General features: G+C 51.1%; 7 protein-coding genes, 3 long non-coding RNA genes and 2 pseudogenes across 26 annotated transcripts; 7 read left to right on the plus strand and 5 right to left on the minus strand.

The window, feature by feature from the left end:
* Positions 1 to 2466: 2466 nt before the first annotated feature.
* On the plus strand, positions 2467 to 8525 carry Ttc24 (tetratricopeptide repeat domain 24). Its single transcript, XM_021233012.2, is given in 9 exon segments — positions 2467 to 3217; positions 3371 to 3574; positions 5018 to 5146; positions 5257 to 5369; positions 5675 to 5773; positions 7377 to 7464; positions 7526 to 7594; positions 8107 to 8197; positions 8453 to 8525. Coding segments are annotated over 9 exon segments (1617 nt in total).
* Positions 8526 to 15758: 7233 nt separating this feature from the next.
* On the plus strand, positions 15759 to 17732 carry Naxe (NAD(P)HX epimerase). The gene is made up of 6 exons (XM_040752509.1): positions 15759 to 15962; positions 16051 to 16159; positions 16251 to 16361; positions 16446 to 16559; positions 17121 to 17268; positions 17477 to 17732. The coding sequence occupies exons 1-6, from the start codon at positions 15799 to 15801 to the stop codon at positions 17677 to 17679; spliced, it is 849 nt and encodes a 282-aa protein (XP_040608443.1). The 5' UTR covers positions 15759 to 15798; the 3' UTR covers positions 17680 to 17732.
* A 106-nt stretch (positions 17733 to 17838) lies between these two features.
* Gpatch4 (G-patch domain containing 4) lies at positions 17839 to 26749 on the minus strand. 3 transcript variants are annotated; one of them, XM_005080286.4, is made up of 8 exons: positions 26625 to 26749; positions 22484 to 22615; positions 21998 to 22071; positions 21811 to 21903; positions 21647 to 21733; positions 19765 to 19850; positions 19483 to 19533; positions 17839 to 19291 (listed from the first exon to the last, which is right to left on the minus strand). In XM_005080286.4, exons 2-8 carry the CDS (start codon positions 22560 to 22562, stop codon positions 18529 to 18531), a joined length of 1233 nt encoding a protein of 410 aa, XP_005080343.1. In that variant the 5' UTR covers positions 22563 to 22615; positions 26625 to 26749; the 3' UTR covers positions 17839 to 18528. The 3 variants fall into 3 exon arrangements, with proteins under 3 accessions (XP_005080343.1, XP_040608441.1, XP_040608442.1); XM_040752507.1 differs by lacking the exon at positions 26625 to 26749 and adding an exon at positions 26151 to 26579; XM_040752508.1 differs by lacking the exon at positions 21647 to 21733.
* Positions 26750 to 32450: 5701 nt separating this feature from the next.
* LOC121142445 lies at positions 32451 to 35114 on the minus strand. Its single transcript, XR_005879480.1, has 2 exons — positions 34863 to 35114; positions 32451 to 32622 (listed from the first exon to the last, which is right to left on the minus strand). It is a non-coding gene; the product is annotated as an uncharacterized LOC121142445 (long non-coding RNA).
* LOC110342783 lies at positions 33681 to 34118 on the plus strand (annotated as a pseudogene).
* A 3762-nt stretch (positions 35115 to 38876) lies between the features above and the next one.
* Positions 38877 to 44457, plus strand: Hapln2 (hyaluronan and proteoglycan link protein 2). Of its 7 annotated transcripts, none has more exons than XM_040752514.1 (8): positions 38877 to 39027; positions 39489 to 39540; positions 41772 to 41860; positions 42347 to 42488; positions 42708 to 43061; positions 43191 to 43307; positions 43410 to 43592; positions 44014 to 44457. In XM_040752514.1, the coding sequence occupies exons 4-8, from the start codon at positions 42401 to 42403 to the stop codon at positions 44295 to 44297; spliced, it is 1026 nt and encodes a 341-aa protein (XP_040608448.1). In that variant the 5' UTR covers positions 38877 to 39027; positions 39489 to 39540; positions 41772 to 41860; positions 42347 to 42400; the 3' UTR covers positions 44298 to 44457. The 7 variants fall into 7 exon arrangements, with proteins under 7 accessions (XP_040608448.1, XP_040608445.1, XP_040608450.1 ...); XM_040752516.1 differs by having other exon boundaries at positions 38890 to 39027; positions 39486 to 39540; XM_040752511.1 differs by lacking the exon at positions 41772 to 41860.
* A 1468-nt stretch (positions 44458 to 45925) lies between these two features.
* Positions 45926 to 49804, plus strand: LOC121142154 (annotated as a pseudogene).
* A 29455-nt stretch (positions 49805 to 79259) lies between these two features.
* Positions 79260 to 92658, plus strand: Bcan (brevican). 5 transcript variants are annotated; one of them, XM_013120650.3, is made up of 15 exons: positions 79262 to 79537; positions 81466 to 81485; positions 81666 to 81776; positions 82141 to 82512; positions 82766 to 82940; positions 83188 to 83315; positions 83691 to 83984; positions 85090 to 85311; positions 85806 to 86387; positions 88487 to 88594; positions 88975 to 89133; positions 89959 to 90041; positions 91374 to 91518; positions 91755 to 91945; positions 92220 to 92658. In XM_013120650.3, exons 3-15 carry the CDS (start codon positions 81686 to 81688, stop codon positions 92313 to 92315), a joined length of 2646 nt encoding a protein of 881 aa, XP_012976104.1. In that variant the 5' UTR covers positions 79262 to 79537; positions 81466 to 81485; positions 81666 to 81685; the 3' UTR covers positions 92316 to 92658. The 5 variants fall into 5 exon arrangements, with proteins under 5 accessions (XP_040608453.1, XP_012976104.1, XP_005080165.1 ...); XM_013120648.3 differs by lacking the exon at positions 79262 to 79537 and adding an exon at positions 80586 to 81319; XM_005080108.4 differs by lacking the exon at positions 81466 to 81485 and having other exon boundaries at positions 79263 to 79537.
* Positions 92659 to 99545: 6887 nt separating this feature from the next.
* Nes (nestin) lies at positions 99546 to 109047 on the minus strand. Its single transcript, XM_013120680.3, has 4 exons — positions 108137 to 109047; positions 107050 to 107174; positions 105244 to 105317; positions 99546 to 105013 (listed from the first exon to the last, which is right to left on the minus strand). The coding sequence occupies exons 1-4, from the start codon at positions 108920 to 108922 to the stop codon at positions 99987 to 99989; spliced, it is 6012 nt and encodes a 2003-aa protein (XP_012976134.1). The 5' UTR covers positions 108923 to 109047; the 3' UTR covers positions 99546 to 99986.
* A 9363-nt stretch (positions 109048 to 118410) lies between these two features.
* LOC121142224 lies at positions 118411 to 119717 on the plus strand. Of its 2 annotated transcripts, none has more exons than XR_005879203.1 (2): positions 118411 to 118722; positions 119102 to 119717. It is a non-coding gene; the product is annotated as an uncharacterized LOC121142224 (long non-coding RNA). The 2 variants fall into 2 exon arrangements; XR_005879202.1 differs by having other exon boundaries at positions 118411 to 118692.
* Positions 119718 to 124875: 5158 nt separating this feature from the next.
* Crabp2 (cellular retinoic acid binding protein 2) lies at positions 124876 to 129269 on the minus strand. 3 transcript variants are annotated; one of them, XM_005080107.4, is made up of 4 exons: positions 129048 to 129269; positions 126056 to 126234; positions 125771 to 125887; positions 124876 to 125255 (listed from the first exon to the last, which is right to left on the minus strand). In XM_005080107.4, the coding sequence occupies exons 1-4, from the start codon at positions 129115 to 129117 to the stop codon at positions 125205 to 125207; spliced, it is 417 nt and encodes a 138-aa protein (XP_005080164.1). In that variant the 5' UTR covers positions 129118 to 129269; the 3' UTR covers positions 124876 to 125204. The 3 variants fall into 3 exon arrangements, with proteins under 3 accessions (XP_005080164.1, XP_040608454.1, XP_040608455.1); XM_040752520.1 differs by lacking the exon at positions 129048 to 129269 and adding an exon at positions 128233 to 128412; XM_040752521.1 differs by lacking the exon at positions 129048 to 129269 and adding an exon at positions 127552 to 127689.
* Positions 129270 to 129784: 515 nt separating this feature from the next.
* LOC121142446 lies at positions 129785 to 131090 on the minus strand. Of its 2 annotated transcripts, none has more exons than XR_005879482.1 (3): positions 130779 to 130860; positions 130312 to 130405; positions 129785 to 130139 (listed from the first exon to the last, which is right to left on the minus strand). It is a non-coding gene; the product is annotated as an uncharacterized LOC121142446 (long non-coding RNA). The 2 variants fall into 2 exon arrangements; XR_005879481.1 differs by having other exon boundaries at positions 129787 to 130139; positions 130854 to 131090.
* Positions 131091 to 134605: the final 3515 nt, after the last annotated feature.

Genomic DNA, 134605 nt, shown 5'->3' on the forward strand with positions numbered 1-134605 from the left:
CATAGCTTCTGGCACACAGTGGGGGGCTAGCACAGCTTCTGGCACACAGTGGGGAGCTAACACAGCTACTAGCACACAGTGGGGGGCTAGCATAGCTTCTGGCACACAGTGGGGGCTAGCATAGCTTCTGGCACACAGTGGGGGGCTAGCATAGCTTCTGACACACAGTGGGGGGCTAGCACAGCTACTAGCACACAGTGGGGGGCTAGCATAGCTTCTGACACACAGTGGGGGCTAGCATAGCTTCTGACACACAGTGGGGGCTAGCACAGCTTCTGACACACAGTGGGGGGAGCTAACACAGCTACTAGCACACAGTGGGGGGCTAGCACAGCTGCTAGCACACAGTGGGGGGCTAGCGTAGCTTCTGGCACACAGTGGGGGCTAGCACAGCTTCTGACACACAGTGGGGAGCTAACACAGCTACTAGCACACAGTGGGGGGCTAGCATAGCTTCTGACACACAGTGGGGGCTAGCACAGCTTCTGACACACAGTGGGGGCTAGCGTAGCTTCTGACACACAGTGGGGGCTAGCGTAGCTTCTGACACACAGTGGGGGCTAGCGTAGCTTCTGACACACAGTGGGGGCTAGCATAGCTTCTGGCACACAGTGGGGGCTAGCATAGCTTCTGACACACAGTGGGGGCTAGCACAGCTGCTAGCACACAGTGGGGGCTAGCGTAGCTTCTGGCACACAGTGGGGCTGCTTGTGCTGCGTTCCATTGGTTTGTGATGCAGCAGCACACCCGAGAGAGCAGTTGTATGCACAAGTGCAGGGTGAAAGAGGCAGGAGGGAGCCCTGTGTGTGCTGTGGGTTTTGGTTGGTTGGGTTTTGTCTTTTGAAAGTGTCTTTATTTTTTTTTTATTTTTATTTTTTGGTTTTTGGTTTTTCGAGACAGGGTTTCTCTGTGGCTTTTGGAGGCTGTCCTGGAACTCGCTTGGTAGTCCAGGCTGGTCTCGAACTCACAGAGATCCGCCTGCCTCTGCCTCCGGAGTGCTGGGATTAAAGGCGTGTGCCACCAACGCCCGGCGAAAGTGTCTTTATATGTAGATATGTAGCCCTGGCTGTCCTGGAACACTATGCAAACCAGACTGGCCTCAAACTCACACAGATCTGCCTGTCTTTATCTCCTGAGTGCTGGGATTAAAGATGTGCACTGCCATGACAGCAATTAGTTTGTTTGTTTTGCTTTAATGGAATACAGGGCATCAAACCCTGAGCCTCAATACTACTAGACAAGGAGGCTGAAAAGACCTGAGTTCAGTTCCCAGCACCCACATCAGTTCCCACACCAGCACCCACATCAGGCAGCTCATAACCACCTGAAACTTTAGCTCCGAGGCAACCAAAGCCTCTGGTGTACCTACTCACATGCACACACACACATATTCAAAGTGACAAACATAATTCTCTAGACATTGACCAAAGCAGAGGAAAATCCCCTAGGAATGTTGGATGATGACTGCACAGCTGAATTCATGTGATGTCATTGAATTGACCCCTTGAAGATGCTTTTAAATTATATATGTATGTATATATTTTGAGATAGGGTTTTTCTGTGTAGCCCTGGCTATTCTGGAAGACCAGGCTGGCCTCAATCTCAAGAGATCTGCCTGCCTCTGCCTCCTGAGTGCTAGGATTAAAGGTGTGCGTCACAATACCCGGCTTAAGATGCTTGTTTGTGTGTGTGTGTGTGTGTGTGTGAGAGAGAGAGAGAGAGAGAGAGAGAGAGAGAGAGAGAGAGAGAGAGAGAGAGAGAGAGAGAGGAGGGAGAGGGAGAGGGAGAGGAAGAGAGAGAGAAAGAGAGAGGGAGAGCCTGTAGAAGGGGGAGTCACTTTAAAAGTTCAGTAAGCTCTTAAAGACAGGTGTGTGTGTGTGTGTGTGTGTGTGTATGTGTGTGTGTGTGAAGCTTTGCATTCCCTGGAGCTGGAGTTACAATGGAGTTACAAGCAGTTGTTAGTCACCATGCGGGTGCTGAGAACCAAATCTGAGCCCTACAAGAGCAGCCAGTGCTCTTCACTGCTGGGCCATTTCTCCAGCCCCAATCCTTTAGTAAGCATCCACTGAAATCTAATTGCCTTCCCTAGTTCCCAAGAAGTCAGCCTTGCTAACTGTGTGATGAATGAGGCCAGTGGTGCAGCTCGGTGGAGAGTGTATATTTTCAATGCCGGGTTCAATCATAATCCTGGGGGTAGGGGAAGACTTCGGGAGAAAAATCCTAGGAAATTACAGAGGTTTGCAGGGACTTTTGTTTGCTGTTTGGTTTTTGTAGCATGGGGGACTGATTCATGGAAGGGGGCTTTCAGGAAGCAGCCATTACTTGATCTGAGTGCTGACAAGAACCCTGGAAGAGTTCTTAAAAAGTGGGAATCAAAATGCTGCCCAGTGGAACACAGGAAGCAAGGTAATCCTCGGTCCCCTGAGGCCAGCAGGATCCCACTGGAGGGGCAGAGCAAAGGCTGACATGCTGACCCCTCTCTTGCCTGGTATCATCACTAGGTCTTCCCCTGTCCCCAGGGATAGCCACCGGAAGCTTGAGCTGGTACCCAGACCTTCAAGCTACAAGAAGAAAAAGAAGACAAGGAAACAGCTTCAGCAAGAAGCCAGCATCCAGACCTTCACCAGGGCTGGCCTCAGGGCCCTGCGGGCTGGTCAGGCTCAGGAGGCCTTGGGCAGCTTCCAGAAGGCCTTTCTGCTGGCCTCCAAGGTCCCATCCACCAGAAGTAGCCCTGTTCTTCGAGCCTGTGCCTTCAACCTGGGGACTGCCTATGTGGAGATCGGGAACGCAGCCAAAGGACTGGAGCTACTTCTGGGAGCCCATCCTGAAGAGAAGTGCGAAGGCTGGTGTCATGGTGACCAGTGTTTCAATGTGGCTTTGGCCTATCATGCCCTTGGTGAACTGACCCAAGCTTTGGACTGGTACCACAGGGCTCTGGGCCACTACCAGTCACAGGGGGACCATGGGGAAGCACAGGCAAAAATGGGAGCCTGCTACCAGACCCTGGGGCGCCCTAAGCATGCAGCCTGCAGTTTACAGAAAACAAGCTGGGCCTATGCTCATGCAGGCCAACTCTGGGATGCAGCCCTGGCTCAGGCGGCTGCAGAGAGATGTATGCTGAGCACTGGGCAGCATGGACTGGGTGGGGTCCTGAATGCTCTGGGGGAGAGCCGTGAACTTGCTGATGCTGACCAGAGCGCTGACCGGGGACTGCTGGGTGAGCCTTGGAAAAGAGGTATGGGGTCTGAGGAGGGGCTGAGCCCCAGCCTGGTGGTGTCCTGGGAGGGAACTGGGAGTGGGAGGGGCCGGTGAGGCACTGCACAGCCTTCGTTATACTCATTTGACCACCAGCGACTGTCTTACTCTCCAGGGCCACTCTACAATGATCTAGGCATGGGTTTCTTCCAGCTCCAGCTCTTCCCTCTGGCAGCAGAGACCTTCCTGCAGGCCCTACCCCTGTGTCGACAGCCAGCCGAGCAGGCGACGGTGCTTCAAAACCTTGGGATGACCTACAATGTCCTTGGCAGCTATCAAGAAGCCCAAGAGTTTCACCAGAAGGCTGCCGATCTACATGGTGGGTGCCTGGGGCTGGGGAAGGGGGCCAAGACTGAAGGATTAAGAAGTTTCAGTACTGGGGAGATAGATAGATAGATAGATAGATAGATAGATAGATAGATAGATTGATTGATAGATTGATTGATAGATTGATTGATTGATTCTTGCCAGAGTTTGATTCCCAGACAAGGAAAACCAAATGTGGTGTGCATCTGTAATCTCACTACTCAGTAGGTAGAGGCAAGGAGATCAGAAGCTTGAAGTCATCCTTGGCTACATACCAAACTCAAGGCCAACTTGGGTTACATGGTATCCAGTCAAAAAAGAAAAAGAATAAAAAGTTTCCAATGGGCCTGGTGGTTCCCTGAGGGCTGGGAGGGGTTTGGGGACCCGGAGGAGTATGGTCGGAGCTGTCCTTGTACAGGTGTACACCCAGTAGCCTTGGGTGGATGGATCTTTGGGACATCTGGGACTGCCTGAAATGGGGCGGAGAAAGCTGTGGACTCAGCGGCCTGGGCCTGGGGGTTAAGAGACCAGAAGTGAGCTGGGCGGTGGTGGCGCACGCCTTTAATCCCAGCACTTGGGAGGCAGAGGCAGGCGGATCTCTGTGAGTTCGAGGCCAGGCTGGACCGACAGCCTCCGAAACAATACAGAGAAACCCTGTCTCGTAAAAACAACAAAAAAAAAAAAAAAAAAAAAAGAGACCAGAAGTGCTGCCCGGGATCTCCTCCACTGAGTGTGACCTCCACTGAGTGTGACCTCCAGCAGCAAGCCACTTCCTTCTCTAAGCTTCAGGTTCCACACAGAAAAACGTACTATGAGGGGCAGGCGAGGGCACTTGCTGCCAAGCATGCCGGCCTGAGTTCCATCCCCAGAACCCATGTGAATGAAGGAGCACCTGTTCCCGGAGGCTGTCCTCAGACATTCCCCTGTGGACATGCATATTCCTACAAAAGGAAATGTGGAAAAGCTAAAGCAGTGTGGCTCAGTGGTAAAGCGCTTGCCTGGAGTATACAGGACCCTGGATTCCACTCCTAGCACTACAAAAGCAAACAAATGAAAAAGTAAACACAGTGTCCTCATCACATAAATGGCACTGTAACTATGACCTGGGTTCTTAGCCCTAACTAGTTTCTTTCCTGCTGGGTATGGCGGAAAACCCCTGCTTTAATCGTAACACTGTAGAGAGGTACAGACAGATCTCTGAATTCCACCAGCCAGGCCCTACACAGTAAAAATTTTGCTTTTTGTCTCAAACTATGAGTGACTCACTGGCTCCAACTGGTCAGGAAGGCATTTGGGGGTAAAACTTGAGGTTAGAGAGGCTAAGCCTGGACATTTTAGGCCTTTGTGGGTCACCCAGAGACAGAAGCTGGGCTCTGGAACCCTCCCTTGTTTGGGGAAGGGTCTTGATGCAATCAGCTACCAAGTCCCTATACAAATGGACACGTTCTGGTTCCAGGCTCTGTGGGCCAGCGTTTGGAGCAAGGTCGGAGCTTTGGCGGGCTGGCATTTTCACTGAGCCAGATGGGGGACCACAGGGCTGCTCGGGACAGCTATTTTCATGCCCTGCAGGCTGCCCAAGACACTAGTAAGAATGAGGGGGTTAGCTTGGAACTTGGGAGGGCAAAGACTCAGGGTGCGCATTGCTGGGAGGGTCTGTTGAACAGGGAACGGGATCTTTCAAGCTCTCTTCCTTAGGGGACGTGAAGGGACAGTGGCAGGCCTGTGAGGGCCTTGGGGCAGCTGCAGCCAGACTGGGGCAACATGATAAGGCCTTGAAATACTATAAGGAAGCCCTGGCCCGGTGTCAGGTGAGACCCGCCATGATGGCCCTGACTCCGCCTGCCCTCCCTCCCCTCCTCTGGCTGACACTGCTGCCCTTGCCCCCACCTCATAGTTATGACTGGAAAGAAACCCCATCCATCCCAGGTCCCGGGCTGTTACCTGGAGGCAGAGGCAGTCTGACCACAGCTCTGGCTCGGCGGCATGGGGGCATGTGGGCAGGGCACACAAGGAGGCAAGCGGAGTTCCTGCCCTTTCTTTCAGTCGCTTCCCCTTTTCTGCAGCCTGGATAGTCCAGCCCATTCTCCCTAACTCACTGTCCCCCTCTCCCCAGCACGAACCGGGTTCTGTGCGAGAGCGACTTGTGGCCAAGCTGGCGGATGCCATGCGGACCTTCTTGACTCAGGAGAGACTATCCCGGGCTCCTATCCTGGTAACATGACACCTGAGGCCAGGAGGTGGGGGTGGGAGCAAGTTGCCCAGAAAGGAAGTCCTCAGGGTGCCACACTTAACTGTTCCTGTGTTCATTTGCCCCTGAGTTTGCACGAGGGATGTATATCAGGTTTTGGGGGGTGGGACAGGGGGTGAGCGGAGATTGTGTATGCACAAGGGCTGTCCCGCGACTTTGGCTGAGTGGTAAACCCATCGGGTTAAGGCCATGGCCTTTAGCCATTTGTGTGGAGAATTGAGTGCAGTTCCCTAAATGGCCACAGGAGGGGGGTGGTGCTCCAAGAAGGCTCCAGGAGCTGTGTCGTTGATAGGGATGCCCCAGGTCCAGCTTGTTTTGCTTCCCAGCCTCTCGGTCATGGCCCCTCCGAATGCTTTCCTCCGTAGGAAACTTCCTCTCGCCGCAAGAACTGAAGTGTATGCTTTATTATAGAGATTGAATGAGTTGAATGACCTCTTGTTTTGTTTTTTCGAGACAAGATTTCTCTGTGTATCTTTGGCTGTCTTGGAACTCACTCTTGTAGACCTGGAACCCACAGATATCCACCTGCCTCTGCCTCCCAAGTGTTCGAATTAAAAATGTGCACCACCACCTCCAGGCGTCCTCTTGTTTTAAAGACCAGGACACCGTATAATCTTTGAGCACAATTAAATTCAACTGAAGCAGGAGGTGTAGTTCAGTGGTAGAACCCTTGCTCAGCAAATGTGAGGCTGTCAGCACAAAGGCTGCACTTTAATCTGCTGCTGTGCTGTGTTAGCCAGCAAACGCGGCTCCACAGTTACTGGCCTGCTTCTCTGGCAGTGACCTGGCTGCTCAGGCTGTGGCCTGGTGGGAATTCTGTTCTGCTGCCAAATATAACTTTTCATTAAATCTCTATTGTTCTTCTTATCAATAAGACTCCGGAATCAAAGGCTGGGGTGAAAACATGATAGCTCAGAGAGGTTCAGTAGCAACCAGCTGACCTTCTCTCTTTGCTTGTATGGGCATCTCCAAAAGAAGGTGTACTTATGCTCCACCAAAACAAATGAACCCATGCTACACTAAGTCCCTCCCTACTACTTCCTGGGCATGTCTCTATTGTCTTACACACTCTATGGCTCTATGATTACTTCCTGTCAACCAGACCTTAACTCAGCCTCCTGACCCAAGGTTGATTTTATTTAATTAACACAAACTCAGGGTTCACAGTGCAATTGAATATTCTACAAGAGAGGCCATAAGTTCAGTTACCACACTGGGGGGTAGGGGTAGTTATCCTGGGACAGACAGAGGCTTGGATTAAAAGTCAAAGGACTTGGGCTCCAGCCAAGGTCACTCACCAACTGTGACAGTCAGTACCAGAGAGGCTCCAGGCGTGACAGGGGAGAGGTCAGGTTAGGGTTCAGTCAGCAAGCCCGGTGTGTAACCTAAGATTTAGCAGGTGGACATCTATAGAGCAAAGGACCTCACTTAAGAATTTGATTCTCAGAACCCCACGGGCTGTAAGTCTGTAGGGGGTACTGTGGCAGCTGAAGGCAGCTGGAAGGACAGTGTGACAGCCAGGTGGTCATTTTTTTCCATGCCACACTCTGTACTTCCCCCATCCCAGCCCTCTGCTCCTGGAAGGCTCCAGGCCAAGGGGAAGGCCTCCCCGGCAGCAAGGACCTCCGCCAGGTGAGCTGGGTAGGTGGGGGAGGGTGCACTGTCCAGGGATGGGGAGCTGGCCCCCGGGGTGTCCCACAGCCCAGCCACATTCAGTGCCCCGTGAGGAGAAAGAGACAGAGGGAGTGGCGAACATGACCCCGTCAGGACCTCAGCGACAGGACGGTGAGTGGAGGGAGTAGGAGGAACAGGCCCACTCCTGCACTCGCTCTCATGGCTCTCTCCTGGTCCCCCAACCCAGGCCCGCCACCCACCCACCGCTCCCCTGCAGTAGCCTCCCCACATTTCTTTCTGCTTGTCTTTGGAGGGCCTGGTTCATCTCCTCCAAGCCCTTCCCAGGTGTGTGTGTCCCCTCCTGTCTGGTGGCTTCATCTCCCAACACCTTAAACTTCGAGCACAGGGCTGTGGAGAGCCCGCTCCATGTCAAGCTCTGTCCCTCAAAGCTTCCAAGCTTGGGGAGACAAAGGCATGGCTACTTGGTGAGCTGGCTTGAATTACTGTTCTTTTCAGTCTGTTCCCTTCTGGCACAGGGGCTCGCACCGCTGTCACTAGGTTAGCAAGCATCCTTCATGAAGTGACCGATCCATGCCTGGAATCCACCCCTGCTCCCTCTGTCCCACTGTGATGCCCTGGTTAGAAGCGGCCTGTGACAGGTGCATCCGACCCTCTCCATCCAGGCTTGGGAGCCGCAGTTCATCTTCCGTCTGGAGGCCTGAGTCCCAATCATCACCCCGCCATCACAGCACCCAACCCGCTCCAAGTCCATAGGTAAGGGGGGGGGGTGCTGGAGCCCGGACAGCACAAGTAAAAGAAGTAGCTTGTGGTGGTTTTAAGTGAGCATCACCGCCATTAGGTTGAGGGAAGAAAGGTTCTCGTCTCTGGCTCCTGCGCGACCTGCCTGCAGGCTTGAAAAAAGCCGAGTCCTAAAGAAACTAGGGATGAGATGCTGGGAACAGCGAAGCCGTCCCCCTGGCTCCCCAGTTGCCCCACGGCAGGCCCTTCTGCCTCTTTTAGACCATCCAGGTGGACCAAGCAAGCCCTCAGCAGGAAGCCCCAGAAGACATGTGCCCACTCTGGCTTCTGCACCATCATGTGACCTGTACCTGCCGGCCACAGCCCTTACCTCTGCAGAAACTCCCCAACATGTATGCATGTGGGGGCTCTTGGGGGAGGAGCCTCTTCAGCAGGAATGGACACAGGCAGGCTAAGGGCTGTGCTGCCTCAACATTGGAGATTCTCTTTGCTCTTGGTGAGTCTAACTCGGTAGACTAAAGCAAACTGGAAAATGGATGGTGAGCACTGACCCTTGCTTTTCTGGGTCAGGAGGTCATAGCTGCTAAGGCCTTTGTCAGCTCTAAAAATGACTCCCTAGCTCAGGTGACTTTGGGACCACTGACCTTCTCCATGCCCCCTTTTCCATGTGGGAGACAGGAATGCTATACAACAGAAGATATGAAAGAACAGACGCTCCACTACCACCCCCTGCAGGACACCCCGGGTCACAGCAGCAATAATGATGTGACATTTATTAAGCCTACTGCACACCCTAAGCACTTACAGATATTTCTTCACAGGACCATGTGAGGAAAAGAGAGAGCTCAGTGTGTTGGCACAAGCCTGTGGTCCTAGCACTCAGGAGGCAGGAAGAGCTCCACTTTAAGGCCATCCTGGGCTACATAGTGAGACTTATCTTTTTTTTTTTTTTTTTTTTTTTTTTTGGTTTTTCGAGACAGGGTTTCTCTGTGGCTTTGGAGGCTGTCCTGGAACTCGCTCTGTAGACCAGGCTGGTCTCGAACTCACAGAGATCCGCCTGCCTCTGCCTCCCGAGTGCTGGGATTAAAGGCGTGCGCCACCACCGCCCGGCGAGACTTATTATTAATTATGATGCTCAGCCTTAGCCTAGCGACTTTTTCAAACTTAATTAAGCCATTTCTATTAATTTATGCGCTGCCCTAAGGCTCGTTTACCTCATCCACTGTGCTGCCCATCCCCCTTTGCTACTTCTTCTGTGTCTGTCTGTCTGCCTCCTCCTCCCAGCCGCTGACTCCCCTTCTCTCCCACCAGCCCTGCCTATCCTTCCTCTGTCTAGCTATTGGCTATTCAGCTTTCTATTAGACCAATCAGGTGCCTTAGGCAGGCAAGGTAAAACAGCAACACATCTTTACATAGTTAAACAAATGCAGCATAAACAAATATAATACACCTTTACATAGTTAAACAAATATTCTGTTCCACAACACTAGAAAGGTGCAGGCCAGCAGATCCCTGCAAGTTTGAGGCTAACCTGGTCTACATAGCAAGTACCAGGCCAGCCAGGGCTGTATAGTGTGGTCTTGTCTCAAAAAACAAACAAACAAACAAACAAAAAAACAAAAACAAAAATTGAAACAAAACAAAAATCCAACACAAAGATGAGGAAAAGGAGGCTCAAAGGCTAAGGGCTTAAACTTCCAGACACACAGAAAGTCCCTGAGGTGTTACTCAGTGATGCAGGCAGCTGTGTAGCCTCATCCCCTCCTTAGCCGGCCCGCAGTCCGCTACGATTTAGTACAAAGCATGGATCCAGGACCTAAGTGTGAAAAGAAGATTGGTTCTACAAAGCCAAGTTGGATCCTTAAAAGACTCATTCAAACTAAGTCATTTTTCTGATTGTTTGTTTCACAGAGTTAGGGACTGAGGGTCTAACGGGGCGTATGCTAAGTAAGCACTCCAGCACTGGCTGGAGGCCAAGGCTCGTCATTTTAAAAAGCTGCAGTTGAATTGGAGACAAGCAAGGGGGTTTTACAAAGTGGCCCAAATCCTAAGAGTCTAGAGTAATCTAGCTCCAATTGCTTTAGACATTCATGAGCTGATTCCCTTTATGGATGCAAACTATGGGTGGGGAGGGGTTTAGAGAGAAGGTTAAAAGCATTTATTGTTCTAGAAGACCAGGGTTCAGTTCCCAGAACCCTCATGGTGAATCACAACCATCCATGACTGTAGCTCCAGGGACCTGAGGGCACCAGGCACGCATGTGATTCACACACATACATGTAGGCAAAATCTTCATACACATAAAACAAAATAAAAAATCTAAAAACTACTTTTAAAAGAAACAAACTGGAAATTGTTGGTAACAGGTTAAAGTTTGTATAAAAACATGAAAAATAAGACTGGAAGGAGCCGGGCGTTGGTGGCGCACGCCTTTAATCCCAGCACTCGGGAGGCAGAGGCAGGCGGATCTCTGTGAGTTCGAGGCCAGCCTGGTCTACAAAGTGAGTTCCAGGACAGCCTCCAAAGCTAGAGAGAAACCCTGTCTCAAAAAAAAAAAAAAAAAAAAAAAAAAAGACTGGACGGAGGTGGCGCATGTCTTTAATTCCAGCAGAGGGAGGCAGAGGCAGGCGGATTTCTGAGTTTGAGGCCAGCCTGGTCTACAGAGCAAGTTCCAGGGCAGCCAGGGCTACACATCTAGTTCAGCTTCTCTGTTTTCAAAGAGGTGTGTAAACGTTGTGTTCAGCAATAGGTCCTTACCATCAGTTGTGGAGAGCAACTAATAGCTTTGGCAATAACCCACGTTGTTTGGGGGTTCCCATGGGGCCCCTTTGGCCATCAAGTCAGTTAGATGTAGCCCACTCCTGGTGCTGAAGGCTTCATTTGGTGGTAAAAGCTGTCTGGTTGGGGCTTTGTCTTCCCTGCCGTTTGGTGATTCCATTTAGGCTTCTTTTATATATGTATATGTTTAAGAAGCTTCTGCTGTGGTTGGGTTTCTTATGACCAGTCAAGTGACCCCTAGTGTTAGTTGTCCCTCTCTATAGTCTCTCCCTTCCTCTCCCCTATTCTGTTTAACCTTCCCGTCCTGCCTCCCCACCCAAGTCTCTCCCTTAATCTGTGTGTATGTATGTATATGTGTATATATATGTGTGTGTGTGTGTGTGTGTATGTGTGTGTGTGTGTGTGTATGTGTGTGTGTGTGTGTATTCTATTTCCCCTTCCTTGGGAAATCCTTCCAGGAAGATCCTCCCCTCCCATCTGGTTCTGTACTCTATGCCTAACCTCTGTGGTTGTACTGATGTACCTACTGAAGGCGTAAAAGCTACCACCCACATACACGAGAGCACAAACCATATTTGTCTTTTCGGGTCTGAGTAACCTCATTCATAATGATTTTTTTCTGGCTCTGACTATTTACCTGCAAATTTCATATTTTTAACAGTTGAATAATATTTCATTTTGTAAATGTACCACATTTTCTTCACCCATTCATCTGTTGGTGGGCATCTAAGCTGTTTCTAAATTTCAGCTACTATGAGTAGAGCAGTATCTATGAACATGGATGAGCATGCGTCTCTGTAGAGGGATGTGGGGTCTTTTGGGTACACACCTGAGAGTGGTATAGCTGATTTCTATATCTATATCAGTGTCACACTAACTTCTATAGCTACAAGTTTGCATTCCCACCAGTGATGATGGGTGAGTGTCAGGATGACTGAGTGAGGCTAGGAGTTGTCGTTCTTTGCTGGATGGGTGTTCATCCTCGGTTTCTTTTTTATGTTTGTTTTCGAGACAGTAGCCCTGGCTGTCCTGGAACTCACTGTGTAGATCAGGCTGGCCTCTAACTCACAGAGATCCACCTGCCTTTGACTCCCAAGTACTGGGGTGCCTCATCCTTTTTTTTTTAAAGATGGGGGTCTTATTATGTAGTTCTAGCTGGTCTGGAACTCACTTTGTAGAGCAGGCTGGCCTTGAATTCAGAGACCTGCTTGCCTATGCCTCCAAGTCCTGAGGTTAATGGCGTGCACTACTGTGCCTGGCTCACTTATTATTATTATTATTAGTTATGTGTGCAAGTGTATCTGTGTGCTGCTCTGTGCATACGAGTGAAGGTGCCCACAGCGGCCAGAGATGTCAGATCCCCTGAGCTGCAAGCAGTTGTGAGCCCCTGACATGAGTGCTGGGGCCTGAGCTTGCCTCTGCAGGAGCAGTTTGTGATCTTAATGCATCCCTCCAGCCCTGACTCTGACATTAGCATGGGATTTACACCTCATACTGCTTCAGGGACTGGGGAAGTAGCTCAGTGGCAAAGCGAATACACAAGGCTATCAGGGAAAGAAGAAAAAAGGTTGCTCCACCAATAGCACTGTGCTAAGTAGTCTTATGTCGACTTGACACAGCTAGAGGTATCTGAAAGGAGGAAACTTCAGCTGAGAAAATGACTCCATAACATTCAGCTGCAGGGGATTTCCTAAATTAGCAATTCATGGGGGGAAGGCCCAGCCATCATGGGTGGTGCCATCCCTAGACTGGTGGTCCTGGGTTCTATAAGAAAGCAGGCTGAACAAGCCATGATGAGCAAGTCAGTAAGCAGCCCCCTCCATGACCTCATCAGCCCCTGTCTCCAGGTTCCTGCCCTGTTTGTGTTCTTGTCCTGACTTTATTTGATGATGTACTGTGATGTGGGAGTGATGGGGTGTCCTTCTGTATATATATTTCTCTCATTTGTTGATTAGTAAAACACTGATTGGCTAGTAGCCAGGCAGGGAGTATAGGCGGGGCTGCCTGATGAGAATGCTGGGGAGAAACTTTGAGAGAAAAGCCCTGTAGCTGCCAAAGGAGTAACATGTTGGATTACAGGTAAGCCACAGCCTCGTGGCAATGCATAGCTTAATAGAAATGGGTTAATAATTAAGAGAGAGCTAGCCAGTAAGGAGCCTGAGCCATCGGCCAAACATTTGTTAATTAATACAAGTCTGTGTTTGTTTGGGGCCAAATGGCTGTGGGACCAGAAACAGTGTCTACTAGCTGCGCGGGATGATAGTGGGAATCAACCCCCATGGGCACCAATTGAAGGCAGGGTTTAAATGAATCCACCAGACTCAATGATAAATAGGTATTTATTAGGGAAGCACTTACACAGATAGAGTAAATAACCATCATGGTCTTCCTGCTCCAGAAGATGCAGTCTCTGCCCTTCTGATGCTCTGTGAGCCAAATAAACCCTTTCCTCCTCAACTCGCTTCTTGATTATGTTTCATCACAGTAGTAGTAACTGACTAAGACAAGCATCATACCTTTATTCCAGCCAGTAATAAGAAATAAGTGGAGGACGCATCCTTTTTAAGAGTACACTATGGGCGGGCTGGAGAGATGGCTCAGAGGTTAAGAGCACTGACCGCTCTTCCAGAGGTCCTGAGTTCAATTCCCAGCAACCACATGGTGGCTCACAACCATCTACAATTCAATCTGGTGCCCTCTTCTGGCAGAACACTGTATGTATAATAAATAAATAAATACATCTTTAAAAAAAAAAAAGAGTACACTATGGGGCTAGAGAGATGGTTAAGAGCACTGGGTGCTCTTCTAGAGGACCAGGGTTCAATTCCCAGCACCCATGTGGCAGCTCATAACTGTCTGTAGCTCCAATTCCGGGGGATCTGGAACACCAATGCACAGAGAATAAAAATTATGAAGTCAGGAATAGTGGTACATATCTTTAACCTCAGCACTTGGGAGACAGAGACAGATGGATCTCTGCAATCTTTTGATTTGAGGTCAGCCTGGTCTATAGAGTGAATTCCAGAACAGCCAGAGCTCATGGTAAGACTCTGTCTCAAAAACAAAATAACAGCTCTCCCCTCTCCCCCCCCCACAAAGAATACTCTGTGGGAATTGGATATACATCATTTCTGTTCAGAAGTGGTGAAGATTTAATTACATGGCCATTCTTGCCAGCTGGAGGCAGAAGAGAATGTAGGGTTTCACTGTACAGTCCTACAAAGAGATGCAAGTCAGAAAATCTGCTAGCAAAAGAGGAGAGGAAAATGGGTGTAAGGGATAAATGACAGTGTCTATCACACAAGAATGTTGCTATTGGGTCAGACCCTGCACCAACCATCATTGTCTTACCCGATTGGCCAAAAATGCATTCTGGGTTTGGCAGGATTGAAATGGAATATAGATGCAAAAGTCTCTGGGACTCAATCCAAGTGACTCAATTTGGATTTGAAACCATTCCCCAAGGAAAACCCAAAAGCTCCATGGCAGGAAAAGGGATTCGCACTCAGAGGCTGCCTTCACGGAAACAGCTCTCATTGGTTCTGTGACTGGGATTCTGTTGTCTCATTCTACAGCTACAGCTCACCAGAATGAGAAGGGTTAAACCCTTATTTACATATTCCTGCCACTGGTGAATGCAGGGTAAGTTCTCCCTGCAGACTGTAGGTCCACCTGCTGAGACCCCAGCTCCAACCGTCACTCACTGGGCAGGTCATGTTTTCTCACCTTTGAAATGGGAATATAGGTTTGCTGTGAAATGAGGTGGCTTATGTTAGCATCTGGCACGTGTGAGTGGTCAACATACATACTATCTATGTCAGATGAACATGTTTTACGTTGCATTTTAGAATCACCAACTTCAAGCCAGCCTTAGTGGCCCAGACCCAGATTCTCAGCACATGGGCAGTGGTCAGGAGATTTGGGAGTTTAAGGCCACTTTTGGCAGCATAAGTTCAAGAACAAACTAGGTCACTTGAGACTACTTATAGCACCAGAGAATCCGGCACCTGACTCCTGTGGGTCCCTGAGCTCATGGGTACATACCCACACGCAGAAACATTAAAAAATAAAACCAGTTGACTAAAAACAAACAAACACCAAATCTATTTTCTCCAGCAATTCTGTAAGGAGTCTTGAGTAACATGTAAAAGTGAAGCCACTCACACACTAGTGAAATCAGAAAATAAAGCTAGTGGGGTGTTGGATAAGACCTCGGAGCCTTGGATTTTAAGCACAACTAGATGAATAATCTAAATCCAGCCACTATCACTGCTTGACAAATTCTATTTCCTACATCAAATAAGTAAAATAGGCGTGGTAGGCGCCCACAAAATGACTCGGAGGGCAAGGCACTGGCTTCCAAGCCTGACAAACCGAGTTTCATCTCTGTGTCCCACATGGAGGGAGGAGAGAATGGACACCCACAAATTATCTTGTGAACTCTACATGTGCACGCCTCCTCACCCCCAACCCCCATATTTTTAAGGGTTTAAAAAATAAAAAAATAGGCATAGCAGAAGGTCCTTAGAAGGGATGATTCTCTTATAATTAAAATCGAGCTGGGCATGATGGTACAAGCGCATAATCCCAGCATCCCACGAAGGAGGCTGACGGGAGAAGAACTGCTTTGAGTTCGAGGCCAGCCTGTGCCACGTAGTGAGCATAGCAAACCGGTACATAGGTACGAACTCTGGGAGAGCGGGCGAAAGGTGAGAATGCAAGGCGGAACCAAAGTGCGCGGTACGCCTGGAACTCGGAACCCACGGCTTGTGGCAAACGGCGCTGGGGGCCGGGCGGGCCCTGCGCATGCGCCGGGCAGGCGGCACTCTGCGTGCCGAATGTCCGGGCTGCGGACGCTGCTGGGTTTCGGGTTGCTGGTTGCGGGCTCGCGCCTGCCCCGGGTCGCAGGCCGGCAGAGTGTGTGCCGTGCAAGGCCTGCCTGGTGGGGAGCGCAGCCCCGGAGCTCGGAGACCATGGCGAGCGCGGCGGTGAAGTACCTGAGGTACGGCCGCGCTCTCCCACGGGGGCGGGGCGGGGCAGGCCGCGCCCCCGGCACCCAGGCGGCCGACTCAGGCCGGCGCTTCCCTCAGTCAGGAGGAGGCGCGGGCCGTGGACGAGGAGCTATTTAACGAATACCAGTTCAGCGTGGACCAACTGATGGAGCTGGCCGGGCTGAGCTGTGCCACCGCCATTGCCAAGGTAGGTGGCGCAGTGCAAAGCCTTTCAAGAACGGGGCGGGAGGTGGAGCAGGGGGCGGTGACTGCCAGGTCGTTTGCGCTTCTGCCTTCAGGCGTATCCTCCCTCGTCCATGACCAAGAGTCCCCCGACAGTCTTAGTCATCTGTGGCCCCGGGAATAACGGAGGGGACGGCCTGGTCTGCGCGCGACACCTCAAACTTTTTGTGAGTATGTGAACCTAGTCTTTGTGGAAAGTTACAAGGAGTTAGGGAGCAGAGATTTGAATGGCTACTTTCCTCTTCATCTAGGGTTACCAGCCAACTGTCTACTACCCCAAAAGACCTAACAAGCCACTCTTCACTGGGCTGGTGACTCAGTGTCAGAAAATGGACATTCCTTTCCTTAGTGAAATGCCCCCAGAGGTAGGTGACTTGGTATATCTCCCCAGTAAGTACTGCTCTGCCCCTCCCTTCTGCTCTCAGACCGAGCCGGCCTGCCCAATGTCTGCCTGCCATACAAGCTGCTCTCTGAACAGCAGTGGTGCGGGAGCCCCTCCATATTGTGTGCTCCAGACTTCCCAACACTAGACGTTCTAGGCAGCCCTACTCTGCAGTCAGCTGTCTCCCCTACCACGCACCCTAAACCTTTTCTGTAAATGCATGGATTTAGGGGTGGGAAATCTGCAATGTAAAGAACTAACTTATTCTGTAGATGAAGATACTGACACGCAGAGAAACGGTTTGCCCAGCATCTCAGAATTGGAGCAAGGCAAAGCTAAGACAGACTCGGTCCCTTCTGGCTTCCAGTCTCAGACTCCCCTACACTGTCAGCCCCTCCCTTCCCACTGGCAGACAGGCAGGCCGCAGGACAGAAAATATGCCTGGATTCAGAGTGGCCTTACTCGCTGCACTTTAGGAAACAATGGTCTGTGGGTGTCCTCCCTATGTGACAACAGCTCTGACATTCTTCCTGCTCCCCCACAGCCCATGATGGTCGACGAGCTGTATGAACTGGTGGTGGATGCCATCTTTGGCTTCAGCTTCAAGGGTGACGTTCGGGAGCCATTCCACAGCATCCTGAGTGTCCTGAGTGGACTTACTGTGCCCATTGCTAGCATCGACATTCCCTCAGGTGCTGGGACCCAGGCGGTTGGAGGACTGGGTTCTTGATCCACACTGTAGATCAGGTCTAAAATAATCTGAATGTACCTTTCCATGCCCCACGTTAGGCTGGGGAGCAAAGTTCATGCTGGCCCTGAGAGCATCTCAAGTGGGGACTGGGAGTTTCCCTCTTTAGGACTAGGCCTTCTGTACTTCCTCATCCTACTTTCTCTCTTCAGGATGGGATGTAGAGAAGGGAAACCCTGGAGGAATCCAACCAGACTTACTCATCTCACTGACGGCACCCAAGAAGTCTGCAGCCCATTTTGCTGGCCGATATCATTACCTGGGGGGCCGTTTTGTACCACCTGCTCTAGAAAAGAAGTACCAGCTGAACCTGCCATCCTACCCTGACACAGAGTGTGTCTACCGTCTACAGTAAGGGAGGTGGGTGGGCAGCTTTCTAATAAAGATTTGGTACCTTCTCTCTTCAAACTGGAGTCTTCTGGCCTTAATAATTGTCAGTAGATTGTACTTTCTTTGGGGAAACAGACCAGGCATTGGCAAGTAATGGAAAATAACTCCATTGCTACACCAGGTGTGATAGCCTTTACCAAGAATGGTTCTTACTTATTTGTGATACACAGGGAGGTAGATGACACCTCTAATCTCAGCTAAGCATTGTAGCAAGACCCCAAAAGGTTAACAGAAACAATTTCTTCAAAGGTCTCCAATGGCCATCTGAGTGTTTTCAGACCTTCTCATGCTGGAGATGATGTTAACTGGGAATGACCTATAGGCTTGGGGCCTTAGCTCTCATTTAAGCATGATTAGGAACAAGCAGTCTGGAAGGCTAACCCAGCCCATACAGCTAAATGTTTGTTTTTCTTAATCTTCACAGTCTGCAGGGTATGATAGTACAGGCCTTTGATCTCCACACTCTTAAGGTAGAGGCACGTAGATCTCTGTGAGTTCTAGGAAAGCAAGAGCTATATTAGAGAACTCCTGTCTCAAAAAAACCAACCAAAAAAAGTCTTTCACATAAGTCTACATTTTCAGACATTTAGCAGAGACTTCTTCAAATATAGAGTCCCTATCCTGATTCCTCTTCCCACCGCCCTTTAGCTGGTGAGCTGCTGGGCACCAGGGTCTGTTCTTTTTGGACAGGAAGTTGTACAGGAGACACCCACCCCTCCACTCGCGGTGAGTGTTGTGGCTGTCCTGAGCTGTCTGCAGAGGGGTGTGAAGAAGGCGGCCCTGACAAGGAGCCAGCAGAGCTGCACTGCAGACTTCAGTCCCTCTTCCGCTTCTTCTGTTTGCCTCTCTGGTGAGCATTGGCGCCTGCTCTGTCCTTTGGATGTGGCTGATCTCTTTCGCCTTCATTCTCTGCTTCCCAAGTCCTGCCGTCATCATCTTTACTGCTCACATCTGAGACCACCTCCTCACGGCACTGCTGTCTTTTCTTCTTGCCTCTTCTGACCCTTGTCTCTCCTTCTGCTAGGCCGTCCTTCCCTTCTTCCTCCCCACACGGCTGAGGCTGCTGGCTGCTTCTCCATGGGTGCGTGTCTGCTCCACCGCCCACTGCCTCTGGCCTGCCCGCCCTGCCTCTGTGTCCTTCATCCCAGGCGTCCATCTTCCCCTCTTCTTCATGGGGCCGCCGCCTCTTTTTCTTCCTTTTCCTAGCAGACTGCTCAGGTGGCTCTGTGCTCAGTTCTCCAGGCCCACTTGCTCCTTCAGCCTCTTCCTCCCCACTTCCTCCCGCCATCCCCTCTCTCTCGTCTTCCCGCCTCTTTTTCTTCTTCTTCCTGCTTTTCCTGAAGCTCCGAGGGTCAGCGTATTCTAGGAGCTCCTCACCTCCACTCTTTTCAGTCGTTGCGGCCTCTTCCTCCTCTTTATGCTTCCTCTTCTTTTTCTTTTTGTGGGAGGACTCCCTGTCGGTCTGTGGTGGAGCGGGGTCCACGTCCTTGGAGCCTTTGAGCCGAGCCAGGAAAGCCTGCTCTTGGGCCTCCAGGCGAGCAAGCTTGGCCTTCATTGTGATTCCAGCCCGGGCAGCCCTAAGAGAGGGGTGCAAGTCAGTAGGGACAGTACATAGAAAGCTGGGGACAGAGGGAGGGCAGCTGCCTGACTTGAAACACAAATTCGACAACAGGAATGATTTGCCTGGAAGAAAAATGTTTGGGAGGTGGCAGGGGCTATTCTAAAGCGTAGGCAGGAGATGGGAGACCCGAAAGGAACCACAACTTACTTGTGTGCTGTTCGCCCCTCGCAAGCTTTGAGTAGCATCTCATCAGTCAGACTGTAAGGGCAGATGACAAGTCAAACAGACGGTCCTAAAACGTACATCTTCACTATTGTTCAAAACCCGGCGCTTTTTGCAGTACTAAGAATACAAAGATTATCACAACCTAATTAATTCTACAACACCCTCCCTCCCTCAAGAGCCCAGTCAAGCATTAGGTTTACTCGTTCATTCTCTTAAGATCCCAAAGCATCTCCCACACGCCCTCAGTACAAAATAAAGTCTCACATCTTTGGAGGCTTGGGCTCATGGTTGTCATCATCACTGCCGCTCTCTCTGTCAGGCTTCTCCTCACCTGAGGTTAGTGTGGCTGTCTGGGGGAAAAGGATCGTGGAGATGGATGAAGCCAGCCCAACACCATTACCAACTTTCCTCCCTTCCAGAAGCCCCTGGGAACTCAGCGCCCAGTGAATCTGACAGCCCTCACCACTGTCCCCTTGCAGAGCCATGCAGCCTGCATGTTTCAATTTGGACAGGAGATGGGCCAGTTACTGGGAGGGGGCAGCCAGGGCCTCTCTGGCTCACAGCAGGCTGACTGAAGAACAATCAGGGAAGTGTTCCAAGGTAAGTTTTCATAGTGGAGTAGGTGCTAGTAACTGACAGTAGAGACAGCACTCCCATTGCCAGGGTTTTTGTTTAGCTAGATTAACAGAACCTATTATGGGCCATGTAGCTCAGGGTAGAGTAGAATGGTAACCAAATGGGTTCAGGGGGGAAACAGTTCATCTGGTAACAACACTTGATGTGCAAGATCTCCAGCACCCACACAAATGTTAGGCAGGCATGGCTACCCACCTGTGATTCCAGCACGCAAGAGGTGAAGATGGGGTGTCTGGAGCAAGCTAGCTAGGCACTAAACTGTACAAATTGGCAAGTGGATTCAACTGAGAGACCCTAGTTCAGTACATAAGATAGAGAAAGGTGCCTAATGTCAACCTCTGGCCTCTAAATGCACACATATGCACGAGTACCTGCACACGTAAGAGCCCATATATATGTGAACACATACACACGCACACAAAGAATGAGCTGGGTCCAGTCCAGATGTAATTATGTGGACAGTTAGATGAATGTTGCCTGTCCCATAGAGAACTCAGGCCAGGGTTTGGGGATGGTTTCTAGAAGGTGCTATGTATTATCTCAATCTGAAAGTCAAGAAACGTTAGCAGGTAAATGGCAAAGGCAGAACAAGTGGCAGAGAAAGGCAGGTGGGAGAACACAGCTTCTAGAAATAGACCTGCTTCTGCCCCGGAGAGAACAGGTGGAGAGAGACAAGAAGCATAACGGGCCATGGAGTCAATCTCATTAAAAAGGGAGGAGCCGGACAGTGGTATTGCGTGCTTTTAAGCCCAGCACTCCAGAGGCAGAGGCAGGCCAATCTCTTGAGTCTGAGGCCAGAGTGAGTTCCAGGACAGCCAGGGCTATACAGAGAATCTGTCTTGAAAAACAACAACAAACAAAAAGGCTCATGATACGATTTGTATTGGAGAGAACCCTATGGATGTTTTGTAGAACAGAGTCAACTGACTGCGGTGCAGAATTGGACCAGAGGCAGAGTATCTTAGAGGCAAGGACTGTCTGAACTAGTAGATGCCAACAGATGCAGAAACTGGGAAGGGTTGTTAGCTAACTTGGGAAGCGCCAAGCACAGAGTCTATGCTCACTAACTGCTGGCTTTCTATAGCTATAGTGAAAGAAGCTGGGGAGCCTGGGTTCTATTCTTTTTGCCTTTACTAGCCAGCTGTAGGTTCATCAGCAACCCACTTTCCAGCCTTTTGGGCACACTTGTAGAATAAAGACGGACTAGGTAACCTTCAGCATTCTTCTGGCTCCTAAATCTTTAGACACCGACACTTCCAAGCCAGCAGCTCCTGACTAAATGATGGCTCTCCCTCTACTGCTCAGTGCTGCCCTCGCAGATGGCAGGGCCCGTGGACCCTTAATATCCCCATTCTGGAGGAGGCATGGGCCTTAGTCTAAGCACAGTGAGGTTGGACACAGGATCTTGGTGGGCTAGGATGTTCTGGGAATTAGTTGGGCACACAAGGCAATTGATCAGGACCCAGGGGAAATAGGGAGCAGTAAAGAGCTGAACCTCTTACTCGGGTACCTTCACAAACTTCTGATACAGCAAATTGGACTTGGGGTGATTGCGCTGGGTGGTCTCCTTGGAAAGGCGCCTTATCTGCACTCCATCCTGTTGGAAGGCATCAGTGAGGAAGTAACATGCTGTACCTCCCTGCCCCATCCCAGATGTACCCGACAGGCTCGTACCTTCCCTGTGTCCACTACCAAGCTGGCTGCAGTCTTGTTGAAGAGATCACTCCACCAGTGGTCTGTAAACTCCTTGGCAGGGTCGTGTCCCACCTCCAGGCGAATAATAAATGAAAGTCAGTCTGAGCACCGCCCACCGGCCCTCATGGGCGTCCCTTCCTACTTATGTGATCACCTCCCAGCTTACCCCATGGGTATCCTGCTTCAGTGTCACCTTGAGGGCCTGGGTGATGCCATTTTCTCTCCGGCCCAGACCCTTGCCTGTAGAGGAAGTGAATGACTTAATTTGTAGCCTGCCCTGAGCCCTCACATGTCTTCCTGGGCCAACTGCTATTCCTTTCACTGATCACTAGGTACACTGTACCCTTCAGAAATCTGTGACACTCCATTATTTCTAATGCTGCTCCACACGGGCCTCTGTCTGGCCCGGGATAATCTTTTTTTTTTTTTGTCATATTTCCTCCTTACTGCCTCCTTCAGTCTGCCAGCTACTTGTCCCTCACTACTCCCATTATCCAAGAATGAGGATCTCATCCATTCTCCCCTTTTCCAGCTAGGCCAGAAAATTTATGCTTCTAAGGTTTTCTCTTTAAACTAGTTTCTCCTCTGGTTGAATTGACACGGGGCAGAGGAAATGAGGGAGCTGGGAGGACAAGGAAGGGCCCTAGAACACCTTGAGTCCATCCATGTTTGAGCAGCTGCTCTTCAGCAAACTTCATCCCACGACTCTTGACCTCTGGGGTGACACTCATGGTGCACAGAGGCTCTGTCCTCAGGCTCTCACTAAGGAAGATGTGGCACCATCCTATGAATAGGAAAAGAAAGGACTGGAGATGCAGCTTAGACAGCAGAGCGCCTGTGTGACATTCCTAAAACCCCAGGTTTCAACCCCCACGTATAATACTAGCACTTGGAATGTGGAGGCGAGAGGATCAGAAGTTCATATCACCCACAACTGAATAGAAAGGCTGAGCAGTAACCTGTGCTATGAGACCCTAAGTGAGTGCAACAGAAAGGGTGTAGTGTGAGCCATGGCTATTTTAGTAGGGAGAATGCTTGCCAAGCCTGCATGAGGCCTGGGTTCAACTCCCAGCACCATTGACTGGCCTTGGCTCCTAAACTACAGGATGATCAGTGGGGAAAGGTGCTTCCTGCCAAGCCCATGACCTGAGTTTGAACCTACAGACCTACTCAGTGGAAGAAGGAAGAGAACTGCCTTCCACAGGCTGTCCACTTCAAAGAGCAGAGTGAGACAGATTTACACAAGAACGCTTCAGCGGGTGCTAAGATCCCAGGCTTTCACCGGCACTGCTAGAACAGCCCTAAACACCATTTCAAAATGGCCCCCTTTTATGGACTGCACTCTTGGGAAACACACAGCAACATAGCAAGTGACACACAGGAGCTTCTAGACTTTGGGGAAAGGTCTTTGGATCATTAGTCACTGGTGTGGAAACTTGGTGGGATCAGAGTCTGCAGGGAGAACTTATACACACACACACACACAAGCAGTGTGCTGACCATGCAGGAACCACACACACACACACACACACACACACACACACACACACACACACACACACACACGTCAAGCAGTGTGCTGACCATGCAGGAACCACACCGGGCAGGCCCAGCACTTGCACTGTGAAACCCTCCAGCTGTGAAACACCGCTCAGACCATGACTGTAACACTAGCTCCCAAAGGCTGACTTCAGAGAGACTCAAACTCAAGACTGAACCAGCAAGCCAACCTAAAGCCAGACTGCTTCCATACTCTCTTTACCACACCCTCCCTCCCCACATTCCTCTCTGATACCCGGTGTTAGTTTAACCAGCTCTGTCCTGTTCCCCTTCTCTCTCACAGAGAACACACACTGGCCAGGTCTACAGGGCCTTCTCCCAGAAGCTGGGATTGTTCTTGGTTATATGACTGTGTTTCTCAACCTTTCTCCTCTCCGTCAGCCTTTAGTCTTTACCCCAATGGGAGGGCCTCACCCCAGCCTACCATCCCTTCTTCGATATATTTCCTCCCTACTCCTCTGCCACCCAAGACTAAATCACGTTTTTACCATGGGTTTTCCCCCTATGCACAATGTTCTGTTACTTCCTAAAATGATTGGTGCTTACCTGGCTATTACTGTACTTCATAGTAGGCTTACTCTTTGTACTGTTTGTACAGACAATATTCTAGTTTCAGGGGAGCAACAGGGATAGAGCTGGATGTCCTGATCTAGCAGAGGAAAGCAACACCTCAACACGACAACAGCCTAGGCCCTCTTGAACACTGGAAACACTTCTGACAGAATAAAGATGTTTTCAGAAACAATTCTTCTTTGCACTTTAGCTTAGTTTAGTTGTATGAGTGTTTTGCCTGCATGTATGTGTACCATGTGCATACAATGCTCTCAGAAACCAGAAGAGGGTGTTAGATGTTCTGGAGCTAGAATTATAAAAGGTTGTGAGCCACCATGTGGGTGCTGGGAGCTAACTCAGGTCCTTTGGAAGAGCAGTCCTGGCCATCTTTCCAGCCCACTGAATAAATTCCACCAATGACTCAATTCCTGAGGCCTAAGTCTCAAGAACACAAGACACCAAGGCAACATAACGCCTCCAAAATGTAAGATGCCAGGAGATAAAAGGTGGCCAGCAGTTTAAGACAGGACTTTAAAATCAACAGTACCACATAAAAAGTCAGGCACAGTGGTGTGCACTTGTAATCCTAGTGCTGGGAGAGGGAGACAGGAAGATCTCCAGGGCTTTGGAGACTTGTCTCAAAAAACAGGTAGCTAATTCCTGAGAAATTAGCCGGGCAGTGGTGGTGCATGCCTTTAATCCCAGCACTCGGGAGGCAGAGGCAGGCGGATCTCTGTGAGTTCCAGGACAGCCTCCAAAGCCACAGAGAAACCCTGTCTTGAAAAACAAAAACAAAAAAACAAAAATTCCTGAGAAATCAGGCCTGATGTTGACCTCTGGCTTCCATATGCACACACACCCATGCCCACACATGCACTCACACACATTTGAATAAAACAAACCAGCAGAAAGCCCCAGAGGCTGGAGAGATGGCTCAGTGGTTAAGAGCACTGACTGCTCTTCCAGAGGACCTGGGTTTGATCCCCAGCGAACACATGGCGGCTCACAGCCTTCAGTTCCAGGGGCTGACACCCTTTTCTGGTCTCCTCAGGGAACCAGGCACACATGTGGCACAGACATACAAGCCCGCAAAACACCCTCACACACAGGTTCTTTTCAGGGTTATTATTTATTAATTGAATGAAGTCACTAAATCTGAGGCAGCTCATGACACAGCAATGAAGCTAGTGCACAGGATGGCTGACTAAAGGCTATTACAGAGGTTACTGAGATGCATACAACGACGGTCTGGGGCCTGGAGAGATGGCTCAATGGTTAAGGCACTCGCTGCTCTTGAAGAGACAGGGTTTTGGTTCCCAGCAAGCACAAGGCAGCTTACAACTCCCCACATCAGACATGTATCAGATGTACGTACACGTAAGCAGGCAAAACACTTGTGCACTTAAAACTTAATAGAGCAGTCCCGGCAGCCCTGCGTGGTGATGCAAAGGACACAGAGACCAGCAGATCTCAGTGAGGGAGGCTAGGTCTACATACTGAGTTCCAGGACAGACAAGGGGCTACATTGAGACCCTATCTCAAACAGATATAAAAGACAGGTAAATTCAGTTCTCAAATCGTGACACAGGCAGGGCCCTTTGGGCTGAGACCTTCCCAGAGGCCCATGAGGTCACACTCTTTACTCAGAAATCCTCCATGTCACCTGTCCTCTCTTTTGATTGCACAGACTAAAGTTTCCCAGGTACCACATGAGTGACAACATTGCTCTGTTGAGAGAATATGCCCCGTGTACTCTAGGGACTGGGAACATTCTCTAACTTCTTCTGCATAGCTAAAAGCCAGCAGAGCTCACAAAGCCTTTTAAGGGGGGTGGGGGTGGCAGGCATGTCAGGTATAAAGAGGAGCAGATTCAGGACAAGTTACATTTCTATCCACCTTTCCACTAGGAAGGATGATTACGCGAAGCCCAAGTGATAGCTGAATCTTGAGCACAGAAACAGAAAAACCCCTTTTGTTTTTGAGACAGGATCTAATTACTGGCTGAACGACCTGACTGTTTCTCTCTTCCGAGTGCTACCTTGCTTCTTGATATGGAAACACAAGTAAAATTTAGACACTGCGGCCACCTTAAAACTGCCATCTCTCAGAAATTCTCTGATTATTTTAACAATAATAACCGTCATACTCCACACTCGTAGCGCATCGACTCAATACCAGCCTGCTATTAACTGCTGTACGCGGGTCACCTCTCTGTGCCTGCCAACGGCACTGAAAACTTCAGTTACTCGCTGAAACCAAACTGGCCAGGACATCCAGGACTGGTGGAGAGGAATTTCAGAAGCTGCTACTCTGGGGCTCTTCCAGCTCGCTGCGCTCTCGCCTGCTCCCACATCCCATTCCTCGACACAGCCATTCGAAGCCACACTCCCCGGAAGTCGGAGACAAGTTTTATTTCCCAGCCCTTGACAATTGCGGCAAGAATGCGTTCAGCGTTTCTGAACCGACTGCCACAAGCCGGAATCGCTTTCACCCCCTTGCAATGGGCAGGCGTAGGCAGACGCTGCAAGCACACGCTGAGGCGCTGTCCCCGCTCAAGAGCCACCCGTTTGCAGCGGCCTAGAGGGCTGGCCGTCGCCTTTCCACAGCCGCAGAGGCAGCAGGTGGAACCACTGGCGGACCCTCGCCTCAGCTCCCGCCCCCGGGGAAAGCAAACCCCTTACCTTCAGTGCGCGTTCCGAGGAAGCACGTGTCACCCCGACTTGGGTGTCGCCATCTTCCCGGAAGTGCTCTTCGGTCCTTCTAGGACACTAAAACCATAGAGGTGCCGGGACAGAGGCCACGCTCCCCCTGGTTGCCACGGAAACTGGGTAGTTTCCCGGCTAAGCGCAAGCTTCCTCCTCTCAGTCGCTGGAAGCACAGGCTCTAACCTCGGTTCCGGGTCTCTCTCGGCGCAAGCTCCCTGGTTAGGTCTCAGGGCTCGGGGAGACCCTCTGTCTCAACGTGAGACTTGTCAGGTCGATGGTTCTGGGAGCTTTCCATGTATTCGCAAACCTCGTTCAATCGAGAGTCCCGAGAACTCTCCCCAGCTCCTGCAAGACTTGCTCAGGAGAAAGAACTTTCCCCAGTCTGGGGACGCACTCCTACTTTCCAGCGCTTTTGGTCTATAGGAAACCCAAGGAATGGCTCCAGATGACTGTTTTTACCTGGTTCTGCACCGACCGTAGGTCCAAATTACACACACTTAATCTCTCTGTGGTCTAACCTAAGGAAACCTCCATTTGTGAGACCTATATCAGCCTTACTTGTTAGATTCGCAGTCCAAATCTGGCCTCAATTGGACAGTAGCCACCACGGGCCCAATTTGAAAATTCTGTTTTAGTATCTACACTGATTTAGATAAATTCACAAGACAGAATGGAGTAGGTCTAAGACCCCTCCCACCACAGAAATCCAAGTTCATCTTAACCTTTCTGATGATCCCTGCTACTCGATTTGCAACCTCTCCCAGAGCACAACTTAATTAACTTCCACCCCCCCCCAAGGCTCCTGGAGTCATTGGGAAATGGGAAATGAGCCATAAAATCAAGATTATGTCCCAACTGGGACAGCTTGTCACAAAGGGCAGACAGTGACTGCGGAAACCATGGACCAGAGCTTCAAAATGGAAACAGGGCAGTCTCCCTCCATTTCTTTGCCCACCCCAACCCCAGAACCCAGGAATTCAGCAGCCTTGACAGCTGAAATTCGCATTCCTTGACTGTTCTGGGCCGCCATGGAATGCAAAGCTAGTATCATTATGCAAGGCAATTTTGTTTCTGTTCAGGAAAAGTCCTTGGACGTGTGGCTTCAAATCGTTCTTGGGACTCCTTTTTGCCTTGTGTTGGTCTGCCTTTGTTTCTGACCACCAAGCCTGGATACTCTTGCTTGTATTTTTATAGCTTTCTGTTTAATGGTCTGTAGGTTATTTTATCGACAACTTGAAGTCCTCCTAAGATAAAAATACTTGTGTCTTTCAGGTTGTCTGCCTCCATCTGCAGACACACACAAACCGGCTAAGGATTAAAAAAGATCAGATGTCTAAAACAAACAAAAAATTCAGTAACTCCAGCTGCGCGATTAAAATAATCACAGCTGGCCTTAAGGCAGACAAGGTCATCAGGCCTTTACCTGAGTGGCTGAGCTCTCCTCCCAGCTGGTTGTATGTGATTAGGGCTTATGAGATCAAAAGGCTCTTTGGGAAAACTTGGGTGTTTCTGCCAAGACTGAGAATGGGGAGAGCCTTCACCTCTGCAGCAATGGTGATGCTGTTATACGTGCTGAATGGAGGCCCCATTAACTAACACTTTCCCTTACAACAAATGGGGGGGAAATCAAGTAAATTTTTTTTTTTTTTTTTTTTTTGGTTTTACGAGACAGGGTTTCTCTGTATTGTTTTGGAGGCTGTCAGTCCAGCCCGGCCTGGAACTCACAGAGATCCGCCTACCTCTGCCTCCCAAGTGCTGGGATTAAAGGCATGCTCCACCACCACCTGGCGAAATCAAGTAAATTTTATATATATAAATTAAAACAACTAAATATAATTACAAATGCCTATCTCTATAATATTTTTCCTTCTTGATTCTTTCTGTGTTTACAAAAATGGTCTCCCATTCAAGCCAGTGGATATCTTTGAAGCTTTTGCTGAAATATAAACTTGCTTCCTCTCAGGACCTGTGCAACCACAGGGTGATACTTTAAAAAACTGGAAAAAAATGGGAGTTGGAGAGATGGCTCAGAGGTTAAGAGCACTCTTCCAGCGATCCTGAGTTCAATTCCCAGCAACCACATGGTGGTTCACAACCATCTGTAACTGAGATCTGGTGTCCTCTTCTGGCCTGCAGCCATATGTGTGGGTAAAACACTGTATACATCATAAATAAATCTTAAAAAAAAACTGAAAAAATTCCAACCAAGGAAAAAGTTAACCTAAAACTCGTAACAACAACAGCAAAAAAAAAAAAAAAAGGTTAATAATTAAAAGTCTATGTACAGGTGATCTTAATTTGCTATAGCATGCCATATTTGTAACTTGGATTCAACTCCTGTTTAAGAAAATAGAAAGAAATAAATATGTTTAAGAAAAATGTAACAAATATAAAATATAAGGTGATGTTTTTTAGAAAAAAGGGTTAAAATCTTTTAAATAAGGATGGATTTTTTTTTATATAATGAGACAAAACTTTGTCCTAAAAATGGAAAAATAACAGATGAAAACAAAGGTAGGAAAGTTAAAACCAAGACTCAGGAGATCTGAGGCAGCTACCTGAGGATGGACCTAAGATGACAGGAGTCTGATGACTGAGCTTTATAACCCTATAAATCCTGAGTTTATATCGGTCTGTTTGTATCAACTGACATAAGATGTATGGGGTTTTTTTTGTTTTTGTTTTTGTTTTTACGAGACAGGGTTTCTCTGTATTGTTTTGGAGGCTGTCAGTCCAGCCCAGCCTGGAACTCACAGAGATCCGCCTGCCTCTGCCTCCCGAGTGCTGGGATGAAAGGCGTGCGCCACCACCGCCCGACTAAGATGTATGTTTTAAAAAGATGTATGTTTAGGCACTCATGCCTTTGCTAACTGTTACACTTTAGCTATTTGAAGAAACTGAGCTATATATATTTTAAAACACTGTAATATTTTATAAGGATATACCATAAGAGGATTAGGAATTGAGGTTCCCAATTCCCCATGGACTATATTTAGTCATGATGGTTGTAATAGAGAAGACCCAATAGATGACTTTGAACTATGCTGGCTAGTGAAAAGTGTCTTGTGCCTTTCCAAAAAACCAGTGGCTTTGTGTCTTGTGAATGACCATGACAAAAATCAGCACTCTTGCTAATGCCTATGGCAAAACCTGCCAAAGATTGCTGGGGTGGTTTTCTTGCCTGTTCTTTCCCCCCACTAAAGACAAAACTGCCCTACTTTCTTAACTATGTGCTCAGTAAAAATTATAATAGTACTAACAGTCTCACTTTTTTTTTTTTTTTTTTTTTTTGGTTTTTCGAGACAGGGTTTCTCTGTGGCTTTTTGGAGGCTGTCCTGGAACTAACTCTTGTAGACCAGGCTGGCCTCGAACTCACAAAGATCCACCTGCCTCTGCCTCCCGAGTGCTGGGATTAAAGGCATGAGCCACCAACGCCCGGCATAAAGGCCTTTTACATGCTGTGGAGAAACTCTGGCTGTGGTGGACCTTCCTCCCTTTCGCCCCAGGCCAGATGCTGTTCCGCACATTAGTCTATTTTCCCCTGTCGCCTTTCTTCGGTGCTCTGTAACCCCCAATACTTCTGCTAGCTCACTTTGGTGTTGCATTCCCAGCAGTGGGACTAGTCACTGTCACTCTGCGTCTTAGTCACTATACTATAGGTCTACATAAAAGTGATCACTAATAATCACGTGTCAGAGCCAATACTAGGCTGTCTGGAAATCTCCTCTGCCAATGCCATTAGTCCAAAACTCTTCACTTTAGCCTTATGTATATTTTTTGGACAAAGACAAACTCAGCCACATTCTTTCCCGGACACAAGAACTGTCTCTAGGCCACTTACTAATATTCTCCTCCTCTGAAACCTCTTGAGCTGAACCTTCATCGTCTACATTGTTTTCAGCACCACTGTCTTCTCTGCTCCTACTAGCATGGCCCATTAACACACACACACACACACACACACACACACACACACACACACACACATACACCGCTTTAAGTGTTCAATTGCTTTCCTAATCCAAACTCTCAAATTCCACAATCTACCAACTAACAGCATGGTCAGACCCGTCACAGCAATACCCCAGTCCCTGCTACCAACTTCTGTCTTAGGGTTTCTATTACTGTGAAGAGACAATGGCAATTCTTATAAAGGAAAGTATTTAATTGGGACCTGCTTACAGTTTCAGAGGGTTAGTCCATTATCACCATGGCAGAGAGCACGGTGGTACACAGGCAGACATGGTACTAGAGAAATAGCTGAGAGTTCTACATCCAGACCTGCAGGAAGAGAGATTCACTGGACCTGTCTTGGGCTTTTGAAACCTCAAAGCCCACCTCCCCCAGTGGCACACCTTGCTAATCCCACCAAATGAGAGCAAAGGCAACTGACCCTAAATTTTGGTTAAGCAAGCTTTATTTTTCTGACCGTCTGTCTCCCTAAAAACAGGGCTTGAGAGAATAGCCCCAAACACAGGAGAAATAGGGTTTTTATAGCCTCAAAACTTCAAGGCTAGGGGGTTTCTAAGAGTTTCTGGTTATGTCAGAAATTTGGCAGAACATCTCAAAATTATTTGGCAGGACATCTAATCTTATCAGGGTAGAAGATGTGAAGTCAAATTCCAGAAAATGGGTCAAGATATGCTCAAATTTAAGTTTTATAGAAAACAGTAATGAACTTCTTTTGACCTTTTAGCAAGATGGTTTCTAATCCTAAAATGAAGTCAGGCTGGTCCATCAACTTCCTTGAACAAGGTCATACCTCTCAATCCTTAGTGATCAGGGAGTAGAGTCACTCTGCTCCTGAGACCCTCAACTAACCCCCCCCAAATCACCCTCCTCACCGTGGAGACTATGCCTATGGGACTCTCCCATCAGCAGAGAGAAGCTTCCCACCCAAAGCTCCAGCCCTATTCCTGGAACCTCTGTCATTCCCTTATTTTTTTTTTTTTTTTGGTTTTTTTTCGAGATAGGGTTTCTCTGTGGTTTTGGAGGCTGTCCTGGAACTCACTTTGTAGACCAGGCTGACCTCGAACTCACAGAGATCCATCCGCCTGCCTCTGCCTCCCGAGTGCTGGGATTAAAGGCGTGCGCCACCAACGCCCGGTTTATTTTGTTTTGTTTTTCAAGACAGGGTTTCAGCTGGGCGTTGGTGGCGCACGCCTTTAATCCCAGCACTCGGGAGGCAGAGGCAGGCGGATCTCTGTGAGTTCGAGACCAGCCTGGTCTACAAAGTGAGTTCCAGGACAGCCTCCAAAGCCACAGAGAAACCCTGTCTCAAAAAAACAAACAAACAAACAAACAAACAAACAAAAGACAGGGTTTCTCTGTGTATAGCATTGGCTGTCCTGTAACTCATTCTGTGACCAGGCTGGCCTTGAACTCACAGCAATCTGCCTACCTCTGCCTCCTGAGTGCTGGAATTAATGGCCTTGCAGCGCCACCACCCAGCTCTCTGACCCATTCTTTATCTTTTAAGAGCTGATGCATGTTATAATAGGCCCTGAACAAGCTGGCAGAGTGACCAGGACCTTATGTTGAAACTCCAGTCCCTCCCCTCCCACTGTCACTGCTTCACTCAGTCACCCACTGTCACCCGCATCCTGGTAGCTGGGGCACGGCAGTTTCTAAAAATAAAATGAGAAAACAACTACAGAACTCCAGGCTTACATCTTCGCCCCAGCAGCTGCTATAACTTCCCATTCACCAGCCCCCCCCAAAAAACTCCGAGTATCTCCTTCCCTCTTCTGCAGGATCCACTAGAGAAACAAAACTGATAGAATAAATTATATAACACATATATACGGTTTATTGTTATAGTATTTATCATGCATATATATGATTTATTAGAGTGGCTTACAGGCTCTGGTCCAGCCAGTCCAACAATGGCTGTCTCTAACATAAAGTCGAGAATCCAATAGTTGTTCAGTCCACGAGGCTGGATGTCTCCGCTGGTCTTCAGTATACATAGGCTCTAAGGAAGCAAACCAATGAGGCAAAATCAGGAACAAGCAGGCAAACAGCAAAAGCTCTCTTCTTCCATGTCCTTTACATAGGCCGCCACCAGAAGGCGTGGCCCAGTTGAAGGTCTCTTCCCACCTCAAAAGATCCAGATTTAGGGTGGGTCTTTGTAGGAGTGCAGGCATGGCCTGGCACAGATGCTCCTGAGTATTCCCAGAAGTCAGAATACAGAATTCTGAAGTAGCTGCTCAGCTGCGCTCTCCACGCCTCCTTTTACGAGCTTGTTCTCCACGGAGACCCTGGTGATCTGAGTGCTCATAGTCCCATGGTGCTCGCCAGTCACGGTGGATAAGCTTCCACTATTACATACAGTGGCTGTCCGTGTGCAATAAAGCAGACACTGTCCCCTGAAACCCTCTCTGGAGGGGTTCATCTCCGTTTGCCAACCCGTGGGCATCGCAGTCTTGTTGGGAGACACCTCAGTAACAACCGCAGGTCTTCCCACTTCAAATGATCCAATCAAGAACAATCTCTCACAGGTGCACTCAGCGGTTTGGGTTTTAGTTAATTCCACAGCTAATCAAGTGACAACCAAGAATAGCCATCATGCCCACTGTGTCTGCCCCTCACAGTTTTGAAATGAACAGCCCCACCCTCGCTGAGGAGAATTCAGCTCTTCAAAAGAATGCAGAGAAAGAAGGAACAAAATGGGCACGTGTGTTTCTTTTGGCCATTCCACCTGGCCTGGGAATGAGGGCATCTCACTTGCAGACCTTACTTCTGGGTTTAAGACTGACCTGTCTGCATCTGGGAGTGTGCACTAACACACAGGGAAAACGGCACAGGCCTGAGGTGGCAAAGCTAGGTGTAGTGTCTCAAGCCTGCACAGGAGCCGCACAGGAGCTGCAGCAGGAGGATTTGGGGGCTACGGCCTGCCTAGCTACAGAAACAGCAAGTTTCGAGGCCCAGGAGAACAAGGTGGCCCAACAGAATGAGAGGTCAAGATCTTAAATTATCTACAGGGGCAGTTGGACAAAAACGTGGTTTAATGACCCACTTAACGGCTTCGTCCAGCCAGAAGCAGCCGCCAGGATGGACGTGTTTCTCATGATCGGGCGCCACAAGACCACCATCTTCACGGACGCCAAGGAGTCGAGTACGATGTTCGAGCTGAAGCGCATGGTCGAGGGCATCCTCAAGCGGCCGCGGGATGAGCAGCGGCTGTACAGCGGCTCCTTGATGATGGAAAAACTCTGGGCGAGTGTGACTTCACTAGCCACACAGCAAGGCGGCACGCCCCAGCCGCAGTGGGCCTGGCCTTCCGAGCAGATGCTGCCTTTGAAGCCCTGCGCATTGAGCCCTTTTCCAGCTCTCCAGAGCTCCCAGATGTGATGAAGCCACAGAATTCTGGAGGCAGTGCCAATGAACAAGCTGTGCAGTGAGGGCCCTGGGCCCACCCCTTTAGATACACACTTCCTCAATAAAAGATTTGGATGCTGAAAAAAAAAATGACCCACTTAACACAGCAGTTGCAAGCAGATGGTGGGTGATGTGGTTGATCATAAACAAAATTGAGTCATTAAATCTTCAACAGCCCTGAGGAGTGTTCCTGGACCTCTTGGGCCTTTGCTAGTTGGGTGAGAACATGATGTCAGGAAGCAGCCCCGTGTCAGGGAGCTCTTTCCTCCCAAAGCCTCCTTCAGGCTCTAGGTTCCGAGCAGGTACTGGAGGGCTCCTGATGGAGAGATCAGCGTGGAGAGCAGGCTGCTGCATCCCAGCCAGGAGGCTGAGGTCTGGCTGCGCCATCTCTTGCCTTCCTCTCTTTTCTTCCCTACTTCCTTCCACCTGAGAAGGTGCACCGTTGTGGACTAGTATCAAATCTCTCCATCGAGGTGCCTGCCCCCCCTTCTCCTTTTCCTATTTGAATCCTCACCCTAACTAATCCTTTAAAGCTCCCTGAGAGGAAGCATGATGTCCTCAGGGCTGATTCTCAGGCTCACCCCTTAGTGTGGCAAGATGCGGCTGTGGGGGTCACTGAAGTGGAGGGAGGCCTGTCAATCACACCCACCCTCTCTCAGCCCCCACCGCGGCATCCTGCCAGCCTTTCCCGCAGTTCATGGTGGCAAGCTGGGACTGCACTTGACTTTACCACCTCCGTCAAGTTGGAAGCTGTGGACAGGGAATGGAGTGCCGAGGCCACGCCTCTCCTGGGAAGACCTGGGGAGAGATGCTAACTCAAACCGGAGCACTCACCTGCTTCCTCTCCACAGGGTCCAGAGAACTAAGCTGACAGTAGACGTGAGCACACACCCCGGCGGTTCATCAGGTGCTCTTTCCTCAGTCTTCCACGGAGGCCTCATTCTGCAGCTACAGTAGTTCTCAGGGGCCAAACCCAACCCTTCTACGCTGGAGAATCTCAGTGCACAGCGAGAGAGGGACCAGCCACTCAGAGGAGGGGTTGCAGCTCGGGGCGGGGCACGCTAGACTTGCTCCTCCTCTCCTGTGTCTGCCTCGGGAGGAAGCCAATCAGATGCAAAGGATCGGGTTGTCCTGAACCACGAGACAGTAGGCTAGTTGTCTCTACACTCGGGAGGGATGGATAGGTCCCAGTAGGAGTGACGCGCTTAGCTGCAGGATTGGGGGTAGGGTGGGGGTGGGCGGCTTATAAGAGAACCGGCAACTTGGCCCTAAGGAGTGTGTGACCCGCTGAGCCTTTTGTCAGGTATTCCCAAATGATATTCTGAGGGCTCATCAAACTTAGGGGACACCAAGAGAGGAGCAGAGGGTTAGCAGAAAAATTGGAGGGCTGGAGAGATGTCTCAGTGGTCCAGAGAGTCTGGCGCCCCCTTCTGACCCGTGCAGGCAGCAGACGTGCATTGCTGCACAGACATTCGTGCAAGTAAACACCCCACACATTTAAGGGGGGAAAAGGCTGGGTGTGGTGTCGAATGCCTTTAATCCCTGTGAAAGGGCTGGCCCTGCCAAAGCAAGCAGGACACACGCAGGAGATCAGTGCAAGAGGGCTACTGGGGAGGGGAGAGCAGAAGAGTGAAGGGCAGTGTTGGAGTGGGGACATGAGAGAGGAAGACGAGACCAAGAGAGAAAAGAGACAAGGAGGAGAGAGAGGCTAGAGAGACGAGAGACACGGGAAGAGGCAAAAAGAGCAAGCTGTACCTGGAGGGCACGTTTAAAGGGTGCGCATGTCACCTGGAGGGCACATTTAAAGGGTGCGCATGTCACCTGGAGGGCACGTTTAAAGGGTGCGCGTGTCACACAGCTGATGGTGATGACAACTGCTTTGGTGGCAGAGGCAGGCTGCTGTTGCTGCAGCATCAGAAACTAACACCCAGCACTCGGGAGGCAGAGGCAGGTGGACCTCTATGAGTTCAAGGCCAGCCTGGTCTACAGAGAGAGTTCCAGGCCAGCCAAGGTTGCATAATGGCACCCTGTCTCAAACAACAAAAAGGTGGAAAGTTTAAGTCATAACTCAGATTTGGTGGGCAGCATTGTCTTTCTCATCTCTTCGATGTCCGGGCCCCTGGTCTAACGGTAGAAAACTCTTAAGATCTTGAAGCTACCAGATGTGGTTGTTCAGCCGAGAAAAAGATGGCTAAGAAGTAATCGGAAAGGACTAGAAAGATTGCTCAGTGGTTGGAGCCTGAACCGCTCCACAGAGGACCTGAGTTCAGTTCCCAGTAGACACATCTGGGAGCTCACAACTGCTTGACAACTCTAGCCCCGAGGGCCGGACACTTATGGCCTCCTCAGTAGCTCACCTGCGCTTTCTTATACACAGACACATGCGTGACTAAATGACAAATGAAAATTTTACTTTTATTCTGAGACAGGCTCTCTCTGTGTTCTGGAACTTGCTATGTAGACCAGATTGACTTCAAACTCCAAGAGAGCTGCCTGCTTCTACCTTGAGTGCTGGGATTAAAGGCATGTGCCATCACTCCTAGCTAAAAATAATAAAGTCTTTGAAAAGAAAGAAGAGGGCTGGCCGGGCGATAGTGGCGCACGCCTTTAATCCCAGCACTCGGGAGGCAGAGGCAGGCGGATCTCTGTGAGTTCGAGGCCAGCTTGGACTACCAAGTGAGTTCCAGGATAGCCTCCAAAGCCACAAAGAAACCCTGTCTCGAAAAACTAAAAAAAAAAAAAAAAAAAGAAAGAAAGAAAGAAAGAAAGAAAGAAAGAAAGAAAGAAGAGGGCTGGGGCTGGAGAGACGGCTCAGGGGTTTAGAACACTGATTGGGCTTCCAGAGGTCCTGAGTTCAATTCCCAGTGAACCACATGGTGGCTCCAAACCATCTGTAATGAGATCTGCTGCCCTCTTCTGGCATGCAGACATATAGGGAGGCAGGATGTTGTATTTATAATAAATAAATCTTTTAAAAAAAGGAGGCGGAGAAGAAGAAGAAGAAGAAGAAGAAGAAGAAGAAGAAGAAGAAGAAGAAGAAGAAGAAGAAGAAGAAGAAGAAGAAGAAGAAGAAGAAGCTTGGAAGGCTGTCATGGGGGCAGGTCCTCCTCACTGATAGAAGCCAAAAGTCTTAGTCTTGCCGGGCGTTGGTGGTGCACGCCTTTAATCCCAGCACTCGGGAGGCAGAGGCAGGCGGATTTCTGTGAGTTCGAGGCCAGGCTGGACCAACAGCCTCCAAAACAATACAGAGAAACCCTGTCTCATAAAAACAACAACAACAAAAAAAGTCTTAGTCTTTTTTTTTTTTTTGGTTTTTTTGAGACAGGGTTTCTCTGTGGCTTTGGAGGCTGTCCTGGAACTCGTTCGGTAGTCCAGGCTGGTCTCGAACTCACAGAGATCCGCCTGCCTCTGCCTCCCGAGTGCTGGGATTAAAGGCGTTCGCCACCAACGCCCGGCAAAAGTCTTAGTCTTAATCTGAGTTGTTGGTGGACGCCTGTTTGTATGGTGTACACAGGTGAAAACAACACCAGGTGAACACCTCAGTTGTGTGCTCTGTATGTGAACTGGAACTCTGTCTGCAGGCATAGGAGGAGGGAGGCTGGGGAGACTGGAGAGGAAGAAGTAAATTTCCGCCCAAGAGATTAAGGATCTTCCTCTTCAGAAATTAATTTTTATAATCTTATTATTTCACATGTGCGGGTGTTTGCCTGCATGTGAGTTGCACATCATATGTGTGCACTGATGCCTACAGCGGCCAGAAGAGGGCATCAGATCCCCTGGGACTGGAGTTACAGCTGTGAGCTGCCATGTGGGTGCTGGGAATAGAACCCAGGTCGTCTGGAGGAACAGCCAGCGCTCTTAATCTCTCCAGCCCTCTCTCTGACCCTGTAGCTCAGGCTGGTCTCAAACTCATGGCAATCCTTCTGCCTCAGCATTTCAAGTGCTGGCATTAGAGATGTGAACCACCACACTTGGCCTCTTCAGAGTTTTAATTTTTTATTGTTGTTATTGTGTGCGAGGAAGTGCAGGTTGAATTTGGGGGTGGAAGTCAGAGGACAGTTTTGGGGGTTGGTTTTTATGTTTCCACTGATTGAATTCAGGTTGTCAGGTTTGTGTGGCAACTGCTTTTACCTTCTGAGCATCTCACCAGTCCTCCTGGAAACGTGAACGAACATTGTCCACCTGTGCTGCGTGACCCGATGACCTCAGCTTTAGAGAGGTTCCCAGGGAGCTCTAGACATGGCTCAGTGGCTAAGAGCACTTGTTGCTCTTGCAAAGGACCCAGGTTCCACTCTCAGCACCCAAGTTACAGCTCACAGCCACCTTTAACTTCCATTCCAGGATATCTGATGCCCTCTTCTGGGCATTTGGGAACTACAGGTGTACAGACATGCACCACCATATATCCCAAAGCAACTCATACATCTAAAATAATAAAATAAGAATACTAGAGAGTTTCTACAGTTCCTCCTTGCTAAGAGTCACATGCCCGTTCCCAGGGACATAAAATTTGCATGAGATGTATACCTCTATAAGAACAACCCTAGCTGCCCTGCCTTTCCTCCAAGGACGAGGTGGTTCCCTAGCCTCACATACACTCTCTTTATAACCCTGGACTTTGAGGTATTGAGGGTGCCCAGCGTCAACCTTACTCTATACTCTTCTCTTTGGGCGTCAGTTTCTGCTCAGAGCCAATCACCTACCCAGGCCTTTTTCCGGTGGTTTGTGCCAGCCTGTCCTGCATCCCACGTCCCCAGCTGTTGACATTTCCATGCCATTACCAAGGGATGAACAAAAGGGCCCTGTTCTCCAACAATAGGGGAAAAGACAGCGACAATGGGAAATTGTGTCTCCAGTGGGGTGGGGACAGAAAAGAAAAGGACAGACAGACAGACAGAAAGGGTCAGGGTCCTGAAGCAGCCGGGTATCCTGAGAGCCTGATTCCCACCTTGACAGCAAATTTCAAAAGGCCACATGTAGCCTGGCACGGAGGGCACAGGTGAGGGCTTTGGGGGAGGGAGGGACGATCTGGTTGTTGGATGAGGTCCATATGGAAATACAGAACTGGATTCACACTTAGGGTTCGACCCCACCCTGCCTGGTCCAACACCCTTGGATTTGCAGTTGGTCTGTCCCACCCCTGCCTGGTCTAAGACCAGGAGAGCAGCAGGGCCTGCTCTCTGCTCTCTTCTAGGTGACCCTCTGGGTAGCTAGCTTTACTCTGTCCTCCTTCATCCCAATCCCGTGTCTTGCCCTGGCCCCAGGACATCAAGTGCCACCGATCCAGTCACCAGTAGCTTAGTGTGGACTGGGAACAGGTCTCAGCACCCTGGCTTCTTTGAGCACAGGCAACAAGCTTTCCTAGGAGAGTGTCCAAGGAGCCAGGGCATAATCAGGGGCCCAAGCCCTGAGGCCCAGGAGCCCTACCAGCACCTTCATTGGAACTTCTTCCTTCAGCAGAACAGGAAGCTGCTGAGCACGGCTCCCTTTGTCTCTGAGGTCATCTTTCCAGGTAGGCAATGGGTTGCTGACCACTGTGTTGGTTTCTTTCTGCAAGGGGTATAGGAGTGGTCTGTGTGTGCTTCTCTTAAATACAGAACTTTGGGTCGGTGGCTAATAGCTCAGTCCAGTCAGGTCTGAAATCAAACCCTGAAAATCCTCCCTCACAGCTCTGTGATGTGCCTGTGGTGTTTATTACTGCCTCCCTGAATCTCCAGAGGGTTAACGCACAGTATACAGTAAAGTGCCCAGGTCAGATTGCACTTTAAATATGCCAATGGTAGCTTATTCTGGATCACTCTTGGTCCATCGTTTTACAACACTTTGTTGTATTTTTATTATTATTTAAAACATTTTATTTATTTATTTATTTATTTATGTATACAATCTTCTACCTTCATGGCAGCAGAGGGCACCAGATGTCATTCAAGGTGGTTGTGAGCCACCATGTGGTTGCTGGGAATTGAACTCAGGACCTCTGGAAGAACAGTCAGTGCTCTTAACCTCTGAGCCATCTCTCCAGCCCGCATTTCTATTATTTTGTGTTCAGGTGCGGTATGTTTGTGCCATGGTGTGCAAACGGAGTCAGAGGACAACTTGTGGGAGCCAGTTCTCTCCTTTAAACATAGGGTTCTTAGGAATTGAACTCAGGTCATCATGCTGGGTGATAGTCATCTTACACACTGAGCCATCTCCCCAAAATAAAGACCCGTCTTTTTTACCAGGTTATCCTTTTTTTTTCCGAGGCAAGGTTTCTCTGTGGCTTTGGAGGCTGTCCTGGAACTCGCTTGGTAGTCCAGGCTGATCTCGAACTCACAGAGATCCGCCTGCCTCTGCCTCCCGAGTGCTGGGATTAAAGGTGTGCGCCACCAACGCCCGGCACTACCAGGTTATCCTTTATGGAATCCTGTCCCACACATTTTTTTTTGAGAAAGGGTCTCTCTAATTAGCCCTGGTTGTTCTAGACCTCTCCATGTAGACCAGGCTGGCCTCAGACTCACAGAGATCCATCTGCCTCTGCCTCCTGAGAGCTGGGATTAAAGGTGTGCAACTATGCACTTCATTTTTATTATTGGAAAGTTTTTTGTCTTTTAATTATTCGTGTGTATGTATGTGGTAGGGTGGGTGTGTACTCATGAAAGTAGGTGCCCTTAGAGTCCAGAAGAGGGCGCCAAATCCCCTGGAACTGGAGTTACAGACAGTTGTCAGCTGCATGGCATCAGTGCTGGGAACCAAACTTAGGCATCTTCAGCCCCTATCGGAAAGTTTGTCTTTGTGTGTGGGGGGGGTCGAAATAAGGTTTCTCTGTGTAGTCCTGGCCATCTTGGATCTCGCTCTGTAGACCAGGTTGGCCTCTGTCTCCCTAGTGCAAGGTGCGCACCGCCACCTGGTGAAAAGATTTTTTGTTTTCTTATTTATTTATTTATTTATTTATTTATTTATTTATTTATTTATTATGTATACAGTGTTCTGCCTGCATGTATGCTTGCACACCAGAAGAGCGTCAGATCTCATTACAGATGGTTGTGAGACACCATGTGGGTGCTGGGAATTGAACTCAGGACCTCTGGAAGGAGCAGCCATCTTAATTTAACTAACCTGTTTCTCCAGCTACAAACTGGCCTTTGGATACTCTTTGAGGACCTCCTTCGCCCTATCTGAGTGCTCCCGTCCCTCCTCCCCTTGAGTGCTGATGCTAGGTCCTAACAATGCACACACAGAGCTTTACAAATCCATGGTTAGTTCACCTAATTCTTGCAACTGACCAAAATATGCAACAGAAAGACTGATTTTGGCTCGCAGTTTTTTCCCTTTAATTCTGTCTGGTGTGTCTGCCCATGAGGTGGTGTTGCCCATGTTCAGGGTGGGCCTGGTCCTCGGTTGATCCTCTCTGGCTATATGTCCTCACAGCCATGCCCAGAGGTTTGCCTCAAAGTCTACTAAGCAATTCTAAGTCCACTCAGGCTGACACTGGGGACCCCCGACCACAGGTAGAATACTACTTAGTGATAATCAAGACACCAAGCCTGAGGTTAAGCTACTTGGGTAAGGTTATGCAGTTTGCATATGGAAGGGTTCAATTTGTGAGATGAATAAAAAGAAGTCAAGGGGTCATCAGTCGGGGGGGAGAGAGAGAGAGAGAGAGAGAGAGAGAGAGAGAGAGAGAGAGAGAGAGAGAGAGAGAGAGAGAGAATCCACAGCTGACAGACAGCTGCACTCGGAACTGTTTTCATAACTTTTCAGAGGTATGCACTGTAACGTCTAGAAAACCCTGGAGACACAGCCTAACCGTGCATGAGCACTGCTTCCCAATGCAGCTGGTTTAGTCGATGGTAAGGGTTAGGGAAGAAGTTTCTTGTCTGGTCCAGTAGACTTCATCCTCCACAGTGAGACAGACTGGAGAATGAGGGGAGATTGTCCAGAGGGAAGGCCCGGTTTTGATGTCTCTTAAGTCCGTTGTGTCTGGACTCCAGTGCAGAGTCAGGCTGGGGGCAGGGGAAACATTGGCAGCACAGGGGAGGCTGGAGCCTTGGAAACTGTGTGAAAAGGGTTCGATTTTTATCAGCAGCATCAGAGACAGCCACTCTTTCAAGCAGGAGAAGTCATATTTACTTTGGCCCTGGGGTAGCAAGTGATGCTGTCAAATGAATACAGAGATCCAAATCCCAATGGCGGGCTTGGGAAGCAGCTGGGATGAGGGACGCCCCCACCCCCGGAGATACTAAGACGGGGCTTGCTGGCTGGGATAAGCTGCTATCAGCCCTTTGGCTCCCAGCTGGACAATCTTCCTCTCTGCCTCCCCCCCATTTTTCCTTCAGTACTAAGGAGTGTCCACCATCTGTGCCCTGCGCACAGCGCTTGCTGACACCATCATGCCAAGTCGGATCCCTCTCCCTGCAGCCTGCTGCTTCCTTCTCCCCTGCGCATTCACCATCTTTCACGAAGCCCTGGGGAACCCGGGTAAGACCCTAGCCCAGCCCCCAACCAGGACGCTGCGGGAGGGGATCACGGGATGGAGGGCTAACAAGAGTAGCTTTGAAAGTACCTAGGGAGTGAGAACCAGAGCGGAGAGGGGAGGGTGGTGCCGGTGAGCCCGAGGAAAGCCTCCGGGGACTAGGTCTGAGTGGGCACTTGGGGCAGGGAGGATAAGAGGCCTGCCACTGTGGCCCCTCTGCTCAGCCCCCCATCCGGGTCCCCACTACCTCCTGCCCCCCATCCACGAGGTCATTCACTCTCATCGTGGGGCCACGGCCACACTGCCATGCGTCCTGGGCACCTCGCCTCCCAGCTACAAGGTACGCTGGAGCAAAGTGGAGCCGGGGGAGCTCCGGGAAACGCCAATCCTCATCACCAATGGACTACACGCCCGGGGCTATGGGCCTCTGGGAGGGCGCGCCAGCATGCGGAAGGGGCATCGACTGGATGCCTCCCTGGTCATCAAGAACGTGCGCCTGGAGGACGAGGGCCGGTACCGCTGCGAGCTCATCAATGGCATCGAGGATGAGAGCGTGGCACTGACCCTGCGCCTGGAGGGTGAGCTATTTTGTTGCAGCACTGCTGTTTCCTAGCTGCGACCGGCCACCTCGCCTCTGCTGGTCTCCCCTGCCGGCGCTCCCCTCCGTACCCAGATGCCCTGCCCTGCCCAAGCTCTCCTGCCCCCAGGTGTGGTGTTTCCGTACCAACCCAGCCGGGGCCGCTACCAGTTCAATTACTTCGAGGCGAAGCAGGCGTGCGAGGAGCAGGACGGACGCCTGGCCACTTATGGCCAACTGTACCAGGGTGAGCGCCAGACCCCGACTGGCGGCCCCGGAGAGCTTGCGGGGAAGCTCGAGTCTGGCTTGCGCCGGTGACTCCCATCCTCCCTGCCCTCTTCTCCGCCAGCGTGGACCGAGGGCCTGGACTGGTGCAACGCTGGGTGGCTGCTCGAGGGCTCGGTGCGCTACCCTGTGCTCAACGCGCGCGCCCCGTGTGGCGGTCACGGGCGGCCAGGCATCCGCAGCTACGGGCCTCGCGACCGCAGCCGGGACCGCTACGACGCCTTCTGCTTCACCTCGGCGCTGGCAGGTGAGCCAGCTACGCGCAGGCGGTGCCTGGCCTGGGGACCCATCCTGGAGGGAAGGGCGGGGACGGGCCTGGGCCCGGAGGAAGGACTTGGCCGGGCCGAATGAAATGATCCCAGAAGTGGTACCACCAGGAACAGGACCTCTAGACCAGGCGGAGGCTGGTCAGCGGCCGGTGTCGTGGGCGGGGACTGGGGGAGGACGGGGGAGGGACTCGGGCGGGCCCAGAGCCACAAGCGCCGCAGGGAGAAAGGATGTGAGCCGGGTCTGATGTCAGGGCGAGCGCAGCCCAGACCACGCTCCTCTGGACTCCGGCAAGCACCGTCCGGCCAGGGTTCTCCCGCTGTCATTTCCGGAGCTTCGCTGTCGCGTCCCGCTCCCAGGCCGGCTGCCTGGGGCTGTCTGTCACCCGCTCACGTTCCCAGGCCAGGTGTTCTTCGTGCCCGGGCGGCTGACGCTGTCTGAAGCTCATGCTGCTTGCCGGAGGCGCGGAGCTGTGGTAGCCAAGGTCGGGCACCTCTACGCCGCCTGGAAGTTCTCGGGGCTGGATCGGTGCGACGGAGGCTGGCTGGCGGACGGCAGCGTTCGCTTCCCCATCACGACACCGCGGCCGCGCTGCGGGGGTCTCCCTGACCCCGGGGTGCGCAGCTTCGGCTTCCCCCGGCCCCAGCGGGCGGCCTACGGGACCTATTGCTACACCGAGAAGTAGCCGCGCACTGCCCTGCCGCGCGCGACAGAGTGGCGGGTCCCCTCTCGACACACAAGGGTCGAGCCCCACACCTGCCTTCCCAGCCCAGCGCGGCGCTCGGGGATCCGGGCAGAGGGGCGTCCCAGGGATTAATTGACCAATAAAACAACATGGCACCTTCTCCGTTCGATAAGCTGCAGGGCTTGGAGGCTTGGAGGGCGTGTGTGAGAGGGTCTGGCCCTGGACCCAAAGTACCTACAGCAAGCCTACAATCTAGAGGAGAGGTTTTATTGCCTCTGTGGCCCAGAAAGATAAAGGGTTTGTGATGAGAGGGCATCGAGAGCTAGGACAGCAGAGAGGGAAGCTCGCAGACCGGGCCATCCTCTCTAAAGAACCCAGTCAGGAAAGCTCGCAGACCGGGCCATCCTCTCTAAAGAACCCAGTCAGGAAAGCTCGCAGACCGGGCCATCCTCTCTAAAGAACCCAGTCACCGAGGGTTTCTCATTCGAATTTGCCAGAAGCACTCCAAACTTCGAGAACTGCTTAGGCCCTTCAGAACAAATATGTAGTGGGTCTAAACACATTTTTAGATGTACTTAGAAGCGTTTCCAAGATCTGCTTTAATTAATTAAGTTTAAAGCAAGGTCTCTCAATTTAGCCCTGACTGCCCAGGCTAGCCTTGAATTCACACAGATCAGTCGACCTCTGCCTCCTGAGTGCTGGAATCACACCCAGCTAAAGTCTACAATTAAAGATAATGGGTTGGTGGGAGGGCACGGGAGGAGGGGAGGGAAGCGGGGAGGGACCTGGAATTGACATGTTAAGCAGCCTTGTTTCTAATTTAAATTTAAAAATAAATATATATGATAGTAAAGTAGTAAAGTCCGGGTCGTTAGCTCAGCAGTTAAGAGAACTTGGTGCTCTCTCAAAGGGCCAGAAGCCACAGCCATCTGTAACCCCAGTTCCAGAAATCCAACACCCTCTTCCGACCTACCTCCTGGGGCGCCAGACAGGCACATGGTGCACAGACATACTATAATAAATCCACTGACAAAGAGACAGTCAACCATGCGGGTTAAGACAATTAAAAGTAAGTGGGTCCTCTATTTCTGGCCTGTGATCAAGAGCCGCATGTGCCTCTACTCATGTCTGTGATCAAGAGCCGCATGTGCCTCTACTCATGTCTGTGATCAAGAGCCGCATGTGCCTCTACTCATGTCTGTTGGTGTGGGAGCTCAGGGTACAACATTTTTAAAGCTACAAACTACATCAATGTGAAGTGAGAGTAAGAGGAACATTTGGTTTGGGCAGAACGTGGTCGTTATTCCATGCTGTTTTACTTACACCCTCTTCACTTATTGTAAGCACTAATTTTGGGGAAAACCTCTGGACCACGGTCAGAGTCACGGAAATCTCCGGTGTGTAGCCAGGAGAGAGGCGATTGCTGGAGGTGGTAGGATGAGGGAGTAAGGGCATTAGAAGACACAAAACGTAGTCAGGACAAGGTGGTCCCACCTTAGTCACTTCATTCATCTACTGAGGTCACCTTCAGATCCTTGGGTTTCATGAAGGAGCAGGTGCTGGGTAACAACCAGGGAGTTAGGCTGGGCCTGATCAGTAGACCTAGGAGGACAAAGACACGCAGACCCATGGGGCCAGTGAGTAAGGTAGTCGGTCATGGTGGTTTCCAACGAAACCAGCTATGGACCCAGGGGGTTATTGGTGCCTTTTATTTATTATTTGTTATGTATAGTTATTTGGATGTATAGTCAGGCATACCTATTATTTTTAGGTACAGCAGAGGTAATAAAATTTTGTCATAGAGTCTGATCCTGGGGAGCTGCCTGGGTTAGCCCTGTAGGAAGCACTATGGAAATGCTGCTGTGGGTTCAGAGGGAGAGGGGGGCATCATAATCCCTGAGGGATAAATCTTGAACAACCTTTGTTGGGTCCTGACCAAGGAACTTTCAGTTGCCCCAAGATTTGTTGAAATTCAGCCCCTTCCCCTTGACTGCCATCACCTAACTCAGTCACCCCTTGTCACAGGCATCCTGACAGCCAGGGCAAAGCAGTTTCTAAAGCTAAGCAGCCTTGTCTGGGCAAACAGTTCCAGGAAATAGAGACTGCAGAATGACAGGTAGCCCCCTGCAGCTGCATTTAACTTCCCCATTTCTCAACCCCCCCACATAAGCTCCAAGTGTTCTCTCCCCTCTTTAAAGGCACCCCTTTCCCTCAAGAGGATGTCTGTCCACTGCTGTTTGAAACAAAGTCTCTTCTACCGATGTCAGCCTGCTCCCTTACTGCCTCTGTCTCTGTCTCTTGTCTCTGTCTAGTTTTTTGAGACAGAATTTCCTTTTGTAATAGTCCTGGCTGCCCTGGAACTCCCTCTGTAGGTCAGGCTGGCCTTGAACTCACAGAGATCTGTCTGCCTCAGAAATGTAACAATACCTGTTCCCAAAAGCCACTATTGAATTGGCTTTACTTGGGAAGGCCCCCTGGCTTCTGGGTTTCTAACAGCAGCAGGCTGGAGAACTAACTGGTCCCTATTGTCGTCTCTGGAAAGTGTTTTCCTCCTCAAGCAGTGTTGTTTTCTTTGCCCAGTTATGATGAGTTCAGATAACACCTATAACTTCATGCTTACATGAGTGTCCACAGTGGCCCCGCTGTGCTGACTGGGCCAGTCTTATGATTGAATCAGTTGAAACGCGCTGGGGACTTCTAACAAAATCAAGTAGCTGTCTGTTAACTGAGATGATAATTGAAAGCCAGGGTAGGAGGCATGGCCAGTCAAACCAGCATGCAAGCCCCATACCAGTCAGGTGGCAAGCTTGGGTACAAACTTCCTCTGTCCACAGTACCTCAGATGTCAGCGTGGGAGACACTGAGAGCAGAGTAGTTGGTTGTCTCTCTGTTGGTGGAGACTTTATAACCATCTGTCCAAGATCATCTGCTGGGTGAGGCATGAAGAGTAATTCATTTCCGCTATAGATAAGGAGGAAGGTTTCCAGGTCTGGGCTATACAGCCAGAGACAAGAACAGCGGACTTCCAAAGAGTATAATTTTCTTGCCGGGCGTTGGTGGCCCACGCCTTTAATCCCAGCACTCGGGAGGCAGAGGCAGGCGGATCTCTGTGAGTTCGAGACCAGCCTGGACTACCAAGCGAGTTCCAGGACAGCCTCCAAAGCCACAGAGAAACCCTGTCTCGAAAAACCAAAAAAAAAAAAAATTCTTATATCCTTCTCCTGTAATGAGGCCAGCATGCAATTTACTCTGATGGGATCTGTGTCCCATCCAAGGAAAAGGGTATTACTTGGGTCTAGGGATGTCCTGCCATGCAAACGTATTGTAATTTAACCCATTTTATTTGAACATTTAATTGTTTTCATAGTCAATTTTTAAAATATACCTGATTTTAAATATTATTTTATATTGAATAAACTTTAAGTTTACTTTAAACTGTTTTAAGTTACATGTTTTAGGTTTAACTGACAACATATACAGAAGACTATATAGTGGGAATGTAAACTGGTCTCTCCCTCCATGCTTCTCTCTGTAAATGAATTACATTTATACTTAGCTGCACTATAAACACAATTTGGGGCACATTAAAAATATGTGTAACCCTGGCTGTCCTGGAATTCGTTCTGCAGACCCGACTGTCCTTGAATTCAGATCCACCTGCTTCTGCCTCCCAAATGCTAGGATTAAAGGCATATGACACCATGCCTGGATTCATTATCTTTTATTTTTTAACTACCTTTAACAGTTTACAATAAGTTAGTTACCTTCATAAGGTTAGAATTTTATAATTTTGTCCCTAAGATTTTTGAGCCTTAAAAACATTCGGGGCTGGAGAGAAGGCTCAGAGGTTAAGAGCACTGGCTGTTGTTCCAGAAGTCCTGAGTTCTGTTCCCAGCAACCACATGGTGGCTCACAACCATCTGTACTGAAATCTGGTGCCCTTTTCTGGGCTGCAGCCATATATGGGCTTAACAAGAAACCTGGCACTAGGGAAATCTCCAGGAATCTACAAGGATGACCACAACTAGAATCTAAGCAAGGGAGCTGGAGAGATGGCTCAGTGGTTAAGAGCACTGACTGCTCTTCCAAAGGTTCTGAGTTCAATTCCCAGCAACCACATGGTGGCTCACAACCACCTAGAACGAGCTCTGATGCCCTCTGCTGGCATACAGGCAGAAGATTGTATACATAATAAATAAATAAAATATTAAAAAAAAGAATCTAAGCAAGGGAGCACACCTTTAGTCCCAGCACTCCAGGAGGCAGAGCGTACCAGTAATGTTCGACCCACATTTTTCAAAGACTGATTATATGAAGTATTTGATGACCTGGAGTCAAAGATGGAAGATTCTGGAAAACAACTTCTTCAGTCTGTTCTCCATCTGATGGAAAATGGAACTCTAGTATTAACTACAAATTCTGATAATCTTCTAAAACTATATGCAGCTGACCAGGGAAAATAGCTTGAATCCCTTGACCTTGCTGATGAGAAAAAGGTGCTCGCCTTGCCATGCTGGTCGAGCTGTGTATGTATTGTGCAGGTCCTGGAGTGGGCTCAGGAGAAGCTGAAGCTACGTGTGTAACACATCAATGGGGTCTATACCAATCCTAGTGGCATTGTCCTCCACCCATCTGGATATCAGAACGTGCTCAGGAACACTGAAGTTATGAGAGAGATTGAGAAACTCTATGAAAACAAGTCTTTCTTTTCTTGGGTTGTGGCTGGATGGTGGACAACACCACTTTCCAGGCCCTGTTCCTAGAGGCTGTCAAGCATAAATCTGACCTAGAACATTTCATGCTGGTTCAGAGAGGAGATGTAGATGAGTTCAAGAAGCTTCGAGAAAACATGCTGGACAAGGGGATCAAGGTCATCTATGGAAATGACTCTGCTGTTCTTCCAGAATATTTCAAGCGGCTAGCATATGAGATATCCACAAGGGGCAGATCAGGAATGGCAAGAGAAGGCCAGCTAAATGGTTCATCTGCAGCGCACGGGGAAATAGGAGGCTGTAGTACATGATCAAGCTGGAGAAATCACCATAGACCACGCTGTGGGGCCTTCCTGTGGATGTGGATGTTTTACAAGAACCCAGCACAGCTCCAGGAAGCACCAGTACCCACAAGTTGAAGCTTGGGGTAGAATAGGGGTGGCAGTGTGGCACCTTCCCTTCATGCTGGCTGTTTCTTGATACTCTGCTGCCTGGTCCAACTCAGTACCTGATGACACCAGGACCCAGTGCAGCCCTTACCTACCCCAAGGCTGGACATGCTTATCCACACAGCAGAGCAATGTGATGGCTCCTGGCTATGGCTGCAGCTCTGCAGGCCTTGGGGAGCGAGAAGTCATGGGTCAGTGTGGGCTCTTGTTGTAGTTTTGTACTCTACTTGGTTTTTTTCAATTGAGCTTATGGCTTTTTTAAAACATGACTTGAAGCTCTAGTTTTCTAGATCATTTACAGTGTACAGTATTTTACATAACTGAGCTGTATTAAAAGCTTGTTCATGGGGCTGGAGAGATGGGTCAGAGGTTAAGAGCACTGGCTGCTGTTCCAGAGGTCCTGAGTTCAGTTCCCAGCAACCAAATGGCGGCTCACAGCCATCTACAATTAAATCTGGTGCCCTCTTCTGGCATATAGGCAGAACACTGTATACACTGCATATGTAATAAATAAATCTTAAAAAAAAAGAATCTAAGCAATACTGGAGAGGCTATCTTAAATGCCTTTCCCCTATAATGAACTTGATGACTACATTAAATGCCATCCTAGAACCTTCATCCAGTAGCTGATAGAAGCAGATGCAGACACCCACAGCTAAACACTGAGCCAAATTCCTGGAATCCAGTTGTAGAGAGGGAGGAGTGATGAGCAAAGGGGTCAAGACCTTCCTGGGGAAACCCACAGAAACAGCTGACCTGAGCCAGTGGGAGCTGGGAAACCTGCATAAGACTGAAGTAGGCCCCCTGGACCTGGGTGTCAGTTGGGGGGCATAGGCAGTCTATGGAGCTGCTGGCCGTGGAACCAGTATTTATCCCTAGTCCACAAATGGGCTTTGGGAGCCCATTCCCTATGGAGGGTTCTCTCTCAGCCTAGATACCCAGGGGAGGGCCTAGGTCCTGCCCCAAACGATGTGACAGACTTTGACGATCCCCCATGGGAGGCCTCACCCTCCCTGAGGAGTGCATGGGGGTGGGATGGAGAGATGGTGGGGGGAACTGGAGGAAGGGAGGATGGGAGGGAGAGGGAACTGGGATTGGTAGGTAAAATAAGATTGTTTTTAATTTAAATAAAAATTAATTTAGAAAATAACCCTAAGGATTTATAAATCTCTTTTTGCTTTGCTGCTGTTGTTGCTGTTGTGTTTTCTGAGACAGAGTGTCTCTATGTCACCGCTGTCCTAGAACTCATTCTGTAGGCCATGCTGGCCTCAAAACTCACAGAGATACGTTGTGGAGTGATCTTTTTGTACACTGTGACAATGTGTTGCTCTCATTGGTTTAATAAAGAGATACATGGCCGGCCGGGCGTTGGTGGCACACGCCTTTAATCCCAGCACTTGGGAGGCAGAGGCAGGCGGATCACTGTGAGTTCGAGGCCAGCCTGGTCTACCGAGCGAGTTCCAGGACAGCCTCCAAAGCCACAGGGAAACCCTGTCTTGAAAAACCAAAAAAAAAAAAAAAAAAAAAAAAAAGAGAGAGAGAGAGAGATACATGGCCGATAGCTAGGCAGGAAGAGGTTGGGCAGGCCTTTCGGACAGGAAGAGAGCACAGGGAGGAGCAGGATGAGCATGTGGTGCTGAGGGAAGGTGCTGAGTCACCTGGTAAACACAGATAAGAAACATGGGTTAATCAAAGCTGTAAGAGCCGGTTAGCAACAAGCCTAAGCTATTGGCTGGGCATCTATAATTAACAATAATTCTCTGCGTGGTTGTTTGGGAACTGACAGGCCGGATAGAAAATTCTACCATAAGAGATCTTCCCAGCTGCTGGGCCTAAAGGCAAGTGCCACCACTGATCAGCTATCCAAAATATTTTTAAACCTTTTTATAAAAAACAAAACTGTCACCAAGCAGTGATGGCACACACCTTAATCCCAGCTCTCAGGAGGCAGAGGTAGGTGGATTTCTGTAAGTTCTAGGCCAGCCTGGTCTACAAAGGGAGTTCCAGGACAGCCAGAGTTACACAGAGAAATCCCGTCTCAACCCACCCCTTTGGGGTGTGGACAGTATTGTGGGCTCACACCTACACACACCCCCAAATAAAAGGAAGAAAAAAAGGTAAACAGAAAAATTGGGCTGGAATGATGACTTAGAAGTTAAGAGCACTGGCTGTTCTTCTAGAGGATCCAGGTTCAATTCCCAGAATCCACATGGCAGCTCACAACTCTGCTTCTACTTCCAGGGAATCAGGTACCTTCATACCAATGCACATAAAATAAAGTTAAATAAATTATTTAAAAACAAAAACAAAACTGCCAAGCCCAGCATGGTAGTACATGCATTTAATCCCAGCACTGGGGAGGCAGAGGCAGGGGGATCTCTGAATTTGGGGCCAGCCTTTGCCCCAAACTGAGGGACATTCAATGTGGGGGCTGGAGGGTACCTAGGAGAAAGATGAGAACAGGAGACACAAAGAATGGACGCCAAGACAGGAGTCTGATCAAGGCGACATCTTCATTCATCACAAAGGGATTTATATAGGAGAAGTGAGGAAGGGAAGGGGGGAGGGTGTACTTGCAGCTGCAGGGGCAAGAGACCAGTGGGAGAGGTGGTCTGCTGTGTTGCCTGGCTACCTAATCTTCAGGGCAAGAGGTCAGGGGTAGGAACTCCTATGTTGCTTGGTAACCTGACAGCAGGGTCCGATCCTATCTATTACAATATACTACTGCTCAGGTCTGTCTTCTGAGGATGTTTAGTTTTCCAATTAAGCTAATCTTTACCTGACAGGTAAACCACAGGCCTATTCTTGGAATTTGCTTTATGTCAGAAGAGGTGGCAGGGTGGTCTTAGTGTCACATCTTCTCTATGAGTACGTGATACAGCCTAGCTGACTGATGGCTGGAGGCCCCTGACAAGCCTTGTCTACAAAGCAAGTTCCAGGATAGCTAGGACTATACAGAAAACCCTGTCTCAAAAAAGAAACACATACATACCATGCCTCATTACTGTTCTATTGCTGTGAAAAGATACAACAATCTGTTGGCTTTACGGACGCTGTAACGATACGCGGCACACAATTACTGAAAATAAGGCTAAGTATTTTATATAGAAAATTACTCACAAGATACCAAACCCCGAGAAGCCCAGCAGATCTCAGCTAGCGACTGGACCGGAAGCCGAACTCCAGGAAAAAAGAGCGAGACTTCCTGTGCGCTGTCTTTTATGCCTTCCCCCGTAACGCCCCTAGCCATGCCCAAAAGTGGGCTTGGCTAGTGACGTAGTTCCGCCTACGTACGTATACGTCTTTACGTCCAGCCGTATACGTCTTTAGTCCTGCCTAAAGTGGGTGTGGTTAGCGGTGTGGTAAACCGCCCTTTTATTACCTCATCTGTATGCGCCTCTAGTAAGTCACATGTTTAATGGCGACATAGACTTCCTCCTACAATTCCCCTTTTAGTCTAAAAAAGGACAACTAACTTGTGTCCATGAACAAAATGTATCAAACATCTATTCTATCTAAACCTAAACTTATCTTAAAGAAACACCCAAATATGAACACCTCCTTCCAATCCCAACTCTAAAATAATTGAAAACTAACACTAACAGGTGTAATCTTATAATATCAATAGTAGGGAGAGGGGCGTGGAATTCTCAAAACTACTTCCTGCTGAGATGGGACGATGATAATCTCATGGGGACCTGTGAAAAGAAAATGTTAGTATAACAAAATCTGAGTAGATCAGACAGTCTCAGTATGGCAGGAGCTGCTTGATTGAAGTTCCTGACTGAGGTTCTAGTGTTGATTGAAGCTCTTATCTTGAAGCTCTGGTCAGATTGTAGAAGATGTGCTATTTCTGTTCCTTGGTCTGGAGTTGTGTCGAGTGATGTAGTTTCAAGCCAGTTTCAGGATAGTGCTTGTCAGGTGGAGTCAATGATGTGGGGCAATTCAGATGCCTCCAGTCGAATCAGGTGAAGTCAAGGAAGTGGATCCTCATTCTCTTTCGGAAGCAGTTGAAGATTGCTGTCAGGAAATCCCTTGTTCTCTGGAAAACTCAAACATTACTGTTAACAAAGAAATATTTTAACTTTCATATGTAAGCATACAGAAGAGGTGACAATAGGGAAGATGGAAAACCTGGAGGAAATTAGACTGTTCAGAAAAAGAAATCCATAGATAACAGTCCCTCATTTTATTTCTTCTGTCTTATATCAATGGCTCTTTGATATAATACAGAAATTCTGAATTGTATTTAAATAATATGCTTGGGTTTAGAGTAGGAGAGCCAATCCAACTCCAAAGCCAGCTTCAGTTAACTGAATGGGAACTGAGGTATGTGAAGAAATAAAGATAAAAGGGTACTATGAAAAACAATATAAAGAGATTTAGACTTTGATACCACACAGTGTGTGTTTGATGGTCCTCAGGGTAGCTATTCCTTCTTCTACAGGAATCCATATGTCCAGTATTCTTTGCTGAGTTTACCTGTGAGGACAAAAACAAAGCACTTCTCTTTCCTTTTAGGAGGTCACTTTACCCATTGTGGACTATGAATTTGTAGATGGGCTGTTATCTTCCTCCTCCTGAGATGTTTTCTGTTCTGATCGAATTTTAATTAATTTTGATGGAACCCAAACCTTTTCTTCTCCTGTGGAAACAAACGCATAACCCCTTCCCCAACGTAACACATATCCTGGTTTCCAGACTGAGGTCATAACATCCTTAAAATACACCGGTTGGTTCAGTTCAGAAGTCTTCTCTGTAGTCCAGTGTCTTTCTGCTGCAGTTTGTCCTTTTTCATCAGCATTAAGAAAATTCAACGTTAGTAAAGCATTGTGTAACCTGTGTCTAGGTGTCTTTGTTTTCCCTGGCTGTTTATGAAGCATCTCCTTTAAGGTTCGGTTAGACCTTTCAATTATTGCTTGTCCTGTGGGATTGTAAGGTATACCAGTTACATGTTTTATATTATAATATTTGAAGAATTGTTCCAATTTACTGGAGACATATGCTGGACCATTGTCAGTTTTTATTGTTTTAGGTATACCCATAACAGCCATTACCTCTAAGAGGTGTGTAATAACAGAGTCAGCTTTTTCAGAGCTGAGGGCAGTAGCCCATTGGAAGCCTGAGTACGTGTCTATAGTATGGTGTACATATTTCAAACTGCCAAATTCTGGGAAGTGAAATACATCCATTTGCAAAAGTTCATTTCTGTGAACACCTTTAGGATTACAACCTGCTGGTAATGGAGTTTGAGTGTACAATGAGCAACTGGGACAATTTCTTACTATTTCTTTGGCTTGTTGCCAGGTGATAGAAAAATCCTTCTTTAAACCTTTGCTGTTAACATGGTGTTTCTTATGAAATTCTGAAGCTTCCAACACATTACCTACTAATAAACGATCAATTTCATCATTGCCTTGTGCCAGAGGACCTGGCAGACCTGTATGGGATCTGATGTGTGTTATATATATAGGATGAGTCCTGTTTCTGATGATTTCCTGCAATTGTAAAAACAATGAGGTTAATTCTGTATTATCAGGAACAAATTCTGCAGTCTCAATGTGCAGGACAACTCTTTCTGCATACTGAGAATCCGTGACTATATTGAGAGGCTCTGTAAAGTCTTTAAGTACCATGAGAATGGCATATAACTCTGCCTTTTGTACGGAGTTGTAAGGGCTTTGAACTACTTTACTTATATTTCCTGATTTATACCCTGCCTTACCTGATTTGTTTGCATCCGTGTAGAAGGTAAGAACTCCAGAAATAGGTGTTTGCCTCACGATACGTGGAAGAATCCAAATTGTTTTCTTTATGAATTTGATTCTCTCTGTTTTGGGATAGTTATTACTAATACTTCCCAAAAAGTCACTGCAAGCTATTTGCCAATACTCATTATCCTTCCATAAGGAGGAAATTTCCTCATTCGTTAATGGTACAATAATTTCAGCTGGGTCTTTCCCAGTCAGTTGACGAAGCCTTAATTTACCTTTTAATATCAAATCAGATATCTTTTCTATATATGTTTTCAATTTTTATTTTGTTTATGTGGCAGAAATACCCATTCTAGAATGATGTCGTCCCTCTGCATTAATATTCCTGAGGGTATTCTCTAGATGGTAAAATAACCAGAATACAGTCCAGATTTGGATCCACACGGTCCACATGTGCTTCTAATATTCTCTTTTCTACCCATTCTAATTCTTTTTCAGCCTCAGCTGATAGTACTCATGGGCTGTTTAGGTCTTTATCTCCTTTTAAAGCCATTTTCAGGTGTTTTAAATCATGCCCTTCTACACCAATAATCGTCTGTAATTGAGAGATTTCTCCTAATAGTTTTTGAAGATCATTAAGAGTCCGATAGCGATCTCTTCTGATCTGTACTTTCTGTGGTCTAATTTTCTGAGCATCTATTTTATAACCTAAATAGTTAATAGAATCTCCTCTTTGTATTTTTTCTGGGGCAATTTGTAATCCCCAGCGAGGCAAAATTTCCTTTACTGCCTCAAACATCTTTTCCAAAGTATCCTTATTTGAATCAGACAATAATATGTCATCCATATAATGATATATTAACGAATGTGGAAATTTTTACGAATTATTTCTAGAGGTTTATTCACAAAATATTGACACAAAGTTGGACTGTTTAACATACCTTGAGGTAGTACCTTCCACTGGAATCTCTGTACCGGACGGGAATTATTATAGGTAGGTACTGTGAAGGCAAACTTTTCTCTGTCGTTTTCTTGTAACGGTATGGTGAAGAAACAATCTTTTAAGTCTATAACTATAATTGGCCAATCCTTAGGAATTAGAGAAGGTAACGGCATCCCAGGTTGTAGAGACCCCATAGGCTGAATTACCTTGTTGATGGCTCTAAGATCAGTAACCATTCTCCACTTACCAGACTTCTTCTTGACAACAAAAACAGGCGAATTCCACGCACTAGTTGATTCCTCAATGTGTCCAGCATCTAGCTGTTCCTGAACTAACTTCTCCAAAGCCTCTAACTTCTCAGATGTCATAGGCCATTGACCCACCCAGACGGGTTCATCTGTCAGCCATTTTAATGGTAGAGCTTTTGGTTGCTCTGTAGGTTTGGCACTAGCATCTTGCTTCTGCACAGCCTGTACGTTTGGCATCTGTTTTCTGTACTGTCTTACTATATTCTTACTACCACTAAGAGCTTGTCTATAATTCCTAGCTGATACAGGAGGAATTTTAATCTGCGTATTCCATTGCTGGAGTAGATCACGACCCCAGAGGTTTATAGCAATATCTGCAACATATGGCTTTAACCTTCCTCTCTGTCCTTCTGGCCCAATAAAGTCAATCCATCTAACGCTCTGTTTAACTTCAGATAGGGTTCCGATCCCTAAGAATTGAACATTAACCTCTTTTAAAGCCCAGTTTTGTGGCCAGGACTGCTGATTAAGGATAGTGACGTCACTTCCGGTGTCCAGTAATCCGTAAATCACCCTATTATTTACCTTAACCGGAAGTTTGGGTCTATGATATTGTATAGAAGTTTGCCAAAATATATGTTTTGTATCTCCTCCTGATGTAATTGATTCATCCTCTGGAGCTAATGTATTATCCAGTGCCGTATTATTTACAATGGGCAGTGGATCTTCTAATTGTCCTGGGAGAGGCTGTCCTCCACTGTCACTGGGAATGACCGGATAATCTTCCTCTTCGGGGCTCCATGGAGCCCCGGAAGCCATTTCCCTGCTGTAAAGATCTACCTTGTCTGTCTATTGTGGAAAAGCATTCATCAGTCCAATGGCGCCCCTTCCCACACCTCCTGCATAGACCAGGAGGCTTAGGCCTTCTGTTTGATACATTCCTGGTAAAAGCATTATTTCTAGGAATGCGTTGTCTACAGTTCCTACTAAGATGTCCTATTCTACCACAGTTAAAGCATTTTGCATCTTTACGCCTATTTAAATTCTTTGAGATTGCCTTCCCTACCCATGCCTCTATATCATCACAGGTAGGGTATTTGGCATCCTGGTGCCTCCTCAAACCTGTAGAAATAGCTTCACCTACCCAAGCTCCTGTATCCTGACTTTTACATTCCAGGTTCGCTGTATGCAGAACCCATTCCTCCAATGGCGCTGATCTTATTTTTAATGGCCAAATTACCTGCCTGCATTGAGGATTCGCGTTCTCATACGCCAAAGATTCTATAAGAAGACGCCTGGATTCTGGGTTCGCTACCTGTACCTCTACTGCTCTGGATAATCTCTCTAAAAATTCAGTGAACCTTTCCCTTGGGCCCTGTAATACCTTGGTGTAGGGTTGCATTATCTCTCCTGTTTCACAAACCTTATCCAAGGCATTTAACGCAGCTGTACGGCACAAAGACAACATGTGCTCATCATATGCAGATTGAACCTGCGTGTCAGCGTAAGGACCCTCCCCAAGAATCTTGTCTTGGGGTACTTCATGACCCTTCTGCAATTCCTGAATCTCAATTGCTTTTGCTTCTTGCCTCCATAAAGCTCTCCATTGAATTTGGCAAGAATTTTCGAGTACTGCAGAGGCTAATTGGGCCCAGTCTTTTGGGGTTACTTTATTTACAGTAGCCCATGAGGTCAGGAGCTCTCTGACAAAGGGAGAATGAAGACCATACATGACAATGGCCTCCTTAATATTTTTTAGATCCTTCATCTGTATAGGCTCCCAGTGATAAGCAATGGGACCATTTGATGGTTTTTTCGTTGCTGGTTTTTCTGATACAGATACTGGAAAAACCATAGGGGAACGCATAGCAACCTTAGGGAAATCATTCCAGCATTTGAGAAGCTTTGGGAAACTCCTGTCCTGACCTGTTGCCTGTATTTCTGATTCTGAAGTATCAGATTGAGCGTCTTCTAAATCCTGCAGTCTATTCATCATTGTTTCTCTGAGCTCTTGAAGTTCTTGGGACAAATGATTTTCTAAGGATGTCATGGAATCTTTCATTTTTTTACATTCATCATTTACATGTGATTCCAAATTTCTAATATTCTCATCCTTAGCAAGTACCTCAATAGCATGTAAACTGCCTTCAACAAATGATATTCTATCAGTTAGTTTACCATTGCTCTCAGACATGGAACAATTCTTTTCTGCTAGCATTTCAATTTTATGTTCCAGTCTTTGTAATTTGCTAGTGAAATCATCAAACATGGAACCGTGTTTGTCGTTAAATGTTTCCACATTATGTTCCAATTTTTCAATTCTATCTATGGAACACATTTTTCCTGAAAATAATTCAATTTTGTGTTCCGTCTCTTTAAACCTGTTCGTCAGACCTACATTATCATTTTTAATATCCTGAATATTTTCTACCAACCCTTTCTTACTCTCCAGCAATGAATTTTGCATTTCCTGAATCCTTTGTATTAAGATTTCAAAACTATCCTGCGATGACTGCATGACCTGTATAAGTTTATTCCTATTTTTGAGCCATTTCATTAACAAAATTATATTGATTATGAAGCTAATAATCACCATCGTGGGTAGGAAGCACCTTTCAGGTAGGTCCTCAACCCTTTCTAAAATCCCATCCATACAAAAAACAAGAAAATTCTTAACATCCTGCATCATAGTGTTAGCTGTTGACATTGTATAAAGCAGTTATGTTTGTTACCAATGGAGTAATTCAGGCCAAAATCAACAGGCTGCCAGCGAAAGAGCACGTGGCCGGAGTCAGCTGGCCGCCAGTAAAACAGCACGTGGCCGCGAGAGAAACCTTGGAATTCCGCCTAACCTTACCGGCAGGTAGAAGGTGCTGGTTCCTGGCGGCAGGAATCGTGCCTTGCCGAGCGAAGTGGTGAGGAACTTAGCGAAAGGAGAGTCCACGTGTGCCTGGTCAGGCCGAGAGAAGCCCTGGGTCCCGATTCCAATCCCGCTCCGACACCAAATTGTTGGCTTTACGGACGCTGTAACGATACGCGGCACACAATTACTGAAAATAAGGCTAAGTATTTTATATAGAAAATTACTCACAAGATACCAAACCCCGAGAAGCCCAGCAGATCTCAGCTAGCGACTGGACCGGAAGCCGAACTCCAGGAAAAAAGAGCGAGACTTCCTGTGCGCTGTCTTTTATGCCTTCCCTCGTAACGCCCTAGCCATGCCCAAAAGTGGGCTTGGCTAGTGACGTAGTTCCGCCTACGTACGTATACGTCTTTACGTCCAGCCGTATACGTCTTTAGTCCTGCCTAAAGTGGGTGTGGTTAGCGGTGTGGTAAACCGCCCTTTTATTACCTCATCTGTATGCGCCTCTAGTAAGTCACATGTTTAATGGCGACATAGACTTCCTCCTACAACAATCAAGACAGCTTAAAAGCTTATAAAAGAAAGCATTTAATTGGGAGCTTGCTTACAGTTTCAGAGGGTAAGTCCATGATCATCATGGCAGGAAGAGTAGCAGCAGGCATGGTTGAGAGCTCACATCCAATCCACAAGTTGCAAGCAGAGAGAGAGAGGGAGGGAGAGAGGGAGAGAGAGAGAGGGAGGGGGAGGGAGGGAGAAGAGGGGAGGGAGGGAGGGAGAGAGGGAGAGAGGGAGAGAGGAGAAGGAGAGGGACAGGGAGAGAGAGAGAGAGAAAGAGGGAGGGAGGGAGGGAGGGAGAGAGGGAGGGAGGGAGGGAGAGAGGGAGAGAGAGGGAGAAGAGGGAAGGGAGGGAGGGAGAGAGAGAGAGGGAGAGAGGGAGAGAGGAGAAGGAGAGGGACAGGGAGAGAGAGAGAGAGAGAGAGAGAGAGAGAGAGAGAGAGAGAGAGAGAGAGAGAGGGCCTGGCATGGGCTTTGGAAACATCAAAGTCCACCCCCAGTGACACACCCTCCTCCAACCAGGCCGCACCTCCTCATCCTTCCTAAATTGTTTAGCAACTAGGAACAGAGCATTCAGACATATGAGTCAACAGGGCCATTCTCATTCAAACCTCCACAGTAACCTATGCTTTACATTCTTTTTGCTTGTTTGTTTGTTTTTGAGACAGGGTTTCTCTGTATTGTTTTGGGGGCTGTCCTGAAACTCACTCTGAGGTCAGGCTCACCTTGAACTCACCGAGATCCACCTGCCTCTGCCTCCCAAGTGCTGGGACCAAAGGTGTGGGCCACCAATGCCTGGCTTGTAAAGGGAAGCCTTTTCCTTGAGAGAAGCCTTCCCGCCAGCCTGGTTCCAGAGCCGCATCAGTCCCAAATAAACACACAGGAGGCTATATTAATTATGAAGCTGTTGGCCTTGCTTGTTTCTTACTGGCTAGCTCTGACTTAAGTAATTACCCCATAATTGTTAATCTAAGTATTTCTCTTACTGGAGAATAGTTCTGGGCTTCCTACCCCATGGCGTTACATCTTGACTCCCCATGTTTCTCCTTCCCAGAGTCCTCCTGGACTCCTAGTCCCACCTATCTTGGTTCCCTATTGGCCAGCAGTGCTTTATTGACAAATGCACAGGACTTCCCCCCCAACACTGGCTTATGCTTTACATTCTTTTTTTGTTTTGTTTTGTTTTGTTTTGCGAGACAGGGTTTCTCTGTATTGTTTTGGAGCCTGTCCTGGAACTCGCTCTGTAGACCAGGCTGGCCTCGAACTCACAGAGATCCTCCTGCCTCTGCCTCCCAAGTGCTGGGATTAAAGGCTTGTGCCACCAATGCCCGGCATGCTTTACATTTTTAAGCATGTTTTTACATTTATCTACTGTTTATTTCTACTTTATTTCCCTAACCAAGAGTTGAATCTAAGTTTTATACATGGTATGCTATAGCAAATTAAAATTACCTGTATACAGACTTTTAATTAACTAATTTAATTTTTGCTACAAGTTTTAAAATGATGTTCTCTCTATTCAGATTTTTTTCAGCTTTTAACCCCTGCTCCCTTGGGATCTTGAGAGGAAGAAAGTTTACATTTCAGCAAAAGCTTCAAAGCTATTGATGACCTTAGATTGGGGGAATGCTGTAAGAATGCTGTGAATATGTTTTAGTCCCATTGGTTAATAAAAATAGCTGATTTTGCCTATGGCAAGGCAGGATAGAGCAGGGCGGGAAATCCAAGCAGAGACACAGGAGCAGAAGGGCGGAGTCTGGACAGATGCCAGCAAGCTGCTGGAGCAACGAGATGTTCTAGAGAACAGGTAACACCACGAAGCCACGTGGCAAAATGTAGATGAATAGAAATGGGTTAATTTAAGTTGTAAGAGCTAGTTAGTAGTAAGCCTGAGCAATAGGCCAAGTGGTTTGTAATTAATACTGAGCCTCTGAGTAATTATTTTAAAAGTGGCTTCAGGACCAGGCAGGAGAGAAAAGCCTCCATTTTCAGGGGGCCATTTCTGTAAATAAGAAGAAGCACTGAGAGATCTATTGTAATTATATTTAGCTATTTCAACCTTGTATAGAAACTTCATTTTTAAAAATATCATGAGATATAACAATAACAAATAAATTCACCATTTGTTGTAAAAAAGTTTTCACTAAGGTGAGTATAAGGTAATGCCTATTTTTATTAGGACCTTTGTCCAGTATATGTAATAGCTTACCCATTGCTGCATAAGCAGACTCTCTGAGACTGTCAGTATAATCCCAGGAAGAGGTCAGCATCGCTCTCGTATAGGCCACGTTGGGCTGCAGATCTCTCCCTGAAACGTGAGGCACCTTCTCCAGTCGGGTTCCGGTTGCCAGTGAAAGTAGGTTTCACTTAGTTCTTCCTCATTGGATCAACAACAGGAAAGAGACAAAGCAGTATAGAGACATCAGTAACAAAATATTCTTCTGGACAGAACTTGCTGCTTGCTTTCAGTCACTCATGCAATTGGCTGGCCATTCATCCCGACTAACCCTGAAAACAGATCTGTCATAAGAGATAGAAGCAGAACGCATTTAATCCCAGCACTCGGGAGACAGAGGCAGGTGAATCTCTGTGAGTTCGAGGCCCGCTTAGTCTACAGAGCTAGTTCTAGGACACCCAGGGCTACACAGAGAAACTCCGGAGAGAGGAGGGACGGAGAAAGAGGAAGAGGGAGGGAAGAGGGGAGGGGTGAGAGGGAGGAAGGGAAGGAGAGGGGGAGAGAGGATATCAGGAAGTCAGGTCCTCTGCTATTGGTGTCCCCACTTGGCATAGGAGGATGAGAAAGCCTCCATGTCAAAGGTTTTCTCCCCAACCCTAAGAATGCTCCTCAGAGGGATCACACTCTCTTGCCAGAGGAGACCCAAGAGGTCTGACCTCTTATGCAAAAGGCTCCTCAAAGGGTTTAGCCTTCTTAATCCTAAGGAGACCCCTGAGAGTCCTGTTCCTCTGGTCCCCAAGAAGGCTCTTCAAGAGTCCTGGCTCTCTGAACCAGAACTGAATTCAGTGTACAGACTTCTAGAAGTGTCAGAAACACTCAGTCCATCATGATGTCTGGGAACTCAGTAGATCATTCCAAACCTCTCCAGGCTCAGGGGGAAGGAGACACAAGGCCCTGGAATGTCTTCAGGGGGCCGTGCCCTCCATCCTCCCCACCAGATGAGGAGGTCCAGAGTGAGGCCATGTCCATGTGGGGCTATTTCGGTGGAGCCTCCCAAAAATGTAATAAATCCTCTGGAGAAAGGTACAGACAACCACGGTGATTAAGACAATTAAAAGTAAAATGAGTCCTTTCTTTCTGGCCTGTGATCAAGAGCAGGTTTGTGCCTCGCTCAGTTGGTGCGGGAGCTCAGGGATCAGCATTTTTAATGATACAAACCACAGTCACATCTGTGTGAAACGGGAGTCAGAGGAACTTGGCAACATTTGGTTTTGGCAGAGCAGGGTAATTATTTCATGTGTAACCTTCTTCGCTTATTGTAAATATTAATTATTTTGGTTAATACAGCTGGACTGGACCATGATCAGAGTCGTGGAAATCTTGAATGTGCAGCCAGGTTAGACATGACTGCTGGAGGTGGTAGGGTCGGAAGTGTCTCTGAAGTGTCTAAGCAGACACAAAACGGAGTCAGGACAAGGAGTCACTGCCTTAGTCACTTCACATACATACATGCAGGCAAAATACTCATTCACATAAATAAAGTAAATGTCCCCCCAAAAGATAGTGAAGTCTGTTCTGTATGGCAGCTCACTGCTGTCTCTGCGATCTCCGCACTTGGGGATAGCCTTCCTAAGGACTACATCATGGTCAGGCTAGCCTGATCTACATTGCAAAGTTCAGGGGCGAGCTCCTTGCAAAAAAACAAAACAAAACAATGCAAAAACCTCAGTTTGACAGGTAATTAATCCTGTGGAAAGAGGAAAACACCACCAAGGAGTGACTGTACCATAACATCCTAAGAGTATGGCTATCCAGACATGATGGTACACACCTTTAATCCCAGCACTCTGGAGGCAGAGGCAGAAAGATCTCGATCAGTTCAAGACCAGCCTGGTCTACAGCCTAGATACATAGAGACCATATCTCAGAATAAAACAAGAGTATAGCTAAAGGAAATGTCCTAGGGACTCAACAGACAGACTCCAGTGGTATTATTAATGTATGCAGATTTTATACACACAGGTAGTTGATGAGCAGGGCCAATATGCTGTGAGAAATGTCTCAGGTGATTTTCTTTTTTCATGAACATGGCAGAGAATATTTCCGCAACCCAGACGATACAGCATCTCACACAGAGCTACCTGGAGCAGCCCGGTGCTCCTAGGCTGCGAGCTGGACTGCGCTGTACTCAGTCCTGCAGGCTCTAGGGACACAGTGACACCGGTCTCTAAACGCTACAGTAAAAGCACGGCACTTCTGTCAGGACTCTCACTGTGAATGACAAGTTCGAGAGTTGCCTTTGGTTAGTCAGCGTAGCAGCAAGGACGAGCTGGGAAGGCCCAGGACACACTCTACGACGCCACCCAGGCTACTCTAAGCTGAGAAGGATGGTTTCCTTTGGCAGTTGACGTGGCTCTTAGGGAAAGGCCCTCGCTGAGGACCTGAGTTTGATCTCTGGCACCTACGTGGAAGCAGAGTGCCTGGTCCCCCGCATTTTCCTCTGACCTCCACACGAGTACCACACTTGGTTCACCAACCCACACATGAATAGATATATATATATTTTTTTTTCGAGACAGGGTTTCTATGTGGCTTTGGAGGCTGTCCTGGAACTCGCTCTGTAGACCAGGCTGGCCTCGAACTCACAAAGATCCGCCTGCCTCTGCCTCCCGAGTGCTGGGATTAAAGGCGTGCGCCACCAACACCCGCATGAATAGATATAGTAAGAAAATTTTATTCTGTTTTTCAAGATAGGGTTTCTCTGTGTAGCTCTGCCTGTCCTGGAACTCACTCTGAAGACCAGGCTGGCCTTGAACTCAGAGGTCCACCTGCCTCTGTCTCTGGAGTGCTGGAATTAAGGTGTGCACCACCACCGCCGCTGCCACCACCACCACCTGGTGAAAGAAAATTTTAAATGTTTCCTTTCAATAATACATTAAACTTAGCTTACTACACCCAATTCCTTTTTTTTGAGGGGTGAGGGCAGGCTCACTGAGTAGCCCTGGCTGGATTGGATTCACTATTGAGACCAGGCTAGCCCAAAGGTGTGCATCAGCATACCCAGTCTCTAGGCTAGCCTTTTTATACCTTCATAACACTTGGGTTACAACACAAATGCATTGTATAGCTATACAAAAATATTTTATATCCTATATTATTTTATTTATTTCCTATAAATATTTATTATATAAATATTTATTTCCTATTCTATGTTTTTAATTCTTTAAACTTTTTGTTTAAACTAAGACATTATTACGCGTTACCCAGGGCCCACCCAAGGTCAAGTTCATCTTTATCCTTGCCTTCCTGGCATGTGTCCTTTGGAAGCTCAGTGTGTGTGTGTGTGTGTGTGTGTGTGTGTGTGTGTGTGTGTGTGTGTGTGGTGTGTATGTGTATGTGTATGTGTGTGCAAAATGGAGCAGCCTGCCTCTCCTGTGGTCATAGCACCCTCTTCTGGAGGCCCTGGGGATTAACTGAGTTTTATTTATTTATTTTAATTAGTTTTTTGCTTTGCTTTGTTTGTTTTGAGACAGAGTCTCACTATGTAGCCTTGGCTGACCTGGAGCTCTCTATGTAGACCAGGTTACCCTCAAACTCACAGAGATTCACCTGCATTTGCCTCCCGAGTGACTGAGGCTCTCCTTAAGGAGAACCGCTGTTTTTAGAAACGCTCTCCCTGTCATTTTTTTTCCCCATTTCTCCTTTTCATCATAAATTTGACTGTGGCCAGGTACAGTGCCCAGGCCTGTAATCCCAGAATTTGGAAGACTGAGGCAGGTGTTGGAGGTTAGCCTATCTAGTGAGACCTTGTTGTGGGATATCCTGGGTAGAATTGGACAAACATTTCTTCAACCCAGACGGGTCACCAAGAGTAGACCAGAACCTAAGTTCCACTAAGGCCATCTCAGAAAATCAACGAACTGATTGCGGTTACTTAAAAGATTATGGGCCAGTCAACAGCAGAGCATCATCGAAAAGCCCATCCCAGGCAGTGTGACAAGCCACCAAGGCTGCATCCCTGGAGCTCTCCGCAGAGCCTGCAGCAGTTCAGCCAGGGAGTCTCTCCTTCCAGCCTTGTTCACTGTTGCTGTAACCTGGGGCGAGGCCTGGGCGGGGCCTGGGCGGGGCCTTGTGCAGGATTTATGAGATGTGCTTACTTCTCTGAAGTCTCCGAATATTCCAATTCAGAGGAAGCTGTCACAACAAACTTCTTCTCAAAACAAAATCAAGCAAATAAAAGCCCTACTTTGCTTATGAACAGACAATGCACCACTAACATTTCTCTCTATCAGGGCCCAGGCATGGTGGTGCATGCCTTTAAGTCAGGGCTACATAGTAAGACCCTGTCTCAAACAAACAAGCAAAAACAAAAACAAAAACCCTTTTCTATTATGGAGACTCATCTGTGTTGGAAAAATAGTTTCAATACTTTTTGGGACAAGTTGTTTGTTTTTGGGTGTTTTGTTTTGTTTTTTGGTATTTTGTTTTGTTGTAGCTAGGCTGTCTTCAAAATGAATATATAGCTGAAACTGGCCTTAGATTCCTGTCCTACCTCCTCAGTGCTGGGTTACAGATGTGTGTCACTGTGCCTGTGCCTAACCAATGTTTTCAACTTTTGTACATTGTTTGCAGAAATGTAGCATGCTGTGATAGCTGTGGAAACAGCAAGACAGCCCCTTTAAAAATGAAAAAGAGAGCCGGGTGTTGGTGGCACATGCCTTTAATCCCAGCACTTGGGAGGCAGAGGCAGGTGGATCTCTGTGAGTTCAAGACCAGCCTGGTCTACAAGAGCTAGTTCCAGGACAGCCTCCAAAACCACAGAGAAACCTGTCTCGAAAAACAAACAAAAAAAAAAGAAAAGAAAAGAAATAGGTCTGGAGGTGTAGCTCAATTGGTAGTGTTTCCCTAGCATGCATGAACCCTGGGTTTGACATCCAGCACCATATAAACCAGGTAGTGTGGTACACAGCTATAATTCCAAATGATGGAGATGCAGGCAGGAGGATCAGAAGCTCAAGCCAGCATGGGTCATACAAGATCCTAATTTCAGTTTGATTGCTGTGTGGGTTTGATATTTGTGCTTGGCAGTTTCTTCTCCACTGTATTCATATTCTACCAAAATGTTTTCTATGCACCAGACCCTGCCATTTCTGAGCTCCAAGAGCCAAGTGAAGGAACTTGCTGAGGTCTGCAGGGTTCTGCTGAGTTCTTTTTGGAGTTTCCTTCCGGAGATTCTGCTTCTCCTCAACTCCAGCAGAATCTTAGGGGACCATTGGATTGACCGTATCCATGGCCTGTCACTGGTAACAATGTTGCCTTGTGGTCCAATGTACCCGCTGTTCAAGCCGTGATGCTACACCACAGGAAGCTGGTGGAGAAGAGCGGGGTAGGGCTAGCCATGAGAGGCCTCCAATGGTGCCCGAGATGTCCTGTAAAATGGCTGCATGGATGGAAAGATGGCTCAGAGCTTAGGAGCACTTGCTGTCTTTGCAGAGGACATGAATTTGGTTCCCAGCACCCATATGGCAGCTTCCAAATGTCCTTGACTTCAGTTCCAGGGTATCCGGTATCCTCTTCTGACCTCTGAGGATACCAGGTACACACAAAGTACACATAGATACATGCAGGCGAAACGTTTGTATGCATAAAATATAAACGATAAATCTTTTAAAATTGCTTTACAAGGTGACAAACTACTAAATCATTTTACTATAACTACTAAAAGGAATTCATCCCACCAAGCAGTGGTGGCGCACGCCTTTAATCGGGAGGTGGAGGTAGGTGGATTTCTGTGAGTTTGAGGTCAGCCTGGTCTACAGAGTGAGTTCCAAGACAGCCAGGGTTACACAGAGAAACTCTGTCTAGAAAAACAAGCCAACAAACAAACAAAAAATCCATCCCATGGGACGTCGTGTAAGGGACAGGGAGTGAGCAGTTAGACAGCCCCTCCAATAGCCATCACACAGCAGATGGGACACTGGGGCCCAATGGCCAGGCTTTGGTCTCCTGGGCATGGTGTGGGTCTCGAGACATTGTACACACTGGGTAGTAGATGCCCGGCACACAGTAGTAACGACTGACGATACAACAGTATCATCCCCCTCATCATCTTTCAGGGTCTAGGCCTTGACCATCAGTACCAACCTGACCACTCAGAGCTTAAATTCCAAAAGTTGTCTTCTCACCCAGGCCCCCACTCCCTCAGTGAAGGCTGCTGCTCACTTTAGCCACTCAGGGCCTCAGGCTGCTATGGAAGCTGCCGTCTCAAACGCAATTGGTGGTGTGTTGGTTCAGCCTGGAACCCCAGCTTTGTGGAGTCTGAAGAGGAGGATTTCCTGGAGTTGGAGTCCAGCCTAGGCTGCACAATGAGTTCTGGGCCAGCTGGGGCTACAATGGCATGCGCTATCTCAGGAAAAAATAATTAAAGGATAACCAAATGCCATCAGTCATCCAGGGAAAGAGCACTGGGAGGTGGGGGGGAAGGGTGAAAGGGTGGGGGGATAGGGTTGAGGGGGTGGTTTCTCCCACCCACGCTCTCACTGAGGTTCTCCTGGTCACTAGGGGGAGGAAGAGAACAACCTTGCTTTGGCTGGGAAATTCCCCCAAACTCTTTGATAAACAGCACCAGCTCCCAGGTCAGTGTTCAGCACCAGGGAGGGCAGTCAGGATTCTGGGGCACACGGAAAGCCACCCCTTTATGCATCCTGAGCTTCCAAAGTTCTGCTCTATGGTGAAGTTACACCCCAGAAAGCTGAGACCCTGGACTGCAGCAGGTCAGACAGACAGCGGGGACCACACTCCTTCAGGGCAACAGGGTCAGTACTGGTCGAGAGATCACGCCAAGGGTTGGACTTGGTGGCAGATGCCTTTAATTTAGTATTTGGGAGACAGATACAGGCAAATCTCTGTTCCAAGCCAACCAGGGTTATTTAGTGAGACTCTATATTTTTGTTTTGTTTTGTTGGCTTTTGAGACAGGGTTTCTTTGGTAGTCTTGGCTGTCCTGGAATTCCCTCTTGTAGACCAGGCTGGCTTTAAACTCACAGAGATCTGCCTGTCTCTGCCTCTCTAGTACCAGGATTGAAGGCGCCACCACTGCCTGACTCTATATTAAATTTGTAATTTAATTTTCTAAAAGGAAGGAGAAAAGAGAGGGTTGGCTGTGCAGAGAAACTGTTCCGGTGGTCTTGTGTGCTGTACTGTGAGAGCTACTGCATGGAACTGAGCCAAGAGGAGCTTGAAAACCACGGCATGGTGAGCTTGGGGTTACCATCCCCAGACGGGGAAAAGTGCCGAGTCTAGCCATGGGAACCAGTGCAGAGTGTCCTCCCAAGGCAGGGTAGGAATAAGAGGCCTGAAGCAGATTTTGCCATGTTCCTGCCTAGTCTTGTATTTGTTCTGCATGATTCTAGTGGTCCTGTATGCCCCAGTTTATTTCTATGTGGTCCTAAGAGCCTGCATGGACTTCGTAATTCTCTGGGCCAGCTGGTGGGTTCTTGAGTATGTTCATTCTGCTGGCTGTGCATATGCACAGCAATGGTATTGGGACTGTGCTTTGAAATATCCTTGTTGACATTATTGTTAAATGTAGGCACCCTTAGTGCTTGTCCTGTCACTATCAAACACAGAGAGTTGTGGTCCCTTTAGTGTCTTTGGAAGTTCTGCACTTGCAAAGTTTACTATTTATGTTTTCAATGCACTTGGAGTTAATCGTTTGGAGCTTGTAAACAATACTTCCTGTGTAGAGGAGCACTCCACTGCTAAACCGTGACATGGAAGTGTAGATGTGATGGCAGTTCTTAGGAGACATTAAGTCACTAAATAGAATTTAGGTCATGGAGGATTGTATACTCTAAAGACAAGTTTTATGCTAACCATGACTGTCAGAATACAGTATGATTAGATGTAAGTGATAGTTCCTGGGGCTTAACCAGCTCTATTCCAACAACAAAGGAGACAACCCAGATTTAAAAGTGGCAGAAAAACCTATCCCTCCATTAACATCAGGACTCTAAATGCTGCTCAAGGAAGCATTACAGGGTCACAACCAACATTACGTCCTGGTGTGACATAAAGCATATTAATTCTAGAAGAGCTGCATCTCCAGTCTTTTGCAAAGTAGTTTTATGTAAAGGTCTCCTATATTGACTGAATGGACTTGAACCCTGTCTGTAGCCCCACCGGACATTGCTCTTATTATCCAGACAAACCTCCCTAAATAGTGGATAAAAATCTGCAGCACCTCAGAGTATAAAATTACTAGATTGAGTCACATAGTTGATTGTCCATTGCAGAACAGGTAAAGGAATTATGTTTGAATCATGGTTTTTCCTCTTTGGACCATAAGATGGGGAAACAGTGTACTGTGCACACTTCATGGGAAAACGAATGGGATGGTAGCAAGATCACAGTCTGAAGGCAGTGAGGTGCAGTGGTCTCCAATATGAAGAAGGACTGATGGGGCATGGTGAATGACTTTCTCTGCCCACAATTTCCCTACATGCATTAATTCTTTCCATGTGAATGAAAAAAAAGAGAGTTGATGGTTGGACATTTCATGGAGGATTCCTTGAACTACTAAGTATTCAATTTCCAATTAGAGAAATCTCCTGTGCAGATGTGTGCACTCCTGGTTAACAGAGTTAAGTTAGCTCAAAGGTTTGTGAAACAGTACTCAGTGGCTAGAATTTTACATAGGACAAAGTCATACAGTGTCTTATTACTGGCCTTCCCTCTACCAGGGAATTGCTTACTCCATTTCAAAGTCATTATAGCTAAGTGTTCTTCCACATGTTATCATCATGCTAAAACATCAATTATTGGTATCATTGTAAAATTCATTATCTTTAAATGCATTACTGATTTTGCATTATATATTTCAGTGTTCCTGTTTAGAGCAGTGATTCTCAAATTTGGGTTTCTGGGTTTCCTTTGGGGAAATCAAATGAATGGCTGACGCTATCATGTGACAGGTCTCACAGCATCAGAAGACACAGATATTTGTATTTTAATTTATAACAGTGACAAAAATACAGTTAGCACATAGTGATAAAAATGATTTTAGAAGCTGGGCATTGGTGGCGCACACCTTTAATCCCAGCACTTGGGAGGCAGAGGCAGGCAGATCTCTGTGAGTTCGAGGCCAGCCTGTTCTACAAGAGGTAGTTCCAGGACAGTGTCCAAAACAATACAAACACTATCTCAAAAAAGCAAAAAATTTGATTTTAGAGTTTGAGTGTCATCATATCATGAGGAACTGCATTAAATGGTCACAGCATTAGTAAGGTTGAGAACCACTGTTAAGGTCAACATCTCCCACAGCTCAGGCTTGCCCCACACTATATACTTTGGAATTTCTTTAAACACCTAATCCTGCCTCTGCTGCTGACTGCTGGAAAGAGAGTCCTGCCTCTCCTTCCTTGGCTGGGTCTTGACTGGTCTGAAGGAAGGGAAATAGATCAGAGAATGAGGATCCTCCAACTTCTCATGATTTTATGGTGCATTGACAAATGAAGTGGGACCTGTGTAAGAACTGAGTTCACTGACCAACTGTAAAACAATTTTAGTCACAACAAAGAAAGCCATGGGCAAGAAAGAGGGTAAATTCCTTTCTGCTGTGATAGTAGTTGTCTTTAAAGGTGAGTAGTAAAGTGATCAATTTTAGACAATCAATACAAGTTCTGACTAGCCACTTCTTGTGTCCACAGACCAGGCCATCAAGAAGGTGGGTAAAGAACTGAATTTATGGGCTTGAGAGAAGGTTGCAAGTCTACGAGTTGTGACTGCTCTTCCAGAGGTCCTCAGTTCAATTTCCAGCAGCAATATGTTGGGTCACAATGATCTATAATGAGATCTGGTGCCCTCATCTGGCTTGCAGGCATACAGCCAGGAAGAACACTGAATTCACAATTGGAAAGACATGTTCAGACTTAGGCATCTCTTTCAGATAGGTTTAGGGTTTAGATGGGATAGACATGCTTAGGATAGGATATAGGAAGATAGTAATTTGTTTATCGTCTTCTATGTATATATGCTTTATAGATGTTTGAGGCATTTTTGTATATTGGCACAATTTAGTTTTTTTAAAAGTCTAAATCTTTTCTTTAGACTAAAAGGAGAATTGTAGGGAGAGATCTTCTTACCCATAGAGCTGACCACACACCTTTGGGTGTGGGGACATGTATGTAGAACTTAAGGGAGATAAAAGAACTATTGGGAGGCATGGTCATCCCGACACATAATAAATAAATAAATAAATAAATCTTTAAAAAGGAAATAGTTATTGGGGCTGGAGAGATGGCTCAGAGGTTAAGAGCACTGGCTGCTCTTCCGGAGGTCCTGAGTTCAATTCCCAGCAACCACATGATGGCTCACAACCATCGGTAAAGAGATCTGGTGCCCTCTTCTGACCTGCAGGGATACATGTAGACACAATACTATATACATAATACATAAAAATTTTTAAAAAGGAAATAGTTATTAAAAACATAACTAAACTCATAGTTAAAGGAAGGAGAAAAGAAAAGGTTGAATGTGGTGCCCCCTTGTAATTCCAGCGCTTGGGAGGAAAGGCAGTATCAGAATCCAAGGTCATCCTTGGACATAGAGCAAGTTCAAAGCCAGGATCGACTACGTACAACCCTATCTTTTTGTTTTTGTTGTTGTTGTTTATCTTATTTTGTTTTTCAAAACAGGTTTTCTCTGTGTAACAGTCCTGGCTGTCCTGGAACTCACTTTGTAGACCAGTTTGACCTTGAACTCACTGAGATCTACCTGCCTCTGCCTCTCATGTTGGGACTAAAGGCATGTGCCACCACCACCCATTATACAACCCTACCTTAAGAGGCAGCAAGAATTGATGGAGATGACTCAGAAAACCTGAGTCTTGATCCCCAACACCCACATGAAAGCTGAGTGTGGTGGTTGGAACCTGTGGGAGTGTAGACACCCCACCAGAGATGAGAGAGAAGGAGAAAAAAAAAAGAACAAAACTGGGCCATATTTTCCCCTCATATTTCTACATTCCAGATTTACCCCAGTGTCCTTACAGTGTCATTTGGCACCCTTCTCTGCCCCCTGTAACTATATTTAGAAGTTTGATTAAACCCCATTCTCTTTTTTTCCCCAGGAATAATCTATAAATGACACAATGAGTTTCTCTCTGTGGTTTCTGTTCTTCATGATCCTGAGACCGACAGGCCAGTAACGCTGGGGATGCTGTCTGACCCGTTCTTTAGGAAGTGCCTCATTGAAAATCTCTTGTGGCTTCTCAAATGACCGCAGACTTGACTTAGAACCACAGAAGTCAGAATGAACGTGAGCAGAGATGCATCTCTGGGCAGCGATGCCTTCTCTGTGGTGACCACGCCTCCTCCTCCGTGTGGTGGCTGCCTCTTTCTGTCCCTCAGAAGGGCACACCCTGAGATTTGCACTCTTTGCTATCCCAAGATCTTGATCTGGTTAAACATGGTCTCTAAGCCGGGCGTTGGTGGCACACGCCTTTAATCCCAGCTCTCGGGAGGCAGAGGCAGGCGGATCTCTGTGAGTTCGAGGCCAGCCTGGTCTACAAGAGCTAGTTCCAGGACAGCCTCCAAAGCCACAGAGAAACCCTGTCTCGAAAAACCAAAAAAAAAAAAAAAAAAACATGGTCTCTGTACCTCCGGTTGCAGGAACTCTTCTGCTCTCTTCAGGCTTCGGAAGGTACTACACGTGGTGCATGTAGGCAAAACACCTACACACATTGTGTGTGTGTGTGTGTGTGTGTGTGTGTGTGTGTGTGTGTGTGTGTGTGTGTGTGTGTGTGTGTAAGAAATGACATCAAGTGCCAGGTGTGGTGGTGCAGAGGCAGGTGGATCTTTGTGAGTTCCAGTCAAGGTCTACAAAGTAAGTTCCAGAACAAGTAGGACTGATACACAGAGAAACCCTGTCACAAAAAAAGTAATAATAGCCAGACAGTGGTGGGGCACGCCTTTAATCCCAGCACTCTGGAGGCAGAGGCAGGCAGATCTCTGTGAGTTCAAGACCAGACTGGTCTGCATAGTGAGTTCCAGAACAGCCTCCAGAGCTACAGACAAACCCTGTCTGGAACCCTCCCCCCCCCCAAAAAAGAAGAAAGAACGGAAAAGAAAGAATGAAATGACACTAAAAGACCTCTCCTCTAAGTCAATCACAGGTTCCAGGGATTAGGAAAGGCCACCATGAAAGCCACCATCCACAGCTTTCCATGTGACAATCGATGCACCTTGTACAGCTCTATTCTCTCTGTCCTCATAACAAACTTCCCTCCTCAGGTGTTGCTGTCCTGAATACAAGCATTCAGATAGGTGCTCGATAGTCCTGGGTAGGGCTCCCCTGATTCAGGTCTTGAACTGGGAACAAGTGAGAGACTTTGGGCAGGAGGAGGGCCATGGGGCAGAAAGCCAGTTAGAGTGTGCTGCAGTGCAGAAAGCCTCGGAGTTCTCTGGAGAACTCGGGAATACTGGATGATTCCTTTGAAAGTCCTTTCTCCTTTGCTGTGGCCTGGCAGCTCCCCTGCGGACTACGGCCACTTTCCTAGAGTGTTGATCCAGCAGTCCTGCTTTGCCCTTGACCCAGACAAGTACCCACACCAGAGCAAAGCCTCCCAAAAGCCCAGATGGCATCGAGAGACTTCTCATGAGCGTGAGTGCTGAAGGACATGGGTCATAGCCCTGCTGGATCCTTTGGGCCTCATGCTGACACCGTCTGTCTTGTCCCTGATGCTTCATGATGGTGGCCTGATGCAATTTCTTATTAATTTCTCCTTTTTTTTTTTGAGGGAGTCTCTCTATGCAGCCCAGGCTGATCTGAAACTCTCTATGCAAACCAGGCTCAACCCAAACTCACAGGAATCCATCTGGGGGAATTAAGTAGGGAGGGATGCCTGCATCAAAAGGGAAAAACAGAGGAAAGGAGAAGGGGTGGAAAGAGGAGGTAGAAGGGAGAGGGCAGAAGGGAAGGAGAGAGAGAGAAAGAGGACTGTGGTGTGTGCTGGGCTGGCAGCAGCAGGCACCTGGAAAGTCAGCGGCCCTGTGGGCATCTCCTCCACTGTAAAGTGAGTCCTCTTGCTCAGAGGTCATGGTCTAAGGGGGCTTGCGGGGGCCCTGGTCACGCTGGTGCCGGCCAAGGTGTTTGGTCAGGACAGGCAGATCTGGCTCAAGACATGCACTGGTGAGTGAGTGCACACTCTTCCCTTCTGATCAAGAAACCCATGTCAATCAACACGCCCCACAGTAGCTGGTGGGTCCCAAGGGCTGCTGTTCTGTGGAGCGCCAAGCTTTCAACATAGAACACAGAAGCAGCTCCTTCAGGGTCTCCACAACAACCATTGGTGACTGTTCATGGGTCCATACTGCATGATGCCCTGACATGGGCACAAAGGCTGTTGCTTCCCTCTCTCCTCGTGAGTGTTCTGAAATGGTACTGATGTGACTGACTGTCCAAGTGCTGGGTCAAAAGCATTCTATGCAGGGCTGGGGACATGGTTCTACTGTTTAGAGTGCTTGCTGTGAGAGGTTGTAGTGGCACACACCTTTAATCCCAGCACTTGGGAGGCAGAGGCAGGAGGATCTGTGTGAGTCAGAGCCCAGCCTGGTCTACAGAGTGAGTTCCAGGACAGGCATACATAGAGAGAACTTGTCTCAAAAAAAAAAAAAAAGCCCAAGTTAGAAAATCAAAAGCACTGGCTGCTCTTCCATGGGACCTGAGTTCAGTTCCTAGTACCCCATCAGGTGGGTCACAAACACCTGTAACTCCAGCTTCAGGGGATCCAGTACCATTTTCTGGGCTACACAGAAGCGTGAACACACAGAGATAAAATTAAAATTAAAAACACGTACATGCAGCCAGGTTGGTGGCGCACACCTTTAATCCCAGCACTCGGGAGGCAGAGGCAGGTTGGATCTCTGTGAGTTTGAGACCGGGCTGGTTAAGAGCTAGTTCCAGGACAGACTCCAAAACAATACAGAGAAACCCTGTCTCAAAGAAAAAACACGTACATTCTCCAATGTTGTGGAATAGATATTTGTTTAACTATGTAAAGTTGTGTTATATTTGTTTATGCTGCAGTTGTTTAACTATGTAAAGATGTCTTACATTTGCTTTACCTTGTCTGCCTAAGGCACCTGATTAGTCTAATAAAAGCTGAATGGCCAATAGCTAGTCAGTAGAGGGATAGGTAGGGCTGGTGGGCAAAGAGAATCAATGGGAGGAGGAATCCAGACTTAAGATCAAGGGAGAAAGAAAAGGGGATGCCCAGGGCCAGCCAGCCAGCCAAGCAACCAGACACAGAGGAAGCAGGAAAGCAGGACATACAGAATGAAAGAAAGGTAAAAATCCCCGAAGCAAGACACTGATGAAGGGCCGGTGTTGGTGGCGCACGCCTTTAATCCCAGCTCTCGGGAGGCAGAGGCAGGCGGATCTCTGTGAGTTCGAGGCCAGCCTGGTCTACAAGAGGTAGTTCCAGGACAGCCTCCAAAACCACAGAGAAACCCTGTCTCGAAAAACCAAAAAAAAAGAAAAAAAAGAAAAAAAAAAGAAAAAAAGACACTGATGAAGAGAAACAGGTTAACATAAGTTATAAGAGCTAGTGGGAGAAGCATAAACTAAGTTTTCATAACTAATAAGTCTCTGTGTCATTAATTGGGGGCTGGCAGTCCAAGAAAGCCTGCTACACTCCAACTTCAGGACCACTCAACAAGGTGTTGGCATCATCTTACACGGAGAAACCAAGGCTGGGGAGAAAGTGCATGGCCCAGCATCACAGAGGAGTGAAAATGTAGGGAAGGTGCCCCTGGTGGCTGAAGCTAGGTTGCAGATCCAGCCCTAGACTCCAGCTCCCCCACAACTGCAGCATGTCTGAGAGCCATCCCCTGGCATTTCTAAGCTGGTCCTGTACTTCCTGGCCCCCTTCTGGGGCTATCAAAGCCCCCATTATCTGAGCACAGCTGTGCCAGCACTCAGCCCCTCCCAGTGGAGAAGCCAGGTGCCTGGGCCCTGAGGGGGCTGCCTGAAAATGGGAGAGGATGCAGCGGCCACTTCAGATGGGCACCCAGTAAAAGCCAGCACTGAAGAGGGGTGCTTGGAAGGCAGGAGCTCTGGGCACAGCTTGGGTTCGCACCTCAGGCCACAGCTTTGGCCGGTATGGGAGCTATTGGAGTGTGAAACTAGCAGGAGATCACAGGTTCTTCAAGAAAGCCTGGAAAAGTCTCTGGGGCAGGCTGGGAGACAGCCAGCTGCACCATGTGGGGGCAAGGGAGGCCTGGCCTCCTGTTCCCCTCTTCTCCCTCTTTGGCTGAGCCCTTGGTGCAGTAGTCCAGGGCTGGCAGCTTCTGGTTCAACCAGCCAACCCCTGTGATGCTGCCCTTCTCTCATCCAGAAGACCCCGAGGCTATGTGAGTCACCGTACCCTGTTGCTAGGACACAGGTTTGTGAAGAAACGCTGCCTCTGTTGGCAGCCAGTGCCAGGATCCATGTCTAAGATCTAAGGGGGCTGCACGGAGCAGGCGTGTGTCCAGTTGCCCCTCAGATGGAGGACAGAAATGAACAGCCTCCTTTGGCTATGAGTCAAAATGCCAGACTCCAAAACTGGAGGGAAGGTACTTACCGGCAGTGGTTAGAGTTGAGTCTGGATGGACTTCAGTGTAAATGTTCCCAGCTGGCAACAAAGGAGGCCTTCATAATGCCCACTTTCCGGAAAGGGTTCCCTCACCAAGGCCTAGCCTGCAGTGGGCTGTCGAGCCCCTAGTCAGACCTTCATAAGGGTGTGGATGATGTGGAAAGATTCCACATGTGTGCTGGGGACCCTGCTGGTTGTGGGTGGGTTTACAGGGGCATTCAGAGGCCAGGGTGCCCCTAACTGTTGGCTCTCTGCTCTCCTGGTTTCCCCTGGCCCCAGCAATCTGCCTACAGTAGTCTCCAGCCTGCCCTGCTCTCCCCGGGTACCAGAATGTGTGCACTGGTGACTCTGAGCGCAGGGGTGGGGATGTGCGGATATTGGGGGTGCCTCTGTCTTCCCTGGCCACAGTCAGGGTTTCCCAGAAAGATGGTGCTACATCTGAGACACCAACTGGACTGAATTGCAGACCCTTGGTTTCCTAGCCCCGCCTGATGGACCCGCAACCCCTCTGGAGTCCACGTGTTGGTGAGCCACACAGATGTCCTCCAGACCTGGCTCCCAAAGCCTCGGGGTCCTTCCGGGCTGATGACTCCACCAGGCTTAGGACCCCAAACATAGCTGATTTTGGAATGAGTAAACAGAGGCCTCCTGCCCAGCTTCTTCAGGGGCTCCACTCGGTCCCCTTCCTTCTGCGTGACTCTGCTCCGGTTCGGTTCCAAGGTCCTTCCATCCTGTCCCTAGAGTGGGCGGCATGAGCTGGAATCCTCTCTTTAAACTCTTAAGGGTTTAGAGAGGACTTTGTTTTTTCAGAGTCTGAAGGCGGGTTGGAACTAAGTCCACAGCATGGGGGTAGGGCACGGCTAGGAAACTCCCGAAGTTGGCTGGGTTGGGGGTTAAGGTGCTGTAGGTGAGCAGGGTGCATTTGGGGATCTGGAAATGATGAGGCCACGGCCCCCACACTGGCGTTGCTGGCGTCCTGAGGACTGAGGGCCAGGGATCTGGCCGAGTCGCCTCTAGCTGGTGCCAAGGCTTTGCCTAGAGTCCTAGGCGGGAGAGGGGGAAAGTGGAGAGCCTGGGAAAGCAGGGAGAAGCGAGAAGTGGGGGGCGGGCACTTTGGGCTCACCTCAAGGCCCACCCCCGGGCTCCAGGCTACACACAGGGCAGCCCAACAGGGGCTGACAGGCTCTCGCTCTGCACGTGGGATTTTGCAACCTGTGATGTCTGCTCCATCAGTACCGTCCAGTCACTGTGCCACTGATGCCCGGCTTGCGTTGGCTAACCCGTGTGCCACCTCCGCCTAGCCAACGACTGCAAAGCCAGCCCCTCCTCTGTGGAGGGAGAAGGAACATCAGGAACACAGCCCAATCAAAGCCTCCTCTAGCCGGGAAGCTGTGGTCTCTGCACCTTCTCTGGCCTCAGAAAATGTTCACCCGGCAGTGCCCTCTTTGCCGGGGCAAAGCTCCCATCATCCCTCCAGCCTCTGAGCTACGAAGTTTGAGTCGGTCCTTCTCCCTTTACCCAACGAGAAGTCCCTCCCGCGTTCTAACTCGTCTTCTTGCGTCGGCACAGCGCCCTCCACCGCTCCCTCCCCGCCCCTTCTGCCCTCCCCGCCCCTTCTGCCCTCCCCGCGGCAAGTCCTGGGCTCTCGTCCGCGGAACCTTGTCCTACTTCGCTTGTCCTCGCTCTGGCGACTGTCGCCCGGAACCCTCGGAGAGAAGGCAGCGGGTCCCGTGACCGCGCAGAGCCCCCCGCGGGGGCGGCTAGAGTCGGGGACGGCTCAGAAGGCGGGGCGCGTGGGAAGAAAGGGGGTTTTGTGCGGCGCCCGGCGGCCTGGCGCCCCCGTCTGCGTCCCGCGCGCCCGGCCTTGCTCGCGCCCGCGCATTGCGCCGCAGTCTCGGCCGCGGCTGCGGGACGCGCTGTGTGCGTGTGCGGAGGGGACCTCGCAAGGTGAGTGCGGAGGCCTGGTCCTGCCAGCCGATTACTTGCTGTGTGACCTTGGGCAAGTTTCTTGACCTCTCTGAGCTTGGGCGAGGGCGGGTCGCGGGCCTGACTGCTGTGGGCGACGGGGACGGTCGCCCGCCGCAGCTTCCTGGGGTCCCCGCGCACCCGAGGGCGCGGTCGGCGGTGCCTCTCCTAGGGCAGGCGCACAGTGCACTGTACGGATCTCCGCGCCCCGAGCCACGCAGACGCTCGCTCCCTGCCTCCTCCGCGCAGCCTGCCAGAGCCAGTGGGCGATTGAGCGAGAGAGCTGCGCAGCAGCCGAGGATGCCCAGCCGGAGGCAGGGGGCTGCTGAGCTCGTGGCTCTGTAGTGGCTTTCCTCCGGGAAAGGTCAGAGCGCCCGAACTCAGAACAGGAGCCACTCCTGGCCATTCGGGTCGAAAACTCCTGTCCCAGGGCAGTCAGATCCTCTGACCTCGGGCTCCCTCCCTCCTCCTCTGCTGTCCCACCACAGGTGAAAGAGGTGATAATGGTGTCGGGGCGTGTGAGTAGCTCCTGCTCTCACCGGACAATAGCCGGGCCGGCTTCTCCAGCAACCCCCCGCCCCCAGAATACCTGGCACCTTCTTGCTTCCCAGGGATAACCCTAGATCGCACGGCCCAACCAAGAGTGAAGGCCACAGCGGCGGATAGCAGGGGAGTCTGACCTGGGAGCGCTTGAGAGGAGGAAATTTCCCATCGTAGGCAGAGCAAGTGAGGGCTAGGAGTGAGAGAAGGATCCAATGAGCATAATCGGTAGGAAATCTTGCCTGACGTCCTAACTTTGATCCCCTGCGCATCGCCAGCCGTGTGGACTGGATCCTCAGAGTCTTCCAGCTCTGGCCTGGCTCTTAAAGACCGTGTTCATTAGCTCTGCGGCTTTCCTTCCTGAAGGCAAGTGCCCTGCCTCCTGATTTGGCTCTGCTGGTGGCCCAGAGGTAGCCCTAGCCCTCCCTGGGCGCCCACCTCCATTTTCCCTGAGAGTGTAAGTGCACTGAGATCCTCAGAAAGGGAAACTGTTTCCAGAGCCGATGGCCGGGGCAGGCGGATGGCCTCTCCCTGTACTCCTCTCCAGGACGCTCCAAGTCCTAGGCTTTCACAAAAGATGGGTGGGGGAAGGAGCAACTGGATGGAGGCCAGACTGGCAGGGACAGGGTCTTTGTCCCAGCTGGCTTCTGAGCCAGGAGATCCGGTGGGAAAGCCCGTGCCAGGCAGAGGAGAATGACTGGGAGCAAAGTTGGAGGAATGGAGGGGGCAGAGGATGTTGGGCACCAAGGGAAGCTTCCTTACAAGTCCTTGTGGGGAGGAAGCAGGAGAGGCTGCAGAGCCTGGGTTCAGTCTAGGAGGCCTTCCTGGAAGAGGAGTGGCTAGGCAGGGAAGACTGGGGTTCACCATCGGCAGAGGAGGCTCAGGGTGGGCACCCGAGGGCAGGGGAAAATGGGACTGCTGCTGTGCTCGAAACCCCGCCTACGCATGTCTTTCATACACAGGAACCCGTCTCTAGGTGACTTACAGTTTCTAAGTGGATACGTGCTGTTTATGGAGCAGTGACAAAAAATCTGTATGTGTTCAGTACAGACTCCTATTTTCTGAATGTTTGGCGGGTGCCTGGTTGGACACACAGATGTGGAACGCAAGAGCAGGGAAAGCTAATTGCACAGTGCGGCTCCTCGTTGTATTATAAGCGGTCACTGACTCCGTGTCTGGTGCTGGCATAGGCACGGGGTGCTTTCTGCCGTAGATCATAGTCAGGTGGGTAGACAATAGACAACTATATGTAGCTGTCAGCTACAGAGGCAGACAGACAGATTACTCAAAGCACATGGCCCCATCAAAAAGCATCAGGCAGTAAAGTAATGATGGTGCTTTCTTTCTTTCTTTCTTTCTCCGCAATGAAGAAAAAAGAGATTCAGCAAAGGTAAGGACCTTGGCTTAGGCCACTCGATGAGTTGAGTGGGGACACATCTTGGTGCTGAGGAGTTGGGATCAGATACAGAGTTAGTGGTGATTCTGGTATGTGCTGTCCATGTGCGGTTTCAGAGAACCAGAGGAATTCCATCCCAGAGTCTAACCACCCCTTTCATGTTTCCTCCTCAAGTGCTCCCGTCAGTTTGCAGCATGATCCCACTGTTTCTGTCGCTGCTGGCAGCCCTGGTACTGACGCAGGCTCCTGCAGCCCTAGCTGAGGATCTGAAAGAGGACAGCTCAGGTGAGCAACCCTCCCGAGGACCATTGTCTCTGTTGCATCTGCCCTAGGGCAGAAAGCTGTCTCAGTTCAACCCCAGCCCGGGTACCGGGAAGGAGAAAGACGTGGAAGCTCTGTGGGCAAGGGCTTGGGCCAACTGCAGAACAGGGATGAGTTGGGGAGCGTGGAAGGTGGGGGGCTGCAAAGGGGCAGAAGACAGGAGGCTAAGGGTGGAGGATCAGATTCAGGACCCTGGGCAGGGCTCAGCACCCTGAGCGGAGCGCACGCACCCTAGGCGGGCTGGTCTTGGGGGCGGGGCTTGGAGCCACGCGCACAGGCGCACTGCGTCCTGCGTCTGGCTGCAGCGGGCTTTGACCCCTGTCCACAGAGGACCGAGCCTTCCTCGTGCGCATTGGCACCGCGCAGCTGCGGGGCGTGCTGGGCGGCGCCCTGACCATCCCATGTCATGTCCACCACCTGCGGCCGCTGACCAGCCGCCGGGCCGCGCCGGGCTTTCCCCGGGTCAAGTGGACCTTTCTGTCCGGAGACCGGGAGGCGGAGGTGCTGGTGGCGCGCGGGCTGCGGGTCAAGGTAAACGAAGCCTACCGGTTCCGCGTGGCGCTGCTCGCCTACCCTGCATCGCTCACCGATGTGTCTCTGATGTTGAGCGAGCTGCGGCCCAATGATTCCGGGGTCTATCGCTGCGAAGTCCAGCATGGCATCGACGACAGCAGTGATGCTGTGGAGGTCAAGGTCAAAGGTGAGAAGACAAGTAGAATGAGGTCCCCAAAGAGAGGGAGGAGAGGACTCTGGCCCCGCAGGGAGCTGAGGAGCTGAGTGTGTGGAGGCTTAGGGCAAACCTTGCCCTCGGAAAGGCACAAGCTGAACTGGAAAAGGAGGGCAGCAAACAGTCCGCCAGCCAGAGAGTGAGCCTTTTGTGGATTGGGAGTGACGCGGAGGGTAGGTCAGTTTGCTGGTGATTGTCAGGTTCAGGAGTCCTTTCTGCTCCTCAGGGGTCGTCTTCCTCTACCGAGAGGGCTCTGCCCGCTACGCTTTCTCCTTTGCTGGAGCCCAGGAAGCCTGTACTCGCATAGGTGCCCGAATCGCCACCCCTGAGCAGCTCTATGCTGCCTACCTCGGCGGCTATGAGCAGTGTGATGCCGGCTGGCTGTCCGACCAGACTGTGAGGTGGGCAGACAGTGTGGACCAGCGGTTCTTGGTCATGTCAGGGTGCTTGCTGCTTCCACCCTTCCCCGAGGTTTCCCAGGGCTCCCTGCCTCTGCGAAGAAAACTGGCCTGAGGAAAATGGCCGAGGCCCTGCCTGGGGCATACTTTCCTGTATCCTGACATCCCCACTTGCCACACAGCGGTGGGGCTAATATGGGACAGCCTCCTGAGGGAAGACAGCAGTCCCTAGCCTCTTCCTCTCTCTTAGGTACCCCATCCAGAATCCACGAGAGGCCTGCTACGGAGACATGGATGGCTACCCTGGAGTCCGGAACTACGGAGTGGTGGGTCCCGAGGACCTCTACGATGTCTACTGTTATGCCGAAGACCTAAATGGTGATTGGGAGTGACAGGCCCTTCTGCAACAAGGCCCTTGGTTTCTTCTGGGGCCTCCAGTAGACCTCATGTGTCTAGGACAGGATAGGCAGGCAGTTGGTGTACTTCTCCAAACACTATCCCAGAAGTCACTCCATGAGTAAACCTGACGGGTAGTCACCAACTGGGGGTGAGTTGCACGCTGCCTCCCGAGCCCTATAGAGTGAGGAATTGGGGCCAGGCTCCTCTATGCACTCATATTGGGTTTCATGCAGACCTTGATACGTGCTATCAGGTGGGTAAGGTGGCCGCATGTCAGGAATGGGCTTGCCTGTAAGAGTTTAGGGTGGAGGGACCTGCCAACTGCCTGCTGACCCAGCTCCTCTTCTCACTCAGGAGAACTGTTTCTAGGCGCCCCTCCTGGCAAGCTGACGTGGGAGGAGGCTCGGGACTACTGTCTGGAACGGGGTGCACAGATTGCCAGTACGGGCCAGCTGTATGCAGCCTGGAACGGGGGCCTGGACCGATGCAGCCCCGGCTGGCTGGCCGATGGCAGTGTCCGTTATCCCATCATCACTCCTAGCCAACGCTGTGGTGGGGGGCTGCCGGGGGTCAAGACCCTCTTCCTCTTCCCCAACCAGACCGGCTTCCCCAACAAGCAGAACCGCTTCAATGTCTACTGCTTCCGAGGTGAGTGGCCGCAGAAGCCGTGCCAGGCCTGGAGGTCTAGCCTTGCCTTCGCCACCTTCCTGGTCATTTGCCCACAGGGGTCTTCATGGTGCCCAGCTTGTCCTCTAGGGTCTTGGCATCGTCCCTGTAGCCTCTGAATCAGTTCACCTGCCTCCTCCTCAGTGGTCTGTGCCAGTTTCTGCCAGTTCCAACGTTGCCTAGCACCCACATCTGTCAGCACCTTGGTCAGCACAGGTGGCTGAACCAGTTCTTCAGTGAGCTCCCTGTATGCCCAGATCCTGCAGTTTACCGGTGTCCACACCGAATGCTGATGAGTGCACAGAGGGTGGCACCTGGAAGTCAGCTGGGTGCAGATTCTAAAAAGGACAGGCAGAGGCATCAGTGTGGAGGGGCAGGAGGGGAGATGGAGGACAGAGGCAGGTTTGCTGCTTTGGAGTGGGATGGAGCAAGGCTTGCTGGGACAGGTCAGAGGGCCAGGGACATACAGTCCTGCCTGTTCTTGCTGGGGACAGTCCTCTGGGCTCCTCTTAGTTCAGTTCTACTTTGGAGTCATTGATCCGTGTTCCCTCTCCAGATGACGAGGTCAACACTGAGCAGAACACACAGAAGGCAGGGCTGTTCCTGTTCCCTTAGTTGAGTTCCGAGCTCCTCAGACAGTGACAATTGATTGTTGTGCCTGGGGGATGGAGTCTGTACCCTTCTCAACCCAAACTCAGCCTACAAAGTACAGACTGCTCGATCCACCGATCCACCCACTCCGTGTTCCCTCAGTTCAGGAAGCAGCTCTCTCAGACGCCTCAGACCCCTCTGAAGGAAACAAGCCCCGGCTGGCTTCATCTTATGACTTCTCACGTGTGCTTGTCTGTGTCTGTTTTCTCAGGATGGGGTTTCCCTGGCATTCTCTATACCACACCCAGAGAATGCTTAGCCTAAAAACTAACAGGCACTCCATTAGTGCTCAGGGATGAGTGCCCTTGAGCTCCCTGTGAGAAGCTGTGGAAGACTGAAGCACGTTGCAGGGTCCTAGAGCCTCAAATGCAGGCCCTTCCCTAGAAGGACTCAACTCCCTACTTAGCTTCCCATTGTGCTTTTCCTCTTGCTACAGACTCTGCCCACCCCTCTGCCTTCTCCGAGACCTCCAGCCCGGCCTCTGATGGACTAGAGGCCATTGTCACAGTGACAGAGAAGCTGGAGGAACTTCAGTTGCCTCAGGAAGCTATGGAGAGCGAGTCTCGTGGGGCCATCTACTCCATTCCCATCATGGAGGACGGGGGAGGAGGAAGTTCCTCCCCAGAAGACCCAGCAGAGGCCCCTGGGATTCTTCTAGGTAACTTTAAGCCCATACCTTGGATTCTCACCACCTGAGAGAAGTTGGGGGCAGGAGGGCAAGCCCAGGTGGATGCTGGAGTCATGGCTGGCATAATTCTGGCCTGGCCTTTCTCGGCAGCTCCATCGTACAAGGCATGTGTCCTATCCCTCTCCCAAACTTGGTATTCAAGTAACTTCCACCTCCAATTCTGTGCAGCTAGAGAAGCATGTGTTTAGAGGGTGCTCTCTGGGAAGGAATATAATCCTAACCTACCTCCCAGACAGAGAAGAAAATGTTGGCAGGCTGGGAGAGGGAGATGTAACAGCTAGAGGCAGCTTGCAGAACCCTCCAGAGTGTTGCAGGGTCAGAGTTCTTCCAGACAGGCAGTGCTCCAAGGACACCTCTCTCCCAGGTTTCCCCGGTGCCCTCCCCCAGGCCCCGCCCTTCCCCTGCCCTCCCCAGCTTGCGCTGGGGGTGCTGTCCCTGGTGCTGAACTGTTTTGCTGTGGTCAGAATCGGAAACCCAGTCCATTGCACCACCACCTCCTGGGACCTCAGAAGAGGAAGACAGAGTCCTGGAGGAAGAAGAAAGATACAAAGGCACAGAGGTTCTGGAGGAAGAGAAGGAGCAGGAGGACCTGCGGGTGTGGCCCAGGGAGCTCAGCAGCCCTCTCCCCACTGGCTCAGAAACAGAGCAGTCACTCTCCCAGGTGTCCCCCCCCGCCGGGGCAGTTCTGCAACTGGGTGCATCACCTTCTCCCAGGCCTCCAAGGGTCCATGGACCACCTGCAGAGACTTTGCTCCCCCCAGGGGAGGGAAGTCTCACATCCACCCCAGATGGAGCAAGAGAAACTGGAAGCCCCGAGCTCTCTGGGATCCCTCGAGAGAGTGAGGAGGCAGGGAGCTCCAGCCTGGAGGATGGCCCTTCCCTGCTGCCAGCCACATGGGCCCCTGAGGGGACCAGGGAGCTGGAGAGCCCCTCAGGAGAGAAGTCTGGAAGAACTGTTCTGGCAGGGACCTCAGTGCATGCCCCGCCAGTACTGCCCACCGACAGTGCCAGCCGAGGCGGCGGAGTGGCTGTGGCCCCCTCATCAGGTAACTCTGCTGAAAACTCAGTGCCCCCATTCTCCCTCTTTCTGCTTCTCCAGCTCTGGGCTGTAGGCCATTAGTCTGCCTTCTCCCCAGACCCTCACAACCTTCCCTGTCTTTCCCTGTGGCTCTCCAATCTTGGACGTCCAGCCTTGTCACTCCCGCCCCAAGCCCCCCGGCTGGCCCTTGGCCCTCTGCTGTAGCTCACACTCACCGGCCACACGGAATGTCCTCATGCCTCTTCCCACTCACCACACCCTTGGAAGCCAGGCCCATCATCTCGTCTGCCCCTCCCCGAGCTCTTTGCCTCCTCCCTTTAATCGCCTCCAGGCTGATCCCAGGGAAGCCTGAGAGACCATACCTGCCCCTCACTTCTGGGGACCAGAATATTCACCCCAAAGAGCCTTAAGCCACTACTTCTGTGAAGTATTTTTGACTGTTTCGTGGAAAACAAGCCTTGGAAATAAATCTGTATTAAAGTGCTTTGTACCCAGCAGTTGATACCCTGTCCATCCATCTCCAGCTGTCTTCTCTGCTCATGACTGAGTCTGAGTCAGGAGTGTCTGGTTCTGTGTGCCCTCCCCCCCCCCCCCCGTGTCTCTCCATGTATCTCTGCCACTCTTCTTCAGTCAGCATCCTTGCTGCTCCAAAGGGCAGCGGCCCCTCGCTGTCCCTTCTGTCTCTCCTTGGGCCATCGACACGTCCCCCATACTACTGAGACCCCAGACTGACTGTACATATCACCCAAGGGAGCCCTGTGCCACCTACAGAACAAAAACCCCCATCCAGGCTGTGGTGTGTGCCCCACCTAGGTAGTTCCTGTATGGGGTCAGTTCTCTGGCTTCCCAGGGTTTACCTACACCATCTCCCTCCATGCACCCACTGAGAGACATCACCACTACTCCTTGTGCCCAGTGTCCCCTCCTGCACTAACCCTGCACTAATGACCACTCCAGCCCCCGAGAAGTGGGTTTATGGTCTTCAGCGCCAAGGACCACGCAGAGCAGGGTGAGGCGGGACGGGGGGGGGGGGGAGGAAAGGAACTGGTTTCCACCATCTGAGAGGAGCCTTCTGTCCCAGAAGCCTACGGCTCCCATCAGAAGGAAAGGCTGAGGGCCTCCCAAGCTCTCGCCTCCCCTCCACGGCCCAAGTGTCATCATCAGCTCACCCAGTTCAGCTGCTGCCTTTCTGCCCTCTGGCCTTGGAGTGGGTGTAACGGGAAAAGAGGGCTGCTGCAGTGTCAGCTCGCCTGTAGAGGGAGCCAGAGGACCCCTGGACTGTATGTCAGGAGGTGGGAAAGAAATGCTTGCCCGAAAGGAAAACCCAAAAGAGTCCCTTCACCACACACTGCCCAGCCAAGGTCCAGGCCCGGTAGCCACAGCCAGGGGGGGTCTTATGGCTTAGAGAGCAGGAGCACCAGGGACTGAGCTGCCTCCCAAGGTTAGAGGACTGCCCAGGAAAGAGGAGACTGGAGACAATGAGGTCTTCGAGGAGCTCACCTTCATCTCCTGAGACCAGGCTTCACCTTCCTGGGGAGACTGTTGGAGGGATGCTCAAAAGGCTGGCTGGTCCATTCCACCTACTATAGCTAGGTCCCTCAGCAAATTAGCCCAGCTTCTCCGTCCGCCTGCCTTGCTGAAGCCAGCATGAAGCATTGTGGGCCTTGTGGGCTGCTGGCAGGCAGCTCTGAGGGACCTGGTCTGCGCTGCTAGTTAAAGAAGCCACTCTCTAGGGTCATCTTGACCAGAATGCAGTAGAAGCTGACAGCTCCTCTAACACCTAGGCAGGGTCCAGAGGGAAGGCTGGAGAAGGCAGGAATCCAGGTCTCATTACTGATGCCCAGAATGTCTTGCCTTTCTTGGCCTCTTCCCATCAGCTGACCAGGGCGTGGTGGGCTTGTACAAGGATGAGCCTGTGAAGAACTGAGAGTTCACAGTGAGGAGAGAAGCCCAGAACTGAGGGATGGCTGTAGCAAGGGCCAGCTCTTGGCAGAACTGTCACTGGTCTGGAAGGTGTCTGGGCTGGGGGACCCAGAACCCCCCCCCAGAGCTCAGTCTGCACAGCTTACCCTCATGCTTCTCCACCTCCCTTCTCTCCCCCATCAGGTGACTGTATCCCCAGCCCCTGCCACAATGGTGGGACTTGCTTGGAGGAGAAGGAGGGTTTCCGCTGCCTATGTTTGCCAGGCTATGGGGGGGACCTGTGCGATGTTGGTGAGTGTATTGAGGGGGTATGGAGGCAGGTCGAAAGACTGGACCGTATGCCAATGTACTAGTTCCCAAGGCAGCGGGAGGTCACTGGTTTGGGCTTTGCCGTGAATGAATTGCCCCTTCAGGCAGGATACATAGCTGGTCTGAATCTTAACTCTCGCTGTCCTGTCCCTGGAGCAGCGGGGAGGCTAGACGCTTCTCCAGCATGGAGGGCTGCACAGGCCAGGGCTGGAGAACCAGCCGACTTAGCCACTGCCCAAGAGCTGAAGGCCCCTGGCTGCGCTGGAAAGGCTCTGAGCCCTCCCCTCCTGCTACTAGCCAGCTAGCTGAAGAAGCCAATCTGAGACCTGGCAGCCTAAGACGCTCCCTCCCCTGTGCTCCAGGCCTCCACTTCTGCAGCCCTGGCTGGGAAGCCTTCCAGGGCGCCTGCTACAAGCATTTTTCCACACGGAGGAGCTGGGAGGAGGCGGAAAGCCAGTGCCGAGCGCTAGGTGCGCATCTGACCAGTATCTGTACCCCAGAGGAGCAGGACTTCGTCAACGGTGGGTGGAGCCTGGCTTCCTGCGCATGCTCTGCACCAAGCCCACTCCTCACTCCTTCCTCCCCCCACTCCCCCCTCCCTTCTTCCCACTCGCTCCTCCCTCCCGTCTCTCTCACTCACTCCCCTTTCACTCACTCCCTTTCCCCTTCCCTCACTCCTGCCTGTCACTCACTAGAAGACCTGCTGTGGGGTGATTGGGCTCCATGTCCTACATTTGCAGGGCTGCCTACACTGCGGGGCTCCCTGTTTTCCCACGTGCGTCTACTTCCCTAACTCTGTGGTAACAAGGTTTGCGCTTCCTCTTTCCCTCACCACCTGCTATTCTCCATCTGCATGCCCTGGCATCCGTGGGGTGTGGAGGTCACGTAAGAAAGTAGGGAGACAGGCTAGAGAGATAGCTCATCGGTTAAGAGCTCTGGCTGCTTTCCCGAAGGATCCCGAGTTAGATTCCCAGCCTCCACATGATAGCTCACAACCATCTCTAACTCCAGTCCCTTAGAATCGGAAGCCCTCTGGCCTCCGAGGACACTGTTCGCAAGTGGTACACGGATGTAATGGTACACGTCAATCACATAAAATAAAAAATTTAAAACTTTCGAAAGAAAAGTCTCTATGGCATTACATATAGTTGTCTTACCTGGGGGAAGAGGAGGAGAGGGATGGAGACAGTGGCACTGCCCTCCTGGTAGAGGAGCCTGTTCCTGAGCCAGCAGCCACAGGCCAGCAAGACATAGGGAACAGGCTTTTGGATGGTCCCAAAAGGTCAATCACTGGCCCGGGAACACGGAGCTTAATGCTCACTGCACCTTTGGTTTTTCTCCCCCAGATCGCTACCGGGAGTACCAGTGGATCGGGCTCAACGACAGGACCATTGAGGGTGACTTCTTGTGGTCAGACGGTGCCCCTCTGGTGAGGACTCCCACCGCCTGTAGTCTCACTTCCTGAGTGCCTTCCTGCCCTCAGAAACTGCCATCTTCTCTTCCTCCCTTCCTGGCCCCTCTGTTCCCATCTTTCCCCTGGACCCCTTCTTTCCTTGTCCCTGTCCCCTCAAGCTCTTGTCTCTTTCCTGCAAAACCCCTGTCCCAGGAACCAGACCCCTGCCCTTCCCTATCCTGGGGCACCCTGAGTCCTCCCTCCAGCACCCTGAGTCCTCCCTCCAGCTCCCTGAGTCCTCCCTCCAGCTCCCCGAGTCCTCCCTCCAGCTCCCCGAGTCCTCCCTCCAGCTCCCCGAGTCCTCCCTCCAGCTCCCTGAGTCCTCCCTCCAGCTCCCTGAGTCCTCCCTCCAGCTCCCTGGGTCCTCCCTCCAGCTCCCTGAGTCCTCCCTCCAGCTCCCTGAGTCCTCCCTCCAGCACCCTGGGTCCTCCCTCCAGCTCCCTGAGTCCTCCCTCCAGCACCCTGGGTCCTCCCTCCAGCTCCCTGAGTCCTCCCTCCAGCTCCCTGAGTCCTCCCTCCAGCTCCCTGGGTCCTCCCTCCAGCACCCCGGATCCTCCCTCCAGCTCCCTGAGTCCTCCCTCCAGCTCCCTGGGTCCTCCCTCCAGCTCCCTGAGTCCTCCCTCCAGCTCCCTGGGTCCTCCCTCCAGCTCCCTGAGTCCTCCCTCCAGCACCCCGGGTCCTCCCTCCAGCTCCCTGAGTCCTCCCTCCAGCTCCCTGAGTCCTCCCTCCAGCACCCTGGGTCCTCCCTCCAGCTCCCCGGGTCCTCCCTCCAGCTCCCCGAGTCCTCCCTCCAGCTCCCTGAGTCCTCCCTCCAGCTCCCCGAGTCCTCCCTCCAGCTCCCCGAGTCCTCCCTCCAGCTCCCTGAGTCCTCCCTCCAGCACCCCGGATCCTCCCTCCAGCTCCCTGAGTCCTCCCTCCAGCTCCCCGGGTCCTCCCTCCAGCACCCTGAGTCCTCCCTCCAGCACCCCGGATCCTCCCTCCAGCTCCCCGAGTCCTCCCTCCAGCTCCCCGGGTCCTCCCTCCAGCACCCTGAGTCCTCCCTCCAGCACCCCGGATCCTCCCTCCAGCTCCCCGAGTCCTCCCTCCAGCTCCCCGAGTCCTCCCTCCAGCTCCCTGGGTCCTCCCTCCAGCTCCCCGAGTCCTCCCTCCAGCTCCCCGGATCCTCCCTCCAGCTCCCTGAGTCCTCCCTCCAGCACCCCGGATCCTCCCTCCAGCTCCCTGAGTCCTCCCTCCAGCACCCTGAGGGTCTTCCTCCCCCCTTTGGGGCTTAAGCTCCTCACCACCTCCTCCACCCGCCCCCCTTCCCAGCTCTATGAAAACTGGAACCCTGGGCAGCCTGACAGCTACTTCCTGTCTGGGGAGAACTGCGTGGTCATGGTGTGGCATGACCAGGGACAGTGGAGTGACGTCCCCTGCAACTACCACCTCTCCTACACCTGCAAGATGGGGCTTGGTGAGGGCTGACTAGGGGAAGGGCGGCTGGGGCAAAGCTACCTGGAAGAGCCCCTCAGGGTGTGCCCCAGGCTGTGGGAGGGCATCACACTGGCCCACTAAGACCCCTGGGTTTTTTTTGTTTGTTTTTTGTTTTTGTTTTGGTCAGTTGTAGCCATTCCTTTCCTCCCCATCAAGTTTCTGGGAACCATCGTCCACAGGCCAGGCTCCCAGCTTCTAATTGTTTGTCCCCTGCAGTGTCCTGTGGGCCTCCACCACAGCTGCCCCTGGCTCAAATATTTGGTCGTCCTCGGCTGCGCTACGCGGTGGACACTGTTCTGCGATACCGGTGCCGAGAGGGGCTGGCCCAGCGCAACCTGCCTTTGATCCGCTGCCAGGAGAATGGACTTTGGGAGGCCCCTCAGATTTCCTGTGTGCCCCGAAGGCCTGTGAGTGACAAGGGGAAGCAGGTGGGGCCACCAGCCACCTAAGACGCATCTGCCCGTCATTCCCTGGCTGTGCGAGCTTGTGACCGCTGCCTCTCTCTGGGGCCAATAGACGAAGTGGACTGGGGGTCCACAGCCCGCTTAGGTGGGGATGGCTGAGAACACGCAACCACACCTGGGCTCCCGGGGCGGGGCAAATATTTTAATGAGGTCAGGAGTTAAATATCAAGGACTCAGGGGAGTCCAGTGTGGAGCGTGAGCATGTGATCTTCCCTAGGCCCGTGCTCTGCGTTCAGTGGACGCCTCAGAAGGGCCACAGGGGCAGCTCCCAAGGCACAGGAAGGCACCGCTGACACCTCCGTCCAGTCTGTAGGGAGCCAGCGTGGAAGACTGCTGCCCGGGCACTGTCCTCTCGTTTCAACGGCCTGTGCTCTTCCCGTAACAGGGAGTGACGTGCGGGGGGCGGGGGTAGGACTGGAGTTCAGAGGACAGTACCAGAAGGGGTTTCTGGGAGACACTTGCATGCTCCACCTAGCCTAGGCCCTCTGTCTCATACCTGGTCCCCAGGTTTTACCCTCAGGACAACGGGTAAGTCCCTAAGTGCCTCAACTGCTCTCTTGTCCCTCGGCTTCTCTAGGGGACTCTGTGCTACTCATTCTTGACTCTGGGTGGAGTGACAGCAAAACCAGATGGAAATAAAGTTGTTTGGACCCAAACAAATTGGATGCTTCTGTATGTGTGTGGACAGTCAGTGTTGGGCAGAACCTCTGTAGGTAGGTGTAGTACGGCCGCCGCTGTGATTATTAGCTTGCAAAAGGGTCGGAGAAGTCACCAAGAAGCTGTTGGATAGAGCAGCGCCTCATGCGAGAGTTGCCCAGCCCGTTGAGAATTCATCACTGCACCAGCTGAATGAAGAGTCTGGTTTGGGGAGAGACAGCTTCCTGGTGGCTTCATTCTGAGTGCCTCCAGGAAGCACTGAAGGGAAGGCTGGCCGTCGGATGGAGAAGCAGGAGGATGGAAATTTAAAACAAGCTAAGAAGGACCGTGGTCCTCCGCCTCGCCGAGGGCCTCACCGGTTGTGACCAGTAGAGGGCGCGGAGGATACAGGTACGTGACTCCAGAGGGTATGGTGGATTGGGACGAAGGAGGCCAAGAGGCCACCAGGGGGCGTCTCGGTCTTTCTGTCATGCGGGACTGTTAGAATTGCGGGGCAGCTGGGTGCGGGGAGTGCAGGACTTCCCGGGCCGGCCTGGGCTGAGTCAGTGGAGGCTGAAGTGATGAGGTCACTGAAAGCTAGGAAGTGGGTGACCAGTGCCTGAAGCCTCCAGAGCGCCGCGGACTCCTCAGAGCAGCCTTGCATGGCTAGAGTGCCCGTCCTGTTCAACAAGACAAATCATGGCTGCAGGTCCTCGCACCCGGCTCACTCAGCATTGAGTGTCATGTGTACACCGTCCCTATGCCCATCGACATACCCGGCGATTCTTGGTTCTTTTCTAAAAGCCAGCCGACCTGGGAAACACCAGTTGACAAGGAGACAGTGCTGAGAGTCGCAGACCTGGGGTTTTCCTAACCCTTCTTCTGTACACACACACACACACACACACACACACACACACACACACACACACACTTCACAGACCTCACCACCGTTACCACCTTCCTTCATCCAGGCCTGGGCTCATCTGCTTCCCACACACCCAACCCAGAATGGCCTGAGAGTACAGACTGGGAGAGAATGAACGGACCCTGCTTTGCGCTGCACTGGCCCGTGGCTGCCCGCGCAATGCATGCTGGAGGTGTCAGGGCATTTAGCTGGAGCTGAGTGGATCAAGACGCTGGTGTCCTGAAAAGGAGCAGGCTGGAGAAGGTGTCTGTTCTTCCAGTTCAAAACCCACTGAGATCCTAGGGTGGGTTTGTGGTACCCTGGGCTGCCCAGCCCAGGATTCTCATCAAGTCTCCCAGGGTATGGGTCCTCCACCTTCTCTGCTCTGTGAGTTCCAGAAGTAGATGGAGGATGAGAACAAGAATCCTCCACCACCTGCTGGTCTTCTCTGGCCGAGCAGCAAACAGGAAGCTTCGTCCTGGCTAGGCTAGGCTTCCGGAGGAAGGGGGGGAGGGGGAGGGGGAGGGTGTCCTGGGATGACTCAGCAGTGCCCTGCACAGAAGGTAGCTAGCCTGCACCTCAGAAAGAGGTCCCACATGGTGCACCCTGGTAGTCTTTGCAGAGACGGAAAAGGGCCACACCTCCAGTCAGCTCGGCGACACCATCAGGACCCTGACTGTGAGGCCCAGCTCTGGGCCCCCTTCACATGAGTAAAGCGTCTTGTCCTGGGGTTTAGGAGGTATTGGAAAGAGAGACCACCCTGGACAGCAGGCAGGGCTTGAGTGTTGCCGGGTCCTTGGAGCCTGTGATTTAGCCCCTGCCAGGTTCCCGCTGCCCTGGATGCTCTGGCACATTCCACTTCCCGCTGCTCACCATCCCCTTGCGTGCCACAGCACCGCCCAACCTCACTGGGGGCCGGACTCCTGCACAGGGACAGAAAGGGCCCCATTGTCCTGGTGTCCACAGTGACTTAGCAGTTCCCGAAGACTTCTAAAAACGTCCAGCCGGTCAGAGGTCTTTTTCAGGCACTGTAGTCAGATCCCGGCCCGCGAGGCCGGCTCAGGTGCCCTTCTCCGAGCATGATGCAAGCAGCTCTCCCTTCCCTAGACGGAGGTTTTCCCTCAGCTCTGACTTCTATCTGGCTTGCTGCAAAAGAGCCAGCTTCCTCCTGGGCAGAGTGACTGTTAAATTCAGTGACAGAGCCTGAGGAAAGGCTGGGAAAGAGAAGAGAAGCCGGGCGGTGGTCGGTGGTGGGGCATGCTTTAATCCTAGCACTCAGGAGACAGAGGCAGGAGGATCTCTGTGAGTTTAGGCCAGCCTGGTCTACAGAGTGAGTTCCAGGACAGCCTCCAAAACAATACAGAGAAACCCTGTCTCAAAGAGAGAGAGAGAGAGAGAGAGAGAGAGAGAGAGAGAGAGAGAGAGAGAGAGAGAGAGAGAGAGAGAGAGAGAGAGAGCGTAGGATATGACAATAAGCTTGAGAGGGACCTTGCATGGGGGACCTTGGCGGAATCCATTGTCATCATGGGAGGCGAGGGTGACCCAGGCAGAGGGACAAACACACCAGGCAGACAGAGCTTAAGTGAGAAGTTTGATCAGAAAGTGGAGGGAAGAAGGGAAGACAGAGGTAAAGAGACACAGAGAGAGGACAAAAGAAAAGAGGGAAACAGGAAAAGTCCTGTCTGACCCAGGGGAACAGCGGGAAAGAGCAGAAAGGGAGCCTAAGTGGGCGAGGGTCTTTCTTCTAAAGGGTCCTTTAGAACCCTGGGCTGACCAGGGTGCTGCCTGAGTGCATCCTGCCAGGTGACAGGGGCAGGCCAGCATAGTGCCTGAGTCCTTACAGTCTCACTAGGCTAAATGGGTGGATCCTGAGCCTCTGGCTCCCACATGGCTCTGTCTTGGTGTTTAGGTTGATTGCTAATAGAAGAGTGTTGACCGCTTACGACCGCAACTAAACACTACTCATATTTAATACTCAACGCGAGGCAGCCCAAAGCTCCTGGCCCACGTCTGCTGACCCCAGGTGGCATCTGGAGACACTTCATCATTGACAAAATGTGTCACTCTGTACCTCCGGTTCCCCATTACAGTCAGCTGAAGGTCCCCCCCTAAGGCGCCTGGAACTCAAAGCAATCCTGGGGAGACAGCGATTCGGGAAGGCTGGGGAGAAGGGAAAGAGGGCTGAAGGGATCCCCGAGTGGTGACTGAGGCTTCCATTTACAGGAACAAAGGGCCCCAGAGAACCCAGGAGGAGTCCAGGACTCGCCCAAGTCTCCCGTGGAGGCACCCTTCCTGGGGCCCAGGGCCAACAGATTGTGAGCAGCTGCAGAGAGGGGCTTCCTCGACAGAGGCCTCTGGCACCTGCCTCAGCTTATTTCTGGAGCCACAGCTGAGTCCTGGGGGGGGGAGGGGAGCTCATCATGACTGGAGGAAGAGACTCAGGGGAGAAGCTGGTACCTACCGTCCCTGGGGTTCAGACACCCGGGGCCCATCCTTTCGGGGCAGTGCGTACAGAAGGATAGGATAGTTGCATTACGAGAGGGACCTGGGCACCAGGCCTGGAGAGGGCTGAGGCAGGTCAGACACCCCTGAGACGCTGGCAGGTGCTGCACTGTTGGCTTAGAAGGTGGGCGGCAGGGATCGGAGTGGCTGCTGGGGTCCTCACTGCTCTCCTCCTCTGCCCCAATCCAGGCTGTGTCCGTGGTTCCAGCTCGTGCTCTAGTGTGGTCCTAGGGTGGTCTGCGGGCTCAGGGACAACTGCTGGCAACCTTTCTTCACCACCTGGACTAGGGAGAAAAGGCTCTTCCCCCTCCTCCCAGGAGGACTCGAGTCTAACTTCCAACCATCCTGCGGTGGTGCCCACCCCAGAATTTAGCCCTCCCCTGGGAGGTGAGATGGGTATAATAGGAATCCACTAGAGAGCCTGGCCCTGAGTCAGAGTCTAGTTGGGTTTTCTGGGCTGGGTGGGCTCCCCTCCAGGGGAAGCACAGACAGCGCATTCCAGACAAAATGAAATCGCATTCCTTCATCCCCCACCAGAGAGGGTGGCGCTGAGGGACAGCAGCTGTAGCAGCACAGGTCAAGGGGCGGCAGCTGGTGGCCCAGGGCGAGGCTGGGGTGTGGACTGTGGGCAGCACAGGAATGGAGGGGGATTTCTTTCAGACAGTGATTGAATGCCAGTTCTTTGACCCAGAGGCCAACAGTGATGTCACCCAGGTCAGAACTATTTGGAGCCTCGAGGAAGGATTCGTTCACTCAGTACCTTACAGGTGGTAAAACCCAGGCCCTGGGGGTCCAGGGGCTCAAGACCACCTGAGAGCCCGGCCCAGAGTGGGAGCTCCGAGCAGGAAGGTGGAGGGAGCACTTGAGAGGCCACAATCAGAGCGCCTTTGGCTGTAACACAAAGTCAAGACTTTGATTTCCTTGGAGACTCTGGCAGCTACAGGGAGCAGCATCAGGCTGGACCGGAGGGAGCCTCTGCCCCTGACCTCACCCTTGGAGGCGCCTCAGCCTGCACAGCCTTATAAGGAAGTGCCCCAAACAAACTGAGGAAGCCACCTCCGCCCCACACCCCCCCCCCCCAGCCGGTCTCCGGCTAGCTCAGAGGCTATATTTACCAGAGGAGGCCCCAGAATAACCTCCCACCGTCTCGTGCTGTGTGTGTGTGTTGGGGAATATTTCCTCTCTTGCCCCTCTTCGTTCTCCTCTGTGGGGACTCCACCCTTAGAAGTGTGTCCTGCTGGCACATTCACTCAGGACTCAGGACTCCCAGGCACCAACCAGTCCTTGCTTCCCTGCGGCACTTTAGTGTCCTCGTCCTGTTTTTGTCCCCTCGGAGGGCCATCTGGTCAGCTTTCTTCAGGGCTGTCCTCGAGGAGATCCCAGGGTCTCTGTGAGCCTGCTGAGATTGCAACTCTTGTCCCCGCTTGGTCCTCTCTCCTGAGTCCTGCGTCCCAAGCATGCCCTCTGCCCTGTCCCAAGGCATCTCTGTCTTAGAAAATGGCACCCCCACGTCCAGGGTTTGCACCAGCCCTGGGCCACGCTGTCCTGTGCTCCCAGTCTTCTGCACAGCTCCTGAGACCTCACTTTGCCCCCCCCCATGTCTTACTGTCATCCCCCAAGCCCGTCCCCACATCTTGACCTGCACCTGCACCATTAACAGACTCTGGCCTGTTCCTGCTCAGAGTCTGTCAGGAAACGGAAGTCCTGGAGGTGGCACCTGTGCACAAGCCTTTGAGAAGCATCCCTTTCTCCTAGGAGGAGTCTGTGCTTCCTGGCTTCCTGGTGAGGACTTTGCCCGCTGCCAGGGCTCCCTGCCATCTCCCCAAGGCCTTCTTCGACCCTCTTTTCTTCCCACCACTCTGCCGGCTTCCTGTCTTCCACTACCCAGATCTCTTCTGTTCTAGGTGCTGCTGTTTCCCCATACACCCAGTATTCCCCCCAGCACAGGCCACTCGGGGCAGCCTGCCCTCCTCTGCACCCCTGCCCAGCATGCGTCTGTGTCCAGAGACAATTTCAACTTGGCAGCCTTTGTTCCAGAACTGCTAAAGCTTCCTGTGCAAAAAGCTGTGTTATAAGTTGTCAGGGCTCTCAGAGCCTGCATGATGCAGATGGTCAGTAAAATGACAACCACACTGATGATCCCAAGCAGGGGTGTCCCTGTCACTGTCCATCTCTTACCTCCCTTGCTGCTTGGACTCAGAACCATTTCCATACAGACCACGCCTCCTGCTGTATATATAAACCCGAAGAGAAGTCCTCACTTCTCTCTAACTTGCAACCTGACCCCTGTGTAGAGTTTAGCATCAGTGGCCAGTTGGGATAACTATAGAGGATCATTAGCTTGTGAGGGTACAGGATAGGGATCTGGTACAGGGCAGGGCTAGTTGGCTTAGCTCTGCCTTTGGTATTCACCCAAGCAGTGGTACCCAAGGGCCTGGAGAGAGGAAGCACAGGATGTCTTGTCCCCTTAGAGTGACAGGCTTTGCCTGCCTTTTGCCAGCATGCTGATCTCTGCCCTGTCTGCTGGCAAACCAGACAGGAGAGCCTTGTTATTAGTGTACAGGAAGGAGAGAGCGGAGGCTTGGGCTGCCAGGAGGGTGGGGTAGAGAATCGGGATCCTGGACCCCCAGGGCAAGGGTGAGGATGAAATGGGCCCCGGAACCAGAACATAGATTTGAAAGTTGTGTACAGAGGAGCCCACAGTGCCAGTTGGCTAGGACAACCTTTGTCTACCCTCGTGGGGAACTCTTGATCCTAAGGAGAGAAGGAGCCTGCTCGGGGCTTCTGGCAGTGTCCATGTGGGACAGCCAGTGTCATCCTCATCACGGTATCTAGATAATATCTGGGCATTTATCTTCCTCCCTGCAGAGGTAACTGACAGGTACCTCCTGTTTGGGTACCCCAGCTTTGAGGAGTGTGGGTGCCTCCCTGCACAGATGTTGAGAGAGAAGCCTGCCGGCAGAGCCTGCTTCTGAGGCACCCCCAGCATCACATAGAGCGTAACATCCAGGCTCTCACCTGGACAGCTCCCTCACATCCCCCCACTCCCCCTCCCCCGTCCCTTGCTTCAGCATGTGAGAAACATAACAGGGGAGACCTCCACCGTGAACTGCAGAGGCTTCCCCTGGCCCCTCTCCTGTTCTCTCAGCCCCGGGAGGCCACCCAGGACGTAGGGCGATCCAGCTTCCCCTCATGAAGTTCAGAGAAAGTGATGACTTGAGGCTGCACAGCCAGACTAAAGCATGCCAGGCCTCTGTCCTCCCTCCCCAACGCCAACCCTGTCAGTCATCAGACTAGACAACTGTTTAGGTTTAGGAACCAGGGGGCTAATTATGCTGGAGACACTGAGGGGCTGGCTAGGAGGCCATGCAGCGGGAGGGCCCTGTAATCAGTGCTGTGGGTGGAGATGACAACCTGGCCTCCCCCAGAGGCAGCCCCTCCACGCCATTGCTTCTTAAGCAGGAGGACCCCCTGACAAAGAGACGGAAGCAGCCAGACTTTGTAGGGAGGGACACAACTTTATTCAAACAAGGAAGAGCAGAACAAAATCTCAGCAGGCTGAGATAAGATGATAGGTCGGTGGTCACAATTGCTGCCCTCAGCTCCTCTGGGTATAGGCCAGACCAGACATGGTGAGGATGGCTCTACTGTAGACAGGCAGGGTTAGCAAGACCTGGCCAGAGCAGCCCCAGGGGAAAGCTCAGAGCCAGGCTTCTCCTGGCAGGGAGATGCAGAAGAAAGGGGGCCTAGTGCCGGGACTCAGCTTGAGCCTTCAGGACAATCCAAGCAAGATGGCCCTGACAGGACCTCATCTCCCTCAGCCCGCCACACCTCTCCAGGACAGACACCACAGGTCAAGCTATCGAAACTGAGGGTGCTGGCCCCGAGCAGGGAGGACATCCCCCCACCATGAAGCCCTCAGCATCAGAGGAGCACTGTCTAGTCTTCCCCCGAGGACCAGGAATCTCTATCTGCCCCACTCAAAGGGAACTCCAGGGACTGGCTTGGGCCTCGGTGCACAGGAGACCCTAACAAAGGGGCCTTTAAGGCACCCACTTCCTGTTGCTGCGAAGGGTGTCCTTGATCCTGGTGCCTGTCCAGGACTCCCTGCCCCTCAGACTGCTCTAACCCATTCTCCAACCTCCCGTTCATGTGTTCTGACTCCAAGTTGGGGGCCTGGCCACTGATACCGAAGGTGTCTCCTGCCCCTGGGACCACGTTAGTCACCCCTTGGGGGGTATCCAAATGGTCAGGGGCTTGATCCTCCCCCTCTGAGGAGACAGACTCAGATACCTCTGACCCAGAAGGCTCAGCACTGTCCTGAGACTCAGTTTCCAGGCCAGTCACAGAGATACCAGCTGCAGCACCTCTCCAGCCATCATCCCAGGGACCACTGATACCCACAGACTCGTGTTCCTGGAGGTCCCCTCTTTGGGTGACATGTTGGACCTTGGAGGGTCCTGACCCCCACCATTGAGCCCCTGACTCAGTCCCGTCCTCATGCTCTTCTTCCTCTCCCTCCTCCCCACTCTCTCCCTCCTCCCCACTCTCTTCCTCATCAGCGAACCCATCAGACTCCCCACCCTGATCCCAGCATTCAGGCTCTGGCCCTGGGGGTACCTGGCCCAGATGATCTGCCACCTCCTTAGGAAGTCCTGGAAGAAGAGAGGCCTCAGTCCCCAGGTCCTCAAACTCCTCAGATGATAGGTCAGAGTCATGGCCTCGCTCCTCCTCCCCCGGTGGGTTGCTGAGGCCCTGGGCAGCCGGGACAGCAGGACCCCAGCCTTCCTTCCTGGCCTCCCCTTGAGGGGAGAGCCTCTGCTCTCCAGCCTGGTCCCACTTTGGGGAGGTAGGGGACCTCAGGTAGAGGCCCAGGGGAGTAGAGTCAGGGAGAGTTTCACCTAACTCATCAGCCTCGCTTTCCTCTCTGCTCTCCTCCCAATCCTGGAGGCCCTCGGGGATCCCCCCAAGACCAAACTCTTGCTCATCTTCTACCCTTTCCAGTGATGCAGACCCACCTTCTAGCTGCCGCCCAGTTTCCCGGGTGCCCTCAGCCTGGGGCTGCCACTCATAGGCATCTTTCAGGATTGGGGTGGGTGAACAGGGTTCCATGAGCTTGGGACCAGGGGGTGCTAGTGCTGCCTGTGCACCCTCATCTCCCTCTGTCTCTGAGGGCCTGGGCTGAGGGGCATCACTGCCCTCATGGTCTGAGGCCTCCACCGAGGCTTCCTCCACTGCCCATCCCAACACAGGCTCTGACTGCTTGCAGCCCTTGGATTCCAGAACATCACTGCTAGTCCTGGGCAATTCAGAGATCTCTGACTCCAGGGCACCTGCCTCCTTCGGTTCTTTTCCAGGCCCTTCCAAGTCGTGAGCTATCTTTGCCTCTACACTTTCCTCCCCCAGGGATGGGTGGATGGCCTCCTCCCTGGCCAGATGCCTTGACCCTCCTGACCCTGCCACTTCCTGCTCCAGGCCCAGCCCGGCTCTGGTAGCAGCGTCTGAGCCCAGGGTAAGCTCTATCGGGTCTCGCTTACCTGCTTGGGCTACATCCTCTTGCAACAGGGGCTCTGTCACCTCTGGCATTCCCTGACCAACTGGGACCCCTAGGACCCCCACCTGCTCTGACTGACCCTCCAAGCCTTGGGGGGCCCCAGCACTCCCTCCCTCACTAGGGACCCTCGGCTCCTGGGGCTCAGAGCTCGCCAGGCTCCAGGCCTCCCCCATGGCGTCTAGTTGCAGCTCCCTCTCCTCAGCATCTTCTTCCTTCTCTCCTTGCCCACTCAGGGGCAGCTCTGCCTCATCCTCACTTTCTATTCCCGTCCTCCCTAGGGTTGGGCCCTGATCGGCTGCTGCGTTCTCCACTGCCCTGTCCTCCCACTTTTGTTGATTTCCAGAGCCAGGCAGCCCCTGCTCCACCTCTCCCAGAGACCTCGGCGGTTCCTGGTGTTCTCCCATCTCTAGGCATGCTTCCTCTCCCAGGGGTTGCCTGCCCTCCTCCACCGCTTCTGGAGAGTCCACAGCCTCTAGGTTCCACTTGCCCAGAGATCCCAACTCCTCATTCCCCCTCTCAAGGGGTCTCAGTATCTCTTGGTTCCCACCCACAAACCCCAGTGATTCTTGGACTTCTTTTTCTAGGGGTCTCGTTGTCTCTCTAGTCACTTCCATAGACCATAGTGACTCTTGAGCTCCTGCAGAGTTGATTATTTCCAGGTCCTCGTCTGCACTCTTCAGCGGTTCTATGTCCTCCATGTCTGAAGACTTCGCTGTCTCCACACTTGTTTCTTTCACTGACACCAGTGACTCTTGGTTCTGCTCTTCAAGAGATCTAACTATTTCCTGGCCATTCCCAAGAAACTTCAGTAACTCTGGACCCACCTTTTCTGGTGGTTCCGATGCCATCTGCTCATCCCCGAGAGCCCCCAGTGTCTGCTGAGTCTCTTGTTGAAGAGATCTCTGTATCTCTTGGTCCTGAACTTCAGGAAATTGCAAGGACTCTGGATCCTCTTTTCCCAGACATCTAAAGGCCTCCTGGCCCTCAAGAGACTTTCCTGAGTCCTGACTCTCTCTTTCTAGCAGGCTCTCAGTCACCCAGTCCTTCTCTACAGAACTCAGTGGTTCATGGTTCTCTCTTTCTAGAGATCTCTTGACCACCTTCTCTTCTTCTAGAGACCCCAGGAAGCCCTGGTTTTCTTTTTCTAGCTGTTTCACAATCCCTTGGCCCTCCTCTTCTAGAAATCTCTGTGGATCTTGGGTCTCCTGGTTTCTATCTTCATGAGATTCCAGGGACTCCTGAGTCCCTTTTTTTAATAGACTCTCAGTTATCTGGTCGTCTTCTAGAGACCTCAGTAGCTCCACATTCTCTTTTTCTAGAGACCCGATGGAGTCCTGGCTCACTTTTTCTAGAGGTTTCACAATTCTCTGCTCCTCTTCTGCTTCTAGAGATTTCAGTGGCTTCTGGTTCTTGCTTTCTAGTGGCATAACAGTGTCCAGGTTTTCATCAAGAGACCGCAGAGATTCCCAATTCTCTCTTTCTAGAGTTTTCACAATCCTCTGGTCCTCCTCTTTCAGAGAGCTCAGGGACTCCTGATCTTCCTTTTCTATCAGCCTCTCAACTCTCTGGTCCTCTTCTTCTACAGGCTTTAGTGGCTCTCCATTCTCTTTCTCCAAAAGTCTGTATGTCTCCTGGTCCTCCTCTTCCGGAGAGCTCAGGGACTCCTGACCCTCCTTTTCTATCAGCCTCTCAACTCTCTGGTCCTCTTCTTTCTCCAAAGGTCTATCTGTCTCCTGGTCCTCCTCTTCTGGAGAGCTCAGACACTCCTGACCCTGCTTTTCTATCAGTGTCTCAACCAGCTGGTCCTCTTCTTTCTCCAAAGGTCTATCTGTCTCCTGGTCCTCCTCTTCTGGAGAGCTCAGGGACTCCTGACCCTCCTTTTCTACCAGTCTCTCAACCAGCTGGTCCTCTTCTTTCTCCAAAGGTCTATCTGTCTCCTGGTCCTCCTCTTCTGGAGAGCTCAGAGACTCCTGACCCTCCTTTTCTATCAGTGTCTCAAACAGCTGGTCCTCTTCTTCTACAGGCTTTAGCGGCTCTCCATTCTCTTTCTCCAAAGGTCTATCTGTCTCCTGGTCCTCCTCTTCTGGAGAGCTCAGGGACTCCTGACCCTCCTTTTCTACCAGTCTCTCAACCAGCTGGTCCTCTTCTTTCTCCAAAGGTCTATCTGTCTCCTGGTCCTCCTCTTCTGGAGAGCTCAGAGACTCCTGACCCTCCTTTTCTATCAGTGTCTCAAACAGCTGGTCCTCTTCTTCTACAGGCTTTAGCGGCTCTCCATTCTCTTTCTCCAAAGGTCTATCTGTCTCCTGGTCCTCCTCTTCTGGAGAGCTCAGGGACTCCTGACCCTCCTTTTCTATCAGCCTCTCAACCCTCTGGATCTCTTCTTCTGGGCATCCCAGAGGATGCTGGCTCTCCTTTTTAAAAGCTGCCAATGACTCTATGTTCTCCTCTTCTGAAGACCTCACTACCTCTTCATTTCTCTTTCCTATAAATGAAAGCGTCTCTAGTGTACCTTCAGGAGACATTAATTCTTGATCCTCGATTCTTGGGTCTTCTTTTCCTAAAGGCTTAGACAGTTCAGGAACCCCCTTTTCCAGAGTTTTCTCTACCTCTACATCCTTTTCTTCTAAAGACTTGAGTAGTGTTTGTTTTTCTTCTTCTGGGCTTTTTAGTGTTCCCTGGTTCTCGTCTACAGACCTCAGAGAATTGCAATTCTCCTTCCCAGGGGTCTCATGGTTCTGGATTTTCAGAGACATAAGTGGCTCCTCTCCTAGAGCCTCTAGGGTTTCCTTTTGCAAAGGACCCTGGGAATCCTGGATTTCTTCTGTGTGTAGACCATCTTCTTGTGTTTCCTGTGCCAAGCTGCTCTCTACTTTTAACTCTATGGCAGCTTCTTTCTCTACTAGCTCCCAGATTTGCCCTTCATCTTCCTGGAATATGCTAGATCCTCTAGACTCAGTGGAGTCTCCATCTTTAGCCTCTAAAACAGGGTGATGAGGACTGAGGGATGGAGCTGAGGCAGTCGCATCCTCAGGGAAGTGGCCTGGCTGCTGGCCTCCAGCCTCCTCTAGTTCTGTGAGGACACCGGTGGAAACAGACGCTGTGGCTTTGGCCCAGAGAGGCTCTGGAGCCTGCTGCCTCTCACCCTGTGTCTGGAGCAGGGAAAGAGGGGCATCCTGGGCTCTGACCTCTGCTTTTGCAAGACAGGGAGCCTCAGTCATGGGTGGGATAGGTGTGCTGGCCAAGGTGGGGGTTCGGGCCTGAAGAAATTCCTGGGTCTTCAGAAAGGCTGTCACGGGTGTCTCAAGGGTATCAGGCAAGGGGGAAGGGAGGGGTGTTGGGCTGAGGACAGGGAGCACAGATCCCAGGTGCTGGTTCTCTGGTGTCCCAAGGAAACGCAGCTTCAGCTTGGGGTCTGGAAGAGCGGAGTAAGAAATACTGTAAGTATGCCCTAATCTCACCACAGAGCAGCCCTCACCCTGGCCAGAGTATACCAGCCATTTTCTCTGACCCCCACTGGCTAGACTGGGAACATCAGCGTGGCTGGAGCCACAGAGCAAAGATTTAGATCAATTGGTGCTCTTTAGGAAAGATAATTGAGAGTAAAGGGTGGCACTTCCAGGAGCAGCTGGCTCCTCCTCTTACCCTGAAAACCAAGGGAAGCCTGGGAACTTCGGCCAGGAGTCTGCAACCGGGAATTCTCAGCCTCCAGCAGGGTCCTGGTAGGGAGAAGGGGAAATGGGGTCAGTCCCAGCTGACACTACAGGCTCACTGTCTACCATGGTCGGTCATACAATAGCCACACAGTCATATACCCACAGCTATGGCATACTTGGTCACACCCACATTTGAGATACAGGGAGACCCCACATGCAGATTCCCACAGTCAGACACAGGGCCAAGTGAATTTCTAACGCTTAGATCAGACTCCTCAGATCAGTCTCCGCCTCCCCACCCAAGGCCAAGGCCGATGACCTCATCCTCTGGGAGGGAGGCCGATTCTCATGCTAATTACTGTCTTTTGTGTACACCACCATCTGGAGGGCCAGGAAAGGGGGGCTTCTAAGGGGGAAGTGGGAATTCTCAGGCTGTTCCCATGGGGTGGCTCCCTCTTCTGCCCCCAGAGCCGGTGACAGACAAAAGCAAACGAATTCAGCTCCCCCTCTCCAAATTCTTTTCAGACCTCAAACACCAGTGGTTACCTTCCTCTGAGCTGCCCGGACCCTTCCCCTCAGAGGGCTGACTGGGGTTAAGGCCCGCAAACCCTTCAGGGCAGAGGTCTCTAGATTCATGCCCCTGTCTTGGTGGCCTGTGGAGCTGATTGGAGGAGGAACCAATTCACAAGGGATTCCGAGCTAGTCTCTTGTTCCTGCCCACAGCCTTTCTTCTGTCCTCAGGCCGAATCCTGCCTCAGGCGCACAGTCCTTAAATCCTCACCGCTTTCCCTCTCTGGGCCTACCTCCACCTTCTCTTTGCCAATGGGTTCTACAGAAGGGGACACCCTGCCCTGGCCCCATACTCTGGAATGATAGCCCCAGCCCTCAGCAGTGGGGCTCCCAGCTGGGGTCTTTTCCCAGAAGAGATGAGGCTCAGCCTTCCTGAGGCAACCAAAAAATGGGTAGGGAGCTGGACGGGGCCAGGGACTCTAGGGCTTGAAAGGAAGCAGAAGGCTGGGAGCCCCACCCCTACCCTGGATATAGCTGAGGCTAGGTCAGATGGCAGACATCATGACCAGACACACCTCACACCTGCAGGTCTCTTCTGAGATTGCCCAGGTCCTCCCAGGGCATCTGCACAGGAACTGTAGATACTTTGAGAAAAGCCAGACGCAGATGCCTGTGCGTCCAGTTTTCTCCCTGAAGACTGAGCATCTCTTTTTTTTTTTTTTTTTTTTTTTTTTTTGGTTTTTGAGACAGGGTTTCTCTGTGGCTTTGGAGGCTGTCCTGGAACTCACTTTGTAGACCAGGCTGGTCTCGAACTCACAGAGATCCGCCTGCCTCTGCCTCCCGAGTGCTGGGATTAAAGGCGTGCGCCACCAACGCCCAGCTGACTGAGCATCTCTTTAAACATTACCTCCTCACCTCTTCTGGTCCTGAGCTCAAGGGGTAGCAGGTAGGCTCAAGTACCATCATAGACAAGTAAATAAACATAATAAAATTGTTAAGTGACTCAGGGCTGGACCCATGGTTCAGCGGTAAGAGTGTTTGCCGCTCTTGCAGAGAACAGGGCTTTGGTTCACAGCAGCCATGTGGAGCTACTCACAGCCACCTGTAACTCCAGCTCCAGGGGACCCAATGCCCCCTTCTGGCCTCTTAGGACACCTGCACACGTTACCCACACACAAATACACATAGATATTTTTATAAAGCCACAGCTGAAGGTCACAGAAAGTACAAAGTCAACTTCCTAGACCCTTCAGGCAAGGAGTCAGCCCTGTGTGCATCTGTGTACCTGTATGTAGCCACCTCCAGACTAAGGGACATCTTGAGGTGTGCCAGCTGCTGCCCCCCTTCCAGGATCTGGGCGATCTGGCTCTGTAGGCCCTGCTTCTCCTGCTCCAGGGCTTCCACGGCCAGCTGCAAAGCAAGGCAGAGAGTGAGTAGGAGGAGTCTCGCTGGGGCCCTGACCCTCCTTTCTGCTCTTGATGACTTCTTTGTAGGGCAGACTCCTGCTCCTCTACCTACACCCTCCCTGCCCAGAGCACTGGACTGGATCCCCGATACCAGGGGACACTCCAGCCTCTCTTAGACCAGGCTTCTCTTGAGGATGCTGACTCAATGGTAGCACTTGTTATTGAGAGCCCAGCTCCCATGGGAGGGGATGGGGTAAAGGAGAGGAGATGGGTTACAGAAGGAAAAAGGAAAAAGCAATTTATAAAGAGTCGGCTCGGAACGAAGGCAGCTGGGCCCTCACTGTCCCCAGCTCCTCAAGGCAGGCCTGGCTTCCCACTTCCCACATGTTCTGGAATCTTTCTCCTCCAAGAGGAGTGGGATGGTGGCCTCTTCCAGACGTCCGTCTGGACCAGGCAAGAGGCTGTTTTCTCAGCTGTTGGTCACATCTGTGCAGTATGAGGGGGAGGGTGCCCCGGGCTCGTGCAGTATGAGGGGGAGGGTGCCCCGGGCTCTGGAATGTGTTCCACGGAGCTGAGAAATCATGACACTGAGAGGCTGGTGGTCAGTGTTGTCTCGCCCTGTCTTCCTTCACCTTGGTTGCTAGGGACCTTGGGGCACTGAGGGAGCATGTGCTTGGAACCTTCTGATTGACAACAGCATAAGAAAGGACACAGGGAGCCATCCTGAAGGGAAGTTGCCATTCAAAGAGTGGAAACTGCTACAATGCAGGCCTTACAAGTGGGCTGTGCCATGAGGTTTCAGAACTCCCATCCCTGCCTGGACGGGAAGTCTAGGACCTGTGTGTTCTGGGCAGGGGCTTCTGAATACAGTTGCGCTTTCTCTTGCCCCACTCCCTTCCTGAAGGTCTCTTGGCATCCTAAGCACTTCCTCGAGCCTGGTCTTACTCTGGTCGGTGACCTCCTCACCTGGAACTTTTCAGTGGCCTGCAGCCGGTCCTGCCAGCGGCCCTCCAGCCTCTGTTCCAGCGCCTCTCTGCGCTCCTGGAGGCCGTCGCGTTCAGCCTGCAGCTGCTGCAGCTCTAGGCGACCCTCCCGAGCGCCCCGCACGGCTCGGCCCAGCCGCTCGCGGGCTTGGCCCAGCGAGCTCTCCATGTGAGCCACGCGCTCCTGATAGTCGCGCACCGCCCCGCGCCACGCTTCGCCCAGCTGTCGGGCCAGCTCCTCCACCTCGGGGGCCTGTGCGGGGGGCCCGCGGGGCGGCGCGGGGAGCCGGCGGGGCGCACAGGCGGCCTGAGCGTTCAGGTGCGCGCGCTCTTCTTCGTGCGCGGCCCGCACAGCCTCCACCTCGCGCTCCAGCTCGGCCACCCGGGAGCTCAGCCAGCCCTGCGCACTCTTCTCCGCCTCGAGCGCGCGCCGGCTGCAGGCGACCTCCTCGCTGGTCCGCTCCCGGGCGAGCCGCACCTGCTGGCACCGGCCCGCCACGCCCTCCAGCTCCTCAGCCAGGTTGTCGCGCTGCACCTCAGCCTCGTGCTTCTCCCGCCAGCGCTGGTCGACGAGGACCCGCAGGGCTGCCAGTTCGTCGTCGGCTCGGGCCCGCCAGGAGGCATCCCCGGACTGCGCCCGGAGTCCCCCGAGCTCCGCGCTGAGCAGCTGGTTCTGCTCTTCCAGCGTCTTGACCCGGGTCAGATAGGCCTCCAGGCGTCGATTGAGCTCCCACAGCTGGAAGGATTCCTCCCCGACGCAACCCTCCATGTCGCTAGTCTGGCCCACCGAGGCGGGCGGATGTACAGCGCTGGAGAAGGGAGCGGCCTTCCGAGCTCTCAGGGGAGAGAACAAGAGCGGCGACGGCGACCCAGCGGAAGCGGAGGACTCCAGGAGGGAGCGGAGCGAGGGTATTCATACTCCCGCCAGCCGGGCGGGAAAAGGGGCGGCACCCGGGCCTTAACCCTTTAGGGGTCAGTGCGGCATTCAGTCCCTGACTCCGTGGGGTGCGTGGGAGTGCAACCGAAGGGGCAGCCCGGCCCTGCGAGGTCCCGTCGATGCCCGTGACTTTCTGAGGGAGGCCTGAGGCACAGTCGGACCCCCCTCCCCGCCCGAAGATACACAGAACTGGCTCTGCGGACCTCCCTTTCCCACACACCCTTTCTCTGATCCTCTGAGATGCAGCTTCTCGTCTATAAAACGACTTGATGTTGGAAACCTCGTGAACTGTTGGGGAAAAAAAACGGACAATGCAGCGTTTTGTGTAAAACAGTGAACGCTCACCCCCGCGAAGGAGGCAACATTGCAGAGAGGCATTGCCTAAGGCAGGAAAATCCCAGTGGTACTTGGAGAAGCCTCCCGCTGCTCCGGAGGCTGAGCTAGGGTTGAGGCCAGCCCGGGCCATAGACACCTCCCCCCCCCCTTTTTTTTTTTAATAAAGATGATCGGTCTCGCTGTGTAGATCAGGATGGTCTGGAAATCATGGAGATCCTCCTGCCTTAGCCTCCCCAGCTGCCTGCGCCAGCATCGTTATCCAGCCAGCCCAGATGATGTTAGCAGACACAGTGCCCAGTTCGTACCCGCACAGGGACATCCGATTGCCGCCTCCTACATCAGGAAAAGGAGAATGGCAAGGGACGTCATAGGCTGAAGAAAGTTTTTTTGTCATTTGTCGTTCCTATAATTGTCGTTTACTCGATTAGGAAGTTACGAAGTTCTCAGGGGAGCCCCCTGGTGGCTGACAATGAGGTCTGGCGAAAAAAAAAAACGGGAATGATTTACAATGTACTTAATTACAAGGGACCCTTAGAGTCCAATGTTAGAACTCTTGATCCCCAGTTGGTGGACCGGTTTGAGAAGGATTGGGAAGTGTGGTCTTTTCGGGGGAGGCGTGTCACTGGGGGCTGGCGGGAGATTGAAGTTAGCTCTCTCACTTCTTTGTGCTTGTGGACTGAGAAGTGCCTTCAGCTCCAGTGCCATGCCGCTCTGCCTGCTGCCATGTCCCCTGCCATGATGTTCAAGACCCACATAACGAAGAGAGAACTGACCCCCACAAGTCCTCTGGCCTGTACATGCATATTGTGGTATGTATGCACCTGTGCATACACACAGGGAATAAGAAATAAGGGCTGGGGGCCGAGTGTTGGTGGCGCACGCCTTTAATCCCAGCATTTGGGAGGCAGAGGCAGGCGGATCTCTGTGAGTTCGAGACCAGCCTGGTCTACAGAGCTAGTTCCAGGACAGTCTCCAAAGCCACAGAGAAACCCTGTCTCGAAAAACCAAAAAAAAAAAAAAAAGAAAAAAGAAATAAGGGCTGGAGCGATGCCTCGGTAGTTAAAAGCGCTTGCTGCTCTTCCAGAGGACTCAAGTTCCGTTCCCAGCGCCCACATCCAGCTTTAGGGGCATCAAAGGCCTGTGACTTCTGCATGCATCCACACCAGTGTGTACATACCCATGCACAGACATACACACATAAGAAATAATAATTATTTTAAAATCAAAGTATGAATCGACTCTGAAGGTGCTAAAGATGTTCCGCCACGGTCCTGGAGTATCAAATGTTCAGCCAAGACTTTACTCTTTATGTAGCAGGCTTTCTTTTGGCTCACCAACTGGCTCCCGAATCATGACACGGAGACTTATTGATTATGAATGCTTGGCCTTGGGTTATGATAATTTCTGGCTAGCTTTTTTTCTTTGACTTAAATTAACCTGTTTCTCACAGATGGAAGCAGATGCAGAAATCTACAACTAATCAATGGGCCAAGCTCCTGGAGTGCAATCGAAAAAGTGAGGGAGGAGCAAAACTATGAACAAAGGAGTCAAGACCCGAGCTAGTGAGAGATCACTGATTCAGGTCTGACAAATGGGGAACCTGCATAAGACCAGACTAGACTCCCTTAATATAGGTGACAATGGTGTGACTGGGACAATATATGAGGCCACTGGCAGTGAGTCCAAGACCTAACTCTAATGTACAAACTGAGTGGAGTCATTCTATATGGAGAGATACCTTGCCCAGCCTAGACACAGAGGTCTGGGGGTGGGGAGGTGCCTTGGTCCTGCCTCAACTAGATGATGGGACAGACTTAGTAGACTTCATAGGGGAGGCCTTGCCTTCTCCGGGGAGCAGATGGGAGGAGGGAGGAGTGAATGGAGTGGGAGGGAGGGAGGGAGAGGGAACTAGGATTGAATGTAAAAAATAAATTAATTTTTAAAAAAGAGGAAAAAGGGCTGGAGAGAGGGCTCAGAGGTTAAGAGCACTGACTGCTCTTCCAGAGGTCCTGAGTTCAATTCCCAGCAACCACATGGTGGCTCACAACCATCTACAATTCAATATTGTGCCCTCTTCTGGTATGTAGACAGAATACTGTATACGTAATAAATAATCTTTAAAAAAGAACAAAAAAATAACCCGTTTCTCTTCATCTACATTTTGCTTTTTACTTTTCTTTCATTTTGTATGTCCTACTGTGTGTCTGGCTGGCCCCAGGCATCTCCTCTCTTTCTCCCTTTTTCCCTTTTTTTTTCCCCCCCGAGACAGGGTTTCTCTGTATTGTTTTGGAGGTTGTCCTAGAACTCCCTCCCCCCCAGTCTGAATTCCTCCTCCTATTTATTCTCTCTGCCCACCAGCCCCACCTCTCCCTCCTCTGCCTAGCTATTGGCCATTCAGCTTTTTATTAGACCAATCAGGTGCCTTAGGCAGGCAAGGTAAAACAAATGCAACACATCTTTACATCGTTAAACAAATGCAGCATAAACAAATGTAACACATCTTTACATATTTAAACTAATATTCCATAATATTTTACATAAAAATAAACAAGCAATCCTTCCCATTAGCAGGGAAATCTGCTTTCATCTTTAATAAATGGAAACATATATACCAAAGATTTTCTTTAACATAAATGACTTCATGGTTATCAGCAAGTGTTTGTATACCTGCTACCTACTACTCAGGTTATGTAAGATTTTCTCAAGCACAAAGAGGTCTCCAGTTGAAAGAGTGTGAGAGGCCCTGCTCTGCCTTCCTTAGCAGAGTTCTTTGAGCACCTGCCATGTTCTAAGGAGACTGCAAGGGCTGGAGAGATGGCTCAGTGGTTAAGAGCACTGGCTGCTCTTCCAGAGGACCTGAGTTCAGTTCACAGCAATCACAATGTGGTTCACTACCATCTATAATGATATCTGACGCCCTCTCCTGACCTGCAAGCATATGTGCAGACTGGACACTGTATGCATAATAAATAAATCTTAAAAAAGAGAGGGAGAGAGACCGCAAATACTCACACTTGGCCATCATTGTGGAATATTAGTTTAAGATGTGTTACACTCATTTGTGCTGTAGAATATTTGTTTATGAGGCAAAGATTGTTGCATTTTTTTTATTTGTTATGTATACAGTGTTTTGTCTGCATGTATCCCTGCAGACCAGAAGAGGGCACCAGATCTCATTACAGTTGGTTGTGGGAATTGAACTCAGGACCTCTGGAAGAGCAGCCAGTGCTCTTAACCACTGAGCCGTCTCTCCAGCCCTGTTGCATTCTTTTATGTTGCATTTGTTTAACTCTGTAAAGCTGTGTTACTTTGCCTGCCTAACCCACCTGATTGGTTTAGTAAAGAACTGAATGGTCAGCTGGGCATTGGTGGCACACACCTTTAATCCCAGCACTCGGGAGGCAGATGCAGGTGGATCTCTGTGAGTTCAAGGCCAGCCTGATCTACAAAGCGAGTTCCAGGACAGCCTCCAAAACAATACAGAGAAACCCTGTCTCAAAAAAAAAAAAAAAAAGAGGTCAATAGCTAGGCAGGAGGGAGAAATAGGTGGGGCTGGCAGGCAGAGACTAAATAAAAGGAGAAATCTAGGGTAAGAACAAGGAGCAAAAAAAAAAGAGGAAGGAGCAAGAAAAGGAAAAGGAGAGGAGGAGAGGAGGATGCCAGGGGTCAGCCACCCAGCCAGCCGTGGAGTAAGAAGTAATGAAAGATATATAGAATAAAGAAGTTAAAAGACCCTAAGGCAAGGGGCTGGAGAGATGGCTCAGAGGTTAAAGAGCACTGGAGCACTGACTGCTCTTCCAGAGAGGTCCTGAGTTCAATTCCCAGCAACCACAAGGTGGCTCACAACCATCTAAAATGAGATCTGGTGCCCTCTTCTGGCCTGGAGGCATACATGCAGATAAGAATACTGTATACATAATAAATGAATAAATCTTTTTTTTTTTTTTTTTTGGTTTTACGAGACAGGGTTTCTCTGTATTGTTTTGGAGGCTGTCGGACCAGCCTGGCCTCTAACTCACAGAGATCTGTCTGCCTCTGCCACCACCACCCGGCTAAATAAATAAATCTTTTTTAAAAACAAAGACCCTCTCAAAAACGATACAGAGAAACCCTGTCTCCTAAAAACCAAAAAAATAAAAAATAAAAATAAATAAAAACAAAAACCCTAAGGCAAAATGTAGTTACAGAGAAACAAGACAATTTAAATTAGAAAAGCTGGCTAGAAACAAGTCAAGCTAAGGCCAGGCATTCATAAGTAAGAATAAGTCTCTGTGTATTCATTTAGGAGCTGGGTGTTGAGTTCTCAAAAAGTAAAACAACAAACCAGCCATACCTCATGGTACTGTGCTTTGTGCAGGCCTACGGCTCTGACTTTGCCCCTTCTCAGTGAACAGCCTTGAACAAGTTACAGCCTATCTCAAAGAGAGCCCGTGGGCCTGTTTGGTAGAGGGTCACCATGACCTCATAGGTTTGTTCTAAGAGTCAAATAATATGTGACATGGGGATAGCTTATCCCAGAACACACATAGGGGCCTAGGTGGGCCAGGATTTCCTCCCTTCCTCTGGATGCTGCATTACTTGAAGGCTTGTTGTGGTGCTGTGGGTAGAACCCACCGCACCGTGAATACTAGGCAAGTGCCCCAGCTCTGAGCTGCACTTTTCTTGGCTTCGAGGAATCTGCGAGGCCTTCAGCTGAATGTTTAATATTCTCTGAGACTGTTGCATACAGACCACATACCGCAGCAGTGGGTGAGTACAAAACGGGCCAGCAGTCATTGAGAGAGACAGAGACAGAGACAACAGAGAGAAATACAGAGAGGCAGAGACAACACACAGAAACGGAGATAGAGAGGCAGAGACACAGAAAACCAGGAGACAGTAGAGACAGAGGCACCAAAACAGGGACACAGAAGGACAGCAATGAATACAGACAAGGCAGGCAAACTGACAGAGTCCTAAGCAAGCCAGGGGCAGATGAGCAACCCAGAAAGGGGCCTGCCCTTGTTCCTATTAAAAGTGTGGGGTTTGCAGTGCTGGCCTAAACCCAGTGCTTTATACCTGTTAGACAAGCACTCGCCTGTGTTAAACATTGTTTTCAGCTTTGAGTAAAGTAGAAACTGTTTACCAGATCTACATATCATGAAAAAACTGAGATCTTACAGAGTAGGAGGGAAATGAGATAGGCCTGGTAATACATCTGTAATCCCAATACACAGTGTTCAGTCAGGAGGTCAAGTCAAAAGCGGGGCTGGAAAGGTGGCTCAGCAGTTAAGAGCACTGGCTGCTCTTCCAGAGGACCCAGGTTCAATCTCCAGTTCCAGCACCCTTTTCTGACCTCTGAGGGGACCAGACATGCACATGGTACATATACATATATACAGGCAAAACACTATACATGTAAAATAAGTAAATACACCGATCACAATAAAGACCCACACTTTCAGCCAGGCATGGGTGCACACCTTTAATCCCAGCGCTTGGCACAATCAGGTGGATCTCTCTGAATTTGAGGCCAGCCTGGTCAACATAGCGAGTTCCAGGACATCCAGGGCTACATGGAGAAACCCTGTCTTGAAAAAGCATAAAAAGAAAAAAAGAAAAAAATAGTTTAAGGACAACCTGGGCTGCATACTGACACTGTGTGAGTTTAGAGTCAACCCAGACCCCTAGGAAGGGAGACAAGCCAATAAATAGCGATAGATGGCACTTTAAGTCCATGTTGCATTTTAATTTGCTTTGTGGATGTGTGTGCATGTGGAGGTCAGGGGACAATTTGCAGGATGGCCACTCCTCCCACCATGTGGGCTCCAGGGCTTAAACTCACAACAGGCGCCTGCACTCACTGAGCCATCCCGCAGACTCCCAGATGGTATTTACTTGAGACAAAAGTACAATTTTGCTTTAGCTTTTAAAAGCCAAAAGCAAAAGAGGAGGGAAAAGATGGGCCGCTCTAGTGAATGAAGACTTGGAAGTTGTAGGAATCACAAGCTTGCTTGCACATAGGGAAATGGCTTTCTAAGGCTGAAGAAAGAGTATAAATTATATAAGATACCCACATAGAGAAGCTGCCGTTCTCTTCACACAAGGTATTGTTGTGGCGTCTGTAAGGAAGGCTCTGAATGGGTTGGTTTCATCTGAGATGATGATGACCCAGGAAGGAACTTGCAATACTGTTTAGTGACTCTGTATCAAGTGTGTCTCAGGGCTGTGGCTAAACTCCAGACCTGAATACAGTGGCCCCCAAGTATTAGATTGTTTGTTTGTTTGGGGTTTGTTGTTGTTCTGGTTTGTTTTGGTTAAGTTGGCACAAGCTAAGAAAGAAGGATCAAGGAATTGCCTCCATTGGGTTGGCCTGTAGGCAAGTCTGTGGAGGCAATTTCTCTTCGGTCTTTGTTTTGTTTCTGAGACAGGATCTTGCTCTATGGCCATGGTTGAGCTGGAACTCACACTGTAGACCAGGATCTAACTGCCTCTACCGCCCAAGTGCTAGGATTTAAAAGGTGTGCCATCATGCCCAGTCCACATTCTCTTGATTAATGACTGATGTGGGAGGGGCCAGACACAAAGGGCAGTGCCATCCCTGGGTAGCTGATCCTGGGTTGTATAAAAAGCAAGTGGATTGAGCCGCCAGGGAGCAAGTCAGTAAGCAGTGGTCCTCCGTGGCCTCTGCATCAGTTCCTGCTTTGAATTCTGCCCTGAATCCTCAGTGATGGAGTGTGACCTAGGAGTTACAAGGTGAAGTAAACCCTTTCCTTTGTTTTTGGTCATTATGGTAGTTTGAGAGAAAATAGCCCTCATAGGGAGTGGTCCTATTAGGAAGTATGGCCTTGTTGGAGTAGGTGTGGCCTTGTTGGAGGAAATGTTGGGGTGAGCTTTGAGGTCTCGGATATGCTCCAGCTACATCCAGTACACAATTGCTTTTGCTGCCTGTGGATCGGGATGCAGAGCTCTCAGCTCCTTGTCCAGCACCACGCCTACCTGCCTGTTGCCATGCCACCCACCATGACAACAATGGCCCAAACCTCTGAAACTGAAAGTCAGCTCCAACTGATTGTTCTCCTTTGTAACAGTTGCCATGGTTATGATGTCTCTTTGCAGCAACAGGAACCCCCTAGCACAGAAGCCTAACTAGGACAAACATTCTCAAAGAGGTTTCCAGGCTTACCCAACCAGGCACATGAGGGAAGACTGGAAGTATAAGGAGTCCTAGCATGGTGCTGGAACACAGAGTGACTGACGGTGGGAGCCAGGCCAGCTCTTGCCTTCCGCCTGCCCAGAGAGGAATGCCACCCTCCAGAGAGACAAACTAACCTCTAACTCACCGTCCTCCTGCCTCAGCCTCCCTTGTGCTGGAATCACAGGCGTGCACACCACACCTGGCTCTGACAGTGCTTCTGAATGGGACTGGAGATTGACGGTGTTCGCTCTTTACCTTTGAATCAATAGGGCTCACACATGCTAAATGACTACATATTACTTTCTATGTTCCAAAGTGTCCAGAAAGTTCTGAAATGTGCCAAGAAGAATGGCATCACGGGACAGGAGAAGGCAAAACAGCAGAGCATCGTTGCAGGCAGTGGCCAGAGGTGTCTGAACCCAATACGAGTGTATCCCTCCCGGTGTTCTACCTCCTCCCAGAATATAAGGCTGGGGACCTGGATAGTGGCTGGCTGTTAAAAGCATTGACTGCTTTTGTAGGCGGCCTGGATTGGGTCTCAGCACTCACATGGCAGCTCACAACTGTCTGTAACTCCAATTCCAGGGGCTCTAACCCTTCTGTCTTCCTGGATGTCAGAAGAGGGGGTCAGAGCCCCTGGAATTTGAGATGCAGATGATCGTGAGCCAGCCACCATGTGGGGTGCTGGGTATAGAACCCAGGAAGAGCAGCCACTGCTCTTAATTGCTCCAGCCCAGTGATCCTTTTTTAATTTGTTAGTATAGTATACAAAGGAATAGGTTTCACTGTGAGATTGTGACACACGTTTATTATTATACTTTGTTCTTATTTATCATGTTGTCTGCCCCGCCCCCCACACTGATGTCCTCCCTCTTACCAGTCCTCTTCCTTAACTTGAGAGACTTCTGGGAGTTAACTAAAGCACTCTCCCAAGTGTGTCTGGGAGGCGGCACCACCCAAAAAGGAGGCTGGGGGCCAGATGGGACAAAATGGGAAGAAGGAAGCCCACTGAGCTCTGAAGTCCATCCTTGCACTTACCCTGGCTACTATCTCTCCTTTCTCTCCCTCCGAGTGTGTGTGTGTGTGTGTGTGTGTGTGTGATTTTTTTGTGTGTTGCCTGCATGTGTGTCTGTGAACTGTAAGCATGCCTGGTGTCTGAAGAGGCCTGAAGAAGGCATCAGATCCCCTGAAACTGGAGTTACAGATGGTTTCCAGACACCATGTGGATGCTGGGAATCCAACCCAGTTCTTCTGGAAGAGCAGCCGCTGCTCCTCACCAATGAGCCATGATACAGGCCCTCCCTCACTAGTGTTTGTTTATTTATTTGTATTTTGAGACAGGATCTCTGTGAGTTCCAGGACAGCCAGGGCTACACCTATGCCCTTGCCCCCTCCCTCCCCCTGTCAGGTCCACCCCCACCCCCGTTCCTGCTTTTTTGGATGATGCCTCTTCCCAGACACACCTAGGAGAGTGCTTTAGTTAACTCCCAGAAGTCTCTCAAGCTAACGAAGTTAAGGAAGAGAACGGGTAAGAGGACAGCAGTGGGGGGGGCAGACGATGACACGATAAATAAGAACCAAGTATAGTGGTAAACGTGTGTCACAATCTCACAACGAAGTATTTCTTTGTGTACTAAGAAATTAAAAAAAAAAAAATCAACTGCGCTTTAGAAAGCTGCCACCAGAGGGAGGGAGAAGCCTGTTTAGGGATCTGTTCAGGGTGCACGCAGCGGTCTGCCAGGAGACTGGAGATACTCGATTCTCTGTCCTGGTCCCGCCCTGGGCAGTCCTCAGAGAGGGCTTTAGAGCCTAGCAAGAGTGGGAGCTGCAGGAGGAAGCGGGCGGATAGCAAGGATGAGCCGAGGGCTCTGGGCCTGCAGCCGGGGCCCCGCCCACCCGAGCCGCTCTGGCTTCTCCGCCGACCTGCAGAGCTTAGCTCCAGCGGCTCGGAGACGGAAGGGCCGCTGGGTGCGGAGCAGCTGCGGAGAGGGGGCGTTCCAGTTACCTCCCAACCGATGGCATTCGGAATAAATGGGGCCCTGAGAAACCCAAACTCTCAACTTTCCAGGCCCGGGCGGGGCCAGCAGTGGTGACTGTGCCCTAACCCGCAGGGGCTGCTGTGGGTCCCCACCGCGGGGTGGGGAGGAGGAGGGAAGACCAGAGTCGGCAGGAACAATGCTGGCTCCCTGCCAGCAGCAGTGAATTGAATGGGGGATTAAGTAGAGAGTAGGGCTGGGAAAGAGAAGACAAAGAGAAAAGGGAAAGTGGTGGAGAAATTTCTGCCTGTCTGCTCGCCTTCCTTCCCGGTCCTGCGTGTTTCATCCCGCTGCGGAGCCTTTGAGCTGAAGTTAGCCTTTAGGAAAGACTTTTAATATTTTGGAAATTTCAAAAGTTTTGGAAGGCTGTGGGGAGTCCTAGGCACCGGCTGAGCTGTGGGACTTGTTCGTGCCCCACGATGGGGTTCTGGGTCTAACTGGCCGTTCTGCCTGTTTCCACAGTTCCTGCTGATCTCGGAGAATCAGGGTCTGTGCTGAGAAAGATGGCTGAGGAACGGTCTCACTGAAAGATTTAACCTCTGTCTGCCGCTGTGAAGAAGGGGCATAACCAGAGTCAGAAAAGAGGCTGGCAGAGGAGCGGAGGGCTCTCCCTTCAACAGCACCGCGGTGCAGGCCCTGGGAGAGGAGAAGGCAGGGACTGGGTGGACATCTTTACCCCCAGAAGCCATTACTTCACAGGGAAGAGGGGGAAGTCGAGTCAGCAGATGTCCACTCTGCCCACCAGAGCACGAGGCTAGTCCTCCCCAGTCCTCCTCCTCAGGGAGGGCCAGAGCAAGGTGACTTTTGTGTCACAGAAGTCAGAACTAAGTTCAAATTCCTCCTGAATCATCAGCGGTTCCCGCCAGCTCAGGAAGGACCTGGGAATGACCAACATGCCTTTCCACGCCACAAAAGAAGATCCAGGGTGATGACTGCCGTCTTTGGAACCAAGCTGGTTTGTCCTGAGCCATGTAGTATCACTCATGTGAGCAGGGTTTCCCTGACATCTGAGTGACCACACACACTATGGCCTTACTTTTGCTTTTCTCTCACATAAAGAAAAGGCACAATCCTAGGATCCCTTTCTTGTAGGACTCTGTTCTCTGGTTCCATGACCCCTCTCCTGAGAACAGAACCAACCCAACCCGGGACAGCTCAGCTGCGGGCTGCTGGGGTCTGAGTCACCAGCTGGAGTCCCAGCCTGACACACTGGCTTAACTTAAGGGGTGGAGATGGGACCAGGCTAGTCACTGCTCAACACCTACACCCCCAGACGCTTCCAGAGCAGTCTCCCATCTGCTGCTCTCACACTGCCCCCCAGCATGGCCAGATCCCTAAGGGAAGTTGGGAGAGGAACAGGGTGGGGGACTGAGGTTTTAGGGTGCCTGACAAAGCCAGGGGTTGACAAAGAGGAAAACTAGAGTTGACCTTTAGTCTTCTCTCTGAGGAGTGAGGGGCTGCTGTTCCAAAGGACAAGAAGGAGGCCAGGGTGTCGTGGGAAATGAAGGAAGGCTCAAGAGGAGCCCAGGGGGGCTGGGGTTAAGTGAGGTCAGCCCTTCAGGCCTCTGTGCCTGCTAAGGGGAACAATTGATTGGAGCAGCTGTGGGGAGCCCGAGCAGGGGCTGAGGAGGTCAATCAGCTCATGAGGGTAGGGGGTAGCGGGAAGCAGGGCCTGGCTCCTGGGCACTCAGGGAAAAGCCAAGGGAGGGCCCTTTCCACCTTCTCTGAAGAGCATATGGGTTCCAGAAAGAGACCCCGGGCGGTATTTCTGGGTCGCGGTAGCTAGAAAAGCGGGGCGCTAAGGGGGAGGTGAAGTAGGTAAGGCCACTGCGGCTAGCCTAGCGAAGTAGGTGAGACAGGGCTTGGGTGGAGGTGTGGTGGGAGTTCTCACAGCTGTGGGGTGCTGTCACAGGTGCTGTTGACCTGACAGGTTTCTGCAGTGGCCTGGAAAGAGCCTGCTAAGATCCTTATCCAGGCAGGAACAGAACTGGTTTCTCGACTAGCAGCGCCAACAGGGAAAAAGCAAGCGGAAGCCAAAAGGTCAGGAGGGCAGTGCCAGGCCCAAAGGAGGGTGAGGAGACCTGGACCGGGCACCTTGCTGTCCCAAGGAGGGTTTCAGCAGCCTTTGCAGGGGCCTCTTGCTTTGTTTGCCTCTACTTGCCTAAACCGAATCACTTTCTCTGTGGTCACACCCTCTACCCTGTCCCCTGTCCTGCTGGAGCAGGACAGACGGCCCAGCCTGGAGAAACACCTGGTTGGACTCAACCCATTCCCCAATTCTCACCCACACAGAGGCTCCTTCCCGGTCCTTCAGGGAAGGAGAGGGCCAGGACACCCCCATCCCACCCCTCCACGACCTCCTTAGAGCGGTTTCCTTTCTTCTCCACCACAAAGGCCCTGGCATCCAGTCCCATCCGTCTTGGCCAGTAAGGGCCATAAGCTCTTTGTCAGGCCCTGGGGTCATAGCACCTGGTCCTTTCTTCCTTGCCTGTCCCTCTAAAAACCTCAGCTCTCTGGGGTCTAGATTTCCTTACTCTCTCTGACCCTTCCTGGCCTCATCTGTCTGCCCAGGTTTCTCTCTTCTTCTTTGTATTTTTTTTCCATTTTCTGCCTCTCCTAGGTTGGGTGTGTGCATTTGTGTGTGTGTGCACGTGTGTGCGTGCATTTGTGTCGTAATGCATGTGTGTGCATGTGTGTGTGCACTTGTGTCGTGCATGCATGTGTGTGCATTTGTGTGTGTGCACGTGTGTGTGTGCATTTGTATCGTGCATGCATGTGAGTGCATTTGTGTGTGCATTTGTGTTGTGCGTGCATGTGTGTGTGCATTTGTATCATGTATGTGTGTGTACATTTGTGTGTGTGTGCACGTGTGTGTGCATGCATTTGTGTGTGCATTTGTATCGTGCATGCGTGTGTGTGTGTGTGTGTGTGCGCGCGCGCGTGCGCGCACGCACGCACTATCCCCCCCATACTTCCCACCCTGCCGCTTTTTCTTTCTCGTGATTCCCTGACTCTAGTTCTACTTTCCTGCCTGTGGGCTCCTCCACCCTGGCTATCAATACCACACGTGGCACTGGTGTCTGGTGCTGGGGACCTCAGAGGTCCACTGAGTCCTGTTCATGATCTTCTCTGGTCTCTTCCCCTGTGTCCACAATCGCTGACTTTTGTCATTGATGGGCCTTTCCCTAACTCCAAGCTCCTGTCTCTTGGAGGGCAGAAATAAGAGTTGTCTCCATTCTCGCCTAAGGTATTGACAGACTCTGCCAGTGACCGGCGGTTTCCCTACCATCTCTTCACACAGGCCCTTTCCTTGTCTCTGCCCTTTCTCTGGATGGCTTCCTGGATGCCATTTTGTGTGAAGACACTCTGCTGTCTTGGAGGCTTGGTCCTCCTGTGGTTAAACTCTTGGAATCTGGGCCTCAGAGAGAAACGGCTCTACCACAGAGGCAGTGCAGAACCTCAGGGATGTGCTGGGTGGGGGACCTTTGAGGCCCTTGCTCCCAGCAGCACTGTTGAGTAAGGAAGGCTTACTCATGTACGGTGTGGAGGAGAGGCTCTGCTGACTGCCAGGGCTGCAGCAGGGCGGGAAGCTGGAGCAACTCTCTCACAGCTGAGTCAGGTGGGAACACCCTGCTCCCATCCCCCTGACCAGGACTGTAACTTGCCTGTCATCCCAACTCTGAACAGAGCCCAGGGAAGGGGCAAGAGGGGCAAACCTCATAGCTCTCAGGGGGGCCTTGACTCTGAGCAGCCTGCAGTAAGACTGAGGAGCTCAAATCCCCTGAGCTCCAGACCCCAGGACCAGGGGCAAGCAGAGTAGAGGCCACGTTGAAGGCTGGGGACAGACACCGTAGGAAGAAAAGCACCAAGGCTTGGAACTGAGTTGTGGACTCCAGCAAGAAATCCGTGGGAGAAATATCTGTCCCTTTTGTTTATTTACTTTTTTGTTGTTTTTTGTTTTTTATATAGAGAGGGTTTCTCTGTATAGCCCAGGCTGTCCTGGAACTCATTCTGTAGACCAGGCTGGCCTCTAACTCACAGAGATCCACCTGCCGCTGTCTCCTGAGTGCTGGGAGACAAAGACCCTTTTTGAAGCCTGTCCTCAACAGAATTTTTTTCCATTTGTGAAAAGACCAAAGTCAGGTGTCCCAAGGTCATCCTCAGCATCTCCCTCCCGCCCCCCAATTCATCCCATCTGCAGAGAGAAACCACATTCTCTGCCTTACTTTTCTCTACCTTGGACCCAGACATCATACCAGCCCCCTGCCTGCTCTGCAATTACTCTTCCATTTCTCTAACCCAATTCCTCCTAGGAGCCAAATAAAACACCCAAAACCCCTTTCACAGCCTGTGACCTGGTCCCAAATCACCTTGGCCTTCTAGGAAAGGAAGCAGTGGAGCATTCAAATGGCAACACCAACTGAGAAAAACTGTTGCACTACCCAAGCCAAGCTAGCAGACACACTGAGGGTCAATGGGTTGATAAGATTGCAAACCTTCTTGAAGGAGCTAAATGCAGAAAGGGTAAGGGCCACTTAAAGGTGACCTAATACCATTTTCCTTCATTTTGGACATGAAGAGGCCGCTAAGGTAATTTCTGTTTTATTTTATCTGGTTTTGCTTCTGTTTTGTAATGCTGGTGATGGAAACTTGGACTTTGTGCATGAACTTGTGCTCTGTCCCTGACCTACATCCATCCTTGCTAATTTTTCACGTGGAGTACTGAAATGATAAGTTAGGTTTTGATGTATTTCCCTAGAATTGTGCAGAGTGAATTAGAAAAGTAGAAATCCCCAACTCTTTGGTGTTCTGAAAAATACGATATGCTTCATTGCAGTTTCAGCATACGTGCTGTTCAAATGAGGACTGTTTTATTTATTATTATGGTGTGTGATATGTGAGGGTTTGTGCATGCCATGGCATACATGTGAAGGTCAGAGGGCAATGTTCAAGAGTTGGTTCTTCTGCTGTAGGTTCTAGGAACCCACTCAGGTTGTCAAGTTTTCACAGAAATTGCTTTTACCCATTGAGCTTTCTCATTAGCCCTCTTTTTGTTTGGTGGCAGCCCCAACTTTGTGATTATTTTTACTCCCAATACTGGGGATTGAACCCAGGGCCTTGTATTACTAGACAATCATTCTAGCACTAGGCAAGCTATGTCCAGCCCTGAGTTGTTTTGCTGGGACTAAAGGTAGTAGTGGTGGCGCTCTCTCTCTCTCTCTCTCTCTCTCTCTCTCTCTCTCTCTCTCTCTCTCTCTCTGTCTCTCTCTCTCTGTCTCTCTCTCGTGTGTGTGTGCGTGTGTGTGCGTGTGTGTGTGTGCGTGCGCGTGTGTGTGTGCGCGTGTGTGTGCGTGTGTGTGAAGGCACACACATACCATGACACAAGCGGAGGTCAGAGGACGACCCCGGGTGTCGGTCCTCGTCTTCTACTCTGTTTAAATAGGTTCTCTTGTTGTTCATCACTCTGTACACCACAAGCCTCCAGGGTTTCTTTTGTCTCTGGAAGAATGTTCCCACATCTAGCTGTACCACATCCAGCTACACCATGTGAGTTCTAAGGCTCCAAACCTGGGCACTCATGCTTGTACAGCAAGCACTACCCACCACGTCATCTCCCCACCCGGTACGTTCTTTTGAGACAGGAGTCACCCAGTAGCTAGAATGGCCTTGAGCTCACAGCCTCTCACATGCTGGGACTAAAGGTATAAGCCACCATGCTTTAAAACAGTTTGGTGTTGTAAAAACCCAAAAGTCCAAAGATGTTTGAGTAACTTGCCTGTAGTCACACCTTGAGTATGTTTGTACTCTGCAGGCTCAGGAGGGTGCCTAAGGAGGGTGAAGCCAGGAGCAGAAAGGGCCTGTGGGAGATCTGGAGGTATGGGGGAAGGACAGCGGCAGCTATAGGGTGCTGACTGGCAGGACACTTTTCTCTGAGAGTCCCAGACGGGAGCAAGGGCAGCCTGTGGACATCACTGGGCTCATGTGGGACCATGTGGGAAGCCAGTGCATGTGGCCACTGTGGGAAACGGGTGACAGAGTGGGAGTCAGCTCCTGAGAACACAGCGCTCCGACTAGGGGACCAGGGCTGGGGAAGAGAGTAGAGGAGACACTGCTGCCAGGCAAGTGAGACGCCGTGCCGTGCGTGGCTGGCCTGCCGGGACAGCACCCTCTCCCACTGCACCCCAGACAAGGCCAAACAGGGCCACTTGTCTACCACTGCCCGGGGAGCCACAGGATTTTACTTTTTAAGACATTTTAATAAAATTAACAAATAAATATTCTAATCATACAGACTACAAGGGTAGAGGCCAGAGAGAGTCTCCTCCAGGAAGAAGGACCCTGGTGTGGAGCTGACGCTGCTGACCTGGAGAGGATCCATGATGGTGCACGGGGTTCTAGGCTTTTCTAGACTGTCCCTCTCTGGCACAGAGGAGGCAAGGAACAAAAGACAGTGAGTCTGAGGACTAAGGGGAGAGCTAGCTTGTGAGACAGACAAGGAGGGAGCTCAGTGGCTGGGGGCAGGGCAGGGGCGCAGGAGAGAAGTCTCTGGCAGCTCTTGCAGCACTCACTCTCGGACGTAGACCCTGGTGCACACAACGTCGTCTGCTGTCATGGTCTAGAAGGGTAGAAGCGGTTATCTGGTGAGGCGTTAAAAGGGAAGCTTGAGACATCTTTACTTCCAAGCCCAAACAGGCAAGAGCAGATGCAAGAGTGCCTGGGCATCCTTGCTGGGGATCAAGCAGAAACCCACTTCCTCCCGGAGTCCAGAGGCAGGCGGGGATAGCCTACTGGAAAGCTGTGGGTGCCTCTGGGTACGGTTTTGTTGTTGTTGTTGTTGTTTTGTTTTTTTGGTTTTTCGAGACAGGGTTTCTCTGTATTACTTTAGAGGCTGTCCTGAAACTTGCTCTCTAGACCAAGCTGGTTTCGAACTCACAGAGATCTGCCTGCCTCTGCCTCCCGAGTGCTGGGATTAAAGATGTGCTCTGGGCACATTTTTATTACACAATACAGCCCCATCAGGAGGTTGAGGAGAATGGCCCCAGCCACTTTTGGACCTGATGTAGCCTGGAGCCTGGCAGAGAAGGCTGAAGGCAGAAGGGGTCTCCAGAGGATGGGAGGGGCGGCGCTCACCAGAATCAGGTCTCCATCATTGGTCAGCTCTCTGGTCCAGGAGGTTTTGGGGCCCTCTCCCTTCAGAAGCCTCTGCTCACACACCATTTTGTTTTCACTCTCCCATTTTACCAGACTCTGCAAGAGACCAGAGGCCAAATGGGTTGAGTTCACAGTCAGGGCCAATGCAAATGAAAGGAGACAGACCCCTTCCAAGGACTCCCTCATGAGGGTATAGGGAGGCTGGACACTGAAAAGCATGGCAAGTAGGAGCTGTGACAGGGAGGTGCCCTCCCCAGTCCTCACCTTACAGGGCCTCCCGTCCACAGTCTGCTCCTCAAACTCCTCGCCAATCTTGAAGTTAATCTCCGTGGTCCGCACAGTGGTGGAGGTTTTGATGTAGAAAGACTCACCCTCCTGCTTGATCTCTACTGTTGGCTTGGAGGCTGCAGCCACAGCGATCTTCCTCAGCATCATATTCACCCCTGCAGGGAGAGAGGCTTGGCCCTCACACACCCTGCCTGCCACGAGACAGCCGGAAGAACCCCATTGGAGACCGACGGTGGGGGGGTAGGGGATGGGGTGGGTGGTGACAAGGGGCAGTGGTGGAAGGCTGTGGGGAGAGGGAGGAGGGGCAGAGAATACTGCCTGAACCGTGACCAGCAGTGCACAGGACTCACCGACTTCCAGAAACCCACTCCTAGTGTCCTGAGGGGCAGCTTCCCCCATGGGCTACCTGGCAGGCTCTCAGTCTGGGCTTTCACCCCGGGGCTGGAGACCGCTGAGGTAGGCTTATCAGCGCCACTGCGCTCCCTGTGCCCACTTGCAGGGTAGACCATAGACCAGGCAAGCAAGGTTGCTTTCCTCTCTGCCCCAGCGGTCTACCCTGTCTGGTGTGAGGTTAGGCCCTGATTTGCACAACTTCTGCACCTCCCAGAAGTGAGGAACAGAGGAGACGCTCCCTCTGCAGAAAGCCAGAGGCTTGGGGGGTAAGTTCCAGGAGCTGGGACAGTCCTGCTCCAGTGGAGTGACCCTGAGCAGTTTACAGCTCAGCGTTTTCCGGCTTCAGATTCCCCAACTGTCGAATGGAAATAGCTTCTTCAAATTGTCCTAGGGCTCCATGTTTAAGAACTTAAGATACCAGGCAGTGGCCGGGCAGTGGTGGCACACGCCTTTAATCTTAGCACTCAGGAGGCAGAGGCAGGCGGACCTTTGTGAGTTTGAGGCCAGCCTGGTCTACAGAACGAGTTCCAGGACAGGCTCCAAAACAATACAGAGAAACCCTGTCTTGAAAAAAAAAAAGAAAAAAAGAGCCAGAATATAGTGAAACCCATTATTTCATGCAAGTAATATGGACAAGGTTCTTTCGCCAGGGTGCGCTCTGGTGCCCCCAGGTCTCCTTCAAAGGGGAAGAAAAGGGTAACGTTCCCTCCCTCACGCTAGTGTCTCAAGCCCCTGGATGCTCTAGGGTTTCCCACTTGGCCTCTGTGTATTCAGTCTCTGTGTATTCCGTCTCTGCTTTCCTTCCCTGCCCCCAGTTATGAAGAGACCGTGAAGATGGAGAACATTACTCTGCTGGCACAACCAGAAGGTAGGGACACCCACATGAGGGTCTATCTACTCCCACCCCTCCAGGCCTGTGGAGGTGAGGGAGAACCAACCCTTCAAGGGTACACCACAGGACAAGACACTCGAACTGACAAGGCCCCTCACGTACATACACATGCTGATGCATCCCCATAGCTCTGGGATAGTTCCTGAGAAGAAAACTGACACTACACTAAGCCCCAAAGCTGACTCACCCGGTCTCAACAAAAAGCCCTGCTGTGTTGGCCCTGACTACCAGGGTGAGCCCGGAGCCTCCTCCATAACGTGGACCCTTGAACAGGGACTGAGGCGTCTGCAGAGACTGGATTCAGAAGATGCCTCACTCTACCTTGTCTTGACATCTGCAGGGCTGGGGGCCTGGCTCAGATGACCTTGGCTGACACAGGGCGGTTTGCGTAACAGGTCTGTTTTCAATCTGCCCCCTAGCAAGTCGCGTGGCTCTAAGGGACCCTACAGGGAGGACAAACATTCTGAAGGCAGATAATAGGGTTGGGCCTTTCTTTCCCGCTGGGACCTGGGGCTGATGCCAGGCTCCCATACCCACCAGGGAGCCAGGCCAGAATTCAGAGCAAATGGGGGGCAGAGCAAATTGGGGGAGCAAGAAAAATGGGTACGTCACTGCGGTTGGCTGACACAAAGGACTAACAGCAAGGGAAGATGAGAATGGAGGCCCCGCATCCCGCGCAACATTCCTTTTCGTTCCAGGCTTACTTTTGTCTAGTCCCTAGCTCCTCAAAGGGTCTCCCCTCTTCCCAGCCCAAGCCCGTTCCTCTCCAGTCCAGAAAGGGAAGGCATGCTGATCTTAGGCTCTGGTGCTGTTTCCACTCCCCGGGTGGTTAACTCCATCTCTCCTCAATGTTTCGCCTTTCCTGTACCTTCTAGACCAGTCCCGGACGGAGGGCAGCAGAAATTGGGCAGGGAAGGTCCGAAAGAGCGTCTGGGTGTTTTCTGTGTTCCCACTCTTGGCTCACAGCCCAGCAGCGCTGGGTGCAGCTGGTCCCTGACTGGGAGGGACTTTTGGAAACGGGGATTGGTGTTTCACACGAGGACATTTGTTGAAATCCAAGAAAGTGGTAATTGTCCAGAGCGATTTCAGGGCTTTGGAGCCCGCTTGCTGTAGGAAAATGTTTGTCTCACAGGTGGGGGTGGGGTGGGGAGAGCAGAGCGGAAAGTGCAAGTGGGGGAGGGTGCGGGAGCTAGAGAGGTGGACCACCTGGTGGGCGGGGCCAAGTGTTGGGGGTAATGGCCCTGTCGTGGGGATTGGGTTACTGTTAGGGTACGTGGAAAGAGCTTGGAATGTCTCCTAGGGCTCCCTGGATACCGGAATCTCAAAGTTGAGCCAGGTGCCCTCCCGGCCAGCAGGTCCCGGCGCCCTCTCTGGTCCAGGCACCGAGGCTAGCCAACCCCCCATCCCCAGACTAACCTCGTGCTTCTGGTTTTTACTTGATTCACAGGCCCTGAGTCACCATTGAAGCTGGCACTGGTGGGCGCCCAGCCTCAGAAAGTAGGATTTAAGATCCAGGGCCTGGTGCCCCAGGACCCAGGGTATCCGGCACGCCCCTTTTCTAGGATGCAGACTCCTAGGCGCCCACCCCCTGATTCGGCCCCCTTTTCTTTATGGCCTTCGCTTCCTCCGCTCCAAGGAATCCAGCGCCCTTCTTGCCCCCTCCCCAGAGCTCGAAAACCTTACCCAGAGCTTTGAGCAATTCCTCAAAGTTTTCCGATCGGATGATCTTCCAGTTGCCAGAAAAGTTAGGCATGGTGGCAGTGAGGTGGCTTTCTCTTTAGATCAGCTGGAGCACTGGACGCCAAGTCCTTTAGCCCAAAGATACTTCGCTGCCCCTTTGAGGAATTAATCCTTCCACATGGGGTCCGAGCCGCGTGGAGGACAATTGCAAAGCTGCTGGGCGCCGGCGCTCTAGGCTTTTATACCCAGCTGGTGCAAGAAGCGGCCCCGCCCCCGCCCCGCCCTCCACCCCACCTGGGGGGGCACTGCTCTGTGGCCACCTCACCCCAATCCTTTCCGGAATCCCGCCTGTTTCTAGAACGTGGGTGGGTCTAGGGTTCTCTAGCGGCCAAAATACCCTTCTCCCGCATCAGTAGGCGGACGGGGAAGCGTCGGAAGACAAGCACAGGGTTTGTGCCTCTGGCAAGAACAGGGCACGCCTCGCCTGGTCATGGATGCTCCAGTCTCACGGTCTGCAGGGCGAATGCAGGTCCCGTTTCACCAGTTCCTACTAGCCCGCTACCAAACTCGGTGCTCTGGACAGCTCGGCGCCAGACATCTGGAGACCCCACTAGAGCAGTAACTGGGGTCTTGCATCTGGCACTGGACCCTGAACGGAATCCAATGGAGAGCTTGGAATTCAAGCGTTCCTTTGGGTGACTGGGAGGTACCGCTCTGTCCTCCACCCCCCTGACTCAGCTCTGGGTTCGAGTAATGCCTGGGGACGCCTGAAGTGAGTGAGCACAAGGCAACTCATTCGTTCCTCCCCAAGCACTGGACGGACAACGAAGGGTTAAGCTGGAGCCCCGGGCGAGGCTAGGAGGGCAGAGGTCACAGCCAATCACTTGACACGACTCTTTATTAAGGCGCTTTCTCTGTGGCTGCGCTTCCCGGGCCCCCTGTGCGCTGCGATGCTACTGGGATTGGGGGGGAAGGCTGGTTGTGCGGGAGGGGGTGGGTCTCGGTGTAAGATGTCCACATCCTGAGCTGACAGTGCGGCAGGCCTGGCCCCTTCGAGGATTTTTTTTTAAGTGGGTGAATCCTTAGTGGAAAGATCTAGAGACCAGGAACAGAAAGAACAGGCAGGGCCTGGAGGCACGCGGGTAACCGGAGGAGCCCCACCACCAGCCTTCTGGGATCCTCTTGAATCCCCCCCAGGATCTCAAACAAGGTCCCCTGCCTGACCCCTCCTTGTCAGCGTGCCAAGATTGGAGCAGGCAGTCCTGACCTGGTGAACCGGGGACTCGCAGGCTTTGGTGGGAATCGAATTGAGCTGTGGATTAACCTCAACGCCAGGCCAGACAGGGTCATGAGAGTCAGGCCTAGGTCGAGGATGAGGGAGGGAGGTTGCCTCTCTGGACCGCCCCCTCCCCCACCCCCACCCGCCCCGCAGCCACCACCACCCACGAGAGTGGGACCCGTCAGCCCGAGTCCAAGGTTCCAGATTGTAAAAAGGAGAGCTCATTGGGGGTGGGGTGAGGGGTGGAGGGAACAGCACAGGCGCCACAGGAAGAAAGAGGACACCAGGTTGAGCAGTTTCACCGCAGACAGCTGCAGAGGTGGGGAGGAAGGGGACCCTGGGTAACACTCTGAGTCCAGGTTGGAGCGCTCCCTGCCCCGCGCCCCCAGCATCGCCTTGCTATAGAACAGTGAAGGGGGGGTTTTAGGTTCTGACAGTGAAATCCAGCTTCTAACCCAAGAGTGGAGAGGCCTGTGAAGGGAACAAGGCAGGAAACGGGTGCCGCTGCCCACTTCCGGTGTGCCCAGTACCTCTTCACCGGCCAGTGTGCCCATCTCCACGGCTCCAGACTCCTGGAGCCCAGAGGCAGGAGAGCCCATGCTTACTCGGCTGGCATTCTCCCTCACGGAAGAGAAAACTGCAGGGCAAGCCCTCACTCTCCCCAAGAGCTTTGAGGACCTTCAGACAGTTACCAGGCCTGGGATGGCGAATCCCAGAGGCCAGAGCCCGGGAGGAGGTTCCCCCAGGTAGGAGTGGGAGCCCCGGGCCCACCCCCTACTCTTCACCCCCCCACCCCTCCTCTAGCAACTGGCTTAGAGTTCCAGAACCAGAAGTAAGACAAAGGGAAGTAGGACTGGGCGGGGAATTTCTTCCAGATGTGTTCGTGGTTTGGCTGCTCACGATCAGAGCTCCAAGCACCCCACCTTGAGAGTGAGGGTGGGGGAGATACGATGACCGGCTAGGGCTGGGGGCTTCAGCCTCCAGCAGCCCTTTCACTCCAGGGGAATGGGAGGGGTGCTTAGGTGGGCAGCTGGGAAAAGGAGACTCTGAGGGATGAGGGACCCTGGAGGCCCTAGGAGGGCTAGCAGAGATGGATGGCGGATGCCACCTCGAGAGGCAGGGCCCGGTGAAGGGAGGAGCTGCAGTCAATAGGAGTTCCATGCCCAACTACTGCCTTTAATTTCCCACTGGGATCAATAAGGAAAGGAATTTCCTGGTGCCTCTGGCCTTTCAATTATAACCAAATCTGCTGCAGCTCTGCCCTAAGTGACCCCACTTCATGATCCCACCCCCCTCCCCCCGTGGGGCTCCCTCTCCCGCCAGAAGTTTGGAGACACAATAGGGAAGCAGAGGCAAGCAGAGGCAATGGGGAAGAAACAGACAAGCCCAGGAGAGTGAAGGAATTTGCGGTGCTTGTTCCACGGCGTGGCTAGGAGGAAGGTGGTCTCGGGCTCAGAGCACAGGAAGAGATGGGCTGAGATGGCGGCAAGGAACGGGTGTAGGTAGACTGTGCTGGGGGCTGCAGTACCCGACTTGGGAGAGCAGACATTTCTGCCCTCTGCATCCCTTTCCCTGAGGCTGTGTGGAAGATGAAGAGCCACCCAGTCCATCATGGAAGAGGCGAGGGTTGACTGGGGATAGGTGGAGTAGGAAAGTCACAAAATTCCCACACTCACCCTCACCCGGGACTAGGGAGATTCTCTACCAAGGTCAGCACTGGCGGAGGCTGTCACTGAGGCCAGCGCTACTGCTTCTACTGGGAAAGTCAGCCCGGCTGGTGGTGATGGCACTCTGAGGCAGAAGAGAGGCTGTGTTTAGTTAGCCTTGTGTCTCCCGAGCCCTGCAGCCCCAGGACTCCACTGCACAGAGCTTAGATCCAGCATCCTCCCTCTATGAAAAGGGGACTCTTGTGCCTGCTCCTGTCTCCCTGGCTTAGGGACCCAGCCTTTGTCATTGCAGCAGAATGGAGGGCAGTAGAGGCCCAAAGCTGAAGTACAGGGTCAGGAACCTAGGAAGGAAACATCTCACCTCCCGGAAACACTTGGGTGCAGGAGGGAACTCCCTGAGAACCAGGAAAGGATGATAGAGGTCCCGGAGAAACCTGAGGCTAAGGGGAGGTTCCACCCAAAGGCAGAGGATGCAAGCAGGGTCAGCAGGACAGCACAGGAGCCTAAGAGGAAACAATAGGAAGGGCTGAAGCAGAAGGAGGGGCTGCCCCAAGTCAGAAGAGGGTCTGTGCAGCGCCCAGGCAGGGCCTCTGTTGCTCTTGGCTCTACCATGCTTTTCCCAGCTCCAGCTGCCAACGCTCTCCTCGGGGCTGGGCTGGGTTGGGCTGGCTGAGCCAGGAAGACAGGAGGGTGGGGTAGGGATGCACTGGCTGAGGACGTGTCCAGACTGAGCTCAGTCCCCTGCGTGGAGACTGACCTGCAGTTACACTTGGGCTGGCTCTATGGTCTGGTTCCTACTACTGTATCCATCTGCCATTAACAGTCCTGTATCCAGCCTTAGCAGCCAGGAGAGGAGGGATGGGGCTGTAGCCTTGGACGTCCTACAGGCAGGGTAGATGGGTTTTATGACACCTGGGCAAAGTGGCCTGTTCTGAAAAGGACACACAGCTCTGGATGGCCCAGCCTCCTCCAACTCTGCCACTTTGCCCAAGGCACTGGGCCTGGAGAACCCCAATCCAGTCACTTCCTTGGTGCTGCCTTTCCTGCCCGCTGAGGTAGGAAACAGGCTGGAACCTGGGACCCTCTGATTTCCCATAGCTTTGATACTATCTGGTGCCTGGAGGAAGAGACAGAGGCAAGCGGCCCAGATGCTGGGCCTCTCCCCACCCTTGTCATCTTGGATCAGCAGAGATAGCAGGGTTACAAGACTTTAGTCTGCGCATAGAGATGGTTCATGGAGATGGTTCAGTGGTTAAGTGCACTTGTGCTGCTTTTTCGGAGGACCTGAGTTTGATTCCTAGCATCCACATGGTAGCTCACAATCTTTTCTAACTCTAGTTCCAGTGGATCTTTTTGGCTCACAATCTTTTCTAACTTTAGTTTCAGTGGATCTTTTTGGTGTGAAGGGAACAGTTGTGAGCTGCCATGCGGTTGCTGGGAATTGAACCTGGAACCTCTGAAGAGCAGCCGGAGCTCTTAACCACTGGGCCATCTCTCCTGCCCCAGTTCCAGTGGATCTGTTGCCCTCTTCTGGCCTTTCTGGGCAGCAGGCATGCATGCAGTGCACACTATACATGCAGTCAAGCACATACACATAATTAAAATAAGTAACAATAAAGCTTCAGATTAACAAAGAATTCCGAGACTGGTCCCTTAGTCAAGCCAAGGCCTTGCTCCTCACCTGACCTCCACTCCTATCCCTTCCAAGAGCAGACCAGAGAGTCGGTTAGTGGGCAGGGGTGGGGAGGACAGGCCCCACAATGACCTACATCTAATGGTTTCTTCTGGGCAGTATGAACAAAGTGGGGAAAAGATGTGTGAAGTGGCAAGTTCTGGTTTTCTTCCCTGTGGGTACCAACTTTGGCAAATGCCAGCTACCAAAGAAAGACTATACTGTCCCAGAACCACCCCAAACTGTGTTCTGTTAGGGCCCCAGGGTGCCTCACTCCCAGAGGGCACTGACTGAGGCCTATGAACCTGTTAGCCTAGCAGAGCATACATGCTGTCCAAACGATGCCCCCAGCTTCCTCCTGTCTGCCACTCCCCTTCTAACTTGGGCCAAGCCATCTAAGTGGGAGCTTTGGAACTTGAGGATTAGCAAGAACATGTCTCTGGGGAATTAAAGAGGCCAGTATTTCCTGGATTTCGTAGCTGCCAACTGTCCTGTTACTATCTCATGGTCTTGGTCTCACACCTCCCAAACCCTGGTAACACGGGTTTCCCAATGATCTGGGTTGTCAGTGGTAGGCTCAGTAGCTGGCTCAGAGCCAGAGATGTCCTAGAGCCAGGGCTCACAAGGACACCTTGCTACCTACTCTGCCAGCTAGCCCGGTACAGGGCAGCCAGTCTGGATTCTCTGGGTGTGGGCTCTAGTTCCCTCCCCAGCAGCCACATCATTGCATTCCTGCCTTCTTCTTCTTTTGCGTTATAATCTGGGACCTCTCATAAACTGTTTACAAGTAAGCAAGCAACTGTGCAGGCTAATTTTATGTCAACTTGACACAGGCTAGAGTCTAAAAGGAGAGAACCCTAATTGAGAAGATGCCTCCATAAGATTGGGCTGTAGGCAAACTTGCAGAGCATTTTCTTAGTGATTGATGGGGGAGGGCCCAACC

The sequence above is a fragment of the Mesocricetus auratus genome, unplaced genomic scaffold (genome assembly GCF_017639785.1).
Source record: "Mesocricetus auratus isolate SY011 unplaced genomic scaffold, BCM_Maur_2.0 Super-Scaffold_100009, whole genome shotgun sequence".
Classification (NCBI taxonomy): Eukaryota; Metazoa; Chordata; class Mammalia; order Rodentia; family Cricetidae; genus Mesocricetus; species Mesocricetus auratus.

Coding starts and splice junctions, on each gene's coding strand:
- Naxe (XM_040752509.1), top strand. CDS start 15,799: ATGTCCGGGCTGCGGACGCTGCTGGGTTTCGGGTTGCTGGTTGCGGGC. Junction 16,560..17,120: donor TTAGTGAAATGCCCCCAGAG/GTAGGTGACTTG, acceptor GCTCCCCCACAG/CCCATGATGGTCGACGAGCT. Junction 17,269..17,476: donor TAGCATCGACATTCCCTCAG/GTGCTGGGACCC, acceptor TTCTCTCTTCAG/GATGGGATGTAGAGAAGGGA.
- Gpatch4 (XM_005080286.4), bottom strand. CDS start 22,562: ATGAGTGTCACCCCAGAGGTCAAGAGTCGTGGGATGAAGTTTGCTGAA. Junction 19,851..21,646: donor TGTATCAGAAGTTTGTGAAG/GTACCCGAGTAA, acceptor CTTTTCCCCCAG/ACAGCCACACTAACCTCAGG. Junction 19,534..19,764: donor GAGCCCAAGCCTCCAAAGAT/GTGAGACTTTAT, acceptor CTGCCCTTACAG/TCTGACTGATGAGATGCTAC.
- Hapln2 (XM_040752514.1), top strand. CDS start 42,401: ATGCCAAGTCGGATCCCTCTCCCTGCAGCCTGCTGCTTCCTTCTCCCC. Junction 43,062..43,190: donor ACTGACCCTGCGCCTGGAGG/GTGAGCTATTTT, acceptor TCCTGCCCCCAG/GTGTGGTGTTTCCGTACCAA. Junction 43,593..44,013: donor CTTCACCTCGGCGCTGGCAG/GTGAGCCAGCTA, acceptor TCACGTTCCCAG/GCCAGGTGTTCTTCGTGCCC.
- Bcan (XM_013120650.3), top strand. CDS start 81,686: ATGATCCCACTGTTTCTGTCGCTGCTGGCAGCCCTGGTACTGACGCAG. Junction 88,595..88,974: donor GGGGGACCTGTGCGATGTTG/GTGAGTGTATTG, acceptor CCTGTGCTCCAG/GCCTCCACTTCTGCAGCCCT. Junction 91,946..92,219: donor CCTGTGTGCCCCGAAGGCCT/GTGAGTGACAAG, acceptor GATCTTCCCTAG/GCCCGTGCTCTGCGTTCAGT.
- Nes (XM_013120680.3), bottom strand. CDS start 108,922: ATGGAGGGTTGCGTCGGGGAGGAATCCTTCCAGCTGTGGGAGCTCAAT. Junction 107,175..108,136: donor AGGCCACTGAAAAGTTCCAG/GTGAGGAGGTCA, acceptor CTTGCTTTGCAG/CTGGCCGTGGAAGCCCTGGA. Junction 105,318..107,049: donor CTGGAGGTGGCTACATACAG/GTACACAGATGC, acceptor TCTCCCTACCAG/GACCCTGCTGGAGGCTGAGA.
- Crabp2 (XM_005080107.4), bottom strand. CDS start 129,117: ATGCCTAACTTTTCTGGCAACTGGAAGATCATCCGATCGGAAAACTTT. Junction 125,888..126,055: donor TGGACGGGAGGCCCTGTAAG/GTGAGGACTGGG, acceptor GGTCTCTTGCAG/AGTCTGGTAAAATGGGAGAG. Junction 125,256..125,770: donor ATGATGGAGACCTGATTCTG/GTGAGCGCCGCC, acceptor CTACCCTTCTAG/ACCATGACAGCAGACGACGT.